We start from the raw sequence: 130,467 nt of genomic DNA, 5'->3' as shown, positions 1-130,467 counted from the left end.
CATGAGCATTTGTTGCCAAATGTTGCCTAGTTTCACCCCTCAAGAAAACACACTGGCAAGTGATTCAGGTAAATCAGACTTCTTCACTGGGATTAAGTTAAGAATATTTGACATATCCAACACTTGCGATGACAGATGAATTTCAATTCAGACTTCAGACTTCTTGGTGCCAAGTCTGAGTACATTTGTAACACCAAGATGTGCTTCATTACAACATAATATGCGAAGACACAAGTGTTCTTTTGTTTTGTGTTGAAACCGCTTGTCACAACTTTGTACTGTCATCCCTTTGTACCCTGAGGAACACGTCAGCGGTCACTTTATCAAAATATCTCACTATAAACAGTCTGCTCGCGCCTGTTAAATTGTGGTGGCAAATTAGCTCTTTATGTTTGCAAACTAGCTAACGTTATAGGTTGCAAATAAGAAACAACTATAGCCATCTGCGGTTCTAATTAGAGGCGAGCATTTAGTCAAGATTAATGACAAACTGAACTGATTTATTTCTAAATGCTAAGTTTTTCTTCTGTCGATTTATAAAAAATAAATAACGGATCGTGGTGGCTAAAGTAAGTTTTAAAAAGACTTCCTACCAATTTTCTCTGCTGCTTCGTCCATTTTTCCAAAGTACCCGCGCTCTGTAACCTTGCTTCGCTAACGTTTATCGAAGCGTAGTGCCTCGAGGCTTTACCACATTACCGCCATCTAAAGTCGTGGAGGCGAATAGCCTACTTACTACGGTGCGGCATATTCATACTAAAATCCAAGCTAAAATCAGTGGAACAGTGGGCCACTTCATGTAGGCTAACACCTGTCCTATAGTATATTGGTTGGTCCAAAACATTTGAAAGGGATTAAATAATAATAAAAAATAATATATTTTATATATATATATATATATATATAATAACTATTTCAATATTAACCCTGGTCAGGTGTTCATATTGTTACTCAGCCAACTCACAAACCATATTATTAAGCTTTTAAATCAATACATAATATTTAGCTCAATTACCTATAGTATAGACATAATTTATATGTCTATTATATTATATATTTTCCATTTAGGCCTACCCCTGTGAGATCACATTTATGATCATTTGAAGGATTTTATACCAAGTTCAATAGACAGACTTTTGTTGTTGGTTTGGTATGCATAATTACGCTGCGGTTGCCAGTGTAGAATAAATAAAGTTTAATTATTTTAAGTAATCACAAGCTCATACACGTCATTATAATACAATCAAGGATAGTCAGGGATGTCATTGTAGATAACATTGCTGTATTGCTCCTGGCAATGTCCAACAACTTTGAGGACTCTTGCTAAACGGCGGTCCAAGGCTACAAGGTGTGGCTCAGACAGAAGAGGAGCTACAGCGGTCAGAGGGTCCTGTGAGAGTGACGCCCTCATGACATCACTGAGGCGGTACTGAGGCAGGGCCAGGAGCTGCAGCTTCATCAGAGTGGAGCGGCGGACCCTGTAAGGAGGTAAGAGACAGTCAAGGGAGGTTTGGCTTCTCAGCTGTTGATTCCGCTTTGCCTTTATAGCCACCAGGGGTTTACCTGCAACACTGCTCCAGGGGTGCTAATATAGAGGGTTCATCTTTGGAGAAACGACCAAACCTGTATGACATGGAGAGCGTCAGTACTAAACACACACACACACACACACACACACACACACACAGGTTGTGAACACTTACGCTCTCCCATTGTCTAAGTGTATGAGGAAGGTGATATTGCCAAACTTCTCAAATGTTTCGTAATGATGTCTGTCCATGTTACCTAACATGAAAAAATCAGTCAAGATTAAATTCATGAAAATATGACAGCCATCAATTATACAAGCTCCTTCTGAAGCTGTGATGGTGGTGGTGACATGGACTAACTCATGAGAAAGTCCAGGATGGCCATGTCAATGACGTCTACTAGCCGTGTTCCTTGGTTGTATGGTGGGGTCTTTTTCACGGTATCACAGTAATCTTTCTCTGTCTCCCACCTATGATACAAGAAAACATTTTATATCAGTATTCAGTATTTCAATCCTCTCTGTTTTAGATCTGGGAAGGTCGTCAACTAACTCTACTAGTTTACAATTTCTCTGTTCAAACATGATAATTTATGATTATGAACTAAGAGCACAGTACTGTGCACTACGCTCCATACAAAGCTAGTAGTGTAGTGTGCAGAGATCACCCACTGTGCCACAGTACTATGCACTACACACTGCGAAGCTTATAGTAGTGTAGAGTGCAGAGATCACCCACTGTGCCCGTTTACTGCGGCTGTAGGAACGCCTCCATGGGCTTCTCCAGGAGCGGCGCGGAGCCAAGGAGAGGTCAGGCAGCATGGTGGCCATCGAGGCCTCCAGAGCACGAGGGCGGCCACACACGGCATGCTCCGTGGAGCAGTAGTATGAGCACTGACCATAGAAACACGTGTTACCCACTACAGAGGGGGACATGTGAGAGAGAGGGGGATACCGCCATGCTTATCATTAATAAAATGTGTACATGGTCACACATCTAAAGCTATGATGGGCATACTCATAGTTTAAAGTTTGTCCAATTCGCCGAATAAAATAAACACATACCTGGTGAATTAAAGAAGGTTTTTGCCAGTTTTCTGTCAGTGGTTATGTCTTTGATTTCTGTAATCACATCAACTAGCCTGCCAACAGCAGGTGGGACTCTTCGGAACCCCAAAATCCTAGTCAAAGTAAAGAAACAAATTGTTACATGCTATTAAACACTGCTTTATTCTTACTGTGAAATACAAAAAAGTCCTCAAAAAGATGTGATGGTGGTTTAAACCATCTACCTAGATGATATGCACCAATAATTTAAACCACCTACCTATCTAGATGATATGCACCAATTTCAGCATTGTGTCTTTCGAAGTCAGAGAAGTAATACAGATTGTAATTTGTTTCATCATCACGGTCTTGTCTGAAAAAGAGCAGAGTGGATTTAGAGCTGAAGTCTCAAACAGATTGAATATGAAGACAGAGTCACCAAAGTGCTTCATGTGGGAATTACCGACTCACTTCATGGGCTTGAAGAGCGACTGCCCGTAATTAGGAAATGACATCACCAACTTGAGCTGAGTGCCTCCGGTCTTCTGCACTAAAGAGCACACACACTGTCACCATGGAAACTACAATGATCATAGGATGCAGATATGGCAAGAGAATTCAGAATTTCATCACAGACCATTACAGACCATAATTACCGTAACCAGGGTAGCATACAGCATACCAGTACATATGTGAAGGTACATGACAAAATAACATGTGAAAATTGAGTAAGAGAATGAGATGAACACCCTGTAGCACCTCAGCACTTCCCTATTCTCTTCAGCAGAGGGACCTCTAGTGGCTGCTGATTGTCATGACATAAAATGCCAACCAGAGCAGGATGTGTAAACAGAGCAGGAGCATCGCTGGACTCTACTGGGGCAGATCCCTCCATTACTCAAATCACACTCTTTTGCTCTTGACTGCTAGTTGACATTGAGTTTCTGTAGTGCTCGTTCTTACCCGCACTGACAACTGTAGTGCTCGTTCTTACCCGCACTGACAATCTTGTGGGAAGTCAGCTGCTCCTCCAGCTGACGCAGATTGGGATCATTAGGGTCATACAGCTGCCAGCGCGTGATGCCCAGGTGGAAGCGTAGCCAGGGCGGGTAAGTCTCGATGTCATTGTTCAGGTGAACTGCATCGTATCCCTCCTCACTGGCGCTCAACCTGAGGGAGAGAGAAGCACAGAGAGGGACGGCCATGTGGGATTGTGTGGAGTATTCAGGCCGGAGGCAATAACTTGTCCTTACAGTAGATACTGTAGCACATTTAGTACACTTTAATACACTATGCAATGTCCAAAACGAGGTGATATTCATAAAACGAGGTGATATTCTTCTGAATTGTAGATGTGTGTGTGTGTGTGTGTGTGTGTGTCTGTCTGTGTGTGTGTGTGTGTGTGTGTGTGTGTGTGTGTGTGCATGTGTGTGTGTGTGTGTGTGTGTGTGTGTGTGTGTGTGTGTGTGTGCGTGCGAATGTGTGCGTGCGAATGTGTGTGTGTGTCTGTGTGTCTGTCTGTGTGTGTGTGTGTGTGTGTCTGTGTGTGTTGTGCCTCACCAATGAGGACTCTCCAGCTCATTCTCCTTAACCTTTGGCTTCACTAGGAGCAGCCAGTCGTCCTCCTGGAGAGGCGGTCCAGGGGGCTTGAAGAGCGGGTGCTGGAACAGAGCCTCAAGCTTAGTGAGGTTAGGCTTCAAAGGCTGAGGGGAACTCACAGGTCTCGCTCTGGCCATCTCACCGAGGGGCTCGACAATTCCACTCTGCTTTAGCGCTGAGCTCTCTTCCCGTGTCTGAGCGACCACTTGGTGGTCTCCGCCAACATCCATGGAGGAGACGCGAGGCTGTCTCAGGCCAGAGGGGGCCTCCCTGTGGCTGTCCGTACGTGGAGCAGCGTTGGGGTCGGCGAGGGCCCTGATGGTCTCGCTGGGGAGTTGGGAGTGAGGCTCACACGGAGTCTGGTACACGGAGAGGGTGAGCATCACCAGCAGGAGGTGAAGCAGCACAGACAGACAGGCCAGCCCCAGGCACAGCGTCCGCACACGGCCACGCGTGCACCAGCGCATCACACTGACCACAGATCAGACAGGCAGAGGCACTGAGTACAGACCCAAAGCATCACACTGACCACAGATCAGACAGGCAGAGGCACTGAGTACAGACCCAAAGGCACCAATGTGGGGTATGCCACCTTTTTTGATTACTTATCTGTGATATGATTTGACAAAGCACTTTTCACAATATTATGACAAACATTTTTCACAATTATGGAGAGCTATAGAAATGTGTTACCTCTGAAGTTTATCAATCCTTATTTGAACAGAAGTCATTCTTTGACTTTACACGTTTTAGGGAGTCAAAAACGCTGTGCAAATGAAATCTCAAGCAAAAACACCTACTTACACACTCCTCTACAAGATGAAATGATTCAAAGGACTCCTTCCCAGTGCCAGTGCGAGACTGGACAGCTTGCGCTGTGTGCCTTTATTTTTTTGTTTGTTTGCCCTCTTTCACTATTTTTGAACCTGAACATGACAATGGGAGAGTTGCCAGGTTGAGGTGCTCTGAATGACAGTAGAAAAATCAATGTTTCGCTCTCTCTCCCTCACTCTCTCTCTCCCTCTCTCTCTCTCCCTCTCTCTCTCTCTCTCTCTCTATCTACAGTGTATCTCTCCAAGAAAGAATACATGGGAAACAGACAGATTGAGCTTTCAGACACATTCTTGAGGTTTGACTGGCAAGATGTTGGATCATGGGCAGTAAGATCCAGTGAACAACAACAACAAGCATAAACATAATGTGTTCATGAGTGTCTGGATATTTGTCATTTGTGTGCATCAGAATGTGAAGTACACTATATGTTTTCACGAATGCAAAGATGACACCACACTGAAAACCAACAGGTTTCTCACACATAACATTCTAGTTTTGCTTTGTGACTGAAAACCAGCCAATCGATGGCAGGGTCACAAATGCAGTTCACATTGGGGAACCTCGTGTGCACCTCATCTATGGTAAGGAGCAACAGAGTTATTATCGAAACATTTCTTTCCTTGCACTGCCCCATAAAATGAGTGCTCTATCTGGTGATATCTTCATCATGATGCACAGGAATCAGAAATATGATATTTTTTCCATTATACTCACACACCCCTCACAAACAGCTTGGAGACAATGAATCATGATGAGCTATGATAGATCTCTCTCTCTCCCTCCCTCCCTCTTTCTCTCTCTCTCTCTCTCTCTCTCTCTCTGTCTCTAACACACACACACACACATGCTCACACACACATTCTTTGTCTCTATCTTCATTGATTTCATTGGTTAATCAATTTCATTTGTCCTTATTATGGATTTCAGAGCTCAACACATTTTGGTGGTACACACAAGCCTTGGATGTTTGAATCACAATATTCACAGTTTTGCTGCACTGGACAGTTAGTGGTGATGAGAATGTATTTCCTCTATGCCATCTTACTGACACACTCTTGAGAGGACGTCTGTGTTGGCTTCCTATGTGCTTGGGTCTGTGTGTTTTCTGAAGCAGAGCCGTAGTTCAGTGCTGTACTGTATGAGAGTCTGGCTTTATGAATATTTTACAGCGCCGCCCAGATTGGACCAGAATATGCAAGTTTAAAGAGCTTCAAAGATAAATAAAGCATGTACTCAAAGTAGAGCCCACACAAATGTTTAGGACAAAACGCATGGCAGTCAGGTCACTGTTGAGAGTTGACAGTGATGTGGAGTGGGCAGAGATGAGTACACAAAGAACAGACAGAGAGAGAGAGAGAGAGAGAGAGGAGACGGGTTAAAGTGACCTGACCAAAGGTCAAATCGAATCTGTCTCCTACGTTACCCAACTTCCATTGCCATATTACAACACTTTCCCTCTGTGGGTGTGTGTGTGTGTGTGTGTGTGTGTGTGTGTGTGTGTGTGTGTGTGTGTGCGTGTGTGCATGTGTGTGTGTGTGTGTGTGTGTGTGTGTGTGTGTGCCCAGAGGTAAAGTCGTGATGAAAGACAGGAGGAGGAGAGTGGGAGTGAAGAGGAGAACAGACAGATGAGATGAGAAGAGAAGAGAGACAGACAGGGCAGCAGATGGGCTGGCAGCACTGAGGAAGGACCACCACCACCATCACAACAAATCTGATGAGGAAGGACCACCACCACCATCACAACATATCTGACACACTAACACACACAGACAGATAGACAGACAGACACACTAACACACACACCACACATGGCCACACACACACACCACACCACACCACACCACGACACACACACACACACACACACACACGCATACACATTTCAACATGTCTTGTAGCACTTTAATCACTTGATCAAATTAATATAGCTTGAAAATGTCTGCTGTAATAATGGAGTGCAAACCTAACTTGACATTCTTCAGAGCACATTATATGAGCTGCTCTAGTACTTTATCTAGTCTTAGGTGGTGTGCACAGCAGCCGGCTCTACTGATGGTCAGAGGTGTCAGTCTGGTGTGCTGCAGATGCATGCTGTCCTTGTTTATCCAGAGCAGAGCATCTGTATTAACCAGCTGCATACTGCAGGGCCAGATGATGAGGTTTGTGCTGTAGCAGATGGACTTGTCCTCACGCTCTGGGATTTTGCTCTCTCTGGATTTTCCATTCCCTCCCATCACGTCCCCCTCCTCTCCTGTGCCAGTGGTGGATTCCTCTTTGTGACCCACATTACGCTGTAGCCACATCTGGCTGTGCCCAATCCCCCAGGTGATCCCACTCCTGCCTCACGTATCCAGCACGGAAAACGGGGACCTGGCCGCACATCTGTTGTTTGTTGCGTTGTGGATTTGTCATTAAAGCAACACACATTTGAACGCTATTCTTTTCTTTTAGTGTTAAATTCTTCTTCATTCAGTTATAACTTCACATTTTTTTGGTTACCGTAAAATGAATACAATGATTACCTATGACCTGCAGTTGTGAGTGATCATCTATTCAATATGCATCATAACTTCACTGGTACAGGATGGGAAGCTCCTTTTACTTCCAAGTGACTCGGTGCATTGCTATATTGCATATGGATTCATTTGTTAAAAAGCAAAGCTCTGATTCTAGATTCAAGGATTAGGGGGGGGATTATCAATTCCTAGATGGATAGACAAACAGGCCACGGCGGGAAGGTATAATCTGGCTCTCCCGCTCAACTCTTGAGTTGGCCGTTGTAGAGGTCTGCTTGTGTGTGTGTTCCAAAGTTGAACTATTGGAGGCGGAGGACATTCCCTCCTCCTTATCAAAAGGCACAGAATTCAGATTCAGAAACAGGAATTCTTTTCCCCCTCACAGTTAGTCTTTTAGACACCTGCAGAAACCAAGAGACCAAGAGGTCAGTTCTTTGAGTTAATCCCCTAGAAGTGACAGAATGAAATAATACTGTAAGAAGCTGAAAAGATTGGAAATGGGAAAAGATGTGACCAGAGGTCACGGCCCCTCTACTCTGTGCAGTGACCATTGCATTCAAGTATGTAGAGTAGAGGGGATTTTTCCCCTTGAAAAGCAGCCAACCATGCAGAGACAGACTGTGTCAGCAGGGGACCTGCTAGCCAAAGGATGAATAGATTTCTGGCTTTGTTCAGATAAACAAGCAGATGCCCAAAACAGACTAGGGAAAGATGAGCAGATATTTGCACTGAAACACTGCAACACTGACACACAAAGCAAGTGTGATTGTTTATAATATTGTGGACCTTCATTGAATAGAATAACTCTACATGTAACTGTGTTATACTGCACATGAAGCCAGTTGGTAGTGGAAACGTCTTGACAAAGAGAAAGAGAGAGAGAGAGAGAGAGAGAGAGAGAGAGAGAGAGAGAGAGAGAGAGAGAGAGAGTGTGTGTGTGTGTGTGTATTACACAAGTGATGTTCTAAGGACACTACTCTCATTTGAGTATGTCATGTCTGTGCTTGTGTGTGTTTTTGTGTGTGATGTTCTAAGGACAGCACTACTCTGGTTTGAGTATATGTCTGTGCCTGCGTGTTTTTGTGTGTGATTGTGACAGAGAGTGTGCGAGAGGGAAGAGTGTCGTGTATGAATATTAATGGTGTAGCCCCAGTGAGCGCACAGAGGAAGAGATTGCAGGGGGGCAGACCCTGAGTGAGTGGTAATTAAGATTGCTCAATAATTCAGTGAGAGACAGAGAGGGGCCTGACTGTGTGACTCAACAGTGTTTCTCATCAACACAAACAAGAGCGGACGGTTCTTAGACTGATTTGTGAACACCACATGGGAAAAGCACAGCTCAGGAACACACAGTGATCTAGCACAGGGCTTCCCAAACTTTTCCACGACAAGGCCCCCCAAATACCACTAGGTTCTGGCCAAGGACCCCCTGTGATGTGTTATTAAACCCATCGAGCCACAAACACTTCGCGATGGAGCATACAGTGTGTAAAAATTGTATTTGGGGCTCTCTGCTATATGAGAGCTATCACTCTACTATTATTACCAGTCATTATCATGGAAAATATAATGTTCAGATATGCGACACATTATTATAATGGCATTGTATAACAACCCTCATAGTAATAGGTATATTTTAAAAATTTCAAATGAATTTATTTGTTGCTTTTATTTTTCCTTCCAACTTGCTGAGGCCCCCCTGGCACCCCCTCGTGGCCCCCACTTTGAAAACCACTGATCTAGCATGTAGGCTACATTTGGATGTTCCAGTGTTTGTCTCTGCTGTGGAAAAGTGCCACAGAACAGTAACCTGTGTTAGCGTTAGCCTGACTGTAAGTAGAATGCTCTGAAGGATGTGTCTGCTGAGCTAAGGTGACAGTCAGTCCTGGGTTTAGCCCCAACTAATCTGCATAATCCAACTATTAGGCCAAATACATCGGCCTGAGCCCCACAACTCATGCACAATCCATGGACACAAGGAGATTATCCCAACCTCTGGCTTACTCTCTCCCTTTCCTACAGGTCAGATTTTTAACACCCCCAAAAAAAAAAAAAAACAGTAGCCATGAAAGGGACTCTAGATAGCTAACAAGGCTGCTCATTTTCAACCAAGTGAGAGTGTCTGGATTTGTGGATCATAACTACTTTGAGATGTTTGGACAATACTGTGCAAAGCATTTGAGATAGTGAGATAGGCTTATTAAGCTTACTTATGAGAGTTTTAGAAATTCTTTCACAAGACACCAAGCGAGCAGTTTCTAAAGCTGACTCCATCTGCTTCATCTGAGATCTTACCATGAGATGCATTGCTGTCAAAAGCATGCGAGTTGGCAGCCTTACTGGATGCCTTATTGGATGTTTTGATGAATCCATTTGAAATCCCTTTGTCCGTCTCTGTTGCTAAGCAACAATACTGAAAGGGCATTTTCAAACATTTCCGACAAGTCTGAACATGAACATTATCTGGGTGTAGAGGCAGACAGACATGTTGTCACTTTTGGTAATTTTATTTCTTTTTTATCCACAGTTTACAATTTTATCGAAGATCCATGGAGGTGCAACTGAACAAGCTCAACAATGACATCACATGTTATCAACACCATGACCCATAGCGATAGAAAAAAGAAAATCAAAGATTTTGGGCTATTTTCAGGCACTTTACAACCATTCGTAATATAATTTGTGAGGCATGGCTGAGAGTTAGCAGCCAAAACATCGTTAAATACACACGTGTAAGGGCTTAGTCTCCTCTCACACACTTTTCTTTTCATTCTTATTGTTTGTACATTCAAGGTAATAAATACAATTTGGTTTTTGCTGGGGACTAACCGAAGGTAATGGATGGCTGATTGATGAGATTAGGTGGAATCATCCATGTGTACTGAGGGCCTATTGTCTTGATAAGCCTGCATTACCTTAGATAACAAACATGTACGTACGATTTTTTCTGAGTGCCATTCGGTTACGTAACATTACCAGCACAATCGACATGTTCCTGGGCATACCCAGGACCTATAGAGGGCGGCTCATTACAAGTTTATTACAACACTGCCCAAGCTTGCTTACTGTTGGAATAACCTTGACCTAATCACAACACATCACAGCCACAATATCTGCAAACCAGCGAGTACAACCAACACAAGCTTGTGAGACTGTGACAGAAGCTTTACACATACAAGATGCACATTATAATACGGTGCTCAAACCAGTTATGGCAATGACCTATGGTTAAATATGAGTTGAGACACACACGTACACACAGGCACACGCAAGCACGCACACATTCACACACACACACACACACACACACACACACACACACACACACACACACACACACACACAAACACACACACACACACACACACACACACAAACACACACACACACACACACACACACACACACACACACACACACATTTTGATTTCCATTATTTTGCTGTGTATGCAAAAAACGCACTGTAGCAACACTTAAAATGGCAACTATCACACAGGAAACCTGTAGAGAACAGTACAAGCAGCAGACTAGATGAACCTTCTCAGTGCTCAGCAGCCCAGACCTGGCCGTCCCCCTCGCCAACGCACTGAGTAATTACACCAAGCTGCGACCAGGCTTCACCCATCACCCTTTAAAACACCACTAGGGTGAGATGACTACTCTGCACATCAGTATGACTGTGCTAGAAAGACTGTCAGTGTGGAGACTGAGATACGACACACAGCAATGCTCTCGTAAGGTCATTACCAATTGTTGGTCTACTGTGGTGAATATCGAAACATCTTCCCAGCACCCCCCCACCCCCATGGGGCCTCCCCTTCCTACTGCTGTGGCCCTGAGCCTCGGGTACAGGGGTCCACTGGCTCTTTGGTGGCTCCTCCGAAAGCGTCAACGTCTCGGTCTGTCCATGGGGACACGTTTCCGAGCTTGGCTGTGCCACTGCAGCTGGCCAGGCTGGACACCTCTGTGGGGGTCAGCACTCGGTCCCACAGGTTGAACTTGGACAGTTCCCCGACCAGCGCCTGAGACGCATCGAACCGGCCGCCAAGGGTATCCTACAAACAGAACATTTGGTTACAACTATTGCAGCAGTTCATTGTAATAAACATCACACAATAAATCCTCTTATTCTAAAGGCACGTACCTGCTCCTGCCCCAAGATGAGAACACCCCCAGGTCTGATAGGATGCCAGGCAGCTAGACCTTCACCCTGGCCCTTCAGCTTGCCTCCTTGGTAGGCCTGCCACACGCCATCCCGTAATGTCCAGCTGATACAGATGTGCTGCCAGAGGCCTACAGGGAGGGACAGGGGCAGCTGTGCCACCTGTGGAGGAGAAGACAGAGAAGCCTGAGCCTGAGACATACAGTACTTGGGAAGTGTCACTGTGTGAGCCACATGGAAAAACACCTGAGCCAGCTATGGCAACCACATCACAGCTCCAAAAGAGGGTGAGCTCAGCCAGTATGGAGGTTACAGTCTACTCTTAGCACTCCATGCAGTGTTGTTTAGAAACATTTCACTCAAATTCACTGAGTAAATAGTCCAAGATTGTCTGAGGAATTTATATAAAAAACATTCTTGCTGCTGCAATGATTCTTGAGCCTTGCAACCTTGATATGAAACAATGTTTGTTTCTTTAATGGGTTTTCTGCTAGACGCAGTCAAGTGTTCCAGTACACTGATATCTGGTAAACTGATATCTGGTTCCCTTTACACCAACCCTGTATGTGTTTATGAGACGCCTGGCGGCCTGGCGGCTAATCTTACCTTGTCGTTGATGAGCAGCTCAACAGGGTTGTGGATCCCTTGGAGCAGCACCAGCTCGTTGGGCTGTTCTGGAACGGCGTAGGAGAAAGGAGTGCCGATGCCCCCCTCTGTGTGCTTCAGCCACATGCAGGCTGTGAATGCATACATCTCAGGAATGACCTTTCTGACCATCCCATACATGTAGTTGGTACGTACTGGGAATGACAGTTTATAGCCCTCTGGGTAGCTGTAGTCTGTAAGACCTACAAGACATTGGGAGGGAGAATTCAATGAGAACTGAAATCAGCAAGCATGTCATGTTCCTATTTATGGTTTCCATACTATCATCTCTTCAAACTGAACTCTACCAGTTTCCCTCTTGTGTCACAAGTGAATCATGAGGCGTTCTCTTACTCTGCTCCAGCTCGGCGATGCGGTTGTGGAGGGTGTTCAGTCCCTCGTCGATCTCCTTGTGGTGGCCCTGGGTCTCCTTTCGCAAGGCCTTCCTCTCCTTCTCCAGGAGCTCCATCTTCTTCTCCAGCTCCCCCTCCAGGTCCTCCACACGCCAGCTGGGCTTGCCGCTGGCCTTGATAAAGCCCTTGGTGCCCACGTCTGTGTGGTTCTGGACCGCTGGCCCTATTTCTGCCTGCTCCACAGATGGAGGTAGACACAAAAGGAAAAGAAGAAGGATCAATAAATGTATTTTGGATCTGTGGAATACTGCAGCTGCAGCTGTGTACATGAGGTGCTCCTCTCTCTCTCTCTTATGCTCTCTGCCTCTCCTCTTCTCTACACTCCATTTTACCAAACACAATCTCCACTTTGTAAAAAAAACACCAGCCATGATGATGACAGCAAAGGCTTTGCTTACGCCAGTGCTAAGAATCCATGCTCTGACCTGCTCGGAATTTTTTCAAGGTCTCCTCCATTCGTCCCCTCATCTTTTATTTATGTGCTGAGCGGATGTGTGTGGAGGGGTGGGAGGTTGGGGGCAGCAGGTGCACGATCTCCCCCAATGAGGGATGATGGGAGAAGAGGGCAGAGAGCAGTGAAAGGGCAAGTTGTCTCACTCACACAAAGCTGTCAATCAATGCCCAGGAGCTACTGATTTTGAAGGAATTTGTTCCATGTTTTCTTTTGGCTGTAAGGGATATTTAAGTCCTTTTCAGTTTGAGGGAAGGTTTAGGATACAGTTTTGTAAGACTTTCCATTTTTGTTTTGTAAGCTTTTTCCAATGTCAAGTGAAAACATATTCTACTAAAGAGGGGTTCACCACACCACATGTCGTTATCTAAACCATTCAAATAATTGATAACTGATAATTGCGTAACGACTTTCACATGTCAAATACACACATCCTTGTGAAAGTGACAATACAAAGAAACCCACTGAAAGTAGCCGGGCTTACCTCGAGCTTTTCAATGCGATCTTTTAGCTGGAGAATGGCTTTCTCCAGTTCCTCTACAGCCCGGGCGGTTTGCAGTTGTGCTGCAGCCGATGCGCTCACGTCATCCCCGGCCATCAAGCGGCGGTTACCCGCCCAGACCCCCACGCTCCTCTCGGAGATGCTGCTGTCCTCTAGTCCACTTTCGCATTCTGAAAGCTTTCCAGTCAATTCCCCTATGGTTCTCTGGTCACTTTCTATCAGATCATTTTGCTGCATGACAGTTTGCCGTAGCTCTTCAGCAGTGGTTCTGAGATAGTTCCACTCGTCATCTGCGTAGGGGTCGTCGGCTTGTTGGTTAAAGCCTTTCGATTTACAATCTCCGACTGGAATTGGTGTACAAATAAGCCGACTGAAGGTAAATTGTTTGCGGTTCTCACCAGTCACCTCTCCAGGGCTAAGCTCGTTCAGTGTAGGAACCTCCATACCAAGGCCCAGGCCCCCTCCTTCGTATGATTCAGAACCGTGGAGAGCTCCCAGAGGGCCCGCATGCGCCACGGATCCAGGGGAGAGTGGCTGTAAAAGAGATTCCGTGGACAAAGATCGGTTGTCAGCTAGAGCTTGAGGTGCAGCAGGCGACGAACGTGAGTAAACACCGGCAATTATACAAATGGCTGCGCCGAGAAAGGCCAGAACCCCGGCGGCCACCAGGACAACAACGAACTTCATCTTAGCCAAAAAATTCAAAACAAAAATCCTCAATCCAGTCAGCGTCCCTTGTGTTCTAGTAATTTCGCGTTATCAGGCAACCCGAATTCTATAGGCAATCGACGAATGAAGGCAAACCCTTAATTGTAAAATGAACGCATTTAGCTCAAGACCTGTAGTGTCCAGACGCTTTCCTCGGATGGGTGCTTAGTCTCCTTCTGTGCGTTGCTAAGATGATCTCAGTAGTTACTATGGGGACTGTGAGGGTAGGCGGAGAGATGAGTACAAAGAGGAGAGAGGCTGGATGCGTCAGCCAGCAGTGAATACCACGGCAAGGATGTGAGGGGGGTGAGGGGCCAGTCAGACACGCAAGCTTCCATTAAAAGCTGATTTCTTGTGAACTGGATTTGTGACCTTTTATTTATTTTTAGTTTTATTTTATTGTCAATAAAGAATTATAAACTGAGACAGGCTCCAGTGTAAGCCTGCCATATGAAAGTGTCCATATTTTGGCACGAAATATTGTCAAAACATAGCTTTGGCTACAAACATGGTTTGTTTACATATAAAGATACATAGCCTACTTACTACATTGACATATTTAATCTGAGGATGGGTGATGGGTTCCAGCCTTGAGGTGAACTGAATGAATAATGAGGTGTATTCCACTGTGCAAGACAAAATGCCCTAATACAGAATTGAGAAACCATACTGAGTAGGCTAGAGTAGTAATGATGTACTAGTGGAAAACACAATGGCATAAAAGTTACAGTAGGCCTATAGCCTCATTAGAAATGTTTTTATAGGCTACTTGACACCAAAAGCTAGTTACCGATAGCCTATTCCTTTAATTTCTTCAAGAAACACTCTGAACTGCAATCATAATGTGTGGGGGCCACCATGGGGATGTGTAAAGAACTGCAAGTATAGTAAAGTATACTCTTCAGTGGGATTGGTGGATTCATGTGCCATTAGTTCAAATGGCCAAAATACAATAAAAGCGTTTGTTTGTCTTTAAAAGGTGAGTTTTATTAAAAGCCTCATACAAGAAACACACACACTGGTACACACACAAAAAGCAACAATATTATGACACTTACATGACCTGTACAATAAGGGTTTGGAAACATGCTTCAGATACATTACAATGTCAACATCATCATTGTCATCATCATTATCATCATCGTCATCATAATCATATTCATCATTACCATAACCAAGAGCATTTACATTATACATATTACCATAGAGACAAACTGTAGTCTTAACCACACAGAGTTCATAACCTGGGTTTTCCATTCACTCAAACCCACACTGAACTTTTGAAATAATGATGGCTATTAAAATGTGGCATTTTTTAATTCACTTCAACAACATGGAAATAAAAAAATCCCTCAAAAATGCACAAAAGCCCATATTTCAATGTTGACAACACTTAGCTTTCAGACAAAGATGAGTTTGTCAAAGTGATTAAAAAAAATCTGTCCATCTCATTCTGAATGCCACTAATGACTCTCATTACTACATCCAACAAATTCAAAGCCCTATGACAATTTAAAATGTAGGCCACTAAAGTACAACTGAGCTGCCCTTCTTCAAAAAGGAAATATCCTGAAACTGCCTTGCATTGCAAAGGTGTACTACCGATGAACCGATACCGACGACTGATATACAGGTAAACAAAACATACTTCTTGGTTGAAATGTGTAATACTCCTACGACAGACTAGCCGTAACTACCACGTGTGGTTGCACTGAACGGAGCAGCAGAAAGGCAACACATGCGTTGACACGGGATACTGAACAAATGCACCAGGCAGGAGGCCCTGGGTCCAGGGGCAGCACCAGAGAAAGGTCTGGGTAGAGTGTCCTGTCTTCATTATAGCACCCAGTTCAACCAAAGACACACATTTTACTAAGATGACCACGGGGGCCAATCAGATGCTGGCAAAGCTTAAAACGGTACTTGGCATGTTCTGATTAAAACACAACACCGATACCATTAACAGCAGTGCTCTGCATCTATCACATTCTGACAACTTTCTGCCCAAGCTCCTCACAAACAGCTTTGGCCTATAGCCCCATAAGGATCACAGTAACGTCAAACACAAACTACTCCTTAAAGGCTGAGACACTGAGAGAGGTGGACAGAGTACATAGAGAAATCAAAAATTAAAAAAAAAAAAAAAAATCACACAAGAGCATATGGTAGATTATATGTTACACTCAAAATGCAGTCCTCAGCTTAAATAAGAGTAAAATCAGTCTAGAGTCATGCCACACATGTCTCTCAGGGAACATGACATAACAAGATCAGAGAGGACAGAAGAACAATAACTTAAATGTCCTTAGTTTATGAGTTTTGTAGCTTTAATATTGTGCGTGCATATAAATACAAGTCCTTATGCCTGTGCGATAACGGAGACAAAACGTGTGGCAAGCGTCGTCTAGTAACAAACAACGAAGGAACATTTCTCATGAACACCTTGACTTGATGCTGGACACACTGGAGTGTGTGCATATTGCCTTGTCCTGCTCACCAAGTGCAAGTGCTAATAAACAATCTGTTAACCTACACTAGGACTCTAAAGCAGAAACAGCACTATCATTCTCAAGGTACCACCGTGTTTTCAATTTAGACTGATGCTCCCGGAAATATCATAATGGCAAAACTATGCGTCCTTCAATGTAACCGGCTTTGTGGTCCCTTGGGTACAGACAGAAAACCGGACTAGAGCCTGCACTGCGTTTCCTAGACTATAGGGTCTGGAAATCACTGGAGTGGTTAAGACTACCTCCTTATCATCAATATTGTGCAAGAGGACATGCGTTGGGGATTAGAGAGCTTCTCATTATGGGGCCTTACTGCAGCTTCTGGGTTCAATATCATCTCTATTCTTGTTCCATAAAAATACATTTCACTTTCTTAATGACTGCAGGACTTGTGAGGAGGCCAGGCCAGGCCACCCTGGCTGATGTGCTCTATGGCTGGGCCACCGGCGCGGCTGGAAGAGGCAATGACGGCTCGTCCGCCTGGGGAGGAGGAGGCGGGGAGGTGGCCGAGGGGGAGGCGGGTCCTGAGCCTGCTTCAGTGGGCTGGCAGAACTCTTTGATGGTGACGGTGAGGAGGTTTGTGGTGACGTCGGTCACCACCACGTTGGTGCCGCGGGGGGCCATCTCGGGGTGCCAGTCTGGGTCCCCCTCCACAGGTGCCCTGGTCTCCCCTGGCAGGCTGGCGGAGGGGGCGTCCTCAGCGGGCGCAGACGCAGTGCTGTCTGAGGCGGCGGGGGGCTGGCCGAGTTGGGCGCGGCGCTGGCGGAGGCCTCTCCTGCCCCTTGCAGACGCTGAGCGACCGGCGGCATCCTCTCCCTCCTCGTCCTCGAGAGAGGAGGACGAGGACTGCGAGGACGAGAGCGAGGGCGAGCAGGGGAGGAAGGCGGCCGCCTCGGGCACGGCGGCGCTCTGAGCGGCGCTCGGCTGAGGCTGGGAGGAAGCGCCGCCCTGGGGGCCCAGTTTGAGGGGAGAGGCCCGAGCACGGGGCTGCGGTGGGGCGCGCGGAGCGGCCAGCTGCCTCTGGTGAGGGGTCGGAGGTCGGCTGTCAGAGCCGCTGGAGCTGGAGGGGGAGGGCGGAGACTGGTACTGGGGCACTGCCGGCGGAGTGCTGGCGGACGCTGGCACGGACGTGCCCCCTACACGGGCCTCCGTGTTGGACGCCATGCCAGTGTTGGGCTGACAAGAGACGGGGCCGATGGCCTGTAGCCCGTATGGCTTGCCGTACATGGGGAAGCCCGTCATCTTCATGGGAGGCTGGAAAGGCCGGTAGGGCACTTCGCCGGACCTCTTGCCGATGATGCGGTTCCGCGAGGGGATCCCGGTCCGCCTGCTAGCGGCCCCCCCACCTCCTGCCTTGTCGATGACCTTCAGGTTCAGGATGATGCGACCTCTCTTGACCTCTCTGGGCTTGACCCTGCGGTTCAGGATGCGCACCGTCTCGGAGAAGGGCGAGATGGGGGGCCGGGAGGAGAAGGAGCTGGAGGCGGAGCCGCTGGGGGGAGCCAAGGGGTCAGGCCGGGGCAGCGGGCGGCGGGACATGCGGTGGCAGCGGCGGATGTCCTTCTTCAGCTTGTGGGAGGCCGCCAGTGAGTGGAGCTTAGGAGAGGGAGCAGGGGACGAAGACGAGGATGAGGAAGGGGGATTGGACACGGGAGTGGTGGGACTGGAGGAAGGAGGCCGAGCGGACGGCGGCCGAGAGGCAGAGCGGCGAGGCGCAGGGCGGGGGCCTGAGCCCCGGGATGATGGCTCTCCTGACTTGGCCCGTGCCTGGACAAAGGAAGCACATGGGGTCCTTATTCAAAGTGTCTTACACAAAACCCTACTCATTCTCAATGAATTGCATGGCCTTATATCATTATCACACTACAGACATCTTACTGATGGAACATATTGTAATAACATGACTGCATGCTTTCTGTAAGTACTGTAATTACAGTACAGAACATTTACCCCAGAGAGAACAGTCACAAGACCTTTTAGAAAGATCTGATAGGCAGAACTCTCTTCATGAGTCAGAGGAAATAACGATTGACATTCAAACCTTGAGAACAAAATTTTTCGGTTTAGGCCCACGCTTCTTTGGCCCATAGAGTTCCTGTTCACGTTCTCTGAAGATGAAAGAACAGTTTGACTCAATTTCACGGCACCATTTTGTATTACGGGACATAAGTGATTTAAATTAAATGGAACAATATATACTTAATTTCAAATGCCCACTATTTCTTGTAGGCTTAGGCTATTGGCTGTGTAGGAGAAAATACATTCCAAACAGTGTCTGGAAACAAAGAGAATGTATGTACTTCTGTTCAAAAGCTGTGATGAGTCTGTCATCCAGAATATTGTCCTCTGGTTCCCATGTGCTATACCTGTGATAAAAATCGAAATACAGGTACTTTCACAACATGTACACATGCAAAACAACTGTAGACTACATTGCAACCTCCACTATTTGACTGAGTTTTTGAAAAAGCTACTTACTTCAATGCCCATCCTTTCCACTTCACGAGATATTCGATACTACCCTATAAGAGCAAAAAAAAAAGAGCGTTCAGCACGGGCAAACCTCATCCAAAATGCAGGACCGACTCTGGCTTCTGAAACTACTGTCTTTGTGTTCAATAATACTCTCCTTTTTCAGGTCGGTCACGTTTTTGTAACGTTATAATCGGTTATAAATCGCTTATAACCCGATGTTTCTACAGCTACACACACAATGTCTAACTCACAAACTTACAATCTCATGATTCATGAACTCCTTTGTAGCTAGAAGCTAAACACTTTGCGTATCCACCATCAACGTGGTGGACATTTAAATGCAGCTGCTAAGTAATGCACGCACAAACTAATTACCCATTTCTTAGCCAGTTGTAAGTTAATTCAGCTAACGCTGATGTGTAGCACTTCACGCTAGCTTGCTACGATTCAGCCACGCAAAGCATTCCCTCCAAGTTATCGGTAGCTGGATGCGTTTAATCTACTATGTACAGTTTCACATCTATGAATGGGGAGCTCGTAACATAAATTGAATAGACTCTGTTCTACAAAAAAATCGCTGACCGAAAAATCAAACAATTACAGCGTTAGCAGTTATTAAGCAAGTTAAGACCTCTGTTAGGCCTGCCCCTCGTCATTGCGGGGGAACCGCGAAGCCTCGGGTCTCGGCATCGGCATACGACCGAAGCGACCCTCACCCTTCAGCCGCAATACAACCAAATAAAAGGCCAAAACCAGCACCCACTTTTCGGACGCGACGTTTCAGGATGGCTTCCGCGGCGAAAACACGATCTCCGACCGCAGAGAGCTCCATCTTTTCCAGACTCTCCAGATGGTTCTGTCCGCTGTCTAGCCGCTGGCGGGGAGAACACTTAACAAATTTGTGACAGCAACAAACCCCAAGGCAAGAGAGCAACTGTCACGTGTCCCAGGTCAGCCCCTTCTGGTCGTCCTAGCAACGTCAAGGCACCAGGGAGGATGCTACTCGTGGGCCGTCGTGGGCCCGATAGAGACAGAAAAGTATGACTTGTCCTCATACAGTCTAGTTGTATGCCAATAACCTACAGCACGGGTTCACACATTGTGTGCATCATACACAGTAAATTTACTAAATTGGAGAAGGAGTATTTTCTGTTGTGGATTATATTGTCGTAGCTGATGTAGAAGTATAGAGATAGGACGGTTTGTAAAATAGCTATCCGCAGAGTGAAATGATAGTTTGAGGTGTATACTAGTAATAGTACAGGGCTGACGAAGTTGTGTGCGTATGATGAAAAGAGAATATACTGCCCTCTCGTACCGCCCACTTGTTAAAATGTCTCAGCTGATTGGACTGACTGGACACATTTGGCTGCCAGATGATTGGACAACAATTAGTCTGTCAATTATTGAGTATAGTTTGGTTGAAGTGTGGCGATTGTTGATGTCCTTCTGTCATAAATCGTTCAAGTATCACGCTAGAGCCAGAGCTAGAGCTAGTGGAATCAAGAAAGAAACCTCGGGATCAGAAGGTAGGTGGAGCAACTAAACTGTTGGATTAGAATAAGACGATTAGTCCTGTCAAGGTTTATTGATCACAGAACACGTCATTGTGTATTGGTTAACACGATAACCTGTCACCGTGTTAGCGATGTGCCAGTGCCAGCTAAGTTAACTAACATTAGTGAGAAGTAGGCTACCATACAGCGTGCTCAGGCAGTCAGTAAGTGTTAGCTTTAACGTTAACTTAATCTCACTTTTGAGCTAAGTGTTAAGATGGATGGGTTTTTCGGATGATTGCATCAGATCGTGGTTGCAAAGGGGACTAACGTTAGAAAGCATTTCAAAGTTGCTTGTAATTGCAATCGTTCAGTTAGCTGAACCGCTCCTCCGGATAACCTATCAGCTTGCTCTGTAAAATGACACGTAAAGGCATAATCAGAAGTGCAAGGCTAAGAAATGTAACGTTAGGCAAAGTTAAAACAAGCCAGCTTGAAATAAGGTTACTCTGAGAATGACTGGTGGCATTTTCGTCCGAAACCAAACCTAGTGTTTTTGTTTTGTTTTTTGTTTTATCTATTTGCTTGCACTGTGTAGTTCATCTCTCACTTTTGTATGAGTCTGACAAAAGTCTCAATGTGAAGTATTATGCTCTTCAGTCCATTTTTTCTCTCAGTTATCAGTGTATATAATTCTTTGATCTGTGAAATCTCTTGTTCATTGATCTTTTCTGTATTGATCTGTGGCCTGGAGTTGGTGGACAGATACAAATCTTCTGAAACATTTGATAATATATGGATTTTTTTTGTTAACTGCCCATCACTGCCGAAGTGTAGCACTATAGAATAATAACACAAATACTTTGCTGATAGTATGAATGCTTTTAGCGGTATGCAGTTCTTGGGGCGTCTCTTGGACACTGTGTCCTCTGTCTCCAACTTGTTCTCCAACCCATACCGTGTGAGGGAAGTTCCACTGTCTGACTACAGTGGAGGGGGGCGGACAAGGCTGAAGGACGATGGCAAGGTAGTTTTGTACAGAAATACACAGTCATGGGACTGCCTGCTGCTGTGTCCGGAGACACCTGCAACTGCACTCAGGTACTGTACGCTAATCTTGGTGTTACTTAAGAAGTATGGTGTGAATATGTATGGAGTATGATGAGTATGTGTGTCTCTGAGTGTTGTTTCTGTTTTGCTTTCACTTTATTAGCTTATCTAATGAACAAGTCAGATGAATGAACTTGCCTCAGGGGAACACACCTTAACCAGCTAACTCATTGTTTGAGATATCCTAAAGAAACACTAGCTAAGCATGTAAATGTAAAGGAGTGCCTTGCTCAAGGGCACTTCAGCCGTTCCCACTGGTTGAGGTCGAAACCGGCAACCCTCCGGTTACAAGCCCGAAGCCCTAACCAGTAGGCCACGACTTTATTGAAGATTGCTGGATGTTTATACAGTTTATACTTTATACAGAATGAATAAAGAAGATACTTAAACCTCCATCATATTTAGTGGTGTCAGTGTCTCAGTGTTCTTTTTTTTCCAGGTTGTTCCAAGTCCCCTCTGAAGAGGATGCTATGAACTGGTACCCTCAATATGCCCTCAAACTCCGGCCCTTCTATGAGATGCTCCCGTCATTAAAACCTGAGACCATCCAGCCAATAGTGGACTGCATTCGCAACCATCCCGACTGGAGCTCCGCCCATATTGCTGTGGATACAGGATTAAGAGACTGCTTGAAACACAATTATGTTCTGAGGTAAGATTTTTCTTCAGAATAAGGGTGGGACGGAAGGTACTGAGAACAGTTCTGCTCATGTTATTTGCTTTTCTTTCTTTCTTTTGTTCTTTCTAACTTCCTATCTTTCTTTTCAGTCAAATCAATGCTCGTGATGGCCAGGGTCAAACACCCCTACACCTGGCCTGTGAGCGAGGTGATGTTGCCTGTGTTAGTGAGCTTCTCGACGAGTGCCAGGCTCGCACCGACATCAAAGACAAAAATGGAGATACGCCCATGCACTGTGCTGCTAAGCAGGACACAGCAGCAGTCATAGAGGTGAGCTGCAGGTCGAGGCATTACAAAAAGCTGTGTAGTAGCACGTTATGGTTAGGTCAATAACCCTTCAGAATTGATAATAGAAATCTTCCTTGTACAGAGGATGAAGGACTTCATCATCTCCTTCAACCTGAAGAGTTCTCTAAGTCTTTGTGTTGTCAGGTGCTGTGCTGCCGTCTGTGTGCCGGGGTGAACGAACTCAACCTGGCAGGTGAGACACCCCTCCACGTGGCCTGCCGCCAGGGACGCACCGAGGCGGTCAAGGCTCTGCTGGGCGGCGGGGCCAAGTGCGACGTTCTTGGAGGCCACTGTTACCCCATTCACGCTGCTATGAAGTACAGCCAGAAAGGGTGAGCAGAGCAGTAGAGAAACGGCCCCAGACTCTTGACCTGTCCTGCAGGGTTGGCTTTAACTCGATGTTTGTCCTCTCCAGCTGTGCGGAGGCCATTTTGACAGCTGACCCTGCTCAGCTCCAGGCAGAGGACCACACGTATGGAGGCACTCCACTGCACTGGGCCAAGACTTCTGAGGTCAGAGCCTTCTAATGTACAGTAATGTGGAGACAACAACCATTTGTTCCCATTGAAAGACACTTATGAGACACTAATTGGTCTTGGTATCCTGCCCTGCTCAGATACAGAATGTTAAGACTTGAGGAACTACACCCAGAAGTTATTTTTATACAGTCCCAACAGTGCTTTGCTTTGTGGCCGTATGACAAATGGGAACTGTCCATGTGCAAATTGATTTTCATCAGCTCTCCTCTTCTCTTTGGCCCAGATGACTCGGATGTTGCTGGATAGAGGCTGCAATGTGAACTACCTCAGCAAGACAGGGGAGAGCCCACTCCACATCCTGACCAAGAAGGATCGCTTTGAGGCAGCCATGGTCCTGCTTACGCATGGCGGTGACGCCAACATCCGTGGCCCAGACGGAAACACTGCCCTTCACCTGGCCATGAAGGTAGTACAGCCTGTCTGATGTTGGGTCTGACGCTGTACCCTGTAGGGTCGTCTTGAGTCAGCTCTGTTCAGTATCTCAATTCACTACTAATATTAAACTACTAAGCTACTTATAAACCACATTTCAAATCCAGCATACTTTTGTCAAATTTAACTACATGTAGGTCCTCTATTTGTCCACTCTGAGTGTGCCCTAAAACAACACACAGTCCTAGCTCTGTATAGATGCAGGTGTGATTTTAACCTCTTTTTTGACAGAATGACAGAGTAAACCATCAAATTCTTAAAACCTTAAAGCTTAATAACTAAAAATGAAATGTTTATTGCATGGGTTCCCCAGCCGGTGGTTTAATCTGCTTTTGTGTTTGTTCAGCTGGACCACATGGACCTGATAAAGGCTTTGATCGTGTTCGGAGCAGATGTGGAGATCCACAACGACCTGGGGGAGACGCCAGGCCTCATCGCTGCCCGCAGCAGCAAAGGTGAGGCAGGGCTGGGGTGGGGTGGGGTGCACTCAGATCAGGTTTCCCATTCAGTAGAACAGGGGGTGATGAGGCAGTGATGGAGAGGACTGTGAGAGGACCGTTGACCATTATGCCAGAAATGTCTTCAATGGATTTTTTTAGAAAAAGTTGCCATCGAAAAAAGAAGTCCGACTTGAAGCCAAAGTGGTTTCCGCACCTGTAGTAGTTTCGGCTGTAGGTGAGCAGAAGAATGGTTCGTAAGTTGTCATGCATGTGTTTGTAGGGAGGCATGTAATGATAACATATTTAACATATTTATACTAGATATATATATATATATATATATTTGCTGCCTTGTCTGCTAAATTGAATGTAACAGATTAAATGATGACTGGCTATGTTGTACATGTTTGTGTTTACAGTCATTGTGTGGGTAGACAGTTTTTTGTTCCTTCATTCCATATGTAATGTTAATATACAGTAACTAAAGCATGCATTGCATGTATAGCCATGCTTCTTATCGTACCTCTACATAATTACCTGTGTTCTTTTGAACAATACTTCTATAGAATCAAATTAATAACATGGAATTGATTATGTGATAGTGTACTAATGATTTGAGTCATGTTGTGTTTGTTTTTGTTTTGTTTTTTGGTCATGATGAGCATGTTTATGCATTTGTATGTCTCTCATCACCACAAACAATTCCCCCCTCCTCTCTTTCTCTCCTCTCTCACTCCTTTTTTATCTTTCCCTCTCTCTCTCTCTCTCCCTCTCTCTCCCTCTCTCTGGTCTTGTTGTGGATGCATGGCTCTAACCACTGGCCTTGTGTGCGAAGGCCCCAACAGAAAGATTCTGCTGGACATGCTATGTAGTGTAGGAGCCCAGCGCTGCCACCCCCCATCCTCAGAGCTGCTCTCCCCCAACAGGAGAGTGACCAGTCCTGGCATAGGTAATGACCCCCCCTGCCCCAGAGATCTCCACTCCACTCCACTCCACTCCTCTCTGCTGTGTTCCATCACCCTCCCATCCCCAAGACTGCTCTTGCTCTGTCACACATTGTTGGTCAACATTGGGTCGTGCCATATGGCTCCTCCTCTAGTGTTGGTTTGACTGCCTGTGTTGCTCCTCTGCCTGACTCTGTCTCTGTGCGTGGTCTCTAACTTTAGATTGCCTAGTACAGGGGTCGGCAACCTGCGGCTTCGGAGCCGCATGTGGCTCTTTGATCCCTCTGATGCGGCTCAGCTTTTGAAAATAATTAATGAGTATTTAATTAAAATGTATTTTATTTTAGTTCGTTCATTTTCAAAATGTAATATTGTAGCTCTATCTGAGTAGCCTAATTTATATAACTTTCCACCTCACTTGACTCCATAACCGTAGCCTGCACAATATTGGTAGGCCTACATTCGCGGTTCGTTGCCATGTCAATATCAAACAAAATCACTGATTTCCCTACATTCCAGTCAACGACAACACTTTAATTGTTATTGTTGATGTGTGCACTTGCTGTAGGCTAGATAAGGAAAATGTCAAAAAGGAAACGTCCAGCGACCACAGCTTCGGCCTTGAACACAAGCAGGCTGAAATGGGAAAGTTTCCATCCGAAGACTGATTCTGAAAACGCAAAATGAACTGCCCGTTATCGCACACTGCAACGAGTTACTATTGCTGTGTTAACCCTATTCCTCTTGCATGTGAGAAATCTTTCTCACATATGAAAAATATAAAGACAAACCTGTGCTCACGTTTAAGGGCAATTCCGCGCAAAACTGTCACATCCATAACGCCAACACAATGCCATGGTAGGGTATTTAGTTGGCGTTATGGATATATGACAGTTTTGCGTGGAGTTGCCCTTAAATGATGACCGCCTCAATTCTTGCATGAAACTTCACCTCACTGAATATGAGCCAGCCAGACTCCAAGTCCATCACCAAATCTAATCTCTGGTAGGCCTAATGTTCAATTTCGCCAATGACATGTCAACGAAAATTGAGTGTGTTAGGCCTATAGCCTTACATTTCCACTTTACATTTCAAGTTACTTGCACATTACTTTTAAAACTAGTAGAAAATGTATTAAAAAATCCTCTGTTGAATGAAAGTAGCCTAACTACGTTAAATATCCAAACATTTTCTTGTAACCGTCTTTATGTGGCTCTTCTGAGATTAAAAAAAAAAAAAAATTCGTAGAAGTGGCTCTCCAGGCAAAAAAGGTTGCCGACCCCTGGCCTAGTAACACATTAGCATGGCCTCAGTGTGTCCTCACCTCTCTCCCTGAGTTCCTCTGTGTGTGCAGAGAAGAGTTAGTATCTCTGGGTTGGGTTTCCTGTTTATGTGACCTCTTTCCATCATGGTTGAGAATGGGCATTCTCTGTTCCTTCTTTGGCTGTATAAACACTACGTAGTCTCATCAAGCAACCTCTTGAACTCTCTTTCCTTGAAGTCTTATTACGATGCAGTTTTGGTGTTCAGAAAACAATAATTGATCAAGAAAACAGTTTGCTACCTTAGAAGGTGATTGTTATTCCGAAGTTATTGTCTCCATTCATGATAAACAACAGGAATAGCAGGAATAACAGTCATCTTTTAAGATAACCTATGAGATGTATGCGACCATGTGAGTTTGTACTGTGTCCTCTGGTCATGTGACGATCTGCTGATTAGTTGAGCCTTTCAAACTTGAGCCTTTGTGTGTTTGGCTGACAGGGTTTGACAGGCAGGTGCAGCTCCGCCGAAGCAGAGCTTCCAAAAATACCGTAAACTCGGGGCAGTTCCCCTCCACGGAAATCTTTAGTAAAAGGCGAAATAGCAGGAATAACAGTCATCTTTTAAGATAACCTATGAGATGTATGCGACCATGTGAGTTTGTACTGTGTCCTCTGGTCATGTGACGATCTGCTGATTAGTTGAGCCTTTGTGTGTTTGGCTGACAGGGTTTGAGGACCTCATGCACGTGTCTGCTACCATCTCAGCCATGAGTGGGGGCAGGATGGAGGTGGATGGGATCAAACCAGGAAGCAGGAAGTATGTCTGAGTGGACGTGGAAGCAAGACCTTAATATTCATTTATTCGGCCTGGCAATTATTCTGGAGAATAAGACACATGCCAGATATTAGGTTTTATTTTCTAGCTTCATCATCAACATGAATAGATGGGTTGCTGTTGACCCTCTGCTCCTCTCTCCCCCCAGGCTGGACAGGCTGCTGTGTCTGGACGGAGGCGGGATCAAGGGCCTGGTTCTGATCCAGTTGCTGATTGCTCTGGAACGAGAGGCTGGTCGGCCAATCAGAGAGCTCTTTGACTGGGTGGCGGGAACTAGCACTGGAGGCATACTTGCTCTGGCTGTTATACATGGTGTGTGTGTGTGTCTGTGCCTGTGCCTGTGTGTGTGTGTGTGTGTGTCTCTGTGTGTGTGTGTGTTAGTGTCAGTGACTTGGTCTGATAAGCATCTGCCTGTGTTGCGTGTAGGTAAGTCCATGCCGTACCTGCGCTGTCTGTACTTTCGCATGAAGGAGCAGGTGTTCAAAGGCTCGCGGCCGTACGAGTCGGCCCCTCTGGAGGACTTTCTCAAGAAGGAGTTTGGAGAGAACACCAAAATGACCGATGTGAAACACCCCAGGTACAAGCATCTGCCTCAGGCCTCTGTAAAGTTGCTCTAAGTGTAAAAAATGTAATCGCAGAAATCATATCATCCTTTTTCATTGCAGTGGGTTTGTCTTTTTAATTTTCCTTTTGTCTTGCTTTCTCTCTCTCTTTTCTTTTCTTTCTTAAATCCTTTCTTCTCTGGCACCAGGGTGATGGTGACGAGTGTCCTTGCGGACAGACATCCCGGGGAGCTGCACATCTTTAGGAACTATGACCCCCCAGCCCTCCAGTGTGACCCACCGTATGCCTCCACTGCCACCTTTAAGCCTCTCACCATCCCAGAAGGTACAGCATACTGTCGGCCCACAGCCTCAACGTAATCCCTGTGCTAGTGACCTGGGGCCTCATGTACAAAGCTTGCGTACGCACAAAAATGCTGCGTACACCATTTCTCACGCTCACGTCCGGATGTACGAAGACTGACTTGAACGTGAGAATGTGCGGTCCTCCACGCAAACTTCATGTCTGGCGTACGCACATTTCCAATGTCTATCGTCAGTTGGCGACACTTAGAGGCAATGCAGCGCAACAACATTAGTTGATCGCGAGTCTACAATGTAGGCCTTTATTTGCACAGTATATTGTGAAACGTGGGTTATTAAAAATGATAACACTTCGAAAGTAGGCCTATGTTTCTATATTTGGACATGCAACATGCGCAAATTCTACTAAGTTATGCAACAACCTATCTATAATGACAACTGTAGACTTATTAGAGGCTAAGAATTAAAAGGGAATGTGAAAGAGCCTACACAGCCCCGATATTTGGTTACGCGATTGTTGATGACTGGCTTATCAAACATTCCAGATTTTGAAGAGCTTTCCACAAAACCTGTGATAAATGGGGTCAGCTTCAGCTTTTTTGTGCATACGCTACTTTTCAGGTTTGCGCGTACGCAATGTTTTAGTATGAAATCCACGCAAGTCTTTGTACATATGGCCCCCGGACATGGTGTGATGTGGCTGAGGATGTGCGGACCTTTACAGAGTGTGACTGTGTCACCATCTCTCTGTTTGAGTAGAGCTCCTTTCCTGTCTGGGATAGCAGCTCAACCCTCAAACCTGTTTCGCTCTCAGATCTATACTTGTCAGAAAATGACTTGCCACATGCTCAGTTCACAAGCTCAGTTGTCTCCGAGTGGAAACAGGATGTGGTCCAGTTCAGGGGGAATTAGGCCACATGCTTTTTCGGAGGGCCGTTAGTGGAGAGCGACATGACTGAGTACTGAAGGTGCTGAACTGCAGTTGGATGTGACCACAACGCAACCAGTTTCAGTAGCATGTGTCACTCAGGTCAGTCCGACTGACACGCGCCTGCAGAAGCCACACAAATTGTGATTTTACAGTCCCTCGTGATCGGGTTGAGTCCCACCTCACACACACACACACACACACACACACACACACACACACACACACACACACACACACACACACACACACACACACACTACTATGGCGCGCGCATGCGCAGCATTCAGAGCTCTGTGTTTTAGTATGCGTGCTGTTCTTTCAGGATGGGAGGATGAGGATGTGTTGATAGTTGGATACACTGTGGAACCCCCCAGAAAGCGTAGGAAGGTGACTGATGAAGGTGTGTCTCCATGTGTGTGTGTGTTTGAGTGTGTGTGTGTGTGTGGTGTGTGTGTGTGTGGGGGTTCTGGGTGCACTAGTGGGGTGAAAGATAAATCACCACAAGGTCTATACTTGGTCACTAGGAATATTATATTAACATGCTGTCAGTCTTTATCTCTCCTCTCTCTCTCTCTCTCTCTCTCAGAACAATTGGTATGGCGTGCTGCCCGCTCCAGTGGTGCCGCCCCCACCTACTTTCGGCCAATGGGCCGCTTCCTGGACGGAGGGCTGCTGGCCAATAACCCCACTCTGGACGCCATGACAGAGATTCACCACCACAACAAGGCCCTGAAGGCCCAGGTCTGTAGCTCACCATGCCAACAGGAGTAAAGCTCTTAATCAGTGGGAACTTAAAATGGGAAAACTTTACTACTTTACATAACACTTCCTTTATAGTTCAGGTGCATTGTGATGATCACTGCATGAGGTAACGCTACATTAATAAATTACCTGAGTCATTTATTAATTTATCCAATGTCAGGAAAATGACAATTTAATAATGTCTGGCTTCACTTGGATAAGTGTGAGACATGTAGTGTTTCCCATTAACTAGACTGTAGTGTAGTCTAGTCGAGTTATTACCGGTTATTAGCGTTGAGCGACAGTGTTGCCACCAGAAACATCTGCTTGGTTGTTCTTTATTTCCATCCGTAAGATTGAATAATTTTAATCTATGGGGGAGGAAATGCAGCTTACTGATGTGTGTGAACCCTGATGTGTGTGACCCTCTTGTCTCTCTCTCTCTCTCTCTCTCTCTCTCTCTCTCTCTCTCTCTCTCTCTCTCTCTCTCTCTCTCTCTCTCTCTCTCTCTCTCAGGGGAGAGATGTGGAGGTGCGGAAGCTGGGTGTGGTGCTGTCTCTGGGCACTGGGAAACCCCCTCAGGTGGCGGTCAGCTCCGTGGACGTGTTCCGGCCCTCCAACCCCCTGGAGCTGGCCAAGTCCTTTGTTGGAGCCAAAGAACTGGGCAAGATGCTAGTGGACTGTGTGAGTGTGCTGGACAGCTGGACCGGGCCTTTTCTTCCTTCTCATTTTCCTGTCATGACAAAGACCAGTTCCTCTAGAAAACGTGAACGATAAGTAGCAGTAGTCAGCAAACTTCTGAACTATTGAAGTGTTCTTGACTCTCTCTCTCTCTCTCTCTCTCTCTCTCTCTCTCTCTCTTCTCTCTTTCTGTTCTCTCTGTTTCCCGTTTCCCTCTCAGTGCACGGACTCTGATGGCTGTGCCGTGGACCGGGCTCGTTCCTGGTGTGAGATGACGGACATAATCTACCACAGGTCAGTCAGGCAGTGGGAGACACTCTCATGACCTGACCAGACACTCAAGACAGTCATGATAAAGGCTCCCTTTGCTCTCCTCTGGTTCTGCTGGCGCGTCTCTCCTTCCCTTCTCACTTCCTCTCTGTCCTGCTCCCTCGGCCACTGGCCTCTCTGGTGTCCATGGCGTCCGATCCTGTTCCCTGCTCCCTTTGTTCTCCCTCTCTCTTCTCTTTCTCCTCTCGCTCTTCTCTTTTTTATCCCCAGGCCTTCCTGTGCAAAGACATGCTCTCTCCCTTTACAGCCCTTCAGGGCGGAACAAGACCCCTCCGCTGCGCGTCGGGGTCAGGTTCGCCCTGTCGGGACTTATTTTCCCAATAATGACCGGCGTTTTATACATTATCCTGCTTATTATACGGCTACTTGCCAAAACGAAACCATAAACTCCCCACGATGCGTTCTATACATTATCCCTTACCTATGCTATATATACTATATTTATTACTATACTATATATACTATATTTATTACTATACTTTATAAAACGGATAGTTCCGGTCCTTGATTGTGATTGGTCGAATCGCGTTCGATGCCGTTGTATATTTTCCCGAGCACGGCTGAGACCGCATTTCGTTCTATATTAATGCATTTAGAATGCATAACGGTTAAAATTCAAAGTTGCTGAGCAACAATTCCGATAAGAATCTACTAGCGGTGGAACTATTCTATGGGGACTTAAATTTCATGATTATTTGTTTATTTGGTATCAGTTTTAATGTCCTATATGTGGTAGCCGTTTTATAGCAGCTTCGCTCGCTTCGTGCCTAACAACACCCCTCAGCTGTGCTATATTCACAACATAGAACGGCCTCTTGGGCTTATTGCTTAAATACATTCTATATTTATTACTATACTATATATACTATATGTATTACTATTAATGATTAAAATGTCAGAAAATGGTGAAAACAAGGTTTCAATCAGGGTTTCCCAGAATTGAGGGAATGATGGTGAGGGGTAGAAGAAGAGAATGCTGAGCTGCAACAGTAGTGGTCATTCCCTCACCATCATTCCCTCAATTCTTCCTCTAATGTGTCTCTCTCTCTCTCTCTCTCTCTCTCTCTCTCTCTCTCTCTCTCTCTCTCTCTCTCTCTCTCTCTCTCCTCCCTGTAAGTCGAGTTCCAGTTGGTCCAAACATGCGTGTTATTTTTCAGTGGTGAAAATAGTGACCGTGGTTAAACAATGTTTGAGATATTTTTTATAAATAAAATGACTCTCGGAGAGTGCAGAGCACAGCCAAGGCCGAATGTCGTATCCGGCTATTAGTGAAAGTGAATTGAAATGTGTGGAGGTGGCCTGTGAGTTGGCTCTGCTCCAGAATGGATTTAGGTCTTCCTTGGCCCATGCTAGACTTTCCCACAAAGTTTCATGGAAATCAGGCCAGCTGTTTTCTCGTAATCCTGATTACTGACACACCAACAAATCACACTGAAAAATGAACTTCCCTGGTGGAGGTACTAAAGTTTTGCTTTGTGACTGAATGACGTGTTCTAAAGTCCAGCCTGTCTGTTTTGTGACTGAATGACGTGTCTGTTTTGTGACTGAATGACGTGTTCTAAAGTCTGGTCTGGCTGTTTTGTGACTGAATGACGTCTGTTGTCCTACTGTAGGCTGAGTCCCTCAGCTGTCCCTGGAGGTGTTGCTGGACGAGGTGAGCGACGCGGTGCTGGTGGACATGCTGTGGGAGACGCAGATGTATCTGTACGAGCAGAGGGCCCAGATCCACACACTCGCCCAGCAGCTGCTGCAGGCCTGAACCTACCTGACCACACCTGACCAATCAGATGTGGTCATACAGCATGGAGTAGAGACAGAGGCTAGAGAGAAGGATGTGTGTCTGTAATGGCCCAGTAAGATGGACTCTGACATTAACATGACCTAACACTAACTTGTCAGTGGGGGGGAGGGAGACTGACCGTGATTTTCAGGGAAAGGATATATATTGGCTGTGTGTGTGTGTGTGTGTGTGTGTGTGTCTGTATATTGTGTGTGTTTGTGTGTGTGTGTGTGTGTGTGTGTGTGTGTTGTGTGTTGTGTATTGTGTTGTGTGTTGTGTATTGTGTATTGTGTATTGTGTTGTGTAGTGTATTGTGTATTGTGTGTGTGTAGTGTGTGTGTGTGTGTAGTGTGTAGTGTGTAGTGTGTAGTGTGTAGTGTGTGTGTGTAGTGTGTGTGTGTGTGTGGTGTGTGTGTGTGTGTGTGTGTGTTAGAGAGCAGGCAAAATTGTAACAGATTTCTGCATTTTCTGCTCACATGTGGTTCTTCCATCGGGAGGGAAGAGAGGATCTGTTTATTATGCTACATGTCATGGACAAAACTGCATTCTAATAACAATCATGACTGTTGCCTCAAGACGAATGTTACAACTTGATAAATAGAAGTTAATGCGCTGCGCTGCACAATGTGGAAGTATGTCTATTCAAGCCTGGGACCAGAAGCTTGTCATGCAGAAGGTGAATGACATGCGGTGGCTATGCAGAACAAACTAGCTCCACAGGACAAACTGGAGTCTGGGCATTCCATTCCATCATTCATTTGTTCTGTTTGAAGTTGTTCAGACATGTTCACTGGTCTAACTCGCTCTCTATAACAGAGCTGTAATTGAAGTTTACATGACTGTGCAAAAACCCTTCAGATATCCTCATCATATTGAAATATTTAATGTCTCCTGCTTGACTGTTCTCAGTGCTGTCACTGTCAGAGGCGGAGCTATGTCTATGCATATATTATCTCCATTTTACATCTTGACAAATATAAATTATGTAATATTATCCACATCAGTTATACAACATAATTCCATAAATACATAATTTTGTGTACAAAATATTGATATAATATTAACATGAATTATTCATGTATTATTAATATACAGCATTATTTTTTGTTTGTATGGATGTAGATGTATTACCTCTGAAGCGGTGTGTTGGTGAAATCAGAGATTTCAAAGCTCCACCTGTGGTCTGCTCCAGGCCTTCTCTTTGCACTATTCTAGTCTTAACACCAAAGTGACATGTGTTTCCCCTTGAAGGAGTTGCTCTCATGTTTTGTACTAGTTTATTAAACCCGTTATGAAGTGATGATTAAAATATGGATCAAACATTAAACCTGTGGAATCTACCCTCTCAACTGTCTCCGTTGTCTTTTTTCATCTACAAATTGTTGCCGGTCCTCTTCAGATTGACCAACGTCAGCGTTGGGACCTGGCATAGTTCGCCCCCTTGTGTCCATCTCGTGATGAGCTGAAGTGCTGGGCTCTCTTGCCCCGGCGCAGCGCGGTCACCTGGGCCACTCAGGTGTGCCAGTCCGCCCTCAGGTCAGCAGCTCTCCCTGCGCACTAGGCCCTCGCCGCTCCTGTTGTGGCAGCTAAAGCTGAATTATTCAGAGCCCCGGGCCATATCAATGTCTCGTGCTCTCTCTCTCTCTCTCCCCTCTTCATCCCTCTCTCCTTGTGTCGTTGATATGAAGCGATAACAGAGGACTGAAAAGGCTCATTACTGGGAGAGAGAGACTAAGAGAGCTGGAGCATTATCCACTAATTGAGCATACCTACATCAGTGTCATCACTGGGGGAAAGAGCACACAGGAGTTAGAGCAGACGTGGCTTTACGAGGCACAGGTAAGAGCTCTCTTTACTAACTCTTTATCTTTGGTGCCAATACAGAAGCTATTACTAGCCATTGTGTTTTTGTTTCACTTTTCATTCTAAGAAATTAAAATTTGTTCACTTAATATTTCAATGGATAATACAATTCTGTAGACATGTAGTGATTGTCTTTGCTCTTTTTAGTTTGTGGTCCCACCAAGTGACCACTATGTCTGGAGCAAACAGTGACCATCTGCACCGGTCCACTCTCACGGTCTACACTGTAAGTTTGAAATGCTGAGGGCAGATAGGTGGAAAAAGGAACAAATTGGACACAGTGTAGAAATTATTTTCCTTGTTTTCCAACATACTGGGTACATTTAGTGCTAAGGGGGCACCCAGTTAATCTAACTAGTGAATAGGGTCATTTAGTGCTAAGGGGGTACCCAGTTCATCTAACTAGTGAATAGGGTCATTTAGTGCTAAGGGGGTACCCAGTTCATCTAATTAGTGAATAGGGTAATTTAGTGCTAAGGGGGTACCCAGTTCATCTAATTAGTGAATAGGGTCATTTAGTGCTGAGGGGGTACCCAGTTCATCTAACTAGTGAATAGGGTCATTTAGTGCTAAGCAGTGTTGTGCACAATTCGAATTGTAATTCTGCTTCCTGTTTGCTACCTCAATTAAAATGCAAGTGAAATTCAAGAATTGAATTGAAATTTAAGAGCCAGTTTCAATTTAATTCTGGAATTTTGCACAAGCCTGGTGCTAAGGGGGGTACCCAGTTTATCTAACACTAGCAAATAGGTTCACGCTCCTGCCCACTGCATTATATAGTGCAATAGCAGTTCTTCCAGGCGTGCATTAACAATGTCAGATTGTCCATTGTAGGTCAGTGTGGAATTAAAATGAGTTTGAAGCCTTTATTTTAAGGTAAAATAACTTTGTGTTGCTTTAACTCTGTCTTTGTTAGCCGGTTGGGGAATAAAATACTTGTTTCCATCCCTCTATCAATCTCCATACTTGGTGCAGGGATTTTGTAACTGAAGGTTGAATGTTTTTTGTTTTCAGAATCTGATGGAACATTTCAACCCTGGCCTACAGAAACTGGTCACCTTAGGAAACAGCTATGTCAAAGCATTTCAATGTGAGTACTTTTAAACCTGAAGTTAAAATGAATATCATCTTAGTCTTGTAGATGTGCATTATTAGATGGAGTATTTGTATGGCTTCACACACACATGCTCTTGTACAGTATGTACTCACCTGTTCCTCTAGATCATCTGTAAAGTGATGCTGAGGGTGTGGGGTATTCTGGCTCACACAGGGTTTAATTTATCATACTAGAGTAACCAAGCGTGTTTGTCCCATCACATGATTTAACTCTTATTGTGTGTGTGTGTGTGTGTGTGTGTGTGTGTGTGTGTGTGTGTGTGTGAGTGTGTTCATCTCTTTGGCAGCTCTTGCAGTGACCAGTGAAGCCTACTTTAGCGCTGTCGCTAAAATGGGAGAGCAGGCTCTTCATACATCTTCATCTCGCTCACTGGGTAAGATTGTGTGTGTGTGTGTGTGTGTGTGTGCATCATAAGGTTATGATGTTCACGGGCCATCTATCCCAAACTGTGATGCTCTTAACTCTGTTATTCATGCCTAGAGTTTTGGCACTTTGAAAGCAAGGCTGTCCCCTAAATAACTGAAGATGAAAGTGAACTTAACAGTCTTTCTCTCACTGAAGGTCTTGGCCTGCTGCCAAGACAATAAGGATCCTTCCACCCTACGTCTGAAGCATTTTGATTGTCTGTCCATCTGAGAATTTGTGCCGCCCGGAGAAATACCCACATTTCTGTCGTCTGTGAAAATAAAAAATCAAGGATGCTGTTGGAAGTTAGGGCTAGAAAACTCAGTCTGTCAAATCATGCTGCCAATAGCCAGTGAGTTGCCACTCTGTCATAAGCTCACTGGGCAGCCTTTTAATAAATAATACAAAGTAATACAAAGTTCAGAACTTAAAAAAAAAAAAAGGTGAACTTTGGTTGTTGGAAGTGCAAACCCTCGGTATGTGTAATGGCATCTGGACGTCACCTGTTTGGTATGGCTTTAGTCCAGCTCAGGTGACCGTGGGTGTGCGCTGAGCCTCTGAATAATTCACAGGCGGAGTATTCCATGTGCGCTCCGCTCATTAGTCACCACAACGGCCTAGCTCAGACCTCCCGCACGTTTCCATCACACACACACACACACACACACACACTGACAAGGCCAGGGGGAGGCCATCTATGGTTACCGCCATCTCAATATGGAAAAGTCTTTAGGAGGAGCGTCCATTGTCTCTGATGTAAACTACCTTTTCATTAGCAAGTTATTTCTACATATATTTATTTATACATATATTTCTAGCACAGTTCTTAAGACTTTTATTTAGGACTGATTACCTAAATAATCATAACTCATGTCCTCTGTTTCTCCCCTTCTTCCTCATCAGTGGGTTAAGAAACAGACACCATACAGTTTTATTTACAGTAATTTCCTGTGTATTAGCTGCATCATAAGCCACAGGACAGTGTTTATGTAAGTTAAAAGAAACAAAACCATATTAATAGCATATTAACTGCCCCCGTCTATTATCCTCTTAGTTGAATTAATTTTGCCGCGGCTAATAGTTGGGAAATGACGTAATGGGACATATATCTTCTGTACAGCACAGCTCATGTGTATGTAGTGTATGGTTTAAGAGTGCACTGTATTCCGCTTGCCTACCAGTACTGGCATCGTTTGGGGTCATTACCGGTTTGGCGAGCGCAGGGTTGACCTGTTAATGCCTTGGGTGCTCTGCAGGTGACGTGCTGGTCCAGATCTCTGAGACTCTGCGCAGACTGACTGCTGAAATCGAGGGAGTGGTGAGTGCATCTGCACCTCGTCCTGCAGTACGTTTGTCAGTGCAATCATTGGCAGGGTGTAGCTGATCTGGCCCATTGCTTTCTCCCACTCAGTTCCAGTGGTTCCATATTGAAGTGCTGCAGGCGATGGACAAGAATGTGAAGCTGGATGAGGAGTACATTGATGTAAGTGGCTTCACGGCGCATTGTGTGGCCTTTTAACTTCCTAAGCTGATTAAGAGCACTGTGTCCTGGGCTGTCCGCCGGTCAGAGAGCAAATGACTCCAGGACAATACTCCACTCATACATGGTAGCCTGCCTGTGGTATGTGCTAGTGTCCTCAATGAAGGCAGCAATGGGTTAAACATTTTTACACCGCAGACTTGCTTTTAAATCCAGTATATGTGTACAGTATATGATACATACTGTACATACATACGTACATACACACAGGGTGCGATTTGTGTAAAAACCAGAGGGGGGGATGATTTTGAATAAGTTTGTAAACCCCCCAAAAAAAAAATGTCATGGCTAATAATACCTTATATTATTTTTGCCACCTTTGTAACATTTTAGTTTACCGTGGTGTATGACTTTAAACAGCGAGGGTGCTTGGTATGATGATCAGCTCCTCTAATGCAGGGTAGGACTACGTTTTGACAAGCATACAAATTCACCTTGTTCTTGCCCCATCTGAAATGACTTCTCTACTTTTGCTGCCTCCATCCTTTCTGTATTTGTTGTGTAAAAAAACGTTGTATATGATGGCACTGAAGTCTTAAGTTAGTGAATTGGCTAACAGTGTTAGTTGGTAACCAAATAGCCTACACATTGCGTTACACGCTGCGTAGGCTACGTGCATTCTCTCTCCCGCTGATTTGCGTTCAGTAGCCAAGTGCGTAATATTGCAAAAGTTGAAAAAATAAATGTGTTTATTGTAGCCTACAGAAAATAAATAGCCTATCATACTGTCAGTTAATTGCCTACAGTGCAGTGAAGAGTTTGGAGAGTAAAGTTATAGGGCAACTTGGAAGTTTTATGAAAATAATTTACGAACCAGAACATAAAGACCATGAAGCTTCTTTTTCTTGCAGCTGTTAAAACACCCGCTATAGTTTAAATACCCACCAACATTCGTTTTTGCAGTACAGATTATTTCTAAAAGTTATTTGTCTACTACTGGCTGATTTATCAAACTAGTGCTTTCTCGTTCGTCCTCCGCAAACTACAGGTGTTTCGGTAGAGAGCCATTGAATAAGCGATGCCAAGCAATTTCTGTAACACTTTTTGTGACATTCAGCAAATATCTCCTCATTTAATGTAGGTTCCTTCGGACAATAGGCCTACGTTCTACTCTACGTGCAGTTGTCCTCCATCTCAGTTGCATCAGTTTTCTAATTTTGAAGGTTCTAAAACATTATTACGCTTTACTGAATCCTTCTCGTTTTCTTTCATTTGTCCAGCTAACTTTTCCATTGAACCTAGCCATTTATGATGGATTACACACTCGACATTCTGAAATGTCCTGCACGATCAAGGCCAAATTAAGTTATCACGCAGCCACTGTGTCAGCAGCATCAGTGCTGACGGTGACGGTGCGTTTCTGATGTCAGATTATTATGTAGGCTAGCCTACTAGACTGTTCTCACGTTGCAGCGCTTTACTTATATGAAGTAGCATTAATCAATATGAGGGGCAGAGGGGGATAAATGTTGTCCCCCCGACGATAAAAATAATTTAGCAGAGGTAGGAATAGGAAAACCAGAGGGGGGGGGAATCCTCACCATCCCCCCCTACAAATCGCACCCTGCATACAAATACACATACAAATACTATACACATACACATACATACATACAGCCTTAGTGTGTGCGCTATAAGTCCTTCAGCTTCTGCAGTGGGGTGGTGTGTTTGTGACAGTGGGTGACTGACAGCTGTGACCCAGAGGAGAGTGCAAAGCACGAGGACTATGTGTTTGAGGAGTGAAGAACATATATAGCTTTAGGGGGAGAGTGTTATATATGTAGTGTGGACAGGAAATGTTTATCTAAGCGTGTGTGTGTGTGTGTGTGTGTGTGTGTGTGTCCAACAGGGCAGCAGAAGGGTGTATGAGCTTGAAGTGAGGAACCAGGCCGCAGCTCTGGAGAGACAGTTAAGAAGAGGAGCTTTCAGAGACTCGCTGGTGAATGTCAACCCAGTACTACATAGACATTTATCTTTGACCTCTGCTGACAGTGTGATCACTTAAAATCCCTCATCTTCAAAAAACTCACAGCTCCTCAGAGAATATATCCTCTCATAGCACTTACAAACTAGCCTTGCTAATTCTAGCATTTCCAACTAGAACACTTGACTGTATAAAAACAGCACTCAATGATGCACTTGTTCTTATTGTACTCTACCTTTTAAATTGTTCTAGAATTGTTGGGAGAATTGTTTTAAAAAGCTTTAAACTGTTTACCATGTTGTAAGTTGTTTGCGTCAGCCAAATGTAATGTATAAGTACGTATAAGTATAAGTATATATACTCTTTTGATCCCGTGAGAGAAATTTGGTCTCTGCATTTATCCCAATCCGTGAATTAGTGTAACACACTCAGCACACAGTGAGGTGAAGCACACACTAATCCCGGCGCAGTGAGCTGCCTACAACAACAGCGGTGCTCGAGGAGCAGTGAGGGTTAGGTGCCTTGCTCAAGGGCACTTCAGTCGTACCTACTGGTCAGGGTTTGAACCGGCAACCCTCCGGTTGCAAGTCTGAAGCGCTAACCAGTAGGCCACGACTGCCCCATAAATTCAATTGCCTTGCCACAATCTATGGAACTTACAGACAACATTACATTATTAAATTAGTAATGTCATTAAATTATTAAATTAGTAATGTCATGTAATGTAAAAATGTTTGCAATTCTTGAGCCACACCAGACGTTTGACTAGTAGTTTCCTTGCCCTGCCTATAATGAGGTCACTAATTCTGCTTACATTAGCTTAGTTGGGAAGCTCTTGTAGTATTACTACAGCACTGAAAGGCCTGTGTGTGTGTGTGTGTGTGTGTGTGTGTCTGTCTGTCTGTCTGTGTGTCTGTGTGTCTGCTTTGTGTGTGTGTGTGTGTGTGTGTCTCTGCTTTGTGTGTGTGTGTGTGTGTGTGTGGTTCAGGAGAGCAGTGAGTACATGCAGTATCTGAGACAGAGTAACCATGAGATCCTGAAAGAGGAGGAGAGACGCTACCGCTTCCTGGCAGAGAAACACTGCGGCCTCACGCAGTCCCTGCTCTTCCTCATCAACAAGGTAGAAAACACACACACACACACACACACACACACACACACACACACACACACACACAAAACACACACACACACAAACACACACACACACAGGGATATAGAGATCTGAAACGCCTGTTTAGAGACACAAAGTTTAAGGTGTGTCCAGTCCACATTCTCTAATTTAACGCCGTGGTTTTGTGACCAGAGGCCAGGCGCATTGTTCAAAAGGGTTGTTTCTTAATCAGTCATGGGTGTGTTTTGGCCGTAACTTCCTTTAAACCAATGAGAGTGACACTTGTTCACTTTAACAGCAAGCAATTTTGACAGTCAGTACATTTGAAGGAATCTGTTTGCACACAAGACCGTGTACACAACATTCCCCCAAACTTTGCTTTATTAAAACCTGTGTGTGACTAGCAGAGTATAGCCTACATGCATCTATTATTTGAACTCATAGGCAAAGTGAAACTAACTTCACTCTGGTCACATCTTGTGACAGTGCGTCTTTAGCTGTGCTTTTGCGCCTTTCACTTTAGACCAGGTTTTTCTTGGTCAGTGGCGTAATGATTTTTAGAGGGTGTGTAAGATATCGATTTTTGGATCAGGCACCAGACAACACCTATTTCTTTAATTGACACACCTGTGGGCGCCATGTCCAATTCAAGTGGAGTGCATGGCGAAAACTTCATCACTGAATTGGGTGTAAGATAAGAACAAGCCTTGCGTCGCGCTTGGCGCCAGGAGGAATAGGATAGGGCCTACACACACACACACACACACACACACACACACACACTCATACCTCACATTCACTCAGAGCAGCAGTGTCTTCTCTACCTTTATAGTCCAGAACAATTTGTTCAACACACTTTATTCAGGAACATTCTTACTAGGAATGGCTGAGCATAACCTGAACGTGCCGCCTGTTTCAGACAGGTGCCTCACTGCACCAGAAAGGTGAGGGCTGGAAAGAGAAGGTCAATGAGAGCAGATCAGCCAGACCACGGACCCCCACACCCCTCGACCAAGAGGCCCAGGTGAGAAGAGGAGGGGGAAGAGATGATGAGCAGTGACTTCCATCATAATGAATACAATTCCTCATACACTACAGCATTTGCAGTGAGACACACTGCTCCACTACTGTCAGTGGAGATTCAAATAAATGGTTCTATTACTGGACAGCAAAAGCATCTCACTCCCTGGCAGTCTTAAGGACATGACACGTGTTTGTTTGTCTTCTGTTGTGCTTAGCTGAGGAGCTCTCTGACAATGCTGCTGCAGACTGGGGAAAGAGAGGAGGATAGAGTTGGACGAGAGCAGCAGCCTTTGGGAAGAGTGCCATCCAGGGGTAGGAGGAATGCATTGCACTACTGATGCCGTAGAGTCAAGCATGTATAGAGCCTGAGAAGAAATGATCGTCAGTGTGTTCATTTTTTAAGGTTTTGTTTCATGATTCACAATCACTCACCATCTCAGTGAAGGCGTGAGAAGTAAAAAAATGTTTGGAATGATGACCTGGAGATAACATAAGTCTATATATGGACTCTTTCTCCATTACTAATGATTCTCATGACACTCATATCTATGACATGTGTTCTGTATTATCTTTAGGGTGTGGTGCTCTTACATAACCAGTTATATACACAGATTACTGTCCTTTCTTTTGATCCCTCTCCCCATCTCTTTCTCTCTCTCTCTCCCACTCTCTCTATCTGTCTCTCCCTCTCTCTCTCTCTCCTTCTCTATCTCCCCCTCTCTCTCTCTTTTTCTCTCTCTCTCACTCTATCTCTTTTTCTCTCCCTCTCTTTCTCTATCTCTCTCTCCCCCTCCCTCTCTCTTTCCCTCCCTCTCTCTCTCCTCTCTCTCTCTCCTTCTCTCTCTCCCCCTCTCTCTCTCTCCTCTCCCCCCTCTCTCCCCCTCTCTCTCCCTCCCTCTCTCTATTTCTCTCTTTCTCCCCCTCTCCCTCTCCCTCTCTCTCTCTCTCTCTCTCTCCCCCAGCTCCGGCCCAGTCGTTCCCGCTCCAGCTCTGTGGGGGAGTCTCTGGGTCTGAGTGGGGGTCGGCCCATGCGGACGCTCCTCGCCCATCCCGCCTCCTCCAACCCTGTGCTCCTGCCCTTCTCCTGCGGCGACACCATCACCGTGCTGCTGCCCGAGCCCCGTAACGGCTGGCTGTACGGCCGTCTGGACAGCAGCCTGCGGTGAGCACCACTGGCCCTTCACCGGCCCCGATAAGAGTCGGCCGCCTCAGGGCACCTCAGTCATTCACAGCTCAGGCAGCCTGGCACAGTGTCAGGGTGTTTACGGCATGCACCCTCCCTCTCTGCCACAAGGTTATTGCTGACAGAGACGTTTGTTTTGCACTAGGTCCCTGTCACTCAACTGCATCAAATTGCTGACTTAGATGTTAGGAATTTGATTGAACACATATACTCATAAAAGGCACACAGTATACTTGGGAAGATATATTTTTGATAAGTGCCCTACCCCATATTAAATGTTAATTCTGAGAGACTTTCTGCATTTCAGTCTATTTGGCTACCTGGTGGCTAGAGGGGGAATCTTTCCAGTGAGGTGTACTGCGGTGTTGTTGTGTGTGGTGTGTTGAGGTGTTGTTATGTGTGGTGTACTGAGGTGTTGTTGTGTGTGGTGTATTGAGGTGTCGTTGTGTATTAAGGTGTTGTGTGTGGTGTTTTGAGGTGTCGTTGTGTATTGAGGTGTTGTTGTGTGTGGTGTATTGAGGTGTTGTTGTGTATTAAGGTGTTGTGTGTGGTGTATTGAGGTGTCGTTGTGTATTGAGGTGTTGTTATGTGTGGTGTATTGAGGTGTCGTTGTTTATTGAGGTGTTGTTGTGTATTGAGGTGTCGCTGTGTTGCTGTGTGTGCTTGGTCCTCCTCGTGTGCAGGCAGGGCTGGTTCCCCGCTGGCTATGTGGCTCCCCTGGAGGACTTCCTCCAGCCTTCAGGCTCTGGGTGAGAAAACTACAACCTGAAGCTATGTAGTCAACACTGATAGTACAGTCAGCTCAACTGACTCTACACATCAGTCAGTTCCACTATTGCTTTGGCTTGAGTTCATCTTCCCTCTGTGACCTCTTGACCTTTCTATCTGCAGTGGGGCCTCTATTCGAAGCCACAGCATGAACAATATATTTGAAACGGCTGACCAGTCAGACAAAGTCAACGCCAGAAGCGAAATCCCACCCCCGACTACTCCTGTCCGAAGGAGCTCAGTTGACATTCGCTCGGTCTCTCCCCTTCCTGAGTTCTCATATGAAAGCAAAACCAATCAGAAAAGCTACAGTGAAATCCCGCCCCCTGTCACTCCACTTCGGAGGGCATCTGTGGACGTCCGGTCAGTCTCTCCTTTGCCTGATAGGAGGGCCGAGTCTCATTTTGACAGCAAACCAAACATCAAAGGCTTTGATGTCACACTCCCAGCCCCACCTCCTCCTCCTCCTCCTCCGCCTCCTCCCCCTAAGACACCAATGGAGCTGAAACCTCCCGTCTCTCCACTCCCTGAGAGGAAAACGGACTCCAGCTCTGGGGTTAGCATTGGCCAGCTTCATCTGTACTGTAGTCTATATAATGTGTTGCTTATAGAATGTTTTATTTTAATCAATGTATTAATAATATTTTTGAACAATAATGAAGTATTGATATATCAACTTCTATCACTGTATATAGTGCACTGAGTAAAAGGTATGTGTGTGACTGTGTGTCACATTCCATATTTCAGAGATCTACTCCTCATGGGACGTTACCAGAAAACCCACTCTTCCCAAGGTGACGCAGCTCTTGGTTTGTCCATACGGTTAACAGGTGTTAGCAGGTGCATGTGTGCTTGTGCCTTTCCCCTCACTTAACTTTTCTTTATTGGGTTCTCATAGGGGCACCAACCCATTTGCCACAGTGAAGCTTCGCCCAACCACCACCAATGACAGATCTGCCCCACGGATTCAATGAATCTAGAAAAAACCTGCAATGGTTAGGTGCAATGACCCAAAGTGAGATAAATTTCACTTCTTTGGAAGTGATATGAGGAGCACCTTGTAAGTGATGAAATTAAATATTTAACATTGCCTTTAGTATATGAAATGTACGTTTATGTAGGTGTGCTGTTGAAAGTGTTCTTAGGTCTTGAACGTTTGGTGGGTTTCTATTTGACTGCTACTTTAAAGTAGACTTTTTGAAAAATTTCTTTCAAATTTCACTAACAATGACGTTAATGATGCAATTGTAAATTGTGTGTCCTAAGATGCCCTGGTGATTTTTGCCCATGTGGAGACAATATAACTCACAAATCATTAAAACAACCAGGCCATTAAAATAAATGTATTCAATCAGTGTACTCAAGACATTGTTTTATTTCTCATTGGGATCATTCCCCTCTTCATAACTGAAGCTCATTGTCATCATTTTCATGTTTTATTGGCATATTTAATCATATTTTATCGCTCAGCAGGGGGATGGGGAGGTGGGGGGTATGCAAGTCATGGCAGAGAGAGAGGGGGGAGGGGGGGGAGGCCAGAGAATGACTACTGTCTGTGATAAGACTACGATAGGTAGACTCAGGTTCAGGTGAGCAAAAGTGAAATCATAGTGTACTTTAAATAAAAGACGACGTCGACACGCACAGTGTGTTTGTATAAAAAGGGGGATGGAATAAATAGAGAGGTTTGTTGGTGGTTGCTGCCTCTCTGTCGCCCCCTGCTGAAGCTCTCTGGTGGTGGCTCTCTCGCCAGACCAGGAGGCCTAGAGGGGAGGACAGGGGTCAGGTGGGGGGAGAGACGCGGGGTCAAGGAGAGGGAGAGGAGAGGTAGCCAGTGGGGGCGGCCAGGGATATGCCTGTTACTCGTGTACCAGGGCTTCGAACTCTGGAAGAAAAAAAGACAACATAAAATAAAGATGAGTTCACTATTTGGAAGTTATCTCAGAAAGACACAACTGGAATGTGAGTGTGTGCATTTATATGGAGGATTAATGTAATGTTTGCCATTGTGGGAGTGCGTTAATGACTCCATTACATTGCATGTACATGTGAATCACTAAGAGGAAGTGTGCCTCTATAGCAGTTGTGTACATAGAGACGCACACGTGGAACGGGTGTCTCAGTCTCACCATCAATGCCGATTTTTCCATCTCCATCCTTGTCGGCAGCTGACAGGAATGTTTTGGTCTCCGCATCGGACAGATCTCTTCCCTCTGAGGAGAAGCCCTTCAGCACAAACCTGGAACACAACCATGGCAAGTTAGGGCTTCACATTGCCCTCTTTAGCACTGTCATCCCTGACCAACCTGGCAACCCCCTCAGAGGCTTGGCACTGCCACTGACAGACAGTTCTTCCTGGTGATAAATGCAGCCTATAGAGGCTAATACCCGCGGCTGCGGGCCAGATTGACTGTGTGTGTCAAGCTGAAATGCCTCCACGGTGAGGTGATCAATATTTATCTCCTGCCAGTGGCGCCCATATCGCTCAGTGCCCTTGGAGGGCTGATGGGAAAATTGCATAAAAGTACGGAGAGAAGGCAGCTCTAAAATTGATTCAGCAGGACTGCACTCTGTATAAGTATAGCTCTGACCTCCCTACCAAATAGAGTGTGTCCAAGCAAAAGGCGTCAGCGCCCGTGGTTCATGAGTCTGTGTCCAGTTTGGGTGCGACCGTCACAACACTGCTTCAGTGTACCGCGGGGGTTTGTGTGTGTGTGCATGTGTGTGCATTTATACAGAGGATTAATATAATGTTTGCCGTTGTGGGAGTGCATTAATGACTCCATTACATTGCATGTACAGAAACTCCTAATGCCATCAAACTGGATGTTTCGAAGGGTTGGTTCTAATCTAATCAGTTGGGTATGTTCTTTATTAATTTGTGTGTGGTTACTGAATGAGAGTACGGGATGCTTGTTGTTAAAATGGTGAATATGTACAGCAAGTGCAGGATTGTTCAGTGGTAAAGAGTAATCACACGTTTACATGTGTTAATTGTATTGCCATGTATTAGTGTGCTAGGTTTGTGTGTTTTCATCTGTTGTTTCTTACTTGAGCTCCTCCTCTTCAATGTAGCCACTCTCATCAACATCCAGCACCTTGAAGACCTGCTTGACGTTATCAGCAGACATGGCCTTCAGGCCCACCATGTCAAAGAACTTCCTGTAGTCAAAGGACTCTGCCGCTGTTCAGGGTAGAGAGAAGATATTAATCACACATCCAGTACATTACACATGAATACACACTCAGTAGTAAACTGACACATGTCACATACTTGAGAAAAAAAATGAAATTTAAATCATGAAATCTTTCATAAGCTGATCACAGTTTCAAGCAGAAAAGAGCACTTTTACCCTTGAATGCATCAAGAGCCTTCTTGATATCATCTTCTTTCAAAAAGTCTTTCATCGCCATCTTGGCACCTAAAAAACAAGGAAATAAGAAAGTGAAAGCTATTTAAAGATGATGGTGAACTAGGCAGCATCCAGTAACATTTACATTTTTTTCAGGAATAGACATTTGTCACAGAGCTATTATATACTGAACGATTGCATATACTAAATATATATCAACACTTGGCAAAATATTCAGGCTTGTGCTAGGATGCTATGTTAAATTGAACATTAGTATTTACTTGAGAGTTCTTCATGCTTGTGCCAGAGAAATGCCATGCATAGATGCCCTTGAGTGTGCACACACATTTAGAAACAGTGGTACCTCATCCAACTGAGAAGTGTTTGCCAACTTCATTTGATTTGTTTTTCTCTCCTGTTCAGCCCGTGAACTATTTGCTGGGATTGATTTCAGGTGGCTGTCCTTTCTCTATTTACATTTCACACATACTTCTCCTTCATGCGTCATGCTTTTCTTTCACTGTCCCTGTGGCTCCTCTTCGCATGTCCAGCCTGGTCTTTGTGGCTCCTATCAATATCCCTAATGCTGTAAAACATTTGCTTACAAACCACTGGCGAGCTATGATCGGCCTCTAACACTCTCACTAGATCTTTCACTGATGATGTCTAGTCTGTTTTTGTCTGTGGTGCCTTCACACCTGCCAAAGCATCTCTGCAGGATCCCATTGGCACCCCACTACTGCTGAGTGATGGATGGACTAGTGACTGGTTGTAAGTACTGTATGCACACAGACACCAAACATTGCTGCTCAAAACGGTCAGTTTACTGCACATCTATATATATAAATCTATATATTATATTACTGTATTAAAGCATGTAAGCTTAAGATTATGAGCAGATATCTGATTCATTCTGGTAGACCTCCTGTCAACACAAGTACGACATTGGAAGGTGCAATATATCTTTATGCATGTTGTCCTAACTCAATGAATAGAGCCATTGTAAAGGCACCTTGTCGTAATTGTCATACAGCAAAGTACCTCCCTGTCAGATCCTCAGTAATTCAAGAATCAGCAGGAGTAAACCCATCCAATTCCACTGGCACCGTTACACCAACAATCATGAGTGGCTGGGCGCGGGCCTGGGATACTGGACACGGCCGTTACTTCAATTACTCTTATCTGCACTGACGGCTTCTAGCGTAACCCTGAGAGCTGCCGTCTCCTTCCTGTCCGGCGTTCTTATTTGTTGGTTCCAGTGTTCCTTTGCCTCGGGTCCCTTTGAACAACTGAGAGCCGAAGCCAAACACTGCTGCCGGTGCCTCGGGTTACTCATAAGATGTCTTCACTATGCCACACGGTTATTTTGGTATAAAAACAAGGCCACGGTCATTTGAAGAGCACGGTCATGAATAAATTAGGCCAATCTGTCTGAAACTTAAGTGACCACAGGAAAACATGCTCCTTCTAAGTTCATTGAATTGCAGCTGCTAAGATTGCTGTTGTCTTTCCTATACAGTACATCTTTCCTATCCAGTGTTTGTGAAGCTGAAACCACAGTACAAAGACACCTTAGTCTGGTATTTAATGTCTGAGCTACTTCAGCACAAAAACACTTCAGCATAAACATCATGTGTGTGTGTGTGGGTGTGTGTGTTTAAGAGAGAGAGAGAGTTTCAAAGAAAGTGTGTGTCAAAGAAGTGTGTGTGTGGAGTGAAGTTCCTAGAGTATGAGTGGTGGGTTGGGCAGAAAAAAGATCTCTGGAGAATGTGTTATGCTGCACGAGGAACTCTATCCCTCTGTCTGGATGTATGTGTGTGTGTGCATGCACGCATATGTGTGTGTGAATGTGTCTTGCATATGTATGTGCACACGTAAACCAAGGCTGAGATCACAGAGGATAAACTTTCATGACATTTGGAGTCCCTTGGCAATACAGAGTGGCTATCCTCTCCAGAGAGCGCAGAGTTTGACCTCAACAAACACTTTACTGACTGGGTTATTTAACCTCACATCCAACAACTACTACTGAAGCATCATTAAGAGGAGCATTTATATTGTACATAAAATGACATATTAAAGTGCTTGCATGTTATTATTTTTAAAACATATTATCTCATATTAAATATGCTGTTTAATTTAATGAAGAGAACTATTACTTAATTTTGTATTTGAGCTAATCTATGCTAAATCATATAGGCATACAAAATGGTGTCACTTCCATTAATCCTCACCTAAAATGGGATTGCACTAATCTTCATGATATATATAAGTGATGACAAGAGTAGTTTTGCTGCAAATATATTGTTACATACTGTAGTTCACACTTGTAGGGAATTTGGAAAGAGATCATACATATTTAATGAGATATGTTACAATATCACAGAGTGGAACAATTGGTATAGTATGATTATTGTTATAATTTAAAATTTAAATAAATTACTGATTCAGTATATTCAATTCTGAAATAAGAATCAAATATCAAATTTAATTCAGCACACCAACCACATATGTTTTGGGTTAAATAAATAAATTAGCTCTGATGTAGTAATGATTTAGGACTGAAGACATCTTGAAGAAATTGTTCATCAATACTACCTCTGATAATTAATAATTCAAATGAAACCAATATTGACATCAGCCAGTGAGAGATTCCATGCAAGTCTGATCATGATATTTTCAGTCATATCCCACACATGACATTTTAAGAAAAAGATTCTTCTACATCCTGACCCTAAATGTCCTCTCAGTTCTGTAGGACCCCCATGCTTGGACCCCTGTCTTACCTGCTTGATGAGGGATGTGGAGAGAGGGAGAGAAAGAGCTGAGGATGGAGAGTGAAGAGAGAGAATGAGACAGAGGTGGGCTGGAGGGGCCACTGTTTCTCTTATATACCCTGGTCCATTTTAGGAGATCTAGAGGGTCCCAGCCCAGGACAGAGGGAAGGTGTGTGTGTGTGTGTGTGTGTGTGTGTGTGTGTGTGTGTGTGTGTGTGTGTGTGTGTGTGTGTGTGTGTGTGTGGCGCCCAGTGTGAAACCACACTCACTGCACTATTAATAATCAGAGCCCAAACTCTCTACTCTCTCTTGCTTGCTCTTTGTTTCCAGATCTGTCCCTCCACCTTGCTGTAGTCATTTTGAACTCTTTTTCATCTTCAGCATTTCAGCATTGGTGTCTTTCATCTTTACCATCCCTCTCTTTTTGTCATATTTTTTTTTTGTGTATTTCTACCCCCTCCCCCCTCATCTCAGGAGCACTCAAATCTGACCCTCCTCAGTTAGCTCACATCCCTTCCTGGGGATGCCTGTGATCACTTGTCATTCCATTGCTTCCTCTTAGTCTATCGGTCTTTCTCTGTATATCTTTTTGTCACTCCCTCCCTCTTCATATCAGTCTTGTCAAACATGCTTTACTGGTGTCGTTTTGTGTTTGCGGTTGAAATGAACTCACAACAAGAACAGCTGAATATAAGTACACTCTTTCGGGGAATAAAGTCCGGTTCCCCATTACCCGCAGCTTCCAAATGCCACACCCTCCTGTGTTCCTGTTTCAATACCAGTCCCATCCCAACGGTGCTGATGGACAGAGTAACTGCTCTAGTCCCATGTATATAACTATTAAAATAGACACACAAAGAAACTGTATAGCAACAGGACAGGCCCATGCAGGCAAACACATCCCAGGATGACTTCCCCTTCATCTATCACATAATAATAATAATAATAATAATAATAATAATAATAATAATAATAAGCCTTTCTCAGACTATAAATTCCCATGTGTTTTGTTCTATGTGCACCTTTACAAGCATTGGCACAGAGTTTCTCGCTCTCTGACCCTCTCTCTCTCTCTCTCTCTCTCTTTCTTTCTCTCTCTTTCTGTCTTTCTCTCTTTTCTATCAACCTCATCTCACAGGGGAACTTGCAGGTTAGTTTGTCTCTCTTTCTGTTAACCAAACTAACAATTGCCTCCTTTTCTTTGAGCTGCTGACAACCAAGGCCACAAGAGAAATTCATTGGTGTGCATGCTGTCACTTGACATTAAGGTGACACATTGAAGTGTTTCTGTCTGTTTGTGTATAGTGTCTCCTCAAATTCACTGGTTGGGAGGGGTCTGTCCTTATGCCCCTAGCCTCCACCTGACACCCACTCACCTCATCACATATGACAGATGGGACTCCATTCCACAGCTTCCCCACTCTGCCCTGTAGTAATGGCGGCCATAAAGTCACCACCAAATCTTAAATACATACAACCCCCTAGGGGTCTAGAAGAATCTTCAGCAACCATTAAAAGTCAGTTTATAGGTAGTCTTAAACTACATTTAGAGAACAGGTACTTTAAAATAGTTATTTTAAATAGCTTTAAAAGTGTACAGTCACCACAATGTGACTATATGTCCGCAGAAATAATTTAGCTTCACTTTTTAATTTCTTCTGGCTGAGAGGCAGCAAACCTCTAGCAGTCCATTTTCACCCACATTTGGCATGGGAGCGAGTATTGGTTTCAAGCCCTGGCACACACACACAAAGAGATATCAAGTTCTCATCCTAAATTTGCCTTCCTTTCGTCTCTGTCTTTTCCTCTTGTCTCTCTCTCGAGTTTCTGCCCAGACACTGTATGTCCTTTGGTATCTACTTATGTCCACAAAACACCCAGGGCCTTGAATATTGATATTATGTTTCCATGACAATCAGGATCATGGCTGTGAATGTCAAGGGAGGATGAAAGATGAAATGATGGAAGGCAGGAGGAGAAAAAGGAGGCAAGTAATCTGATGAACCCTGGAGCTTAGCTAATATAGAGACAGTCTCCTGAGCTGCGTCAGAAGGAGCTTGCCTTTTAAAGAGGCCTCCAAGGCTGTGCAGTTGGTGTCTTGGCACCCTGTGTGGTAGAAATTAAAACTCTGTCCCTATAGGTGTTTAGATATCATTTCTCTGTCTTTCTTAGATCAAACGCAAAGATAATATTTGTTAACTGTCAAGGTGAAAATATAGCGAATAAAAAATAGACCGCAGTCAGAAATAGCAAATCACAGATGAAAATCATAATCCATGACCCAATAGCATGCTGTGATGTACTTTTGAGAAATAATACTTAAGTAGAATAGCTAATACTATTGATCTATTCCTATTTTGTTCAGTGAAGGAAAAGAAGTGAGAATGAGTCAACCTCAATTTCAGCCCAAAGTCTCCTATGAGTTCTAAACACTTGTTCTTTTATGTATATTTCCATACCTTGCTAAAACAGCAATGGTTTAAAGATGATCATTTTGACTGTTTAGAAAGTACAAAATGTACAAAATGACCGCTTACGGTTGGAATAAACTTATGGTGCTTCTAGTGTGAAGTTAGCATTGAGTGGAGCTCATGGAAAGGTAAGAGCTGACAAAGAGGACTTGTCCTCCCTCTGGTCAGTTTCAACTGTACTCCCTGCCCCCTGTGTTCAGTGTGTCCAGGGAGTGCCACACTATCACGCTATTTTCCCCAGTGCCCGATTACATTTCCCTGCCTCAGCACTTTGCTGTGGGCACTCTTGGAGGCAGGCTTTGGAGGAGAAAAGAGGAGAGAGAGAGAGATTAAGGAGAGCAGGAAGAGAGGGAGAGAAAGGGGGAGAGGGAGGACACAGAAGGACATAAATAGCACTGGAAACAGATACGCAAAGCAACCAACAAACATCTATGCAATAACGTCCATGCAATATGGAGAGAGAGACGCACAGAGGACAGAATAGATGGACGTTTGGCATGGACATTACAGTGGACATGAACCACCACAGAGCAGGAAGGACTGAAGGGCAGACATGTTAGTATTGTTAAATGTTTAGGATGATAATAAGCCATATTAATAAAGCACTTGGAGAAGCCTTCCCGAGGTCAGTGGTTTAAATTCCCTAGTTAATGAGATATGAGTAAACATTGGAGTAATACACCATTTTAAAAGCTACCTAAAAACAGAATAGTAAATAATTAAAGTGTGTGTGTGTGTTTGTGTGTGTGTGTGTGTGTGTGTGTGTGTGTGTGTGTGTGTGTGTGTGTGTGTGTGCGTGTGTCTGTGTGTGCGTGCCTGCCTGCCTGCATGTGTGTGTGCGTGTGTGTCTTTATCTGTGTGTGTGTGTGTGTGTGTGAGAGAGAGAGAGACAGGAAGGCTTAAAAGGTTTAGGTAATGCGTAATGCTGCTACTGTTGTAGTGCTACTCCAGCAGGTGTGGGGGATCTCTCCCTGAAACAGGTGCAGAATGGGAGACAGCACACTGGGCAGAAATGGGCCACAGCTGTGTGTGTCTGTGTGTGTGTGTGTCTCTGCATCTGTGTCTCTGACCATGTTATCGCTGCTTTACTCATGATCCTGAAATCAAGGTGAGTTTCCGTCATCGTTTCTTTTTTTGCCATATTAAAAAAGGCTCTTCATTTGTGCAACAACAGCATGATGACACATTCATTAAATAGTACAATAAATAAGCTCATATTTAGTTTAAGTAAAACAGCTTTAAAAATATCCTAAAGTCGACACTTTTTCTCAACTGATTTCTCAAAAGACTTTACTTTAATCATAAATATCCATGATGTGTTCAGTTATCCATGTAACTGAACCCTAATTGGTGTATTTATTTTTCAGACATAAAGTAATTATTTTGAGAGTTACAGGCTTTTGAGGTGGTCTTGTAGAAAGTGTTAAGGACGATTTGAGAGATTTACCAAAGCAATTAATAACAGTAATAGATTTTGTGAACTGCTGCTTTCATGGTATGCCCTGTGTGATATTTGTTCCTACAGTATCAATGTCAGCCTCATCCTTCAACTGTTTTCTATTTTCTTTTTTTAAGTCACTCTATCTCTCCTCAGATTTCTGGAGGGACATGGTGTCAACAATGTGAACATGACCATGTGTATGTTAGCACAGTGTGCCAGCACGTCAGTCAATCCGTATTTTTTTTGCACAGCCATGTGTCCTAATCATGACATTCACACCATTTCTTATTGAAGTGACAAGCTGTAACAGTACACACACACACACACACACACACACACATACATAGAGAGAGAGAGAATTATTTGCACATGTACAAAGTATCATCCTTCACTCTTCACACGATCATGAGTAGAAAAAATCTCACAGCTGCCATGACCTTGGAGTTAAATTCGTCCTGAACAGTAGTGTCGTAAGATTTGCTTGCGTGTGTATTAAGGTCACATTTGCTGCCACTTGCCGCGATTGCTTTGGACATAGCTTTGGTGTATGAAGTCTTGTCTCTTAAAGGTAAGGCTTTATTGTGGGACAAACATAAATATGGAATGTATAAGTATGCCCCCCGCCAACCCTTCCCCAACACACACACACACACACATAAAACCCACATGACATTTCCCTGTCTAAGTGAAGTGCTGCTGAATATTATCTAATATAACAGGACATACTAACAAAAAGACTTGAAAATGATGCCTTGTTTGATCAAACTGTAACTACTGCTGAGTGCCATGTGTTCTTAAATTTCAACTTGCCCTAAAACACCTTGTACACCGAATTTGGTAGTCAAGGAATGACTCCACTGTAACGCCATCTAGTGGAGACATTATGGCACAGCAAACAAAAGGGGGTTCTGAGGGCATGGCCTCCACTTGAGCCCCAGATAAAGACTTTGTTGCGTTGCGTCACGTGTATATTCATCTGTGTGAAGCTTTCACTTGGGTCAGGGGTTCTGCTTACAATCAGCATTCCCTTGGCACTGGTAGAATGTTTGTCTCAAAAAGTTGAAAGTTCAGGGTTAGTTTCATAAACTTGTATATCCAACCCATCCGACCCTCCGACCCACTTCACAGCTTCTTCTACTTTCATCATAAACCATGTTTGATCAGAGGCCACTTTCTGGTTACCATGACAACTATCACTGATCTTCACCTTGTCTGCAATGATGGTGGAAAGTAGTTGATGTTTTGCCATTGAATTAACCCACACCATATAGTATACACATCAGACTATTACTGAGTGCACACACTGAATGGACAACTAAGACCATGAAGAGCAGTTTGAGGAATCTGAACAACTTAATGGATTAGAATTGCATACTGCACCTAGGCCTACAATATTTCATATGAAGTCATATAATGGCATTGTCATTTCATGTTTTGTTCAATCCTAAATAAAGGAAAGTACATAATAATCATTGGCTTTTAAGCTAATGACTGTTCCTTATCGGGGAACTGAGTTCAATTCTCTGGTACAGTATTCTACTGTATGTCCACCTTTCACTTATTGTTTGGTTGGTAGCCTATAAAATATCTTTCAGTTTCAGCAGTAGGCTGTATGTAAACTGAATATCATTACATTAGGCCTACATTCTGTGACTCACACATGTTTTGCCACATTGTCTCAGAAGTAGGCCTACCTTTTACCTCTTTTTGCAGGCCTTTGTGACTTTAATTAAATGATAGGCTACATTCATGGGCTTTGAGCTTCTAGAGCAAAACATAACTGATATAGGCCTAGCTTACATTTCTAATCAATATGAGTTTACTGTAGGCCTACAGTAATACATAACATATTTGTAACTACTATCAAGCAAGGTAGGCTATTTAAAATATTTCTGTTTGGTAGAAGAAGCCTCCACAAACAGGCTATAAATAAACTATTTCAGGAGTTCTCAACTGATTAGGCGAACCCCAACATTAAAAATAAAGTAGCCTAATTTTAGTTGCACTTAATACAGCCTCCTCTCACATAACTTCGTAATTTTAAATTTCGCTTCCTGCTTTCAAATTGGAGAAAGAGCGACATCTGTGTCATTGGTTCACCACCCAAACGGACCTTGTTCCGCACAGCCTTGATTTTGTACCTTTACCTCAGCGTAGAAACCAAACCCCCCGACCATCATGGCGCTTCCGCGGCAACTACGAGATGAAAGGTAAGATGTGCTTGTGTGTCTATTCATTTTATTTCATTGTAGGCCTTGACTGCATAGTCACGGAACAAAAAGCCGACCGAACTGTGTAGGTAACTTGAAAGACATGCAACTAATGCTGTTGTGCATTTCAGATGGTAATATGTGAAGTCTACTATTTGACAAATGTGTCCGCGCGGATATCTGTTCTTTCTCTCGGTATTTTTGTTAAGCGTTATGTTAAACTGCTGGTTCAGTGAACATTTGCGTTCTTCTTAGTTGTCTAAAGCTGTAGGCTATCTCCAGTTTATCTATTAACCTGTAGGCTATACAACTTAGTTTCTGGAGAAGCTGAGCCCTTCCCCCTTGTAGGATGGCTAGGAGCAGTCGGTTTGGATTTTTGAACGTCATCTCAAAAAATACCCTGTCATGTATTTGGTTTAAATAATAGATGATGTTGAGGTTGTGGTGTGATGCAGTTGTGTGGTCCTTTATGGTGTGTGAGTTTGAATAATTTAATTAATTTATGGGCTTTTTTGAATAGCTATTTCTTTTTATCCATTTCTCCTTATTCAGTGACTTTGATCAGCTTCCAGATAACATACCCATCAGTGCTACCATAGCAGACATTGTGGAGAAGAAGGGGTTCATTGTCTACTATGTAAGTTCTGTTAAAATGTGTCTTTTCTATTAATTTAATGCCACTGTTATAGTAATTCCTAATCCCAGTTATTAGTACATGTATTGGAACATGTAAATAGGCAGTGTAAGCCTACATGCAGGTACCAAGATATAGTGGATACTGATGGAAATATGAAATTTCTCTTCATTTCATCAGACAGGTTTTTTTTTTTTATAGATAATTACCAGTAATAGCATAGTAGCAATATTCAGTGGTCACTCACTTTCTCTTTCTTTTCTCTTTCTTTCTCTTTCATCTGATTTTCTTAGCAATTTGTGATAGAGGTGAAGACTAAGGGAGGTAGCAAGTACCTGATTTACAGACGCTACCGCCAGTTCTTCACCCTACATCAAAGTATGGAGGTCAAGCTCGGAGCTCAATCAGGCTCATGCACTCTCCCCACCCTGCCAGGTGCGTCTTTCTGTTTTTCACCAGCAAACCACAATGCTCATTACACCCTTTAACAGCTGTCCCTCTGCTAAGGGATCCAACTACACCAAGCTCTTTAGATTAGTTATTACTCATTCTTTCATGCACCCATAAACATAATGATTATGGTCAGCTCATATTCAGCAAGATTGAACAATCTTGTGGGGCAGCCGTGGCCAACTGGTTAGCACTTCGGACCTGTAACAGGAGGGTTGCCGGTTTGAACCCCGACCAGTAGGCACGGCTGAAGTGCCCTTGAGCAAGGCACCTAACCCCTCACTGCTCCCCGAGCGCCGCTGTTGATGCAGGCAGCTCACTGCGCTGGGATTAGTGTGTGCTTCACCTCACTGTGTCTATAGTGAACATATTGTTCACTGTGTGCTGTGTGTGTTTTTACAGAGACCAAAATGCAAAGACCAAATTTCCCTCACGGGATCAAAAGAGTATATATACTTAGACAAGGGTCACTTTGCTAGACAGTGCTAGACAGTCATGTCCTGACACTAAGAGACACTTGGAGGTGGTCATGGACCGCACGGATAAGAGGCGGATAAAGGAAGAAGGTTGGGACGAATAAGTATTCTCTTTGAGATAATAAAATCAGAGGAAGGAAGGGGAGGAAGAAGAGGAGAGATGCTGCACAGCCCTGGGTACACTATGAGTAATTAGCTTAGCAGTTGCGAACCTAATTATGTTTGTGTATTGGCAGCTGTCCCTGTAGACTGACTGTGCCTTGTGCTGCCCTTGTATCTCCCGTAATCAATCCTGGCCTGCCCAGATAAGAGAATGCTGATGTGGAGCGCAGGGCGCTGCTGCTGCTCAGCTTTTTGAGAGTGATGGGAAATGGTGGGTCAGTATTAAGAATATGAGGTAACGACCAGACAGTTCAAACGGATGAAGGACAGAGTGGGGTGACCTTTGGACTCCTTTGGAGTGTCCTTTGACAAGTTGTTAGTGTTTGCACTTGACAAGTTGTTAGTGTTTGCACTTTGATGAATTAGTGTCTCTGTGGGGTTCTTTTTTTCTTTCTTTCTTTCTTTCTTTCTTTCTTTCACTTTTTCATGCTCACCTTAATGTCTCTCACTCTTCTAGCTTTCTTTACCAGATGTCTTTTCTGGAATGCAGTTGGCAGAGTATCTGCTGATTGGAGCAGGTGTGTCGGACTGTGGATGATTTGCCTAATACAATGAAAGCTTGTTCTTGCAGCAGATACTCAACATTACAGTCAAAACTCAACAAATCCGTTTAAACTTCCATATCAGCAATACAATCCTTTCTCCTCCCATGGTTCTCTCTCTCTCTCTGTGTCTCTCTCTCCCTCTCACTCTCCCTCTCTCTCTCTCCCTTTCTCTCTCTCCCTGTCTTTCTCTCTCTGACTGCCTGTCTGCTTCTCTCCAGGATGTGTGCAGCAGGCCAACGCTTGGCAGCGAATCACAGCATCTTATTGGGTTGTCAGTGGGCTCCTTCATGCAGTAAAGTCTTCTCTTGAGTGTCCAGCGCAGCCAGTGGCGCATGGCTGATTTGGTTTTATATGGCCTGTTATAATGGATCAGAACATTACACCCTCCCATTGGAGGAGATGGAATACAGACTGTGTGTGTGTGTGTGTGTGTGTGTGTGTGTGTGTGTGTGTTTTGTACATGTATGCGCCTTTGATGTGTTCATTTGTTATGGAGGACGTTGTTCCATTAACGAACAATACAGTTTGTTAAATCAGAATCTAATGAGAAAAAGACATCAGACGAAAGTTTCCGTTGTAAAAGCACCTTAGGTTTTATTTAGACTGCGAGAGTTTGATTGAGAGCCATTAGTTGAGACAGCCGAAGAGGATGTGTGAGAGCAACTGAGGGAAAGAGATTATTGCACGTCATTAAGATGGTACTACATTTCTTTTAACGGCAGTTGGAAATGGCCTTCTCTGAATTGGAGGCAGCGCTCATTTTAATCTATGAGAATTCATAAGTATTTTTTTTCTTTTATGTATATTTTAAATCCCATTGATTAATTGGAACTCATTATGGAGGCATATGCATCAGAATAGACATGGCTGCCAACATATTTCAGTGTTCAACTTAATACTTGTTTGTTTCATTACATGTAAATGTATTTTATTTATGGAAGACTGAGTATTAAAATCTCATTACGGCAACTAATAACTCTGTTTACTGGAATCTCCATCTCCACATCCCCCAGGCTGTTGATTAAACGACTCCTGGGAATCGACTCCTCTTAACGTCTGCCTGTTTCTTCGCAGGGAAGGTATTCATGGGAAATAAGCAGGAGATAGCCGAGAAAAGAATCCCAGAGCTCAACACTTACATGAAGGTGGGGGGAAGTGCTAGCACTTGACGCTCTGGTCTTTTATCACCTGAAGAGAAGCTGTCTGAATAGGTCTTACCGCATATGCTGGAACCCTCACACCACACCACACACTCTTCTAGGAACCCTCACACCACACCACACACTCTTCTAGGAACCCTCACACCACACCACACACTCTTCTAGGAACCCTCACACCACACCACACACTCTTCTAGGAACCCTCACACCACACCACACACTCTTCTAGGAACCCTCACACCACACCACACACTCTTCTAGGAACCCTCACACCACACCACACACTCTTCTAGGAACCCTCACACCACACCACACACTCTTCTAGGAACCCTCACACCACACCACACACTCTTCTAGGAACCCTCACACCACACCACACACTCTTCTAGGAACCCTCACACCACACCACACACTCTTCTAGGAACCCTCACACCACACCACACACTCTTCTAGGAACCCTCACACCACACCACACACTCTTCTAGGAACCCTCACACCACACCACACACTCTTCTAGGAACCCTCACACCACACCACACACTCTTCTAGGAACCCTCACACCACACCACACACTCTTCTAGGAACCCTCACACCACACCACACACTCTTCTAGGAACCCTCACACCACACCACACACTCTTCTAGGAACCCTCACACCACACCACACACTCTTCTAGGAACCCTCACACCACACCACACACTCTTCTAGGAACCCTCACACCACACCACACACTCTTCTAGGAACCCTCACACCACACCACACACTCTTCTAGGAACCCTCACACCACACCACACACTCTTCTAGGAACCCTCACACCACACCACACACTCTTCTAGGAACCCTCACACCACACCACACACTCTTCTAGGAACCCTCACACCACACCACACACTCTTCTAGGAACCCTCACACCACACCACACACTCTTCTAGGAACCCTCACACCACACCACACACTCTTCTAGGAACCCTCACACCACACCACACACAACACCACACACTTTTCTAGGAACCCTCACACCACACCACACACTCTTCTAGGAACCCTCACACCACACCACACACTCTTCTAGGAACCCTCACACCACACCACACACTCTTCTAGGAACCCTCACACCACACCACACACTCTTCTAGGAACCCTCACACCACACCACACACTCTTCTAGGAACCCTCACACCACACCACACACTCTTCTAGGAACCCTCACACCACACCACACACTCTTCTAGGAACCCTCACACCACACCACACACTCTTCTAGGAACCCTCACACCACACCACACACTCTTCTAGGAACCCTCACACCACACCACACACTCTTCTAGGAACCCTCACACCACACCACACACTCTTCTAGGAACCCTCACACCACACCACACACTCTTCTAGGAACCCTCACACCACACCACACACTCTTCTAGGAACCCTCACACCACACCACACACTCTTCTAGGAACCCCTTACAACACACACAACACCACACACTCTTCTAGGAACCCCTCACACCACACCACACACTCTTCTACAATACACACTTATGCACTTATACACAACTTTTTATGCTGAAACTTTACAGCCACGGCTCCACCTGTGAAATGGCACTGCCCTCACAGTTATTGTGATAGCACAGCTGGACAGCTGTTGGCAGATGTGAATAAAAAATCTCCTGTTCCAGTAATGTGTCCATGTTGTGTAAGAGCTTCCTCTATGTGGATGGTGTCATAATGCAGGAGTTAACACATCACACGTCACCCAGTGTCCCAAGCCAAACCTTCCTCTTTCTTACTCTACAGGAAAACCATCAAGCCCAAAACTGATCTGCTCTCCTCCCCCAGGGCTGAGGTATGTTTACCATCGCCCCGGCAACCGCCTCCATGTGGGCTCACACACACACATCCTACATGCATGAGAACAGACTAGTGTGGTAAGGCCACCGCTAGATGAGTCTGCAAGGCAAATGTCACACGATGCTAACAGACTACAGGATTGTGTCATCCAGACATAGTCAAGGGACGTGTTCTTTTAGTAGCAGTTGTGTGGTAGGTTAGGCATAGGAGAGGATGTAGGTTTACTAATGGGAAAGAGAAAAAAAAACAGAAGTTGGGGTATCATTTGACCTTTTAAGATCACAGTTTTTTCATTTTACATGAAGAAGAGGAGGAGATTAAAATTATGTGAGTGGGAGATCATCTAGCGGCTTACAGGAGGTCATCCATCCAGTCATGTGGTGAACTGGTGGTGACCAGAGCCATATCTCCCTGTGGTGCTGGTGTCACATTCTTAAACATTAAAATGCGGTGGAGTCTGTTATCATTTAGTTATTCAGTAGTAGCTGTAATAGCACTTTATCTTCCTTATATGTATTTGAATCTGCATTTTAAATTATAGACACAAAATTCAATTGGGAAATTGATAGAATTGCAGGATTTCTTGAGGGAACAAGCTATCCAAGCCATCCAAGCTTTGGGTATGAGATGTGACGTATTGAAAGTGACTGAGTCTTAGTTACTGGGCTCCGGCGGGGAGCATGTCCACTTGAGATGCATGCTGTGTTTGTCTTTGATAAGGTCACAGGGGTTTAACAGTGTTCTCATTCCTCCAGTGTTGCAGCTCCATCAATCGTCCCAGCACTGGTGCCCTCTCCGCTCCACTTCCTCTCTTAATTTCTTTCTCCATCTCTGTCTCACTCCCTCCATTCTCATCACCCCCTTTGCTTGCTTTTTTCCCACCATTTTCCCCACTCCCCCTTTTCCTCTCTTCTCCTTTTTCACTCCTCCCCTCCATCTTTCACTAGTCTTCCTGGCCTCCCCACTCTTTTACTTCTCATTGCTCTGTTCTTCATCCTTTCATTTCTCCCACTCCACCTCATTCTCTATTTTCTTTCCTTCATTAATCATTCCCAGTAGCGTATAGGACATTGAAGGAGCATGTCAGCCCCTTTTCTACACTTATTTGGTCACTGAACCAGCTGAAGTGACAACTTTTTCCCTGCAGTCTGTCCATCTATCAATCTATCTGTCTTTCTGTCGGTCTGTCTGTCTGTCTGTCGGTCTGTCAGTGTGTGTGTCATTCTGTTGGTCTGTAACACTCAGGGCTCTATCTTGCACACCAGCGCAATTGACTTTGTATACTCGCGCTTTTGGGCTGTATTTTGCACACCAGCGCATGGCGTAAAACTCGTTTTTCACCCAAGCAAAGTTTAATTCGGTATTTTGCACGTTTATTTTTTAAACATTGTGCCCAGGGGTGTGGCAATTAACAACCTAAGTTGTCTAAAAATCGCTATGCTATTTTAAGAGCGCACACATGTCAACAGTCGCATCATCCTTCTATCATTCATGAATGCACACCAGGGCACGTCCATGCAAAGCATTACAAATTGCACGATTACAATGGGAAACATAATTAGAATAAAGATATTACGAAATACTGTACATCTCATGATGAGTAGTTATTCACCATCATTTGCAAATTGGTAATGATGGTTAAAAGTGATTAGGGGAGAGGCAAGAGACCCATATGGAGCACAGCTGAAGACGCACTGTCACAATATGTAAGCAACTCCTCTGCAGGATAAATGTTGTTTTATTCAGTCATTTGAGCTATATTATTGTGGTTATATTGTTGTAATATAATTCCAGCCTATGTTTTCGATGGTAACCCATTGTCAGTCAATAGTGAAAGTAACTGCATATAACTGTCTTCGTTTACTGACACCTTGGTGAAGTTAGTTTCACTTGCCAAATAAGTTAAAATAATAGATGGGTGCAAATGCGTGAAGGCTATGCTAGGTTTTAGTAAAGCATGGTTTAAGAATAACTATTTCATAGGTCTCGCAAGCAGCCTCCTTCAAATCGCGCTTTGCGGGGGCGTTTCAGCGAAAAGAGGGGGCGTGTTCCGTCGCAAAATCTCCCTGTTGATATTTTCTAGTTTCAGAAAACAATTCCGCCACAGACCAGGAACCTCCTGGTCTAAAGTCAGTGGCGCAAATTCAGATGCTATTTTAAGGGCGCATGCATGGCCACAGGCCTGCAGAAATTAATGCTATGCACACCGATCTACAGACACCCTGTGCACAGATGGAAACATTCAAAGCCTTGATAATATTTGTCCGTTTCCCGGTTTTGTTCGTGCATTGGTCAACTAAAAATTTAGTAGCCTATATAGGCCTAGTACATCTACATGCAATATCTTTACAACAACAACTCCTAATTACGACCTATTCATTTGGACAACTTTATACAGCCCTATAAAGGCTAAAGTTACCTTTAGTTTTGTTCCAATTTACCGTTGTGTACTGTATGCCTTTAAACATTGTGTGCGCTTTAACATCAGCCTATAAGCATTATTCCAGCTGCGCTAAGGTTTTGACAAGCACCACAATTTTGCCTACCTTGTTGTAGCCCATCTGAAATAACTCCAAGCTTTGCTATGTTCCCTCCATCCTTTCGTTGTTTTCAAAAAACGTTTTATATCCATGATGGCCTTGGTCTTGAGTTTGTGAATTCGCTTAAATAAGCTTATTATGTGCTGTTAACCAGCAACCATAGACAGTACAAGAAAGCAGCAAGTAGCCTTGGCTACAATTTCTGTAGTTGCTGCATCCATTCATTGTTATTCTCTCTCCTGCTCAAACAAAAGTTGTGCCTGCATTAAGTCGATGATAACGTGTTTACAAACTCTACTTTACATAAAATATTGTAAATAGCCTATTGTCATGCAGTTAATGGGATACTGTGCAGAGTTGGAAAGTTAGGTCAACTTGGAAACTGTTTCTGTTGCCTGATGGTAAGGTAGGCTACAGCCATAGCTTACACTTGCAGGAGCGCTTGCTTGGGCGCCTGTGTTGCGCAATGCACTTTGCTCCTCTCATCTATACGACGCAGTTCCCATTTCTCCAAACCATACATAATTACAAGGACAAATAGTGCTACACGAAGGAAATCAGTGTGGTGTCCGATGTGAAAAAAATAGGTATAAATCTAGCGTAAACATTTCCACGAATCACGGATGTGTTGATGACATAAATTAGGAAATATTAGTGGACTTAATGAGACGTGATGTTGAACTGCATGCCGATGCCATTTAACCCAAATGCCCCAGCAGCAGCAAGGGAGAGGAGAGCTTATCTGACAGATCTGCATTGTCTATAGCAGTGGTCCCCAAACTACGGCCCGCCACCTCATTTTAGGTGGCCCCCCAAAACATGTCCGTGGCATGGATCCGGCCTGCACGGGAGTACGACATCGTCAAACTATAACCTCCGTAATTTCCCCCATTCATTCTCTATGGCGGGTCTTAACAGTACACATGTAATACCCTTTTTGTCCACTGGTGGTTGTTTTGGCGCTGTTTCGCGTTTGCCATCGAAAACGGAATGAAATGTATAGTAGGCCTACCTGCAAACAATGTAAGTGGCCTCTGCTGACTGCATTAGTGCTCAAAGTATTCAAATCTATCAATTAATTGTTAATAACTAACTAACTTCTATTTAAGTCATAATTCTGGAACTTTCTGGTATAATTATTTATATTTTTTATTCACTCGTTCAAATGTTCATACATTTGAGTGAAAGTTAGAATGGTGGTCATTTCAGATGTTTCTGCCATCACTTCATAAAACTCATAGTTTGAGAACTTTAAATTATTTGTAGGATATTGCTTGTTCACAACTTGAGCTGTGTAGCCTATGCAAAGTTCAGAGTTCAAAATATACTTTTGGGACTCCCTGCTTATAGTTTTAGATAGAGAACGCTATTATTATTATTTAATTTGAGCTACATTTTACACTGATATGGCATGATGGCAATATAAACACAGATAACAATGGTATTAAATTGGAATAGCCTATAGATTAAATGTAATGGAATATTCAACTAAGGTAGACTGCCTTTGTTCACAGCGCTAAGCTATTTATGGTTACTGATATACTCCGAGTCTCTGGCCCTCTCTTAGAGCCAGGCATAGTGAGCTGGCCCTCGGAGGAAAAAGTTTGGGGACCACTGGTCTATAGTGAGGTAATGTTAGATTACATTGCAAAAATATCACCATGCATTCATAACCTCGTGATTCAGTGAGAGTGATCCCAAAACATCGGAAAGTGACATTTCTGTATTACATTTTGTCAAGAGGAAAAATCAATAGCAAACTGTTCCCAACTGACTATAGCGCTGTGAACCTTTCCTGGCTGCGCCTGGCAAATCCGCCATCATAATAGCAATCCGCTATGGAACAAGCGTGCCTGTTGTTAAAGGGAATGTGAGAGGATGCTCTGATTGGTTTGTTGCACGTTACACCCAAAGCACACCCATGAATAATGTAGCTACTACAGACCACCCCATTTTAGATTTGCGTCGGGCGCAACAGTCATAATCAGAGAGAGAAAGAAAGAAAGAGAGAGAATGAGACAGTTTCAAAGAAAGAGATGAACGTTGGAAGGGGCAAGATACTGTATAGTTGCAAGATTGTGAGGAATTCTTTTCAGAGCAATACATCAGGAGAAATGTTGCATCAGACAAACATATGTTACAGTACAACAATAATTTTAATTCATGTGGTATACTAGGTATACTATAGGCCATGCGACTGCACACTGGTGGAAGTGGTGCGGTGCAGTTGGCCTACATAATTACTAATCTGTACAGCCTGTCTGTAATTCTATAGGTTGTGTCATGTTTTTTTGTTGTATGAAATGATCAATATGGAATCTGAAGTGGACTTTGTCCCTGCAGTAATATAAGCTGTAGGCTGTAATTATATGGAAGGGGAGGGCAAGCATAAGACCAGTAAAATCAGATATTTTACACAATGATGACTCAGCACAGCCTATGAGTCAGAGTGTGTGTGTGTGTGTGTGTGTGTGTGTGTGTGTGTGTGTGTGTGTGGAGGGCAGGCTCTTTCAGTAGAGAGGTGTTTTATAGTCCCTGTTGACCTTGCACCACTTTAGATTCGCACCTCTTTTTTCTCTCACTCGCTCTGTCTCATTTCATCTTTCTCTCTTTCTGCTTGAAATAATCCCTCCTTCTTGGTGTCTCTTCAGTGAAACTCTTATGGCAGTTTTTTTTCCCTCAGCCATACTCCCACATGCATACAGGCATAGAAACACACCAGCACCAACTTTATTCTCTCTCTCTTCTTTCTGCTTGTCTTTCTCTTTTCCTCCCTCTCTTTTAAAATCTCACACACATACAGAGAAAGAGAGAGAGAGAGAGAGAGAGAGAGAGAGAGAGTTCATTTTCTCCTTGACTAAGCCTGTCTGTTCAGTGCGTAAAGCCTAGCAGGATGGCTAGGGGTGATTGGAGTTTGGAGTGCCCATTTTACTTAATCAAAGTGAAGATCAATGGGCAGACACACAGATGAATAGCCCAGAGTTGTGGAGATTTGTCTTCATGTCCAGGAGAGCTATGGCCATATCACTTAGAAGACAGTTCATGCTGCACTGCATCTACAATGAACATGTGCAGCAAGACAAGTGTGTGTATGTGTGTGTGTGTTTGCGTGCATGTGCGGGGGTGCGTGCAGGTGTGTAGTTGTGTGTGTGTGTGAAAGAGAGAGATAGCATATGATAGTAATGGAAGGATTGAGAGTGAAAGATAAAGAACATGAAAAAGATGGAGTGACAGAGGCACACAGAGATGACAAATGGACGACTCAGAGAATGAGCAGGTCCTTTTGGGATTGCCATGGAATATTATGGGATTTCTCCCATGCCTCAACATATGATTTTTTAGAATGTTCAGTTTACAGTTCTAGTTCAGGATTAAACTCCAAAGCCAGCCTCAGTCTGGGGGAGCAGCTCCTGCTCAGTGTCCTTCTCTAGTGCTTACTGGACATCAGCAGCCCACTGGCCAGAGAGCGCCGGAGTTTTGATTACTGTCTGTCCTGCACTCTCCATGCTCCTGTTCTACGGGCAGAGCTCACAGAGCTGGAAAAAAAAGCTATTACGGGCAGATTAGAGCACACTTAGATGGATCAGCTTCCATTTAGACTGAGGCGTGTTCATTTGTCTTTGGAGTCTGCTGTGATCTTGAGCAGAATATTGAGAATATTAAGAATGTTAGTAGGTTGGAGTGTTGCTCCTGGATGTAAGTGTGAAGGTGGGACTCTCTCTCGCTCTGTCACACACACACACACACACACACACACACACACACTCTCTCTCTATTATTACTATTTCTTGCCATCTCAGTTCAATCCACATTATGAGTTCAGCTCCAGTCTTTTATCTTTCATTTTTTAACATCCATTAGGATGAACTATTGCCTTGATAATTAGCCCTTTTAATGTCTCGTGTAAGTTCCATAAGAGCACAAGATAGACTGTAGTTCTCTGGACTCACTAATTAATATGAGGCTCAGCTCTGGCACCTCTGCTATAATGCTGTCCATCTGCACTACTGTATATAGTACTTGAATTTCCCCTTGGGGATCAATAAAGTATCTATCTATCTATCTATCTATCTATCTATCTATCTAGTATACTGTATAGTTATAACACGGTTATAATGCTGTTCATCTGCACTACTGTATGTAATATACTGTATAGTTATAATGCTGTTCATCTGCACTACTGTATGTAGTATACTGCAGAGTTATAATGCTGTTCATCTGCACTACTGTATGTAGTATACTGAATAGTTGTAATGCTGTACTACTGTATGTTGTACATTATACTGCAGAGTTATAATGCTGTACTACTGTATGTAGTATACTGAATAGTTATGGGGTTATAAGCCCTGCTGCAGCACTGCACTGGAGCTGTAAGTGGAGTAGGGCTGGAGCTCTGCAGCGCTGGGCTGGACTGACCGTTGGTGGCGTGGCCCAGGAGAGGTGACTTATCTCTGGATATATCCACACGCCCTCACCTGCACCGATCCCCGTAGGCCCCGCCACGCAAACTGGGTCGGCTCGCTCCTCGTTTAGAGAGCGCAGCGCTAATGAACAATCAGATCCATTTTCTGGCGCCTCTCCCCACTGGCTCAGCAAGCGTGCACACGCTAATGATCTGAGCTGGGAGGTCAGCGACTCCCTAAATTGCGATGGGTGCGGGAGGTGCGGGAGGGACGCTGCGCTGACTCCCCCAGAGTGAGACTAAAGTTAGCCGCGGCCTCTCTGCTCGTCCCTGGCCTGCTCTGCGACTGAAATAACCTGGCCTTAAAAACGTGAGCAGGAGAATGAGCAGCTAATGGATTAGGTAGGCCTGGTGGCTGCAGGGGGTTCAGGGTGTCTTTTAGCATGAGAGATGAGGAGCCACGTTTGTCCTTGCACCTGCAGCACACTGTTCCTGTGACCTGGTTGGTGCAACATGGTGCAAGGAGTTGGGACATAATGCATAATGGACATAATGGGAATTCACACATTGTGTGTGTGTGTGTGTGTGTGTGTGTGTGTGTGCATATTACCATTTTTCTAGGACAAGGGGTGTAGTTGTGCAGGGGTGGGTGAGCGCATGCATGTGTGTGTGTGTATGTGTCATGTATATTGTGATCGTGGGTGCACTTCTTTAATGTTGATCTATAGGAAAAGGTGATGCATTTTAAGTATTGCATGTGGGAGTGCATTTGACTGTTTTGCACAAATGTGCATAAGTGTATGTATGTATCTTTGCACTGGTATCCCCGACAAAATACCTAAACTCTCTCTCCCTCTCTCTGTATCATTCCCCCCTTTCTCTCTTTCCCTGTGTTCTCTCCATCACATGTGTGTTTTTCCGACTGTAACTCATTAGTCCGTACCTGCTCCTCCCGCTCTCTCTAACGCTCTCTCTCAAGTGGAACATCAGCAAGCGCTTCCTCTATCCACACCACCACTAGTCCCTGGGCTCAGCCATGATCATTAACTACAAACACACACACACACGCACACAGAGTGATGAGGTGTGTGCGTGTGCATGTGTGTGTGCGTGTGTGTGTACGTACGCACATGTGAAGTCATCCATACCACTCCCCCAGCGACACATTATACGCGCCATCTCTCTGATTAGCACATATATTGGCGGCGGAGTGGAGCAGGGTGGGGTGGGGTGGGTGAGCGCGTGGAGCGGGTGGGGGAGAGGAAATTGCCTTGTCACATTTCTCCACCTCTGTTTCCCGCTGCTGTGTGTGTGGTGTGTGTGTGGGGGGGAGGGCTGCGCTTATCGCCAGCCTGCACACGCCGGGACACCCCCTGCGCCCACGCTGATTTCAGCACTCCGTCCAGCCCCCCGTGTGTGTGTGTGTGTGCACATGAGTCAGTGTGTGTGGGGGTGGGGGTGTGTGCGGGTGTTGGGGGTGCGATGAAATCGAGGTATAATGATGATTGGTGTTTGCCTTGAGTGCATTGCAAACAAGAGGACAAGGTTGTTATTCCCCGTTTGTGTCCTGTAACCTTTAGATGTTAGTCGTGGAGCTGATAGGAATGCCAAGTAATGTTGAGAGAGAGAGCGTGAGAGAGAGAGAGAGCGAGTGAGAGAGAGATGTTTATGTGTATTGCATGTATAATGTATATGTAATTGTCTGTCTATGCATCTACTGTATGTGTACATGTAACTGAGCTTTGGCAATAATGTTATTGAAACGTTCATGCCAATAAAGCTTTCTTGAATTGAATTGAACTGAACAGTGTAGAAGTCTAGAAGTGTAGTGTAGGCACACAGACACACAGAAGTGCAGTGCTCTGGCCCCCCTTGCTCCAGCGTGCTGTGGGAGAGGCGAAAGCGTGCTGTGCTGTGCTGCGCTGCACTGCACTGTACTGTACTGTACTGTAGGCCCTTTGACACAGGTGATTGTGTAACAGCACATCTGAAACTGCTGGCTTTCACTTGTGGGCTGTGAGAGTGAAAGCCCTGATGGTGTCATTTGGCAAGCAGGCCAGACCACACGGCAGCACGACACCACTCTCTAGTTCCTGCTGTGGAGAAGCTGCCCACGGACATTAGAAAGTTGCACACACACGCACACATGCACACACACACACACACACACACACGCACACGCACACATGCACACACACACACGCACACATGCACACACACGCACGCGCATTATGGTGTGCAGCAGCAGCACCCACTCGCCATATATTGTAGTACATCTGCCAATACATAATTAGCTGATTCCAGCCAACAATGTCGCACCTACACACTCCTACACGAACAAACAAAGCTCGTCAAAGTTCACAGTGCAAAAAGCACTCTCTCTCTCTCTCTCTCTCTCTCTCTTATGCTCACATATGCTCGAATAAACGCACACTTTAATAGTGCTGTCCTCTCCATGTAGTGGTGCAGGCCTCATGCCCACTCACATTTCAACCCAAACATGGTCTCAGAGGAGAGCAGTGCCATAGATCGATGCATGCAGTATGCGCTCAGCTCTGGTTCACAGCATTATGGATGTGCACAGCTACACATGTTTGGATGTCAGGTTGCGTGTGCATGTGCGTTTGTATGTGTCCACATGTTTGTGTGTGTGTGTGTGTGTGTGTGTGTGTGTGTGCGGGTGTGTGCATGTGCATGTGTGAGTTTTTGTGTCTGTGTGTAATCTCAGTAGATTGGTAATCCAGTCAGTTCCCCTCTGTCCCAGGCCTCATTAGTCCAGGCCTCCTGAATACAGTATTAGAGCTCATCTCATTAACTGTGGCCTAGTAGACACATACACACACATACACACAGAGTATGGGTTTGGGTGCACACTCACCCACTCAAAAGAGTATGGGTTTGGTGTACACTCAGTTTAGCACAGCTGCCTTAGTGCCTTATGCATGAGGGATGTTCTCTCCTTCTACCTCTCTTTCACTCTCTCTCTCTCTCTCTCTCTCTCTCTCTTTCTTGTGTCTCTCCTTCACACACGCACACACACAAATCCAGACCTGCACTCTCTCACACACTCCTCTTTGCCGTTATCAGCTGAGCCTGGAGTGGTTCTGTCTCTGATCTGTCTTGAGCTGCTATGTGTGTGGATGAAGATGCCATTTGCCCTGTTAAACTTTCACACACACACACACACACACACACACACACACACACACACACACACACACACACACACACATCCTCACCGACTCCAAAGCTCAGTGGAGCGGAGAGAGCGGCTTCTGCTCTGAGAGATGTTTTGGGGCTCTTGATGTAGAAAGTGAATGGCTCACAGGCACGGCTGTGGCTGAAGAGTCATGCGATGCTATTCTACACGCACCCCCTCTCTACGCACACACTCACACGCAAACACACACTCACACACACACTCACACTCGCACACACACTCACACACTCGCACACACATTCTTCTAGGGGACTTGCTGTCGCTGTCACATTCAGTTACTTCAGCAGCTCTCTTTCTATTTAGCCTGCCTCTCTGCCTTTGTGTTTCTAGATGTGTGTTTTTCTGTTGAGCAGCCACAAGGGATCTGTAGGAGCTCAGAAGTTTGGCCGTGTCCGTGTCGGTGTCCGTGCCTGGGAGAGGCTCTGTGTGTGGGGAGGCTGCATGCATGCCTGCCCCCTCAGCCCCTCCAGCATGGACCTTTACACAATCAGCCCCAGCACTTTACTCTCTCTGTCTCTCTCGCTCTCTTTCTCCCTGTCTTTCTTTATCATTCGCTCTCTCTCCTACTCAATTCAATTCAATTCAATTCAAGAAAGCTTTATTGGCATGAACGTTTCAATGACATTATTGCCAAAGCTCAATTACATGTACAAAAATATAAATAAAATACAGAACTACTCTCTCTGCCTTTTTCCATGTCTCTCTCTCTCTCCTACTCTCTCTCTTTCTCCATATCTCTCTCTCACTCGCTCTCTCCATCCCTTTTCCATCTGTCCCTCCCTCTCCCTCCTCCTCTTGGTCTCTTTTAGCCCTTTTGATTTCTCCTTGTAGTGGCGCTACTCTTTTGATGAGACACACACCAGCAAACACACACACAGACAAATATTTGCATAGATATTTGCTGCTGAGACACCATTACACATTTGTATAATACACGCAACACTTTTGCTTTCACCCCCCCCCCCAACTCCCTCGCTCTTTCTCTCGCTCTCTCACACATACATACACACACACATACCACTCTCACGCACGCACGCGCACACACACACACACACACACACACACACAACTCACACGCACAGACATACACACATGCACAGATTTCCTTTAACTGTGTTTGAGTGCTCTTGCATAGGTGCTCCTGTGAGAGATCCATCATCTGATGAACACAACAAAACTCTCCTCTCCTCACGTCACATGCGCTGGTCAAACTCTCCATGACTAACGGCACTTTTCAACTTTCTCTCTTTCTTCTCCTCTCTCCTGTCTTTCTCCCAAAGAACTCCACTCACTCCAGCTCTCCAGCTCTTTCTCTCCTCTCTCTCTCTCTCTCTCTCTCTCTTCTCCTCCTCCTCTGCCCCTCATGCAGTCTTTCCCCAGGTCATTCACAGCAGTCAGGCTGATTTGAAGAGTCATGTCTTACCTCTGTGTCTCCTTTACTCAAACGTCCCTCTTCCTCTCTGTCCACGTGTGCCGCGTGTGTGTGCTTGTGGCGCGCGTGTGTGTTTGTCTCTGTGTGTGTGTCTGTGTGTGTGTTTGTCCAGGCGATGTTTGACTTCAGCGGGAGCGGGAAGCTGGAGTTGAGCCTTAAGGCTGGTGAGGTGATCTTCCTGCTCAGGAGAGTCAACGCCGACTGGCTGGAGGTGAGCTGAAGGAGAGAGAGAAAGAGAGGGAGTGAGAGTGAAGGAGGGGAGGAGGGAGGGAGGGAGAGGAGGCAGGCGTGCGAGGGAGGGAAAGAGGATGCCGCAATGGGATAGGGAAGAGAGATGGTGATGTCGAGGGAGGGAGGGAGGGAGGGAGGGCTCTGAGAAGAGATTGAGAAGAGAGGAGGTTGGGTTAGACAAATAGAACAATGTGCACAATAAAAGCCCAAGACAACCAGGATACTGGGCTGTGAAACTGAGTGAGGAGAGGAGAGGAGCAGAGGAGTGGAGAGGAGAAGAGAGGAGGGGAGAGGAGAAGAGAGGAGAGAAGAAGAGAAGAGGAGTGGAGAGGAGAGGAGTGGAGAGGAAAAGAGGAGAAGAGTGGAGAGAAGAAGAGAGGAGTGGAGAGGAGAAGAGAGGAGAGGAGTGGAGAGGAGAGGAGAAGAGAGGGAGAGGAGGGGAGAGGAGAAGAGAGGAGAGGAGGGGAGAGGAGAGGAGTAGGAGAGGGAGAAGAGAAGAGAGGAGAGAAGAAGAGAGGAGAAGAGTGGAGAGGAGAAGAAGAGAGGAGAGGAGAAGAGAGGAGTGGAGAGGAGAGGAGAGGAGTGGAGAGGCAGAAGACAGAGGGAGAGAGAGGACAGCAGAAGTGTGATGGAGTGGGAGGAAGAGGAGTGAGGAGGATGAGGAGGAAGAGGAGGAGGAGGAGGAGTTGAGCTCTGCTCATGACTACTGAAGGCGTCTACACCCCACTCACGTACATGGAAAGTTGAGCTATTCCTGGACAAAGCTGAAATGTGGACGCTTGTCTTCCTGTCTCAGGACAACCAGCAGGTGGCAGCGTCCTGCATTTGATCAATCTGTCACTCTGCCACTGACTCACTCCCTCTGAGATACCATCACTTTCATGCAATTACTGTAATGTAAGGCTTCATCATTTCTCTCTCTCTCCTTTGTCTATCTTTCTATATGTCTCTCTATCTGTCGTCTGTCTGTCTGTCTAACTCTCCCTTTCAGGGGACAGTGAGGGATAGGACAGGGATTTTCCCAGAATCCTTTGTGAAGATCATCAAGCCGCTGCCGGGGAGCGAGTCTGATGATGAGGGGGCAGACGTGGGCTCCAAGGCCCCCGGGGTCAGCGCCTACAGCTGCCTGCGCTGCTACCTGCTCCAGCCCCAGGGCATCGACACCAGGTCCCACAGATACACTGGCCCCACTGTGTGTGTGTGTGTGTGTGTGTGTGTGTGTGTGTGTGTGTGTGTGTGTGTGTGTGTGTGTGTGCGTGCGGCGTATATGCGTGCGTGTGTGTGTGTGCCTCATATTATAAAGACCATATCAGAGAAGAATGGATAGGCTCCAGTGTATGTGTGGGTGTGTGTGTGTGTGTGTGTGTGTGTGTGTGTGTGTGTGCGTGCGGTGTATATGCGTGCGTGTGTGTGTGTGCCTCATATTATAAACACCATGTCAGAGAAGAATGGATATAGGCTCCAGTGTGTGTGTGGGTGTGTGTCTGCCTCAGGTAATAGACGCCAGGCCAGAGAGAGACGGACAGGTGTCAGGCTGCGGCAGACAGTGCTTACGGTTGCTACCTGAAAAGCAGCTGATTCAGGAGTGCACTAATAGCAGCACATTCATGCCAGACAGCTTTACAAGATGCAGTGACACTGTTCACTCTCTGCTTGTGTTTACAGAGTGGGAATAGTCTAAATGACTTTGATTTTATGGCTCTTCTCGTTTGCTTAATTGACCAATATAAATGCAACTGTTAGAGATCTTCATGCCCCTTGCATTTCTCTTTCCAATCCCAAGAGCAGTCATTAAGGCATTTCAATGTGTGTGTGAGTCTGTGTAACTCTTTGTGTGTGTGTATGTGTGTGTGTGTGTGTGTGTGTGTGTGTGTGTGTTGTTGTTGTGTGAGCGTGTAATGAATGTGAGTAATGCTGATAGCCCTTTATGAGAACTAATAAAGCTTGTGATTATCTTATCACACAACCTGAATGGATTGCTTAGGGGGCGTCAACAGGCAATAGAGCCCTAATGCTTTAATTTGGCTCCACAATGCCACCACTTGGTTGTGTGGTAAACAGTGTTGGTCTGCTGTGTATTTTTAGTAGTTCAGGCTGAATATTTCATATGTGCCAGAGAGACACTTTTGGATTGTGAAACACCTTCCCCCTGTTGTCCTGCAGGGACCTGTGTGTGGAGGAGGACCTCTCTACACAGCCCACCTACATGGAGCTGCTGTCACGGATGAGGTCAGAAAAAACACTCACTTGTCCTCACCTCATCTCTGTACTAAGAGTGACACCACCAATGCTAATATGGTCACTAACACCACATGTGTTAATATGGTCACTAACACCACACGTGTTAATATGGTCAATAACACCGCCAGTGTTAATATGGTCACTAACACCACACGTGTTAATATGGTCACTAACACCACACGTGTTAATATGGTCACTAACACCACCAGTGTTAATATGGTCACTAACACCACACGTGTAAATATGGTCACTAACACCACCAGTGTTAATATGGTCACTAACATCACACGTGTTAATATGGTCACTAACACCACACGTGTTAATATGGTCACTAACACCACCCGTGTTAATATGGTCACTAACACCACCAGTGTTAGTATGGTCATATGGTCACTAACACCACACGTGTTAATATGGTCACTAACACCACACGTGTTTATATGGTCACTAACACCACACGTGTTAATATGGTCACTAACACCACATTTGTTAATATGGTCACTAGCACCACCAGTGTTAATATGGTCACAAACACCACCCGTGTTAATATGGTCACTAACACCACCAATGTTAAAATGGTCACTAACACCACCAGTGTTAATATGGTCATATGGTCACTAACACCACATGTGTTAATATGGTCACTAACACCACACGTGTTAATATGGTCACTAGCACCACCAGTGTTAATTTGGTCACTAACACCACACGTGTTAATATGGTCATTAACACCACCAGTGTTAATATGGTCACTAGCACCACCACCAGTGTTAATATGGTCACTAGCACCACTACCAGTGTTAATATGGTCACCACTGTGCTGTCCTCATTATTACCTCAATGACTACATTTTATACTCTCAACAGCTCCTTGTTCTTAGTACTGCCACTGCCACCACTGTGGTTGAACTCTTCTGAAATGAGAGTTACTCCAACTCATACCTTTATCATTTGTAGCTGCTACTAATTTGACCACCAACATTACTACACTCCCAGTATCTCTGCTACTATGATTTCTGTTTCATGTTGCCTCCTCCAGCTCCCCCGCTGCTCTTATCTGGAGCTCTGCTCTGCCCACCCATCCTCCTCCCTCTGCTTTTCTCATGAGCTCTTTTCCTATTTCATCATCTGTTCATGTCCTTTCCAAGGGTGTTAGTTCTGTTTTTTTAACAGCACCTCATAATCTGTTCATTTGTCTTTTGTATGGTTTATCGGAGCCATTATTCTCTCCCTTTTTCTCATCATCCTCTTATTCCGTGCCAGAGCACCTTGCCTCCATTCTCCCTCTTCAGTATGCAGCACGGTGTCCAAGCAGGGAGTCAGGCGGGGAATGGGTTTTGCTCTTTTAAAATGGGCAAACAAGTGCCCCGAGAGGAAGTGTTTCTTACTTGCAGATTTGTTTTTTTTGTTGACACCATAAAAATAACAGTTTTCGCAGGAAATTCTGGAGAAAGTGAACATATACATACAGATGCCTTGTGTTTCTGCCAAGTCATCATTTTACAGTTCCGTCACAGCTGTATTGTAGAATCTCTGGTTATGGTTTATGACTCCAAATGTTGATGTTTTTATCCATTTAGATTTCTGTGGTATTGTCACGTCTGCAGGATCAGACCTCTGTCTTTTTTGTTGTTTTAAATCTGCTACAAATGGTTTACAGTATGCATCATTCTGAATGTTCATTGTCAGTGTTACAGTAATCGTGTAAATGTACATTTGTAATGTTTGGACTTGGGTGTTTGGGATAAAATTGCTGGATCTGATGTTGCTGGGTCTGATGTAAGTTATGGAATAGGAAGGTAAAAGATGAATTCATTTCTTCTTTTGAATACAACAATACAAACATTATAAGATGCAGTTCAGTTATAGCTCAGAAAAGCATCAGCAGCAACAAACTGTGGTGTTCTGTCGTCCTCAGCCTTAAAACACCACTTTATGCAACACTGCATGGTGTAGTAGACGGAGAGCTGGTGGTGGTGGGTGGATGGTGGTTGAGCGTGTATTGTCCCTTGGCTGTGGGTGGGCTGTGGGATCTCTCCAGTCCCTGTGCTGCTGTGCCAAATTCACATGGAGAATCAGGAGCAGAGCTTTCAGCTCACCTGCAGCCAATACTGTAATTGTGGCGCTCAGCCCTTGTGTGTGTGTGTGCTGCCTCCCACAGGGACGTGTTCCAGGTCCAGGACATCGCTCTGAACTACCGCGACCCTGAGGGGGACCTGGTGCGCATCCTGGACGATGAGGATGTGACACTCATGGTGTGGGAGAGCAAAACTCACAAGTCAAAGGTCAAGCGGCCGGTCAACCAGTACCCCTGGGAGCTGCACGTTACACTCTCCTCTGACCTTACTGTTTACAACACAGAGTTCTAGGCTCACGTGGCTGTGTGTGTGTGTGTAAATGTAAGTGCAAACATGTTCATCTCTTTTCATGGGCACCATGTTTTTTATATTGTATAAGGAATGTTATGTAAAGGAACAAACTTCTACTTGTAGCTGTAATGTTGCCTTCTTGACTCTTCAAGCAGTATTCAAATAAACATCTACCACTGAATAGAGGGCATAGACCTTTCTTTCAGGGCACTATGGACACAAACTTGCTGTGGAAATACAAACATCAGCTCAGTTGGTACTAGTGAAAGGGGACTTCATGGCTGACCAAAATAACCCACTCCCCTCACAGGTGTAGTATACTAAATGCTGATGAAAAAAGAATGATTATTGCACATCTGTGCCTTGGACTGGTCACAATAAAAGGCCACTCTAAAATTTGCAGTTTCACAAGCACAATGCTACAGATGTCACAAGTTTAAAGGCATGTGCAACTGCGGTAATTTGAGTATTTATATTTTGTCATCACTCATGGCCATACCATCTCAACAAACTTAATAAAGGTTTGAAGCTATCTACAGAAAAACTCCATATTGCCTCACTAAGCTCTGGACTCAGGGCAGTGGGCTGCAGCAGAATAAGCTCCCCTGGTGATGCAGGAGGTGAAGTTTAGAAAAGAACACGGCTTAGAGAGGAACAACACTCAGATGATGGAGTCATCACTTTTGGAGTTGTTGACTTGGCACACTGTGGGGGTTTTGTGTACAGTAATTGTGAGACCCCTGAGGGGGTCTTGGCAGATGCCATGTGATGTATTTCCACATAACGGCCGCTTTCACTTCCAGTTCTACGGGCGCGGACAGGGCCTGGCGCGGGCAGGGCCTGGCGCATGCAGTGGCACAGTGCGCGTCCTTCAGTCTTGGCCAAGGAGCAGTAGTGCTACAACCTTGGGTCATTTCAACCCGTGATATACTGAGTACTAGCAGGGTTCTTTTTTTGTAGTGCCCTTTGAGATTTGTAACTATCACTTTCCAACTTCCTTGTTTCATCTTCCTCTTAGCATTCACTATTTGGGCAATGGGCCTGTAGACATTCACATCAATATGCAAATAGGAATATTTTGGAAAGCCAGATATTGCATGATTCAGATATCGCCTGCACACCTGAGTGCAGTCAAAGCCAGACAAAAGCTAGAACACCTGTCATGTTGAATGGCCTATGAGCAGAATGCCTGCAGACTGCAGTGTGAGGATGTCGGATTGGAGCAATAACCTGACAGTCATCAACAAAGCACCCAGATAACAGCTGACAGGAATCTGGAACACACCAGAGGTTTGCTGAGGCCGGTGAGTCCACCTGAGAGAAACACCTGTCAACGGCCACACAGACTAAGGGCTGCTTTCAAACTAACAGAATTTCTAACTAAGAGGCAAAATAGGTGAGAATAGTGTCCAACGAGATGTCTCCAAAGATGATGAACAGAAATATGAGAATGCACATTGCTAATCTGATAGCTAAGATCATTCTGTGAAAGGTTAACTTAACTTTGCTGTTGTTGTTGTAGTTGTGTTGTTTACAGGAGGGTGAAGGACTGTATCAGCTGGCACTTCTGATGGGAGAGATAGAGCATTTAATTGAAACGGGAGATAATTAAGTGGATCTGGCAACTGGCCCGGTCTCCCAACAATGCTGAAACAATGATTATGATAACAACAGAAGTTTTGATTTTAGTTTAAATGAGCATCACTAGAGCAGTGGTTCTCAACCGGTGTGCTCTGAGACAAAGTCAGGTGTGCCATGGAATTTTAAAGCAACACCAAAGAACTTTTCCTCTATCGCACGCACTATTTGTTTATCCAGCACCGGCTTTGGAAATAACAATGTCCACAGACAAGGTAGAATATGTGGCATGATTTTATGAAAGTACGATGTATTGCGACATCAGATGCAAGTCACATTTGTAGTTTCTTATGTGTCATTTCATCGAACTACAGATCCGCTACCCGATCTGGCAAACTTACATAGTGCGGTTATAGCCGATAGAGGGCCGCGAAGCGAATGCAGAAGTGCTGTTCACCCTGTTACGAGTTGATGAACCACTGAAACGATTTTGGAAACATTTTAAGGTAGAAAAAACTCTTTGGTGTTGCTTTAAGCAACTCAATGCAATTTTTATACAGCCACATTGAGGGTGTTTTTAATGCATAAATGACCTCATATTAAATGAGCACATGCTCATCACTGTTGTCTCAGCTCATGAACACTGTACAGAAAAAAATTATATAACATAACAAAATGAACCACTCCTCTTACAACCTATAGTAATCTGTGTGCCACACTTTAAAATCACTGCACCCTAAATCATAGTAGGTATGCCTTGGCATTTAGGTTTGACCTTTGGTGTGGCTTATCCCCAAAAAGGTTGAGAACATCTGTCCTAGAGAACGTGATAGGCGTAGTTTTTGGAGTCTGGCGGGTTTTGTACAAGGCTGATGCTACTTGAAGTTAAAACACGTCTACGAAGTTGAAAACAAATCGTCGGACAGAGTTTAGTCTTATAGTCACATGGAGAAACGAAAGATAATTTAGAGAACAACCCGAGGAGAAAAGTCACAGGTGAGGACTCAAAACATTAGGCTACTTAAAAGTGATACCCCGCGTTCTGGACAACCAACGCGTCATTCAAACGTCACTCCAACGCTGAGCCCTTCTGCTATAACTCCCACAGAGGGATGGCCGCGTGTCATATGAAGGGGCAGATGCCCTGAAAATGTCTCCAGAAAGAAGAAAACATGTCTGACTCCAGGTATGCCTCTTTTCTTAGGATTACATCGTTAGGTATTTGGAAATCTTACTTAGCCAATGTAATGGTCAAGCCTTGACATATTTGGTAAGGGTTCATCAGGATTAGCCTGTAGCAGAGATTTTGTGCTGTGTTGTTTTTGTTGTTTAACATCAAATGACACTTTGATGTTATTTCCATATATTTATTTTACTTGTGTTTTCAGTGTGACAGAAAGCTGTCAAGTACAGTAATTAGAATGTTATGTTGGAACACCATGTTTTTATGTAACAATGTCTTTTCACTTCCAGATATAATTCTTTCTTAGGTCCTGATGCAGCTGTACACCTCGGGGGGCAGTAACTTGATCATGTTCACATTGTCAGCATTTGCTGCCTTAATTCCACCACTGGTTGTTCTGGCCTCTAAATCTCAACATTGCCAACCCCAGACCAGTACCTCCTTTCATGGTAAGAAAGTGGTTACAAAATTTCATAACCAGATTCTATTAATATTCTTACTTTCTTATCAAAATCTACGGCAATCACAACCAATGTTAGTGAATGGTCTCTATTTTACGCTGTCCCCAGAGTCCTCTGCTCTTGCGTCGCTCCAGTGCCGTAATGACTACTCCACTCACATACAGTGCAGCTGGACACAGCCCCCCAACACCCGCCTGCACCTCTTCCACCTGGCTGTGTTCAGGAACAGGTTGTTCAGACAGTGCTGTAGGAATTTGAAATCTCAAATTGAATACCGTCAGTGAAACTCTAATAATGTAAAAAAATATTATTTATCTATCTATCTATCTATCTATCTGATTCATTCCAAAGGAGCACTGAGTCGCCCTGTGTGCCTGTTCCTCCTCCATCCCAGGATGCAGAGGGTCACCTCAAAGCCCACTGTCGGTACAACACCAGTATGTTTGTCATCCATGCGCAAGACTTTTTTTTCTTCAAGGTTCCTCATGTGAAGTTCCTCTCCAAGACTGTTGACCTTCACAATCAAGGTAGACCTGCACTTGTCTTACATCTACGTCGATGTTGCCCTTTTGCAAGAAGATACACCGAGTACTAGACATGCTAGTTGCTAGGTGTATGGATGGATGTCATGTATATATGGCAGCTTTTAAGGCATTTCATATTGTGTTTTAAAGCCAGAGTCTGTGGTTCTGGTGAAAGGTGGTTAATCTAGTTACACTTTTTCCTTCCGTGCTGGTAAAGCAATGTGCTGATTGGTGGCATTTGGTTATGGGTCAGTCCAAGCCTAGGGCTGGAGTTCTTCTGAGCACACAATCTGAATAGAGGACTGTGCAGGGTAATTCTCCAAATCTGACAACAAGTTTGAATTGGAATCACAGACTGTTTAGTATGTATTGTAAGCAAAAGTATGTTGTACAAGCCTATGTGTATTTATACTGTAGAGTTCTTGCAACAAGGTTATGCATATCTGCCTGCTTGACTAATATTCACTAAATCTGTAACAGTTACAAATGTTAGTGTTATGTTAATTGTGGTAATGGAATATTGTCTCAGCTGGTGAGATTGTTGTTGTTGTTATTGTTTGTTGCAGTGAGAGATCCTCCACACCACCTGTCCGTGAAGGTCACAGAGGAGGGACATTCGGAGTTGACCTGGCAGAGCCCTGGGACCCTCGAGCCCTCCCCATCCTCCACCTATCAGGTGCACTACAGACAGACCGACCAGGAGTGGACAGTGAGTCAGTCACACACAAGGGACATTCAGTCAAAACCTTCTTCTACACTCACTGTGTATAAAGCACAATACATTTGATATAGCAACGGTGATGCTATAGCTTTCTTTCCTCATCCTTATTCTTCTTATTGAAATGGGCTGCATGCACACAGCTATATGTGAAAAGCATTTATGCAGTCTGGTCATCTACTCTGCTCAGTGCTGTCCAGCCATCAGCTACTCAGATAGATTTCAGTTGACAGCATTTCTTTCACGGCCGGCCCAGGAAGAGGATGAAGGGGCTCTCTTTAATGATTCCCTGGAACATCATCACTGTGTTTTATAGGGTTCCCAGGAGAGGTTCTCTCTGAAGCACAGTGATCAAATCAGTTCAGTCCAAGTTGTGCAAGCTATTACTGTCATAGTAATTGCACTCCGTGATTTTGAAGCTGTTTAAAGGAATGGTGTGACAAAAAAACAATCTTAAATCTGGATCCTGATCCAGATTATCATATAGGACTTCAAGCAGGAGCACACCAAAATACATTTAAAGTGAACAATATTTTTTAAATTGTGTGAGCACACACACACACGCACGCACGCACGCACGCATGCACGCACGCACGCACGCACGCACGCACGCACGCACACACACACAGATGGACCTGATTACAATACCATCCGCCCCCCATCATAATAACTATGCAGGAAATTATCTAACTACAGGTAGGTAGTTAGACAGATAGCCAGTTTATAACGCTGTTCAGTGGTGTGTGTTGTGGCCTTGTCTGTCTTCCTATGTGTGCAGGAGCTGGAGGTCCAGGGTCAGGACCTGCGTCTGGAGGCGTCTGCACTGGTGCCTGACGGCAGGTACGAGGCCAGGGTCAGAGCCAAGAGCCATCAGAGCGTCTGGACGGAGTGGAGCCCCCTGGTGCACTGGAGGCCCAGTGAAGGTGAGCATTGGGACAGAGGGGACGGAGTCTGGTGTCTGGTTGTAAGAGGAGCCATGGAAGATGGAACAAAAGAGATGGAAAAGGCTGTTAACCGTGTCCAAGTGATTCTGAGCGTTTATGCTTTCTGTGTGCTGCTGGTTGGCTTGCTGCTGCTGGCGCTGGTGTTGGTGCTGGTCTTACATTGTGTGAAATAACAACATGAATAGAGATGGTGAGGTTGCTAGATTAAAACTGTGTGCCATCATTGACCTCACGTTGTTGGAAAAATAATGGGTTATTGAACACTTATTTCTATATCAAGAAATGTAATGTAAAATAATGTTGGTGTGTGTGTGTGTGTGTGTGTGTGTGTGTGTGTGTGTGTGTGTGTGTGTGTGTCTGTGTCTCAGCATCTCTGCCAGGTCCCTCTAATCTTGGTTGTGTTTTGGACGGAGAGAAGAAGGTGCTCTGTAGCTGGGAGACACACGGAGACCTCGCTCAATATGTCACCTACAATCTGTCCTACCGCATCAACCCCACAGCACAGTGAGTCTCTCACTCTCTCTGTCTCTGTCACTGTCTCTCTCCCTCCCTCCCTCCTGTTTTCTGTCTTTCTCTCTCTCTCTCTGTATCTCTCTATCACTCACTTTCTTTCCTCATTTTATTCTCTCATTCAATGAACAAAAGACTGCAGAAGTGTATTTTTGTAGCTCAAGACACATTTAATTACATGGTAATGATAAGAGGATTGATTTGTATGGTAATGTGCATCCCACAGTCGTAAGGAAGGGGGTGAAACTATAATGACAGTCTGTCCTTGACGTACAGTTTAAAGCACCCACCCATCCCTGCTTATGCACTGCCTCCATGCATTGTGTTATTGCACTGTCACTTTAATGCAGCGTTATCTTTTTTAGAGGGAGATAAAACTAGCACATCAGATGAAATGGTCTTAATTCAATCTCACACTCTCACTTGTCTCTTTCCTCCCTCCCTTCCTCCCACCTCTCTCTTTCTCTCTCTCTTTCTCTCTCTCTCTCTCTCTCTCTCTCTCTCTCACACCTCCACCCTCCCTCCCTCCTTCCCTCTCATCTGCGTTGGCTGACAGGCCTGGCCAGTGCTGTCCCCAGCCCCCCGGGCTCCTCAACAGGACGGCTCCAGTGCTGGGCTTCGGCTGCACTCTCCCCGTCACCGTGGCCAGGTCCCTTCAGGTCCAGCTCAAGGCGATGCCCATCAGGAGAGAATTTAAGTCCCACAAACACAGTATGTTTTGATGAGTGTTTCGTTGCATTCTTAGTAGCGGTCCATTAAACCTAATAATTTATCACTTGTTCTTAGTGTTTGGGAGTGCTTTGGTGAGGGCCAGATTGCACCTGCGCTGCCCCCCTGTGTCCATGTTATGTATTGTGAGCTGATGTCCTGAGACTTATGCTACCCTTTGACAGATTTGGGAAAGATTCTTGAAAGAATTTTTCTTTTTCTTTTACTAATGCCCCCAACTTTACTACACTCTTTCAAGAATCTTTCCCAAATCTTGTCAAAGTCTTCTGGTGCAAGGATGGCTTTAGTTGATTTACATCTTACATTTATTCATTTAGCTGACGCCTTTGTCCAAAGCCACTTGGACATTAGTGTAGCAGTAAATACTCCCTTGCACTAAGAACTAAACCAGAGAATGACAGTTCAGAATCAAGTGAAGAGGAAGTGCATTGTAAGTGCAAGTTAAGTGTGATAGGTTGTCAGTGGTGTAAGTGATAAGTGCAAGTTCAGTGTGATAGGTTAGTAGTGGTGTAAGTGGTAAGTAAGTGGGTGCAAAACTGGAGATCACTTTCTAGTTGATGCATGTTTGTGGGTGTCACCATGGAGACCTGACATGATGGTGTTTGTCCTAGTCCAGCCCCCCAGGCCCACTGGCGTCCAGGTGGAGGGGAGGGGGGACAACTGGAGGCTGAGCTGGACTCCGCCCAAGCTGCCCACTGTTCCCATCGCCATGGAGATTTACTACTGGAGCGCTGACACGCCGGTAAGGAAGCTCCTCTCAGACGTGTAGGATCATGATGCCATTGATTGATTTTCTCTCCCTAGTTCTTGTGTCCAGTTTCCCTGGTCACGTTGTCCCTCCTTTCCACCACCTCCCCCTCAGGAGGACCGTACATCCTTCACTCTGGAGGCTCACACAGACTCCCACTCCATCCCAACTGCATCACTACAACCCTCCACGCGCTACTGTGCCCAGGTCCGAGCGCGGGTGGACACGTCAAGGAGCAGCCATTACAGCGGCTATCCCTCCCTGTGGAGCGAACCCGTCCACTGGACCACAAGCTCAGGTGACCAGCCAACAACCGTAATATAACCTCTGCACAACATCTGAGTTGTATGCATTTTACTATAGTATCAGATTCCCGAAGGCTGTCCATTGGGACAGGTAGAGTACTTCTGTGTCTTCACATGCTGTGATGTTTTTAAACTTAAAACCACACAAATAAGGTGCAGTTGAATGAAGAAGCTGGGACTATATCAAAATAGCAGTCCAGTTAGCAGGAGCTGACCCCAGCTGCCCTGCTGTGAGGAGAGCCAGCACTTATCATCTGTCATCTCTTTTAATCAAGTCCTCTCCTCCACACACTTGTTTTAATGTCCATTTGATCGGGGCAGCCATCTGGCAAACGCCAGTGAAGCAGAGAGAGGCAGGCAGTGGTGCGAGCTGAGGTGGACGTCTAGTGCCAAAGAAACAAACAGCATCAAACCTCAGCCACAACTGCTGCCTTTAATACTGATGTGGCAGACACATAAAAGTATTTTTAGAAAAGGACAATTTCTACAAAATGTGTCACCTCTACACTCTATGCATATACATAACAGGACTTAAGTCAACCTTTTGACACAGTGACTGTCATAAAATGGTCCCTTCTACTGTTGTGTAGCTAAGAAAAAATCTTGTGCCCCTTCAATATACGGATAAAATAAATACAGCGACACTCAGTCTTTGTGGTATAAAAGGGGCCAACATGTGCAAACCACATAATAAAATAGGGCCATATGATGTGCCACCTCAACATAAGAGTTCAGTGTCATTTATATGGGTTGAATTTTAGCAAACATACAGTAACGGTAGCCAGCTGGTCCATAGCTGGGCACTATGTACGTTTTGTAAACCCCCCGTTTGCTCTCTCTGCTTCACTGGCGTTTGCCAGATGGCTGCCCTGAACAAATGGACATTAAAACAAGTGTGTGGAGGAGAGTAGCCTGGGCTTCTAGCTCAATTGTTGGCGCACTTGACTCCTGGTCCAAGGTGTCCAGCCGTTCAGAGGACAAGGTGCGGGTTCGAGTGCAGGGCTGAGCTGTGTGGTCAACACAACGCAACACAGCACAGTGCATTATTGTGTACACTGCATAAGGTGAAATGACTGCAGTCTGAGCTTGACTTGTATTGTTCTCCATTTATGGGTCATTTGAAAAATCTGCGAATTATCATTGAAAAGTAAAAATGGCCAGATCAAATTATACTGTATATTGAGCATTTATGAATTGTGTTTAAATAGAAGGTAGAATGCATCTGTCTAAGCAAGGAGAATGGAGTGAGGGAAAGAGAGATGACAGAAGAGGGGGAGGTGAAGGACAGGGAAGAACAGCACAGAAATGGAGGAATTATGATAGAATTAGAAAGGACATGCTTAACTTAATCCCTTTTAATATTGTGCATGACTCATATTTCTTAATTAGTGCATTCATTACCATGTGTGATATAAACAAGTAAACATGTGTGTATGTGTACAGTGGAATTAATGCAATCTGCTCTCAGAAGTGTCTGAAGGAAATCTCTCTCTCTCTCCCTTTCTCTCTCTCTTTCTCTCTCTCTCTCTCTCTCTCTCTGGATGGGCAGTCCTGTGGTCAGCCTTCATGATCTCATATGTGACTATGGCAGCCTGTGTGTTTGTAACAGTCTTTCTCCTTTACATCTGTCAAAGGTAAATACATAACACAACAATTACATATACTGTATACCGTATAAACTGTACCTTATTTCACAGACTCAAAGTCCAGATGAACATATCACATATTACATAAAGAGCACATGCATACAAACACACATGCATACATACATACATACAGACATAAAAATGACTGTATGACAGTTAATGACATTTTTAAAACGGATTGTTCTGGTCCTTAATTATGATTGGCTGAATCACGTCCGATGCCGTTGTAAAACCCAGCACAACCCTTCATGTTGACTGCATTTCGTTCTATATTACTGCGCTACCTAAAATTGATACAAAAGTTAACGTTGCTAGGTCTCAATGTTGCTTGGCAACCACTCTGATAGAGGGAATATATATATTTCTTGGCGGAAGAATGATTATCTATGAATAAATCATTACATTTCTCGTTGTTCCTTTATTTTGGGAAACTTTGCCAGGACTGTATATGTGGTAACAGTTTTACAGCGCAATAAGCCACTTAAGTGCGAGTGATTTTAGAACAGCAAAGGGGGGTTTGCACTGCACATGGTGCCTAACAACGCCCTGCAGCGGTGCTAAAAGCACTGGAACCTACAGCCTCTTGGCCATTACTGGTGAACTATATCAATTGGTAATAACAGAACATATCAATTATCAGGATTTTGTAATCATTCATACAGACATACAATACCTGTCTCTCATGCAGTCTTTCTCTTACTGTTTCTCTCTCTCTCTCTGTTTCAGGAGGTTCAGGCAGTGGGAAGTATCGATCCCAACACCTGTCAACAGCAAAGTGCTAAAGGACATCTCAAAAGGCAACCAAGTGTGTCCCCTGTATCAGGAAAAGCTCTTTCTGTGTGTATTAAGGCTGTCTGGATACTGTAATTTATAAACGTGTGTGTGTGTGTGTGTGTGTGTGTGTGTGTCTGTATGTTTGTTTGTCTGTGTGTGTGTGTGTGTGTATGTTTGCTCCGTCATCCTCAGAAATCCCAAGTCAAGGGGGAAATGACCCAGCCTGAAGCGGACAGCCCCCACATTTACCAGGCCCACATCATGGAGCTGTCCCTGGCCCCAGACGTCCTGTCAGAGTAAGGGCAAGAGCTGCTCACAGGGCCCGACTGATTCAAATGATGCCCCTGTGGCAGAAACCCTCATCAGTGAGGCTGCCACACGCTGTGTTAAATATGTAGGAGATTGTTATTGTCTTTACTGGTTCTTAATTCACACAGCCTATATTAATCTTTAATCAGCTTGGCACATCTAACCAAACAAAGCGCAGTGTTCTCAACACAATAAAGTTATGTTTAATTATTTAGTAGATGCCTCTACCCAAATAGTCAGACAGAATTGGGATGTTTTGCTGTGTAAACTTCCATAAACTGGAGGGTAATTGATGGGAGGCTAGTGAGAGTAGATAGGCTCAGGCAGATGATGTTGGGTTCTGTAGACAACAGTAAAAGACTTGACTTGAAATGTTAGCTACCACAGCCAGTAGACCAACTACTGTGGTCATAAATTTAATGAATGTTGCTGTGTTTCTTTCATAAGCAAAGAAAGGGTGTTTTATCATCACAATATGCTGCATTTCTTTTTTATGCATTTTGAGAAAGATGACAGGAATACGGCATCTATTCCTGGGATGTGTTATCTACAAGTCCCCAGGCTTCATTCCAAGCTTCGACAGGGTTATGGTGTAAAAACACACCTTCCATCTCTAAGAGAATAAAGCACTCTGCTGGGTCCCGCGCTTTGTGGCTCATATCAGAATGATGGCTGTCTTGACCCTGTTCACATCAATTAATGAGTCGGTGAACTTTCTTTAGAGTTTTAGTTGTACTGTGGGAAAAATGTCTCATTTGGTTACATTTGATATAAATAGCATGTAACCTTTTCAAGTTTTAGGCCTAACCTCATTGGAACCTCAGAGATCAGTGGAAATGATCTGCAATGTACAATGCTACATGTTTTGCAACATAACTTAAAGGGCTCAGCTGACTGTTTACTGTTATGAAAACATTAATTGTAGTCAGGATGAAGGTGTCATGTTAACACACAGGGAAAAAAAATGTGAATGACGTTGTAATCCAGGTGTTCGGCCTTGAAACTCAAATCCTCCACAGCAACAACTTTGTTGTGATGCAGCAAGCTGCAGCATGTCCTGTGAGCGGCTGCGGCTGCCTGCCGCCCGCTCCTCCTCAGCGTCCCTTCTGCTCGGCGCGTGGAGCCGCTCCATCCGATCGTGGGAGTTGTCCTCATGCCTCTGCTCTGCTCTCCCTCTCTTCCTGCCAGGGAGCTGGACGACGTCTCCACTTCCTCTTTTCCCACCAGGCTCTCGGCCGACGCTCAGACAGGAAGTATCCTGGCTGTCGAGGAGGATGATTTGTACCAGCCGGTGCCCTGCTGTGGGTTCGACGCAGACAAAACGCTCGCCACGCCCTCTGCATCAAAGGCTTCTGAGTTGAGCTTCGATGACCTGTACATGGCCTGCCCAAGGTCAGGATCCTCCATGGTGATGGGAGAAGAAGTCCTCTCAGAAGTTGTGGCCTGTCCACCCCTTTCCTCCTGCCCTGACGACTCGATTCACAACTGTGTGCCAACATCAGAGACATCTGTGACCCTTCCAGAAGTTTCTGCCCAGCCTGACCCCCCCTCACCAGCAGCAGAGCAACATCCTGCACCATGATCACGCCACTGTCATGATTTGACCCAGCAACAACAGACAAAAAGAGACTTACTGTAATTCCAAAGGAACTTCAATGAGAGAGACAACCAAGCTGATTACTGTTCTAACTTCTCTTGTAATGCCATCTTTGTCCAGTAGAGGTAGTTGTAGCCCTTTGAAACCTTTGTTCAGCAAATTGTGTCTGTGCAGTAATAAGGTGCCTAGTTTAGATCATAGCTTGACTGATTTTGTTGCTGTATCATTCAAATGAGTTGTTTGAATTCATAATTTTTTACTATGCTGCTTTGAAGTTTTTGTGCCCAATGCACCCTTTAATAGTTTTAAGCAGTACAGTGTGAATAAATTGTGAATCATTATGAATGGAGTTAAGTGATTCAAGCTTAGTTTGAATATCCTGCAATTACGTGGTATTCAGTGTATTCTATCTTAAATAAAAACGTCTGCATCGCTGCATCCGCTGTGACGGTTAAAGTTGTTTGAGAGGTTGTCGGTGTGTGTGACTGTGTGTGTGTGCGTCTATGTGTGTAAGAGAGGAAGCAGCTGGAAAACAAATGTCAGGCTAGTGTTGAGGGATATAGATGGAGGGCGATACTGGTCTATATACCAGCATCACCTCACAGACTCACTTTCCTTGCTTCTCTCTCTCTCTTCCCCCCCCTCTCTCTCTCACACACATAGTACACATCAACACAGAGAAAGATGAGATCCCATTCACCTTCAAAACATTTGGAGAGAGTGTGTTTGTCTGCATTTCTTCCGTACACCACTATGGCTGGATCTGTGCTGGTAGTGCAGGCCTGCGCGGCGCCCCCTCTGATGTGGAGCTCATCTGATGGGACCTGCACAACAGGGGAGACGTGTCAACTCCATTTTACAGTTACAGTGGCAGAGTGTGACCTGTGTGTCAGTTTGTAGATTTGTGTGTGTGTGTGTGTGTGTGTGTCTCAATGGCATGTATGTCTGTGCATGCCCTTGTGCTTTCTCTCTCCCCTACACACACACACACACACACATCTACATCTGGAGAGGTGTTAAACAGCTGTGTCTGAAGGAGACCCTCAGGATTTATCACCTAACTGTCCCTCACCCGTCCCCTCCCCCTGAGCCTCCTATCTGTCAATCTGCTCCTCTCACCTCCCCTGCGGGTTTTCCGTTCACTTTACCTCCTTCACCTTCCTCCCATATAACCAGCGCCTCTCTCTCTATCCATAATCTCTCCCATATAACCAGCGCCTCTCTCTCTATCCATAATCTCTCCCATATAACCAGCGCCTCTCTCTCTATCCATAATCTCTCCCATATAACCAGCGCCTCTCTACTGTATCCATAATCTCTCCCATATAACCAGCGCCTCTCTACTGTATCCATAATCTCTCCCATATAACCAGCGCCTCTCTACTGTATCTCCATAATCTCTCCCATATAACCAGCGCCTCTCTACTGTATCTCCATAATCTCTCCCATATAACCAGCGCCTCTCTACTGTATCTCCATAATCTCTCTCCTTTCGCTCAGTACGCCTCACACTCTCCTTCATTTAGTCATTCAGTTATTTTCTCTCTTTCTCTCTCTCCCCCCCTCTCTCTCCGTCTCTCTTTCCTTACATGCACAAAGCACACAAACACAGGTGCTTTCCACATCAGTATTGCTATTGATGCTAGTTCTCCATTTCTCTCCATCTTCCCAGAGAGAGCAGGAGCGGCGGCCCAAACTCACCTCACGCTCTGGGTCAGCCGTCCACTCAGACCCCCTGGACCCTCAAAGCAGAATCTCCATGCAAGGAGAGTGAGCTAGGAAGAGCATGAGTTACACAGCCATACATTCCCACTTTCCTACAAAATACTACACTGTACTATCACACCTACTGTGTGTATCTCAACCCTTTGGCTGTGATGTGTGATCATGACAGAGTGGCAGAGGTAGACAGACCGAATGAGAGTGTGTGTGTGTGTGTGTGTTACAGGGGTTCACTTAGGATTAGGAATGTATGGCTGTGAGGTTCAGGTGCAAGCTGGATCAAGTAAACTCATGTAAGGTGGCCCTAATGCTTTCACACTGGAGGGAAAGTGAGGAGGTGTTTGTATTAGCCTTGAGTCAGATGATAACACTTATCACACATGACAGTTTACAAGACTTACAAGAAAAAAAAACTGAATCCTCACTTGCCACAATGGATGTGAACTGGTTGATGGTGACCTGCCTGCCCCTGAGGCAATATTTCAAATATGATATGCGACAGCACTACCCTGGCTCCGCCCTCCTACGTACTTCGGCTCAATTTTCCCTTCAGTACGTTGTCTGGGTCTGCGGTATATTTGCGGGTTTTCTCCTGCAAAAATCTGCAGGTCCAATCAGCGAACAGAGGGAGTGGCTGAAAACGATGACGTTGAGGTCGTGCGCTAGTTTGAGCCAGATACACTTCACGACCAAACGTTATCGATTGGTTATGGCAGATCCAGAGAGGCTCTGGGCAGATCCAATAGTTTTAAACTTCAACAAAGTACTTCAAGGAAGTTAACGCTTGGCAATGGAAAGTGGCCAGACTCATTTTGAAATTACATTATGAAATGTACGAGAGTCTGGTAGGACCAGGCTAGGACAGCACTAGGGTAAAGCAATAGCACTATTAATTAATACACGGCTCTTCACAAGGCAAGTAGAACGCTCCATTGCCTTTGGGATTTCCCAAAGTTCTACGGTAAAATATTTTCTTGTAATTACCGCTGCAAACATATAATTACCACTGTCAATGGCAACGGGTTTGGTGCTTCTGATACATCTTTCATATCACTACGCAAGGACTGGAACTTAATTCAAAAGTGAAAGCAGACGGTTGATCAGCTGTGTTCTAAAGAATGTTTGATTCAAGTTCAGCGTGTTGTTGCGAACTATTTGTTTCTCAGCAAAGCCACGATGAACGGTAACAAATAGGCTAGGCTATGTAGGCTAAAGTCACATCATGGGGAGTTTATTGTTTCGTTTTGGAAAGTAGCCGTGTAATAAGCAGGATAATGTATAGAACGCCGGTCATTATTGGGAAAATAAGTCCCTTCAGGGCGGAACAAGACCCCTCCGCTGCGCGTCGGGGTCAGGTTCGCCCTGTTGGGACTTATTTTCCCAATAATGACTGACGTTCCATACATTATCCCTTACGTATGATATGGGACAGCACTAAAGCAATAGCACTATTAAGTATTGACGTGTAACAGTGATGATTTAGTTTCTTCCACTTGCACTCATTTTTGAGTTGTTTTCTTACATACTGGTAATAGCTATGTCAAACAGTTGGTTGAGTACTGGCCTCTAGTGGTCATACACGTAAAACTGCGTGGCTTCCCTCATAGTTGGAGGATTAGAGCCAGCGGTAAGTTGTGTGTAAACAGAACTCCAACATAATTAGATTAGATTTCATTACTAAACGTTCTAAATCAACACCTATGGTCTCGAGGTGTTATGCACTTCCTTTGCCAATGTAACCTGTGTATTTTGTGTAGTGTTTTTGTACATTAGAAGACATTTTACGTCGAAGTTTCAAATCACACGTGTGGATAGCTAATATTTCTTCTCCCTCTCATATTAGCATACTGTGTTAAAATCCATGCTGCTGCCTTGCTAAGGAATCCCAAAGTGTTATCTCTCATGCCAGGTCAATAAATGACGAACTGGTCCGACGTCCCCTTGCCATTTCTTGGGAAACCACAATGCAGACAAGTAGAAGGGGATACAGACGCACTGTTAAATAATAGTTGAAGCAGCAATATGCAGGAGTTTGACTGGTTTCATAGCTTCAGCTGCCCAGGCTATTCACAAAGTAGTTGTAAGCAGTCTGGAAAGCTTTAAAAGTAAAATTACAGCAACTATATGGCTGCATCACAGCATTATTCCCATGTCATGTTCCCATGACTATAGGCGGACTATGGCTCATCGTACCCGACCCGGCCCTCCTTAAAGCATTACAAAGGTTATTTGCTGAGCTGATGAATGATTGGTTCAAGTCAGCCATTTCAGTGGATGGATGGAGAGCAGCAGGCTACAAATGAGTCCACTCATAATTAAATGAATTTAGGTGAGCTTTGTTTTCTTCCCATTAACATTACGGATCTTTGTGTCAGTGCAATAGATAGATCGTAGCTATGATTCCTTTTCATACGGTCGTCTCTGCACATGTGCGCAGCCTTTAGCAGTGACCTGTGAGAGGCACCCGAGAGTGCAGCTGCTTGTGTTCAGGTGCCGTTACCAGGGGCAGAACCTGTAATGAGCTTTTCTGAAACTTTTCGTGAGTCTTCATCTTCCAGTGCCCAAACCTATTAGCGCTAATGCTAATCTCAGCCTTTAGGCCACCCGGCTCTCTGTGGAGTGCAGCGGCATTAATGATATTTCTCTGCTCTGCCACCATGATGGACTGCATGTCTTAATTTAGCCCAGCTGGAGCGGGGAGACTCGTCAGAGACGCTGATTCATGATGGGGACATCTGGGGGCGGGGACTTTAAGAAGACAGATGTGCAGACAACGCTAATGTGACGGATTACTGCTAGCCATAATGAGCTCCCGGACACTCCTACTAATGGAGTCATTACAGGCCTGTGGATCACTGCAGTGGAGCACAGGAGGAGTGAGAGAGAGTGAGAGAGAAAGACAGAGAGAGAGAGAGAGAGAGAGAGAGAGAGAGAGTTAGGGCGACAGGAAAAGGGCGAGAGACAGAGTCTTGGACTGGCTCCTTGAGGAGGAGGGGATGAGCTGTTTGACATCCAAAAAAAGTAAACAGTGTGTTGGGGGATCAGAGAGGGTATGCTGGAGGGGTTATCCAAGGTAACAGCCTTCTCTTCTCTGCAGAGAATGGGACCTGGCATGTGGCAGAGGGTCGCTAGGGAGCCGGAGCGGTGGAGCTAGACCAGGCACCCTGAGCACGGCACCATACTGTAAAGAGCTCAGATAACACCGTCATGGCAACTGTAAATCTCAATCTGATTATGATGTCCCATCCATATGCGATACACGTCAGTTTATACAGTAACAATTTTATGGACAAACTTATGTCAGCCAAAATAGAATATTTCTGTCCTTAGAATGACCATAGATGGACTTTTGTAACATACAAGCAAACATGATGCATGGAGTTCCCCTTATCAAGGCATATTTACAGGACATGAAAATCATAGATATGGTATTTTCCCAAATGACCTAACCTTCATTTTATTCTGTTGTGACAGTTTGTGTGTGAGGGAGAGAGAGAACTCCATTGTGTTCCACTGATGTGCAGTGTGTGTGTGTGTGTGTGTGTGTGTGTGTGTGTGTGTGTGACTATGTGTGTATGTGTGTGTGTGTGTGTGGAGGGGGGGTCATTTTCCTGAGCAGGCGCATGTGTGTGTCAGCACACCAAGACAATACTGGAATGTCAGGAACGCAGCTTGCACTTCCTGTGTTTTCATCTTGTCGCTAGGTACCACTTCCTGTTCCAAGACTGGAAAACATGGGGTCCAGTCATACAATATTATTGTCCACAAACACACAAAGGGAAACATACGTAGACACACACACACATCACACATACCCCGATGTCCCACAAACAACCTCATTAACTTTTTCATGCCTGGCGGATGTTCCTATCTACCTATGACCCTGCTGGAGCAGTAAGTTATGTCTTGTTTTTGTGTCCAAGTTTTTATTGCTCCTCTACATCTCCGTCCCCCCGACTACTGACCTCAGTGTCCCTCATATTTGTCCCATGAAAAAAATCACAGTTTTTGAGGCTGAACAAAGGAAAGAATGAGGGACTCTTTCTGCTGCTTAACTAACCATATGCTCCTGTTTTTTCCTGCTTAACCTGAATGGCTCTCTCCCTGTCTCTGTGTGGAGAAGGTGTGTGTGTGTGTGTGTTACTGTGTATGTGTGTGTGTGTGTGTGTGTGTGTGTGTGTGTGTGTTAGATAAGCTCATAGCTCATCAGCACCTGTACTCTTACGTAACAGTCCTCAGCCTCCCGGCCCGGGCAGATCAGTCCAGGTTGGTTGTCATTGTTTCCGTGGCGATGCCAGCCAGGCTGTCTGTGCATGTTTGATGCCATAGCTGTGTGCTCATGCCTCTGGAACCTGTTCACTTTGAACTGCCTGTCTCCGAGGGAGGCTGCCCTATATTCCTGCAGTCCCGTTATGCAGTCGGAGCTGCCATGTCCCAGGGCCGGTGTCAGCGGGCCGCGTGGTGCCCATGGGGAGCGATATGCATAGCTGAATGTGCCATTGAGCGCTGGGTTCAGCCGGGCACATTTACTGTACAGATGCACTGGAGTGTGACAGTCCTGTTCCGCGGACGTGACTCAGACAATCAGCCTTTATGCCGTCCAATGGGGCACCTGACGAGGAGAGGGCATCACGCACGTACGCGCGCCCACCGTCTCTCATGCATGCTCACATGCACACATACACACACACATACACAAATAAACACACAGATGTTCAGACAGGGTCAGAAATAATGAGAGAGAGAGAGAGAGAGGAGGGGAAAAGGGGGAGAGAGAGAGAGAGAGGAGGGGAAAAGGGGGAGAGAGAGAGAGAGAGGGGGGAAAGGGGGAGAGAGAGAGAGGAGGGGAAAGGGGGAGAGAGAGAGAGAGAGAGGAGGGGGGGGGGAGAGAGAGAGAGAGAGGAGGGAAAAGGGGGAGAGAGAGAGAGAGAGGAGGGGAAAGGGGAGAGAGAGAGAGGAGGGGAAAAGGGGGAGAGAGAGAGAGGAGGGGGAAAGGGGGGGAGAGAGAGAGGAGGGGAAAAGGGGGAGAGAGAGGGAGCGATGGCAGACTGGCGCTGGTGGCAGGGAGGGCAGCCCGGGAACAGTCAGAGATGAAAGCTGCGTGAATTACGGCCTGAGGTGCACTGCCCACAGGAACAGCTGATGACAGGGCAGAATAAGCAGGGAGGGACAGAGCAGGGGCTCCGGGAGGAACCAGGGGCCAAGCACTCCGCCAGAGACATGACACTCCACTGCTATGTTACAATGCAAAAGTCAGAGCTGAACACTCAAGTCATTGTTTAGGGGAAGTAAACTTAATTCCCTTCTATGACAACGAATAAACAAAACAACAGTTCACAGGAACACAGGCGTGTGATGGGGCGCGTTTGTGGATGTGGGGCATTTGAGTTTCACAATGCTGGTGTTACATTTCAAAACAGCTCCCTGAACACAGTGCCGATTATTTTGGGCCTTGCTGAATGGGGACAAATCCAGTTCCTCTTTCCCACCATGTTTGCTGTCTGCCTCGTGGTCTCCTGCTGAAGCGGGGGCGGCGGCCGAGTGAAGGGGGGACTCAGGGGGAGAGAGAGAGCGGCATCGGTCAGCGGAGGAAGAGTGGGCGGAAGGGGACAGCAGAGCCACTGTAATCAAGTCCAACACTTTCCACTTCTCCAAACCCCCCAGAGGCGGAGGAAATGGGCGACTCGGTTCCTCGTTTCGTTTCTGCAAGTGCGGCGGAGCCCGACCCAGCCCCGTCTGCAGCCCAGCGTAGCGTAGCGCACCCAGGAAGCAGCGGCAGCAGCACAGAGGCTTCCCTCTCATTGCACTGCACTTCATTCATGCAGAGCTTTGCCACAACAGGCACCAGGGAAAAGACACCAAAACCACAACAGGCACCATATGAGAAGGCTTAAGATAGAATCAGCTATTACCACAACAACCAGCTCAGCTAGCACACTGGTGTCAACCAACACAAAAGCCACATTCAGTTCAATTCAAGGTTTATGGACGTGGGAAATGGTGGCTTACCCAGGAGCTAACAGATTCATGAATTTAAAATAATAATAATAAATAATAATAAATAATAATGCCTTCACAAACTGTATTTCATCAGCTGAATTATGAATTGTAGCCTAGTCTGAGGCAGTGACCCAAAATGAATTAATCTGGTAAAATGAATCATCATCAAGGCACATCCAGCAGTCCTGTGGGCTGTGGTGCTAAAGGTGGAGCAGCCTTCAAGTAGCTCAGACGGGTGGATGCTGCAGAGGGAAGGGAATATGCACCCCAATGTGGCCATCCCTCCTCCCCTCCAAATATAGTTCTTGTCATGGGAATCTTGTCCTGCCATTATGAATTACATGCAGTTAGCAGAAAAACATACTCGGTGCTTCATGTAGTATTCATCTGCTGTACAGTAGATTCTGTTCACCTAAGAACTTTGTGATTCCAAAATCAGATAGATAGATACTGTAGATAGATAGATAGATAGATAGATAGATAGATAGATAGATAGATAGATAGATAGATAGATAGATAGTTACTTTCTTTACCACAAGGGCAAATTTAGGAAGCAGAGAAAGCTACATGAAATATAAATGATTCTGATAGTGAATATACACATGTAATGTCCAAACCATTCACATATAATGTCCAAACCATTCACAGAATTTGCACTATTTTGAATGATTCTGCTCTCTGGGATTTAGCATTGCAGCCCATGCATTGCACATGTTTTGGTACACACACACACACACACACACACACACACACAACACACACAAAAACAGTGACAACATATACACAAAGACATGGAGACTGTGAGAGACACAACAGCAGACACAAAATGGCCAACAGAAGTCTAAACTTTATCCGGTCCCATGGGTGAGCACATGCCAAAATGACAACACCATTGTACTTGACGGCGCCCACCCAGTGCGTTCGGCACATTTGCTGGGCTGCGCCGGTGTACGCTTAGTGTACACCATGTCTGAGAGCCACTCTGTGTGAGCGAGAGGGTCACTAAGCAGAAGAGACAGACAGATAATATTGACACAGAAGCTCACAATACAGCAGAGAGAGAGAGAGAGATGGACAGGACAAGCGTGATAGAGAAAGCTTCTCCAGAATAGACAGGCAGCAAGCGTTCCCATGAGTGAAAGACACAGGAAAGGAAGAAGAGAAGGATGATGAATGTGCGTCAGAGGGAGGACAGGAAAAGGAGAGAGAGGGCACGCACCACTTTATCAACATTATCTGCTGTCATTAGCGTTATAGCTTCATCCTCATTCATAAGCAATGAGGAAGAGGGTGATCAAATCAGTAGATGATAAAAAGCTAAGATTACGCATCAGCACCAGAGACTGGACTGGAGGTGAGATGTAGCTGATGAGGTCAGCAGATGAAGGTGGAAGGTGGCGGTGATAACTACGTCAGTAGATGTTACTCTTATCTAAATGTTGCAATTCTGTGTGTTTTGAGAATGAATCTACTGTGTCATTCTCACCACAGGGAGTGACCAGGTCATTAGAAGAGAGAGCAAGCTGGTCCAGTAGCACGACTCATTAGGCGGTCAGCATGCGCCGTAGGAGAGAGATGTTGCTGGGGTTGGTCTCTGACCTCATCTCAACTCAGCTTTAAGAGGAACAGGTGCTTGAGCTCATGCTGAGTCACTAGCCAGGACTTCAATGCGCCTTGCAGTTGCGCATTAATCTGGGGAAGAATGACGTTACTGTGTGTGTGTGTGTGTGTGAGAGAGTGCGTGTGCATGTGTCTTTCTTTTAATCACTTTCCATTAATTTCCTCAAAATATACAGACAGACACATCATCACCGATGACATTGCAGTCGCAAACACACACACACACACACACACACACACACACACACACACACACACACACACACACACACAGACCCCTCAGAGCCTTTATTAAGACAGGGTGGGCAGCCACTTTTAGAAGCATGTTTTGTCAGTGTGCTGCTAAAGGTGGAGAGGTGGGAGCTGTTTAGATTTGACACTTGGCTGTGAACCTGGCCACTGATTGGACCAGGAGCCATTAGGCCTGGTTTAGGTCCCACTAGGAACATGCCAGCACCCACACAACCCCCACCACTGTCCACCACCACTGTCCACCACCACTGCCCATCTCATGCACCCCCACTACAGCCCATGAGCTGGACAGCACAGGTGCCTACCTCACACACTGGACAGGTGGGCCTCACACACGCTTTGAGCGCTTTGGCTGCTCTATGTGCATGTTAAATGTGCTTTAAAAATAAATCTGACTTGACTTGACTTGACACACAGAGGTACTCTCACCCATGTACACCACATGCACACTGAACACATACTGTAGAGCAGTGAGTACACCTGTGTGTGTGTGTGTGTGTGTGTGTGTGTATGTGTGTGTATGTGTATGTATGTGTATGTATGTGTATGTGTATGTGTGTGTGTGTGTGTGTGTGTGTGTGTGTGTGTGTGTGTGTGTGTGTGTGTGTGTGTGTGTGTGTGTGTGTGTGTGTGTGTGTGTGTGTGTGTGTGTGTGTGTGTGTGTGTGTGTGTGTGTGTGTGTGTGTGTGCGCATGTTTGGCCAGGGCCTTTTCTCGTCTGTTTGTGGGTCCTGTGGTTGTTTGAACACATTTCTGTCGGGAGCCTGTCACCCAGGCCTTCCAGGCAGCAGCAGCCAACTGACCCCTGGCTGCCCCGCGGCCCGGCCTCCGCGCCAGCTGAGCCCAGGTGCGAGCGAGTTCAGCAGGGGTGCTGGACAGAGTGGGCCAGAGGTCACCCTCTCTCCTCTTTCTGTGTGTGTGTGTGCGCATGTGTGCATGTCTGTGTGTGTGTGCATGTCTGTCTGTGTGTGTATGTCTGTGTGTGTGTGCATGTGTGTGTGTGTGTGTGTCTGTGTGTGTGTCTGAATCCACACCCTCCTAAATGACAAATGGTGCCAAAAATTCATGGTGCCAAAAGTCCACAATTGGACTCCTTTGGGGCAAAAAGACTTAAATGCTCCAAAGCGTCTCCTAAGGGGTCAAACCATTCTAATGCGACCTAACGTTACTCCAAAGTAAACCATTCTAATGCGACCTAACGTTACTCCAATGTAAACCATTCTAATGCGTCCTAACATTACTCCAATGTAAACCATTCTAATGTGACCTAACGTTACTCCAATGTAAACCATTCTAATGTGACCTAACGTTACTCCAATATAAACCATTCTAATGCGACCTAACGTTACTCCAATGTATTCTTAATGTCGTCGTTGTGTTTGGCAGTGCGGTCTCTGGGGTGTAGCCAGTGCTGCTCCGTCAGGCCTGCAGTCCTCATGGCTCTATCCAAACTCCCATGTGTGTGTGTGAGGGCTGCACCTCATGTACAGCTAGCCCTCACACTATGTCAGTGGCAACATATTTCACTTTCCTCAGCTGTTTCTATCTCTCTCTCCCTCTCCTTTTACTCCACCTTTAGCCTCTCTCAACCCCCCTCTCTCTCTCTCAACCTCTCTCTCTCTCTTCTCTCCCCTCTTTCCTCGCTTTCTTGACTCCCTCTATTTTTTCTCACTCTCCTGTGAGATCTTCACCCTCCCACTCGTCTGTCCTTCCCCTCTCTCTCTCTCTCTCTCTCTTTTTCTGCTGTCGTTCTCTTCGTCTGTCCCTGCGTTTATCAGGCCTCCATCTCTCTGCCTGTCTCTGACCCATCTCCATTTCACCACCCGATAGCCCCCTGTTTATATGTCCGGCAGCCTGCTACCATGACGACAGCCCATGACCACTGCTCTGTGTAGGGTCACTGTGCCATGTACAGAAAGTAGAGGCCACACACAGAGATTAGGACTGTAATGTGACACACACACACACACACACACACGCACAGAGACGCACTCACTAAGAAAAAGACACTGCTAGGAAGCTGTGTAAAATTGGGTAAACACTTCTTCACATCCTGAATTAGTTTGGATGACATGAGCCAAATGGTTTCTTTTCTCTTGCGTGTGTTGAGTCAGGGTTTAAAAAGCCTTTTTGGAATTTCCCATGTTCCACTGAATTAGAGATTTGGTAATGGAGGAAACCCAGTTAATGGGCGTTTGAATGAATGAGGTCGTTTTCCTGACCATGTTTATATAATCAAACAAACCACAGCCAACACTAAGAAAGACATTATATCAATTTAGATTTCATCTTTATATTAAAATAGCAATAATTACAACAAATAATTATAATCAATAACATTAATTACATTTACGCACATACAGACAGAATCACATCTGTCTTATTTAAATAAGTTAACAAATAATACAGAGATAAGAACAATTGCATTTGTAAAATGTACAGCCAGTGTAAGCTAGCTAGCGTTTGTACAGAGGTCCCAACATCACTAACACACATGGGCCATGGGCCTCCCCTGCCTCAGTAGTCTCCAAACTAAACGCAGTGCTTAGAGCACTCGCTAAAACCTCCCATCTAATATGTCCACTCCATGTGTCACCAGAAGGACGGTCCCTCTCTGTATCTCCCTGTCCAAAAGGCCACATACTGTATAGCCATGCCCCAGAGCTGGACAGTACTGTCCCCATCTACCGTCCAGTGTCGCCATTTGTTTTTATAAATTTAAACGTATACAGCAAGAGTTTCACATACAGTATATCACAAGGCATGCTTATCCTAATGATGTGATAACATTGATATTTCTGTCAATTGTGTTTGAAGCATTTGCGACACAAAACAGTCTATTTTCTTTGATATATGCATCAGTCTGAGAATGCACAAAATCCAGTGTTTGAACTTCCAGTGTTTCAGGCTTGACTTAAACAATAGGCAACAGCGTGGCATTGGGAGCGCTCTGCTCTCTGCTCTGCATGCATCAGCCTCCCCTGTCTGCTCTCAAATTAGAGTCCAGAGTCTCTTTCGAGGAGAGTAGCTACTATCCATCGGGCGAGGCCAAAGTGAATTAGCACCAGTCCTCCAACACCACCGCTTCATCCAGTTAAGTCCAGGGATCCAGAAGCCACTCCAGCAGGCAGTCTAGAATCAAACTGTCACAGTCACAGTGTCCATAAGGCTTCTACAGAGAACAGGCCCACAGCCACATACTGATTCCCAATGAAGTAGCCAACGGAGGTGGAAGCTACAGTAAGAGAGCAATGGAGAAAATGAAAACACTGGCCATGAGGTGAGGAGTGCACATGATTGGCGCGTGGAGTCAGAGACTATCCCTTTAAGTTCCACTCCTCTGTGTTGTCTGGATCTGGTGATGGGCAGAGGTGTGGCACTACACAGTTTAGTCCTCTGCTGTGGTGGGGCTGGGGTCACTCAGGGGCACTCTGGATACAAGATGGCTGCCTTGAGATGCGTTGTTGTTGGCGTATGTTGTCCCTGTGTCTTACTTCCAGCTCTTCTCCCTGGATCCCATTTGTTCCTCTTCCCTAAGCCTCACACCATTAGGACATGACCCTGTTTGAGACAAAGCACAGGAATCAGAATACACAGAACGTAGATATGTAGATTACCATCAACAGTAAGTCATTGATTTAAATAGAAATTTCTCTCTCTCTTTCCTCTCTTTCTCTCTCTCTCTCTCTCTCCTCTCTCTCTCTCTCTCTCCCTCTCTCTCCTCCCTCTCTCTCTCCTCTCTTTCTCTCTCTCCTCTCTCTCCCTCTCTCTCCTCTCTCTCTCTCTCTCTTTCTCTCTCTCTCTGTGTGTCACTCACATGATCATGGCTCTCATGGTGGCCTTGCTGATCCTCCGGCGGTGCTTGCGGCGTCTCCTGCGCAGGGGTGGGGGGCGTGGGGTGGTCTGGGCTCTGGAGGACGGACTTGCAGGCTGTAACGTAGTTGGAGCGTCCGTCACTGCTGGACAAAAAGAGAAGGGGGTGTTAGAATGTGTATAAAAGGCAACCTAATTGCCCTCCAAATGGGTTTGACAGACCATGGAAATTTGTAGTGTATCCATTCCATTGACGTACTCAGCGGCACTGGGAAGAATCACAGGAAGTGTGGCTAATTACATTAAGGCCATGTTTGGGCTGGAGATAAGGGCACATTACTCCCCGAAGAGCTCAGATTAGAGCCTGGGAGTCAATAGAGGATCCACGAGAAAGTGGGAGCGTGGCTAACAAGCCGCAGGACACCGCGGATGCACAGCGCGCCGCTCGGACATAATCACACGTGGACAACACCCACCTGCTCGCTGTGTGGAGGTCTGCGGCTGGCTCTGGGGATGTGCCTGTTGATGATGATGATGATGATGACGATGAAGCTGTGACTTCACTTCCTGTTGCCTGTCCGTCTCCCTCTCTAACTCCTCTGCGTGTAACCTCTTCCTCTCCTCCTCAGTGTCCTCCGCTGCTCTCTGGCCGTTGGTCAGCTCTGACTGGTTCGGATCGAATGGACTGCTCCCCTCCGACGCACTATGATGGCTACTCCCTTCTGGTTGGACATGCGGCTGACCGGCCATGTCTGATTGGCTGTGGTGGTAAACGGGAGCATCTGGTTGGCCGTGGTGGTAGGGCGGTCCGTGATGTGGCTGGTGAGGCGTGGTGGCGTCCCGCAGCATGTGCGCGCCGGACTGTGTGGGCAGATGCCTCGGCTGCTCTCCCACCGTGAGCCTGTCGCCGTGCTGCGGATGCTGCTGCTGCTGCTGGTACTGATGCTGCTGCTGCTGCTGGTACTGATGCTGATGCTGCTGCGGATGCTGCTGGTGGTACTGATGCTGCGCCCCACCCAGCGCCCGTCTGCTGCTGTCGTCTCCGCTGCCGTGCTGGAGCGTCGGCGTCCTCCCGTCCTCCGCTGGTCCGCCGTCGCCAAGGGACGGCTGAGCTCCAGGCGGCATCTGTCCGGCCCCCAGCTCCCCCTCCCGATCTGCGGGCCCCCCCCCCGGGTGCTGGTGGGGGGTGGTGGTGGTGTGGTGGTGCGGCGGGGCCTGGTAGTCCATGCGCCGTGCGGGTGTGTGGTGTGGGGGCTCCCCGGCCGTGTGAGAGGGGCTGTACTTGTTCTGCCAGAGGCGCTCCTGGCCCAGGCGCTCGTCCAGGTGCAGCCGCTGTGTTTGCTTGAGCTGGTCGTGCCGGTGCAGGTCCTCCTTGGTGTGGCCGTGCGGCTGCGGGGGCTTGTGGGCCACGCGCGGGGCAGGAGGGGGCGGCGGGGTGGCCTGGGGCTTCCGCGCCGTCGAGGTACGGCCGGCGTGGGGCGAGGTCAGAGGCTGGCAGCTGCACCTCACGTGGTCCTCCACGGGTATGATGACCTTCTCAAAGTGTGCCCGCATGTTCACATAGGTGATCTTGGTCATCTGAAACAGCACACCAGAGGGGGGTATGACTTTTTCTGCCAGCTCACACAGTCAACCAATACTATCCATGTGCACTGCATACTAGCGACAGCTTCCATATGTTTCTAGTGAATTTCCCTCCATTACTTCATGGGGTGAATCATTAACTGTGAAGCATGCAGGCACATTCCTTATCAGTATCAGTAGCTGAAAATGGTACCACAAGTATGCCAGTTACATAAGAAGCCAAGTTTTATGGACATCTAAATTTCCATTGACTGTTGACTTCGGGGCTTTTCCCAGATGCTCAGTGCTTGTATGTGTGTGTGTGTGTGTGTACCTGCAGCTGCCTGGTCTCCGTGACGACGGGCACGCACTGCGAGGTGCGGCTGTTGCAGCAGCCAGAGCAGCGCTGCACCTCCACGCAGAGTGGCCACAGCATGAAGTGGGCGTTGGTGCGGTCATGCATGGAGCGCGTCACCTCCAGCACCTCCGTGCGCACCTTACACGCAGCCTGCAGCGCCGGCTCAGCGCTCGCCACTGGACACAGCAGGACACACAGAGAGAGAGGGAGGAGGAGAATACAAGAGTTAGTATTATATGAGCAAGACATGGGAGATACAGAGCCATGAATACACAAAACATATGACTAAAATGTAACTTCATAAAATGGTAGTTTCTTTTAAAAGTGCAAAGTTAATCTAAGACATTCTGAGATGTAAGTACAAATACATTAGGACAATTCTTGAAGAATGTGAATGCATTAATGCATTAAATGTAGGGCTGTCAATCGATTACAAAAATGTAATCTAATTAATTACATACTCTGATTAATTAATCTAAATGAATCGCATATATAATTTTTGCTGTGAAAGTATTTTAAATATTTCAATTAAAATGAATCATTGAATAATCAGCATTAGTGACATTAAAGTTCAAAAACTCTTTTATTATTATTTTCACTGTTCAAATAATGGCCATAATAATCTACGATATAACCTATTATGCTGAGGAAATAAATTCAAAAGTGCAGTGCAAAAATACAATGCATTTCAGGCCACAGATATAACCTAGGGGACACAATGAAAATCAACACTCCCCTCAATGTCAACACTATTTCTTTGCATTGATGTGCGACTTTAGAGTTGACAAACTCCGGTGATATGCAAATTCCTTGCTACAGACATCGCAGAGGACTTTATTTTAATCAATACTTTATTTTTATCAACACCATCAGGCTGTTTTTTAAAAGTAAATGTTCCAATAAGTGATCTAGGCAGCACATTTTCTTCTCTCTCCTTTATTTTACAGTCTAAAGGTTACTGACTAGAACGGCTTAGGGTCAAAGGTCATACGGAATCGATTAATCTGAGCTATTTTTTTTAATCAGTTATTTTTTCTCAAATTAATTAATTGAAATTAATCAGTTATTTTGACAGCCCTGATTAAATGTATTTATACAAATAAATGTGTGAGTGAATGTGTGTGTGTGTGGTGTGTGTTGTGTGTGTGTGTGTGTGTGTGTGTGTACATGACCATGTGGAGCGGCACAGATGTAGGGACAGGGTGGTGTCTATCCGTAGACATGACTGGAAGCCAGTATTGTCTCCACACACACACTCACTTCACAGAAAATATGAACAATGAGGAGCTTCAAGACTGAAAATACTCACTGAGGCTTCTGGGAACTCGGTGATGAGCATCGCTGGAGTGGATTTCATTGGTTGTCTGGTTGTCTGATTCTTCTTCTGTGAAATGAAACAGAGGCATGGGTCACATGAGGAAAGAGAGGAAGCTTCATCCATTTTGAACACTGTTTCAGCCATTGACTGGCTTCATTCTGGACCGTTCTGGTTCTTTGCTGGTGATTCCGTGTGTGTATGAGATATGAGGCACGGAGCCCCCTAGAACAGAGAGGATTTGTGGGCCCGTGAGGGAGTTTGGCTCCCGAAGCCTGACATTGTTTGGGCACATAAAGGAAATTGTCTGATTGTAACAATTGCTGCTATTTCTCCCCGCAGCCTGTCTGCCACACAGTGAGGAATGTGTGTGAACAGAGATATGAAAGTACAAATATAGCATGTGAGTCTGTGTGTGTGTGTGCATGTGTGTGTGTGTGTGTGTGTGTGTGTGTGTGTGTGTGTGTGTGTGTGTGTGTGTGTGTGTGTGTCTGTGTGTGTGTGTGAGAGAGAAAGAGAGAGAGAGAGAGGATGAGCATGGCTGGAGTGGATTTCATTGGTTGTCTGGTTGTCTGATTCTTCTTCTGTGAAATGAAACAGAGGCATGGGTCACATGAGGAAAGAGGGAAGCTTCATCCATTTTGAACACTGTTTCAGCCATTGACTGGCTTCATTCTGGACCGTTCTGGTTCTTTGCTGGTGATTCCGTGTGTGTATGAGATATGAGGCCGACCCCCTAGAACCAGAGAGGATTTGTGGGCCCGTGAGGAGTTTGGCTCAAGCCTGACATTTTTGGGCACATAAAGGAAATTGTCTGGTGTAACAATTGCTGCTATTTCTCCCCACGCAGCCTGTCTGCCACACAGTGAGGAATGTGTGTGAACAGAGATATGAAAGTACAAATATAGCATGTGAGTCTGTGTGTGTGTGTGTGCATGTGTGTGTGTGTGTGTGTGTGTGTGTGTGTGTGTGTGTGTGTGTGTGTGTGTGTGTGTGTGTGTGTGTCTGTGTGTGTGTGTGAGAGAGAGAGAGAGAGAGAGAGAGAGAGAGAGAGAGTGTGTGTGTGTGTGTTTGTCTGTGCGTTTGTGTACATATGTGTGTGACGTGTATTTACTTGTGCGTGTGTCAAACTCAGTCGTAGAGACAGAAAAAATTGAATGGCGTGATTTTGTAGCTGTCTGTGTTTGTGTCTGTGTCTATGTTTGTGACATAGCGTAGTGGGATCGTTCGGTACACAATGGCAACTTCTCTGGGTGAGTCTCTCAGACGTCCAGACAGATGCCTGTCTGTCTATCAGTGTGTACCAACATGTCTGTATGTGTGGACGGACGTCTGCATATTGGACAATCTGATGTACATATTGTACTCCCCTCTCATCTCTACAACACAATATTGTATTTATACTTTCATTAAACCTTTTTACCCTTAACTTTGTTAACTTTTTATATATATATAGTTTTTGTCCGTGTCTAAGAAAGACAGGGAAAGAAGGGAGTGCCTCTGTATGTGTGTGTTTTAGACTTGATGTTGAGTATGTTGGGGTCAAAAACACAGAGATATAAATAAGGAATCAGTGCCTATTGTTGTGTGGGAGAGGGGTGGGACCCTTTGCAGAAACACACACACACACACACACACACACACACACACACACACACACACACACACACACACACACACAGGATTCCGGTACGGGAGAACAATGGCGTGGCCTTGAGTGTGTCTCTCGGTCTGTAAACGGAGAGTGAGGCCTGAGCTCAAGGTCAGTGGTATTGTCCGCTGTGTTCTCCAGGCTGCTTGTCCATGTAAATATTACCATTAGCACCCAGAGCCACGCACTCCCTGGGCATTCCACACACGGAGGCTTTCCTGTGACCACCACCCTGCCCCATCTGCCCAGGCAAAATGCAGCTGCACACTTCTCCAGCTCCCACTCACACTAGCTCAGTGTACGCCGTGTGTGTGTGTGTGTGTGTGTGTGTGTGTGTGTGTGTGTGTGTGTGTGTGTGAGAGAGAAAGGGGGAGAGTGTCTGAGTCTTTTTCTGTGTGTGTGTTTTAGGTCTGAGTGTTTGAATAGAGTATGTCTGCTGCAGTGAGTTGCACTTTACTCTGTGTGGGTGGATAGAGTCAATGTTCGGGTGCCAGTCGCTGTGCAAATGTGCGAATGCCATCTTTGAGACCGAAATACCCATGAAGGATTTATTGGAGCCGGCCTGCGGTGAGGGTCTCGCTCATCCAGCACATCATCCCATTTAGCACACAGAGCAGAGAGCTGCCATGCGCCTACTGGAGTCACAGCCTCCCCTCTCTCCTCTCTATCTGCCCTCTCTCATCTGCCCTCTCTCTGTCCTCTCTCCCTGCCCTCTCTCCTCTTTATCTGCCCCCTCTCCTGCCTCATCTTGCCTCTCTCCCCTGTCTCCTCTCCTCTTTATCTGCCCTCCTCTCTCTTTATCTCTCCCTGCTCTCTCCTCTCTGTCTGCCCTCACTCCTCTTTTGTCTGCCCTCTTTGTCTCTTCTGTCTGCCCTCCTCCCTCTTCTGCCTGCCCTTTATCTCCCTTCTATCTGCCCTCTCTCTCTCTGCCCTATCTGCCCCTCTCTCTCCTCTCTATCTGCCCTCTCTCCTCTTTATCTGCCCTCTCCCCTCTCATCTGCCCTCTCTCCTCTCTATCTGCCCTCTCTCCTCTCTATCTGCCCTCACTCCTCTTTATCTGCCCCTCTCCCCTCTTTATCTGCCCTTCTATCTGCCCTCTCTCCTCTCTATCTGCCCTCTCCTCTTTATCTGCCCTTCTATCTGCCCTCTCTCCTCTCTATCTGCCCTCTCCTCTTTATCTGCCCCTCTTTATCTGCCCTTCTATCTGCCCTCTCTCCTCTCTATCTGCCCCTCTCCCCTCTTTATCTGCCTCCCCCTATCTTTATCTGCCCCCTTCTATCTGCCCTCTCCCTCTTTATCTGCCCCTTCTATCTGCCCTCCTGCCCTGTGTGTCTCTCCTCTTTATCTGCCCTATCTGTCACTGTGTTCTATCTGCCCTCTCTCCTCTCTATCTGCCCCTGTGTGTGTGTTACTGTCACTGTGTATAAGAGAGAGGTGTGAAAGGAAACCACAGCATGTTGGAGCCCCATGCACAGCAACTGCTTAGAGGGTGTGTGTGTGTGTGTGTGTGTGTGTGTGTGTCTGAAAGGGACTGGTGAAAGAGCTTTACCTACGGAGTCAGTGTCCAGCAGCTTCTTCAAGTCTTCTATCGATGAGATGGGGCTGTCCCTTACCATAACCACCAGGGACGGAGGGAGTGGGTCCCCCTAAGAGAGAGAGAGAGAGAGAGAGAGAGGAAGGGAGGGTTAGCATGTCAGATTCTGAGCACTTCACAGATTGCCTGCAGCCACAGAAAATGGAAGGGTGCCACTTATCCTGACAGGAATCCATCTGTAAAAAATGTGTAAGTTTCCATGAGGAAATATAGGTAGGGAGCAGAGGTTAAATTACTAGGTGTGAGCATTTGACTGTATGGATGTGTATTCCTGTGTGTGTGTGTGTGTGTGTGTGTGTGTGACAGAGAAAGAGAGAGAGTCCATGTGAGCAGTATTTGAGTATGTGTGCATGCAACGTGTACGTGTCTGTGTGCGTGTAGCCTGTGCTAGTGGTTTTATGAATATGCGTGAGTCAAAAAGTTTGTGTGTTCAGGATTAACCCGGAGAGCAAGGGTTTCCTCTGAAACCAAAGGAAAATAATAAAAGGAAGTCTCTGTAAATAGGTGTCTTTATCCTTTTTCATTGAGCGTCTATTTTCATTCCTTTGGGTTAGTCATAATCAGTGTGTGTGTACAGTACAGTCAGAGTGGTGACGTTTGTGTGGTGGGGGCCGTTGGGACGCTGGGTGCGTACAGTACAGTGTGCTCACTGTCATGTGGCAGAGTACTGAAGCAAAGAGAAGCGCAACACACAAACACATCACTCCAAGCTACTGCCAAACAAAGCAACTAAACACACACACTCACACAAATCACTCCTGTGTGGAATGCTTGGCGAGATGTCTTGTATGTGCAGCTTGCATGTTTAAAGGCGTGTGCATATGTGCACGCTTGCATGTGTGGGTGTGTGTGTATGTTTGTGTGTGGTAAACCTGTCTATGCATGCAAATGGTAGTAGGGGGTCAATTCTGTCTCACACCTGTTTACATTTTACTAGTGTTTGACCCAGCGGCCTAACTGCCCAAAGACTCTCAGAGCGAAACCACTGGAGCCAAACTCCATCCAGTCCTAAATACCCCCCCCCCCCCCTGTGCTAGACTCAGAGGCACTATAAAGACCAGATTATTCCTCCTCTGCCCAGAGCTACAGAAAAGTACTGCTGCCAAACAGAGCAAAATCTGTGTGAAGGGAAAATGGCTGAATGCAGAAATCACACAGAGCTCTTTTTCAACTCATGAGTCTGTGTTGTAGTATTCAACTCATGAGTCTGTTGTTGTGTTCAACTCATGAGTCTGTGTTGTAGTGTAGTAGCGTTCAACTCATGAGTCTGTGTTGTAGAGTTCAACTCATGAGTCTGTGTTGTTGTGTTCTCAGGAATTTGTGTGCTGCTCTTCCTCTTTTTTCTCCAAATGTGTGACATGGCATTAGGGAGGAAGCCTCCCTCCCCAGTCAGACCAGGGGCTGATGTTTCTCACAGTGCAACAGCTCTAGTGTCAGCATTTCACAGGGAACGGGCCGTTTACCACGCGCACTATACTGCTGTCAGATATATGTGTGAGAAAGAGAGAGAGAGAGAGAGGGAGGGAGAAAGAGAGAGAGAGAACGAGAGAGAGGGAGTGAGAGAGAAATGGCTGTGTGATGTACCATTAAAATGATCAATTCATTGAACACTGCACCATGTTGTGTATGTATTTGTGTCTGTTAAGTGTATGTGTGTGTGTGTGTGGGTGGGTATGTGTGGGTGATTGTGTGGGTGTGGGTGTGTGTGTCTGTGCGGGTGTGTGCTTCTGTCTCAGTGTGTGTACTGGTAGGTGTGCAACTGTGTGCAGGTGTGTGCCGGCATGTTGGTTTTTCCACCAGATGTGTCTCAGGTGCCAATCAGATGACATCAGCCTGCCATCCTTTGAGGGATTAAAGGAGGATCGGACTGATCTGGAATGGTTGTCCGTCCAGAGAGAAAGGTTAGAGGTAATTGCATAGAATTATGGAGCTGCCCGGCTAACTGCTGACACATGCACACACACACACACACACACACACACACACACACACACCCTACATGCCGTACTTACAAGGATACATAGACATGAATAGACTAACAACACCCACTGTAACTCCCTACAGCCATAAAGATGATGTGCACACTCCCAACATGAAGACCTGTGGCAAATGGTCAGGGCTGTGGATCCAGACATAAAGAAACACTTCATCTCAAGACTTGGCAAAAGTAAACACACTCAGACAGCCTACATCCCTGTGTGTGTGTGACACACCTGCAGCCCTGCAGCGGACACACATCACACACACACACACACACAGGATGCATGAATTCCACATGTCGTGGAAATGGGTAGGTAGATGATGGATGAACAGATAACACAAGGGAGGAGTGAAAAAAGTTGATTTGATTTAACACACTGCTTACAGCCTTCTCTCCCAGCCTGTTCTGACATCTCATAAAGCACTATTCATCTAACTGTCACAGAACCACAGTGGATGAGAAACACAGAGAGAGAGAGAGAGAAATAAAGGGAGGGGGGGGGAGCATCAATGTGTACCATACAATGAGCTTGTGATTTTGCCGGTAATCGATTTCTCTGCTTCAGTAGATCCATATACACTACAATCTGCTCAGATTCAATAGCTCACAGTGGATAGCACAAGACATTTGAAATGAGCATTTGTTTTGGGACTCATTCAAATCATATCTGGTAGCATCATATTCCAAACCACAAATATTCGCTCACAGAGGACATTTTAATACCCTTGAGAGCTTTAAAGCCCCAAATAATCTTATGTGTTTTTGGGCTTTGGTCGATAAAATCTGAAAACAGATTATCGTGATTTTTACCCCCCCTGTTCTTACATAAACAGGGGAGTTAATGCCTGCGGCCTAGAAAAGATGCAATGACCATTGCCCTTGGTTTGGCAGTTGAAGTGAAAGGAAATGATACTTCACTCTGACCTCAGGCCAAACCTGTTTGGGACTCACTGCGGTAAAAAAGAAGACTCTCAGTATTCTCCCTTCACTGCCCTTTTTGTAAGTGCTGATTGAGACTGAAATCGAGCTGATTATTAATCTCACTTGTTTGAACACTTGGAGGAAAAAAACACAAAGGAAGGACATGGAGAGGATGAATGTAATGGCCATGGTCTTAGTGCTACTGGAACTTATTGCTACAGATTTTTTTCAGGCAGAATTCGAAGTAAGTGTCTTCTGAATGGAATTCAAAAAGCATCAGTGCAGTCACTTTGTTTTAGCTGTCTTCACTTCTGCAGCGTGGTTTTGGGTCATTCTTCATAAACCACAACTGAGGATACAATTTCATTAAGCGCTGCATGTTTGGTCTCTTCAATAGCCACATGCCTGTGTTGTAATGCATCTATTAACTTATTATTTTACACTTCTAGGCAATATTCTAGCCTGGTAATTTCACGGACAGAAGCCTGGATGAGAGATCGATGGCTGTGACATCCCGTTTTATCCTGTGGTTGAGTGCATTTATAAATTGTGAATATTACTAATCTTTGGGCAGGAAGGTTGAGGTGGAAAGAGCCCTCAAAGATGGTCTTGCCATGAGAGAACAGCGATGTTTTCTCTTTTTTTTACAAGAGCGGTCCCGGGAACTCAGCCAGGCGATACATTTCAAGCAGGCTAAAACGAAATGTCGCACTTCGCTTGATTGTGCATACAAACAAAATTTGTTCAAAATCCAATTAGCGTCCAGCCTCCAGTAACAGGAAACGGCACAGTATTTCATAAACATAACGGAAAATGGCGACATTAATAGCGGCAACAGTGGTATGGTGCACTGCCAATGGACAACTGAACATACACTGCATACAGGTGACAGGTTAGCAGGACAGATGCCACCGCAACACCGCAAGTTCTAACAGACCTTCAATTTACTGCCCTTCGCCTCACCAAGTTTATGAGATCTGTTGTATCATGTTGTTTATCATGTCATGTCATGTTGTAGCTGTTTTGTATGTTATTTAAAAAAAACGTGACTTCAGGTGAGCAGAAAAGAGTATTAAACTGACCATTTAAAAAACTGGAGAGGAGAAAAAAAGGAGACTCCCCAGGTAAAAGCCATCCATATGACAATCAATGTCAGTCTTACCTCCGCGCTACCAAGCCTCAGGAATGCCGCAAACGCCGCGAGCAGCAGAATGCACGAGCTCTTCTTGCCGCCCATCCTCGAGACCCCGCGATCGGCTGGGCATTTATGGGCGCGTGCTGGACGGGGTCTCTCCTCAGCACTTCAGCGCGCGGGACAGCGCTCCGGCGAGAGAGCACTAGCTTCTTTCAGGACCCCTTTTGCGTAGAGTACTGTCCCAAACAAGGTCTTACTGAGGTTTTCGAGCGAGTTGATTCGGAGAGGGTCAGGAAAGTATCTTGGAAAAAAAAGTCAGGTTTGTCTAATCTATAGTAGGCTCTCCCATCTATATAGTAGTAATAATGAAGATTGCGAACCCCAACACGTTGATAGGTGGGATTTAGCTCACTGTTGCTTAAATGTGATGTTTTACTATCAAGGAGCATTACAAGTAATTAGTAATCGGGGAAAGATAACATTTATCCTCCTAAAATAATACCATTATCTTAAAGAAATGTTACTATTGATAAATGTTGCCTATTGATTTTGTAGATCGCCTTGCTGACAGGTGTCAGAATTCCAGATTTCTGATTTCCAAAAAGGAAAAAAACTTAAGTGCATGGCTAAAAAATAGTGCATCTATTCCATGAACATCCAGTTCAAATAGGTATTCTTCAGGTAAAAGAAAGTCGAGTGTGTTATCCAAAACGATTTCCGTCGTGCGCAAACCGCTTGCTTGTGTTCTAAACTGTATTGCAGCTGTGACCGCGCTCCTGACTGAGCTATAGTGCAAGATCAAGTTGTTAGCGCTCCAGTGCCGTTCCACTCTGATTATGCTGCGACTGTGCAGCTTTCCAAATAGAAACGGCCTCCAGTCCTCAAGTTTGTAAGACTGTCCCCTCCCGTGCCCTCCCCTCGCCCCTTTAAGGCAGGCCTGCCATGTCCATATTAGGAACAAGGGGAGCTTCTCCTTGGTTGAAGTGTGGTGCGCTGCAGAGCGATCTTAAAGGGAAAGTCCTCAACTCTGCCGAATGTTGCAGTATACTTCATTACAGCATGTTCTCCACCTAGACATTTTAACACACGTGCCAATGCGATGTTTATAAAAATACGTTTCAAGCGGAAGTATTTCACCATAACAGTATGTCATTCACCGAATGCAAATGAGATTGGGCAATTATTAAGCACCATAGTGACTAATGGGTCTTGTCAAACACTCTTGTCTGGAACAGTAAGGTGAATCATATCTCCTGAGAACCGCAAAACCAACTTAATGTGTAGGAGAAGTAATGTAATGAACATTTTGATGAGTTTGCCATTTTTGAAGATGACTGTGGATATGCTTATGAAAAATGATTGACAGAGAGCTGATGTGTGAAAAGCAGTTAGCTTATATAAGCTCTGTGCTCCTCAATGGCCAGTATGTTGGACCACCTCAGTGTAATATAAACCCATGAGGTCGTGCTGTCCGTCCTTGGAACCTCTCCAAACTGAAATGGTGTGAGAGGACACACTTTCACGTAAAGGTGAAGTTTCTTGTATAGTTTTGAATGCAATATTGTGAACTATATAGCTTAAAAGGACTGCTCTTTCTCTCTCTCTCTCTTTCACTATAAATGACAGGAAGATTTATGTACAAGCTTTGGAGTCCTACCGTCCACCCAACCCTAACCCACTTTCCCCTCCTCCAAACCACCCCTCACCCCCCATTTCTCAGAAGATCACACGTTCCGCTGGGGCAGGTCACGATGACGGCTGTCAGAGGTCAGCAGCAGAGATGTGGATTCCCCCGTTGCATTCACAGGAAGTGACATGCATGTTTTTAACATCCCCCTGTGAGGGTTATTTTTGGACCCATTGACCTTTTATATCCACATGCATTGAGTGATTGATGGCTGGAGGACATGGTTGCTGTCACCGGCATTAAAGCTGAATGCTCACCTGCACTGAGAGAGAGAGTGTGTGTGTGTGTGTGACGGAGAGACGGAGATAGCAGGTGGACTCTGGGCATTTTACTGTAGCATTTCATGTTTAATGTCTTCGGAAGGAGAATGGGTTGTGTGTATGTTTTGATGTGTGTATTTTGTGTGTGTGTGTGTAGCCACACCATGACACCCCTGTCATATGCTTTTTCATTGTGAGCAGTTTGACTTTGGTTGTCAGGCCCACCAGTGGGGTTTGATTGGTATGGTGTGATGTCGGCATATCAGTGTGCCTGAGCATGTGGTTCCTCCAAGTGTGGATGTGTGCATATTATGTATGAGAGTTGTATGAGTGTGTGTACACACTCTTGTGTGTTTTTGTACTCACCGGTTAACCTGTCTGATGAGAGTATGTGTTTGAGTCTGATGAGGATATGGATATGTGTTTGAGTCAGGTGAGGGTATGTGTTTGAGTCAGATGGGGATATGGATATGTGTTGGAGTCTGGTGCATGGTCTGGTCTGTGTTGTGGTAACTGTTTTGATCTGGCGGCTCGGGCTCCTGATTCACTTACTCTGTTTACTGGGTCTGAATCATAGCACAGAAGAGTCCAGACCACACAGCAACTGAAGTCTGACAATTCAATTTGGACCAGAAAGACAAACGCGGAACGTCTTCACAACATCCTCACCTCTACCCATCTGTCGGCCTCTTTCTCTCTCTCTCTCTCTCTCTTTCTCTCTCTGTCATTCTCTCTCTCTCGGTTTCTCCCTCCCTTTCTCCATCTCCCCTTCATGCGTGTCTTTCAGTGCCCTTTTTAAAGAGGTAAGATCCTGTTTATGCCGGTCAGGCAGAGCGGAGGGCCAGTAGTTGTTGGATCTCGTCCTCTTGTCCTCTTTCCCACCCTCCCCTCTGCTCTTTTAACAGAATTAGGCAAAACCAGCCGTCCAGTCAGCCGGAATGGGCCGAGCTGGAGCTCACCTCAGATTCCTCTGTGTAAATTAGCCTTCGTCTGCCTGCCTAACGTGATTAATGGAGCCAATTTAGTCCCTCCACCCAGTAGCCCAAACTACTAAATTCACTTCAAAGACAACAACTTAGAGTGCTGCTTAGATCGCGCCTTCCCTGTCACTACTGCACATGATAGCAAAAGCTCTTTGAAGGTGTTAACATCAATAGTTTTAGTATGCTGCTCTTTAGTATGTTGTTCTTTTCTTTTCTTTTCAAATGATTCATTGGCAAAAGGTAATTGTTGGTTGTAATTTGGAAAAGTCAAGTGGCTAGAATTGCGATGTTGCTATTCAAATAGTTCCACAATCAGTGGAATGGAAATTTTTGGACACGGGCAACGTAGGAAAGAGCAGCAGGAGCAGTGTTGGGAATTCTGCCCCTCCACAGGGTTTACTGTTTGGGAATGCACCTCTTGATCTCTCAATTGTTTGTAGAGGCCCTGGCAGTAGGAAACAATGGCCAACGCCGTCACCACTTGGCTGTGAATCACGCCGTTGCATCGTTCTCAAAGCCCTCACGTTAAAAATGAATGGAGAGTCAGGAGGCCTATACTCTTACAGTTGAGAGAGGGAGAGAGAGGGCTGAAGAGAGAGGAGGGCAGGGTAGAAAGGGAAGAGGAGGGGGGGGGTGGACTGCATTGTTTGTGTTTTCCCGAGTCAACAGCAGAGGAAATGAACACACCAGCTAAATATACAAACAGCACAATGCACGAGCATGAAGCAGCTGCACACAGGATCATGAATTCAATATGAATATAATACCAGATGAAGAGAGGCCGGACATCAGCATCCGCTAACGCAAACTACCGGCAGAGATGGATGCATGAGCGGAGAGAGGGATGGGCACCGGGCATGGTGTGGGGGCACAAGTAAGGGCAGGTGACAAATCACCACATGGAAGATGGAGAAAGATGTTTAGTCTAAGGAGATTGCGTCAAAATCATTGGCTATAATAATGATTAATAATAAAATATAAAATATAATAATAAAATTCATAGGCATTTTAGGTACATCTGTATGCAGTATACACACGTGTACATGTTCATTACATGTAGGCCTCTGTGTTAACATTTCTGAGTTGAGTGTGTTTGCAGAAAGACCTTACAGGATAAAAGAGCGTGTGTGTTGCCACGCTGGGCTGTAAGCAGCAGGCATTTATAGGTCATAATGCATGTGAATCCGCATGTGTGCAGACACAGTCTTGGTCCAAATTACAGGTCACAGGCAGAGGCGGGAGAAAACAGGAAGTGGCTATGCTTATGTTTTCTTTGGTTCTGTGGCGGATGTTGCTGTCATTTCTTAATGTGGCTGTGCTGGCGGACCAGGATGCTCAGATATCTCCATAGACCTTTGCTGTGTTCATAAACCAAACCACTGGACTCACACATCTACACACACTCCTCCCCACACACACACAGAGGGGAGAGAGAGAGAGCGAGAGCGCAAACGGAAGACCTTTTCACAACTGCTAGCCCCTGTGTTTCCCCCCACATCACTCTATTAACAAACAGCACACCGTCCCCAGCCCAACTGATAATGTCATAGCAGAGGTGGGGCCACTTTCAATTCCACCATTTGATGGAAGAGCCCTCTCCTTTTATCTAAATTAAAACAAAAGGCTATCTGAGAGCCGTGGTCCACTCCCCTCTCTGACCACTGACCAAACTCCACCGTAGCTGGTGTGTAAACACTGATTGACTTGGGTCAGTGTGGTGATGTTTCCATTTCGGGCTGCGACGCTGAGCCCATTGTGCACCGGCCAGCAGCCCCCTCCTTTCTATGCTGATGTCAGACCTCGCTGCAGGAGTTTCCATATTTACTGAGTTTCCAAAAGGGTGGCAGCTGTACCTGCCCACTGCAAATTAAAATAGGACAACTGGAACGCCTCGTCTTTGAGGTGTGATAGCACCCATGTCATAATCTCTGGGAGTGTCACAGAGAGGGGGGAAGGAGAGGCTGGTTCAGCCTTGTCTTGGTTCTGGGGGAATTTGCTCCAAGACCTTCGTTTCATCCAGTGTTTCTGGCACAGGTTGCAACATTAGGCTCAGGTTTCAGGCATATTTGCAAATATGAGGTCCTTAAGCTACAGTACGGTGTCAACACACGCCAAAGCGAAATGGAGACCGAGAGATCAAGTGCATTCTCCTCTGGTCTTGGCTGGCTGTTGAGCACTCAGATGTGGCCACGTGTCTCTTCATGCTCAGGGTGTCCGGAGGCCTCAGCCTGGGTGTGTGTGTGCCGCTGGCTGCTCTCGATCAGGTTCAGTCAGCAGTCAATACTGTTGCATACCTCAGACTTCTCTGTGAGGTTCTGCTGTTCTGCAGTGAACTTGGTCTTACAGTATATAAGACGTAAATATGCATGTATGTGCGTGTGTGTGTGAGGAGGTGCTTGGGAAAGTGTGTATTCTGAATGGGGTTCTTGGTCTCGGACTGTCGTTCCCTTTGAGCGGCTCACAGTGGGACTTTATCACTGCGTTTGTGTCGGTATGCAGTCCAGCCCAGTCAGGTGAAATATGCTGAGGTTCACAGAAGTGGCTGTGTGCTGTGGCGGGGGTCAGCCTCAGAATGTGTGGGCCAGACAGGTGCTAACACTTTATTATCAGGCTGTGGCTTAAGGTCGGAGGTTAGCAGGGATAATGAGCCATGATTGGCTGGGTGAGAGAAAGGAGCATAATTCAGTGCTGTCGATGTCTGCCATCAGCCTGTCACTCTTCGTGTAAATCTTGGCTAAATCCAGAGAAGAATTACATTTATTTGACCTTCATCCTTCATTAGAAGCATTTTGTGTAACTGAGAGCTGTCAGAGATTGCCAAGAGAATATTCAAACCACCCTCCTTTGTGTGTGTGTGTGTGTGTGTGTGTGTGTGTGTAAGAGAGAGTGAAACTATGAGAGAGAGTATGCGTGTTTGTGTGTGTGTGTGTGTGTGTGTGTGTGTGTGTGTGTGAGAGAGAGAGAGAGAGAGAGAGAGGGGGTATGCGTACGTGTGTGTGTTTTCTGTCATGAACAAGCATTAGAGCGTATTTCAGCAAGTAATAGCCCCACATGTAAAGACAAGTTGGAGCTATTGGTGTCATTTTGGTATGTTTTACTGTAGACATATTTTGATAATTCTACATGATTACAGGGGGTGTGGTTCCCCCCATTTTTTTGTCTTGTGTCCATATTCTGTAGCCACAGTTGTATTCTTCACCAATATCTCAACACATGTCAACAAACTGCTCCGTACGCCATTCGGTGTGTCCATGTTATACAGTAGTGGTGACAGAGAAACTGCAGTTGATTTGCAGACTTCTCTCACTGTAGCCATGGCCCACGTGAGCGTATGTGAAAGGCTTCACCCCCCTCGCGTCCACCTCTGGTCAAAGGAAGTTAGGGATTAAAAGGAGGACTGAAGTCACCGTTGAACTAAAGGAACTAAAGGAAACCGCTCTCCCACTGAAACCCGCCCCCACCCCTCTCCTCTCCTCTCCTCTCCTTTCCTCTCAGCCAGAGTGTTTGCTGGATAAATAAATAAGGAGGTGAAAAGAAACACTCAGTTAAGCCCTCTGTGGTGGGCTGACATGTCTGAGGAACAGAGAGCTGTTGAGCTGTGTTTAGTCTTTGTCCTGTGTGACGCGGGCCGTCTCGGGCAGGTGTCTCTGGGACACAGATTCAGTGCGTGTTGCAGCTGCTTTGATCTGCCAGAGCAGCAGGGGCTCAGGAGACGCAGGAATTTCCCCTCTCACAGTGCAGCGCAGCACAGCACACTGGAACACCACTGTGGCAGAGCCCTCACTCACTCACCTCCTTATCTCTCTTTTCCCTTCTCCTGTGCTTCTCTCATCCCTCGCTCTTTCTCTCCTTCTCATCTGTTGTCCTTTTTGCACATTTCTCTCTCTCCTTCATCTGTCTTTCTCTCCTTCATCTGTCTTTCTCTCCTTCTCATCTGTTGTCCTTTTGCACATTTCTCTCTCTCCTTCATCTGTCTTTCTCTCCTTCTCATCTGTTGTCCTTTTGCACATTTCTCTCTCTCCTTCATCTGTCTTTCTCTCCTTCATCTGTCTTTCTCTCCTTCTCATCTGTTGTCCTTTTGCACATTTCTCTCTCTCCTTCATCTGTCTTTCTCTCCTTCTCATCTGTTGTCCTTTTGCACATTTCTCTCTCTCCTTCATCTGTCTTTCTCTCCTTCTCATCTGTTGTCCTTTTGCACATTTCTCTCTCTCCTTCATCTGTCTTTCTCTCCTTCATCTGTCTTTCTCTCCTTCTCATCTGTTGTCCTTTTGCACATTTCTCTCTCTCCTTCATCTGTCTTTCTCTCCTTCTCATCTGTTGTCCTTTTGCACATTTCTCTCTCTCCTTCATCTGTCTTTCTCTCCTTCATCTGTCTTTCTCTCCTTCTCATCTGTTGTCCTTTTGCACATTTCTCTCTCTCCTTCATCTGTCTTTCTCTCCTTCATCTGTCTTTCTCTCCTTCTCATCTGTTGTCCTTTTGCACATTTCTCTCTCTCCTTCATCTGTCTTTCTCTCCTTCATCTGTCTTTCTCTCCTTCTCATCTGTTGTCCTTTTGCACATTTCTCTCTCTCCTTCATCTGTCTTTCTCTCCTTCATCTGTCTTTCTCTCCTTCATCTGTCTTTCTCTCCTTCATCTGTCTTTCTCTCCTTCATCTGTCTTTCTCTCCTTCATCTGTCTTTCTCTCCTTCTCATCTGTTGTCCTTTTGCACATTTCTCTCTCTCCTTCATCTGTCTTTCTCTCCTTCATCTGTCTTTCTCTCCTTCATCTGTCTTTCTCTCCTTCATCTGTCTTTCTCTCAGCTCCTTCTCTCCTTCTCATCTGTTGTCCTTTTTGCACATTTCTCTCTCTCCTTCATCTGTCTTTCTCTCCTTCATCTGTCTATACTTCTCCTCCACTATTCTTTACTCTATCTGTTCCCTCTTAAAGAGTCCAAAACATTCCAAAGAGAAGACATCTAAGAAAAGCATCCTTGGCTTTTGTCTTTTCCTCATCCAAGCACCCAGAGCCTTTTTTTCTCCCCTCAGGCCCTCACTGCTCTTCACAGCACACACACACACACACACACACACACACACACACACACACACACACACACACACACACACACACCTCAGTTTCCAGAACTGCTCAATCCTTCCCTTGTCCCTCCCTGTGATCCTCTTCAGCACATAAATTATGAGCATCATAAGCTTTTTCCGCTGACAGCCGTCCGCCCGCAGAGAAGACCCCACAGGTCAGCGAGCGCTCTTGCAGTGGCCTGTCCTCTGCTGTGTTTACAGGCATCTCTTGTCATGCTGTGGAGCATGTGGTCCTCCACTGTCCTACAGTAAGTCATGTGTCCGCGGAAGTCTTTGAGATGTTGATAGCACAGTGTCATGTCCAGGTTCACTCAAGTGGTAAATCAGACTCGATTGAATGGGCTCGAAGTGATAGCTGGAAGCGCAACAGGAGGCATCTCCGTGTTAAGTACATGGTTACGGTGCTAAGTGTGTGTTAGTGAAGTAGTGTGTTTGCTGAAAGGGTGCTTTTCTGCATGGTAGCATGCTATTGTGGGCTGCTAGTCCAGTAATCATTTAGAATTACATGTGTCTGGGGGCCTGGTGCACTGTGTCTGCATGTTTTATGTTTTATCGCGTCAAGTAATGATCATGCTAAGTGTTTCTGTTTGTGTTCTCATCTCAGGCATTTACGGCATAGAGCGCCTCACTGCAGAAACCATTTGTTGCAGCTTATTAACCACTTTAAAACCACTCTACTCTCTATCTATCATCTATCTACAAATATCTATCAAATAGATGTTGAGTCATGTTGGACTCTTTCATGTGGGTCTAAGGCAGTGAAAGTGAGTGAAAAGGAGATACCCATCACACCTTCGCAAATGAGTGTGGTCATGTAGCTCCATGCTTTTCCATCGTTAAAACTAATTACTGGCCGCGAAGACCAGCATCTGCCCAGGACCCCACTACTCCTTCCCTCCCTATTCACCTCAGGGGCTTTTCCACTACTAAAAGAGAGAGGGAGAGAGAGGGAGGGAGAGAGAGGGAGACAATTTGCATCTATTTTGGTACACTGTGTGAATTTCATTTTTTAACTAATCATTGTCCGTGCCTTTTTGTTGGCTTTCTGTCCAATAGGTTTATATCTGCTGTGCAGTGAAATGAATGATAGAGCATATCTAAAGGAATTGAGACCATAGAGAAGGCCTGCAAAAGTATAATGGTGCAGTGATCTGCTCCATCACCACTCACTGCCACCAAAGATGGACATGCTTTTTCATATTTAGACAAAAATGATAGCTTGTGCATGCACACACCAATGCCAAAATAATTCTATCATAATATTACCTATTTTTCTACCATTTCATAAAGAATTATTTTGTAAAGAATTACATATTTATGAACCAAATGTTTTATGTCTGATATTAACATACACATTATATTGTTGAGAGTGAACATTTCTGATGACAGCATTGGCGTTCAGAATTATATGGCTCACAGAATTCTCTGAAGTCAAGGGCGTTTATTTTAGGCAGCCCATTCATTCACATACAAAAATAAACACACGGCAGAAAAATAGATGCTATTTTTCTCTTCCCTTTTTCTGTCGTTTTTTATCAGTGGGCAGTCAATCTGTCATAGCTCCATTTTAAAAACAGTAGTTTATTACAGCCTTCACACGCCACCGCCTTCAGTGCTTCCTCAAACACCACACACTTCCAAACATGCTCAGTTCCTACAAGTGCTATACGAGAGAACTGGGATAGTAAGATATAAATGTGTGACACTGACAAGGTGTGTTTTAAGGAATGGCTTGGGTGGATGTGTTTATATATATGCATGTGTGTGTGTGTGTGTGTTTATAGTGCCTCACTGGCCCAGTGGTTGTAATGTGACATTAAAAATAAGTGTCACAAGCACCCAGTGCTTTAATGAGCATGACGTGTCACTCAGCCGCCCATGACGTGCCACTCAGCCGCCCATGACGTGCCACTCAGCCGCCGACTTCTACATGTCCTCCTCAACAGGCTATTCTCACTCCACAACAACACTTCTACATGTCCTCCTCAACAGGCTATTCTCACTCCATATAACAAGACTCCACTGACAACATGTCCTCCTCAACAGGCTATTCTCACTCCAAAACAAGACTCCACTGACAGCTGTGTGTCCAACAGTTGTCCACCTGGAATCGACTTTAATGAAGGAACGTAGCACGGCACGCTAACGCTGGTCTGCCTGAGCTAATGACTGGCCTACAACACCAGTTTGAATGGCGAGTGATCGTGAGCCAGAAGAGAGCGAGACAGCCAGACACAGAGAGAGCCAGTGACACAGAGAGAGCCAGTGACACAGAGAGAGCCAGTGACACAGAGGTTTGACTGAGGACATGCGGCGAGCTGCTTAGAGAGCGTGTGCGTGTCTGGGCTGTGCTGGCCAGTGACGCTGGGCCGAGCGCTTCCTACAGAAAGCCCTTTCTCTCTCTGTGTTCATGTTTCAGCACAGTGCTGTCAACAGGGGAGGCATGGCCGTGAATCATGAGGAGGGATTTAGACAAGACAAGGAAGAGAGCGAGGGAGGGAGTGAGTGACCTGAAAGGACAGGCATGTGTGGAATGCGTCTTGTTCCCTGGCAGCCAGACGAGGAGCGGGAGGGAGCCCGCAGATGGCAAACTGAAGAGGCATTTAGCACATGTTACACTGGAGAGATGGTGCACAGCAGACTCACACACTGCCAGCCGGCCGCTCCTCACTCACTCACTCACTCCCTCACTCCCATGTCTCCTCTGGGTGAGCATTACTTTTTATATCAGTCTCATATTCATATTTTTAGATTTTTTTTTCTCTGTCATTTTCTCTTTCTTCTTCCCATGTGTAAAATACACATGCAGAGAGAGTGAGGGAGAGAGAGAGAGTGAGGGAGAGAGAGAGAGAGTGAGGGAGAGAGAGAGAGAGAGAGAGTGAAGGAGGGAGAGAGAGAGTGAAGGAGGGAGAGATGCTGTGAGAATAATGTGAGCTGGGGAGGTGAGCTTAGATGGCCGGGCTGGGCTTGCTGTGGATTTCTCTCTTGGCGGGGAGGTGTATCTGATGGAGGGGACTTCCACCTTTGATATGAGTGTCATGCACGCTGCTGCATGTGGGCCCCACTCCCACTGCCAGCAAACACATTAGTGTCGGGGTGGGGGGGCAGATCAGAGGACGGGGGAGAATACGGTGGAACTGCAGGGGAGGGAGACCATAAAAGCAACAAAAAAAATACTGAGTGCTGCAGAAAGAGAAGATAATATAAAGGGACACACAGGGAAGGTCAAAGAGAAAGAGTTGAGCAAGAGAGAGAGAGACAGAGAGAGAGACAGACCAACTGACACAAACGGAACAAGAAATTGCGAGAACACTCCGAAATAGCCTCGGGCGCAGACATGGCCGCAGGTGTCCACTGCGCTTTGAGCTCGTCTGGGTTCACTTCCACTCCCCGCGTCCTCGTCACATCCACTGTCCTCTCCTCTTCCTGTTTACACGGGCAACTTCCTGCGCCTGGCATGCGTGACTGCTGGCCAGTAACACTGTCAGACTGAGTGACCTGTGCACAGAGAGCGACCTCGACAGCAGAAATGTCCTGCCTCACATAACAGTCCTGCCTCAGAGTGTCAGACCCTGTATGATATCCTGCCCCTCACGCAGCACTAGCGCCCACGCTAGCCCAGTCCTCGCTATAGGCCTCACTGTTTGTTTATGTAGGGAAGAGCGAGTACTAGTCGTGAGCAGTCCTCATGCAAGACAATGCACAAAACACATTGCAAGCCAAAACAGCCGCACAACAGACAAAGCAGAGCCAAGGAACACCATTCAAAGTGTGTTTACTCTGGAGGAGGATGTGGCTCTGTATGTCATCTTACTTTATGGCAGCTGTATTTGTGTTGGCGCTCTCGGTCTCACCCACGCTGTTTGTTCATTCTCTCTGTGCTGGTCTTTCTTTAATGTGGTGCCACACAGGTGCTCCTTCATCACCAATCCACGTTAATGCTGGGACTTCAGAACATGAGTGATCAGCAGGAGATCTAAGTGTGTGTGTCTACGTCATCTATGTGCAAAGTTCATGTCACCACATTGAGCTGATCCAGAATCAGTCAGCGAGGGCTTTTTGCCACCGAGGGCGCTGAGTGCTGTGAACATTGAACTTCATAGGATTTGTATATTCTATGAACGTGATTGGTAGACACAGGCCCTTAAGTATACAAACTATACAAAAAGTGATGGGTGAATTTATTTGTAAAAGCATACTTCTCTCACTCTCCATCCATCAAAATAATAATAAAAAAAAAACATGGCAAAATCCACAATTGTGGAATCCCAAATGCAGATGCTAGTGCAGTGGCAGTGCTAGTGATAAGCCCCAGCTCTGGTAATGCGCCTGCATGAGGTAAAGCCTCTCATGAGACAATGGAAGATGAGCGCCATGGAATGCTGCTGACATCATGGCACCGCCCGAGCAGCCTGGCGAGCCGTGTGGAGGAGGTGTGGAAACACCACGCACGCCACCCACACCAGGCAGCCAGACACACACACACCCACACACACACCCACACACACACACACACACACACACACACACAGAGGCAGTGGAGCCTTGGTATTCCGGGTGCCAGAATCTCCCAGCGTCGGCCTCAAGGTTCAAGAGGGAAGAGGAGCAGAGGCTAAGGAAAGAGGGAGGGAAGAAGGGAGAGGAGAAAGAGAGAAGGGAAAATCCGCTCTTCCCACTCAAACCACATGACAGCAGCAGCAGCAGCCTGGGGGCAACCGCTGGGTTTGGCTGAGCTCTGTGCTGCGCTCCTTCATATTTCCACTGACAGAGTCGTAAACCCTGGTAGCGTGTGTGTGTGTGTCTGTGAGTGTGTGTGTGTGTGTCTGTGAGTGTGTGTGTGTGTGTCTGTGTGCGTGTGTGCGTCTGTGTGTGTGTGTGTGTGTGTGTGTGTCTGTGTGTGTGTGTGTGTCTGTGTGTGTGCTGCTGGCGAGGAAGATGAGCTGTGGTGAGAGAGTGATGGACAGCTGCCTGACTGGCTGGCGGTGGCCAGAGAGGACAGAGGGGAGCACGGCGTACCCAACCCCACCACCACCAGCAGAGGCCACCGAGTTTGCTGGCCACACAATTACGTGCTCATAAATTCACACATGCAGCCGCGCGCACACACACACACACACACATATGCACGTACGCAACCTGCACTCATGCGCACACACACACATACTCTCTCTTTCTCTCAATCACTCACACACACACATATATACACACATGGAGTTCTGCCTGTGACCTGGTGGGTGTTAGCCAACACAGATGGCTTTGACCTAGCAGTGACACCGCTAATGACATTGATCATATGAAACACCCATTGTTGTGTGGAGAGTGCTGAGATCTGGGCCTCAGTGTGTGGAAGAGGTTTGTTGACTGGGCTTGCTGAGGGCAGCTCAGCACTGGAGCAACAGGATGTGATAGCGTATTTATGTGTGTGCATGGACAGCAGAATCCTAACAGTGAGGAATGGATCCACTGATAGAGGAAGCTCAGTATATGGGCAGCTAATGAACGAGTGTTGTTTGATATGTCCTGTGCTAACAGAACTGAAGACAGTTCTGAACTAACAGAACCATCTGCTTTATTTTATGTGGCTAATGCTATCCTTTTCCCTTCAATATGATACTAAAGTAAATATCGAAAGAAGAAAATATTTGGTCAGTGAAACTAAAGTCATGAACCGTATGTGTTAACTGTACAGCTATCGTGACGCTAACAAACAAAACAAAGTGTATAGTGTCTGTGTGGAGTTTAGGATGTGCATGAGATGCTCGTAATAGACACAGAAACGCACCTGTGAGCACTTTATCTTGGAGCATGTGCGCTGACTGAATGTTTTCACACTTGACCATTCTGTGTGTGCTTGTGCTTGTGAAGAGCAGAGCCCCCACAGTGTGGACGTATAGGTGAGTGAGTGCCAATGACACATGAGTCTTGCGCAAGCCTGTCTACCTTTCTCTTTCTTACACACCCAAACAGAGCGCCTTCACTCACGCACACGCACTCCTGAGCGCAGCGCCCCTGGGGATGACTGAGTGACTAATTGGCCTGTCTGCCTGTCTGATCTGGCGCATACTCAGGGCCTTACGCAACGCGGCAGGGGGATCGCGCGGTCGGAGCAGATTTCACTGGATAAATATTAACACGTCTGTCCCTGCGTCTACTCACAGGGATCGCACGTCTCGCAGGGATCACCACGCCAATCTTCAGCCATCACGCCTGACGTCAGCCCAATACATCCCGGAAATGCCTGTCAATTAGGCCTGCTTAATCCTGTGAGGTCAGCATGTTGAAGTGGTTGCGATGGATATGGATATTCATAACTATGGTTAGGCCTGAATCACCAAAAGGGCTTTGATGTTGGAGCTTTTCTGAGAAGCAATCCAGTTATTTGAAGAGGATTACTTCTGAAAGAAATGATGTTCATGAAGGTTGAGTGTGTTTGGTAGGGGCGGCTGGGAGGAGAGGTCTGCATTAAAGCACATGTATCCTGGACTGGTGAAATCCCGGATAGCGGGGGAGCTGCATCCGTTGTGGGGTAGAAAAAAAAAGGATGTTACAGATTCCGCCTATTCACACACACACACACATATGCTCACTCCCGCTCACAACTTAACTTAGTTCTCAGCACTGCACGATACACACACTCCCAGGCAGACGCACACAAACCAGCATACCACCGACTAGAGCCGGACATGTCTGAGGCATTAACTTCTCTCTTCCTGCCTGTTATTTGTGTGTAATCAAACCTCCCAGGTGTCTTCCTGTTCTAGTGTGGGGTTCCAATACTGAAATAAGACTGAGGATCTACTGCTCTTCCGTCGTGACTCAGGGGTCTCTTTTACACTCACTCTCTCACTCACTCTCTCACTCACTCACTCATTCTCTCACTCCACTCTCTCACTCACTCACTCATTCTCTCACTCCACTCACTCACTCACTCTCTCATTCTCTCACTCCACTCTCTCACATACTCACTCACTCTTTCACTCACTCACCTCATTCTCACTCACTCTCTCATTCTCTCACTCTCTCTCAGCCCTCTCTCTGACTTGCTTTTCCAATCTTGCTAACTTGCTATTCCCACATGTCTCATATATCTGCTCTTCCCCATTACAGAGCCCCCAGCCCCCACCCACCCACCAGCGAGATTATTTCCCCCCCTTGCTCATGCACACACATAGCAAACAATGTCTGTGCTTTACATGCAGCCTTTGGAACTGTAGACTAGAGCACAGCAAGATGGCACCCACTACATGCAGAGAGCAATGCACAGGGCAGCAGCCAGACAGCAAACATATACACACACACACACACACACACAGACACATAGATAGACAGACACAGAGAGAGAGAGAGAGTGAGAGAGAATCACCTCACCATGGCTTGCCACTCATCTTGGACATCTTATCATGACACATTAGTCACTATTACCCAATATCCTTCAGCCAGTCCCTGTGATTGCGGCACATTCATACTGTCAGGCCAGACAAGCACAACATTCAGCACCTGTGGCGACGTGTTTCAGCGGCGCGTGTGAAACGCACACCGCTCCAAACGTGCGACGGCATCAAAACATAAACACCACCTGCGCTGACCGCCCAGTCACACCCAAAGTATTGTGCTGTGAGGGTTTCCATGGTAACGAAGGGAAAGGCGCTGTATGAAGGAGCCATCAAAGGGACGCTGCAGTGAAGAGAAGTGCTGACAGCCTCAGAACGACACAGGAGGAAACGGCAGATTGTGTGAGAGATAGATCAAGCTAATCGGACACAGCGAGAGCAAAGTCATAAATATAAGGTGCAATAATAAACAAAGTTTTGTTGGTGCTGAGAGTGATTCTTTTATTGCACTTCTTTTTATTGTCCTGAGGGCCATGACTCCACGAGTCTCGACGGTGAGTGTGCATTAGTCTGAACGGGCCTCGTAAATGCCCTACACTTGACTCTCACTTATCAATGCCTCCATTTATTCACTAAGCCCAATGGAAACCTCACCCACGCATAGCTCATGTAGCATCTCTAACCTCTCAACACACATATGCATAAATACAGTACATACAAACACTATATATACACTACCAGTCAAAAGAGACACTTAGAAATGGCCATTCCACTCCATTATAGACAGAATACCAGCTGTCATTTGCATTGTTATTTTTTTAATCAGGGCAGCAGTTTTCAGATTACATTATGTGCTTACATAATCGCAAAAGGGTCTACAACAGTAGAAACAAATGACTGATCTTTAATGCAATATCTACATTGCCCATTATCAGCAACCATTCATCCTATGTTGCAAAGGCATTCTATTTACTAATCTGACATCATTTTAAAAGGCTAACTGAGAAAACATTGGAGAACCCTTTTGCAATTATGTAAGCACATAATGTAATCTGAAAACTGCTGGCCTGAGTAAAAAATACAATGCAAATGATCTCAGCTGGTATTCTGTCTATGGAAATGTCTAAGTGTCTCCAAACTTTTGACTGCTAGTGTATATGTATAGACTAATGTAGGCTCATGTTCATGTATGTATATATACACTGACTCAAAGGCACATGCACAGAAACACAGTCTTTATTAACGCTTACTTTGTTAACAATACAATTATTGTTTGGGAATTTTTGTGGAGAAGGACCATTAAAATGGGGTGAGATTCCATTACTCATGAGAGGGTATCTTTCCACTCTGTCACAACATGCACACCTACACACACACACACACACACACACACACACACACACACACACACACACACACACAGACATGAGCTCACTGGGGTAGCCCCTCTTGTGGTGGTTGAGGTGAGACCTCCCCTCGGGTGTGGTGGTTTGTTTGTGTCATCCCTCACCTCCATGTGTCAGTGCG

At 45.5% G+C, this 130,467-nt stretch overlaps 10 protein-coding genes across 22 annotated transcripts in view; 4 read left to right on the top strand and 6 right to left on the bottom strand.

Moving 5' to 3' along the window:
• Window positions 1-794, bottom strand: part of mis12 (MIS12 kinetochore complex component) — a 2,198-nt gene extending 1,404 nt beyond the window's left edge. The window contains exon 1 of the mRNA XM_048248543.1: window positions 594-794. Coding sequence (XP_048104500.1) covers window positions 594-618 — 25 coding nt within the window. The 5' untranslated portion in view covers window positions 619-794. The remainder of the gene's footprint in view (window positions 1-593) is intronic.
• Window positions 795-1,180: 386 nt separating this feature from the next.
• Window positions 1,181-5,071, bottom strand: fam20cl (family with sequence similarity 20 member C, like). Of its 3 annotated transcripts, none has more exons than XM_048248434.1 (11): window positions 4,979-5,071; window positions 4,136-4,645; window positions 3,570-3,745; window positions 3,047-3,125; window positions 2,856-2,948; window positions 2,594-2,709; window positions 2,268-2,448; window positions 1,890-1,999; window positions 1,704-1,785; window positions 1,564-1,623; window positions 1,181-1,478 (listed from the first exon to the last, which is right to left on the bottom strand). In XM_048248434.1, exons 2-11 carry the CDS (start codon window positions 4,639-4,641, stop codon window positions 1,244-1,246), a joined length of 1,638 nt encoding a protein of 545 aa, XP_048104391.1. In that variant the 5' UTR covers window positions 4,642-4,645; window positions 4,979-5,071; the 3' UTR covers window positions 1,181-1,243. The 3 variants fall into 3 exon arrangements, with proteins under 3 accessions (XP_048104391.1, XP_048104392.1, XP_048104389.1); XM_048248435.1 differs by having other exon boundaries at window positions 4,975-5,049; XM_048248432.1 differs by lacking the exon at window positions 4,979-5,071 and adding an exon at window positions 4,868-4,965.
• Window positions 5,072-10,015: 4,944 nt separating this feature from the next.
• LOC125298667 (neuronal pentraxin receptor-like) lies at window positions 10,016-14,678 on the bottom strand. Its single transcript, XM_048249507.1, has 5 exons — window positions 13,680-14,678; window positions 12,686-12,917; window positions 12,293-12,534; window positions 11,669-11,848; window positions 10,016-11,579 (listed from the first exon to the last, which is right to left on the bottom strand). The coding sequence occupies exons 1-5, from the start codon at window positions 14,382-14,384 to the stop codon at window positions 11,346-11,348; spliced, it is 1,593 nt and encodes a 530-aa protein (XP_048105464.1). The 5' UTR covers window positions 14,385-14,678; the 3' UTR covers window positions 10,016-11,345.
• Window positions 14,679-15,372: 694 nt separating this feature from the next.
• On the bottom strand, window positions 15,373-20,659 carry cbx6a (chromobox homolog 6a). Its single transcript, XM_048248144.1, has 5 exons — window positions 20,154-20,659; window positions 19,394-19,437; window positions 19,216-19,281; window positions 18,957-19,023; window positions 15,373-18,682 (listed from the first exon to the last, which is right to left on the bottom strand). Exons 1-5 carry the CDS (start codon window positions 20,220-20,222, stop codon window positions 17,345-17,347), a joined length of 1,584 nt encoding a protein of 527 aa, XP_048104101.1. The 5' UTR covers window positions 20,223-20,659; the 3' UTR covers window positions 15,373-17,344.
• Window positions 20,396-33,001, top strand: pla2g6 (phospholipase A2, group VI (cytosolic, calcium-independent)). 7 transcript variants are annotated; one of them, XM_048248137.1, is made up of 18 exons: window positions 20,396-20,428; window positions 21,760-21,987; window positions 22,436-22,648; window positions 22,765-22,945; window positions 23,108-23,295; window positions 23,379-23,475; window positions 23,726-23,908; window positions 24,281-24,389; window positions 25,210-25,323; window positions 27,310-27,400; window positions 27,567-27,730; window positions 27,845-27,995; window positions 28,170-28,306; window positions 29,538-29,615; window positions 29,802-29,956; window positions 30,473-30,640; window positions 30,858-30,931; window positions 32,581-33,001. In XM_048248137.1, exons 2-18 carry the CDS (start codon window positions 21,761-21,763, stop codon window positions 32,744-32,746), a joined length of 2,496 nt encoding a protein of 831 aa, XP_048104094.1. In that variant the 5' UTR covers window positions 20,396-20,428; window position 21,760; the 3' UTR covers window positions 32,747-33,001. The 7 variants fall into 7 exon arrangements, with proteins under 7 accessions (XP_048104094.1, XP_048104096.1, XP_048104100.1 ...); XM_048248139.1 differs by lacking the exon at window positions 20,396-20,428 and adding an exon at window positions 20,819-20,919 and having other exon boundaries at window positions 21,775-21,987; XM_048248143.1 differs by lacking the exon at window positions 20,396-20,428 and adding an exon at window positions 20,836-20,919 and having other exon boundaries at window positions 32,532-32,659.
• Window positions 33,002-34,779: 1,778 nt separating this feature from the next.
• baiap2l2b (BAR/IMD domain containing adaptor protein 2 like 2b) lies at window positions 34,780-44,983 on the top strand. Its single transcript, XM_048248688.1, has 15 exons — window positions 34,780-34,836; window positions 35,625-35,700; window positions 36,014-36,100; window positions 37,389-37,450; window positions 37,544-37,615; window positions 39,522-39,611; window positions 40,585-40,716; window positions 41,630-41,734; window positions 41,949-42,056; window positions 42,696-42,895; window positions 43,600-43,665; window positions 43,808-43,861; window positions 43,973-44,240; window positions 44,432-44,478; window positions 44,583-44,983. The coding sequence occupies exons 1-15, from the start codon at window positions 34,783-34,785 to the stop codon at window positions 44,656-44,658; spliced, it is 1,497 nt and encodes a 498-aa protein (XP_048104645.1). The 5' UTR covers window positions 34,780-34,782; the 3' UTR covers window positions 44,659-44,983.
• A 58-nt stretch (window positions 44,984-45,041) lies between these two features.
• pvalb7 (parvalbumin 7) lies at window positions 45,042-73,072 on the bottom strand. The gene is made up of 5 exons (XM_048248528.1): window positions 72,800-73,072; window positions 47,038-47,106; window positions 46,736-46,868; window positions 45,814-45,923; window positions 45,042-45,569 (listed from the first exon to the last, which is right to left on the bottom strand). The coding sequence occupies exons 2-5, from the start codon at window positions 47,096-47,098 to the stop codon at window positions 45,544-45,546; spliced, it is 330 nt and encodes a 109-aa protein (XP_048104485.1). The 5' UTR covers window positions 47,099-47,106; window positions 72,800-73,072; the 3' UTR covers window positions 45,042-45,543.
• ncf4 (neutrophil cytosolic factor 4) lies at window positions 55,816-77,829 on the top strand. Its single transcript, XM_048248529.1, is given in 10 exon segments — window positions 55,816-55,936; window positions 56,489-56,573; window positions 56,864-57,005; window positions 59,278-59,347; window positions 59,349-59,404; window positions 61,124-61,209; window positions 72,921-73,019; window positions 74,031-74,206; window positions 75,203-75,268; window positions 77,441-77,829. Coding segments are annotated over 10 exon segments (1,020 nt in total). The 5' UTR covers window positions 55,816-55,904; the 3' UTR covers window positions 77,649-77,829.
• An 887-nt stretch (window positions 77,830-78,716) lies between these two features.
• csf2rb (colony stimulating factor 2 receptor subunit beta) lies at window positions 78,717-90,112 on the top strand. 3 transcript variants are annotated; one of them, XM_048248485.1, is made up of 15 exons: window positions 78,717-78,952; window positions 80,335-80,412; window positions 80,700-80,858; window positions 80,949-81,099; window positions 81,222-81,397; window positions 81,961-82,103; window positions 82,891-83,035; window positions 83,425-83,560; window positions 84,123-84,277; window positions 84,907-85,037; window positions 85,158-85,341; window positions 86,898-86,982; window positions 87,721-87,799; window positions 87,961-88,064; window positions 89,266-90,112. In XM_048248485.1, exons 3-15 carry the CDS (start codon window positions 80,723-80,725, stop codon window positions 89,657-89,659), a joined length of 2,019 nt encoding a protein of 672 aa, XP_048104442.1. In that variant the 5' UTR covers window positions 78,717-78,952; window positions 80,335-80,412; window positions 80,700-80,722; the 3' UTR covers window positions 89,660-90,112. The 3 variants fall into 3 exon arrangements, with proteins under 3 accessions (XP_048104442.1, XP_048104441.1, XP_048104443.1); XM_048248484.1 differs by lacking the exon at window positions 78,717-78,952 and adding an exon at window positions 79,943-80,222; XM_048248486.1 differs by lacking the exon at window positions 78,717-78,952 and having other exon boundaries at window positions 79,943-80,412; window positions 80,979-81,099.
• Window positions 90,113-101,540: 11,428 nt separating this feature from the next.
• Window positions 101,541-114,442, bottom strand: si:ch211-79m20.1 (box A-binding factor). Of its 3 annotated transcripts, none has more exons than XM_048249183.1 (7): window positions 113,626-114,442; window positions 109,517-109,613; window positions 106,311-106,385; window positions 104,978-105,177; window positions 103,557-104,658; window positions 103,085-103,226; window positions 101,541-102,828 (listed from the first exon to the last, which is right to left on the bottom strand). In XM_048249183.1, the coding sequence occupies exons 1-7, from the start codon at window positions 113,698-113,700 to the stop codon at window positions 102,816-102,818; spliced, it is 1,704 nt and encodes a 567-aa protein (XP_048105140.1). In that variant the 5' UTR covers window positions 113,701-114,442; the 3' UTR covers window positions 101,541-102,815. The 3 variants fall into 3 exon arrangements, with proteins under 3 accessions (XP_048105140.1, XP_048105141.1, XP_048105142.1); XM_048249184.1 differs by having other exon boundaries at window positions 103,085-103,223; XM_048249185.1 differs by lacking the exon at window positions 113,626-114,442 and having other exon boundaries at window positions 109,521-109,572.
• Window positions 114,443-130,467: the final 16,025 nt, after the last annotated feature.

The sequence above is a fragment of the Alosa alosa genome, chromosome 7 (assembly GCF_017589495.1).
Source record: "Alosa alosa isolate M-15738 ecotype Scorff River chromosome 7, AALO_Geno_1.1, whole genome shotgun sequence".
Classification (NCBI taxonomy): Eukaryota; Metazoa; Chordata; class Actinopteri; order Clupeiformes; family Clupeidae; genus Alosa; species Alosa alosa.
Note: the sequence above shows the minus strand (reverse complement) of the source record. Positions and strands in the feature narration are given on the sequence as shown.

Coding starts and splice junctions, on each gene's coding strand:
- pvalb7 (XM_048248528.1), bottom strand. CDS start 47,098: ATGGCGATGAAAGACTTTTTGAAAGAAGATGATATCAAGAAGGCTCTT. Junction 45,924..46,735: donor ATTGAAGAGGAGGAGCTCAA/GTAAGAAACAAC, acceptor GTTGTGTTCCAG/GTTTGTGCTGAAGGGCTTCT. Junction 45,570..45,813: donor TGGAAAAATCGGCATTGATG/GTGAGACTGAGA, acceptor TTTTTCTTCCAG/AGTTCGAAGCCCTGGTACAC.
- LOC125298667 (XM_048249507.1), bottom strand. CDS start 14,384: ATGAAGTTCGTTGTTGTCCTGGTGGCCGCCGGGGTTCTGGCCTTTCTC. Junction 12,918..13,679: donor ATCGCATTGAAAAGCTCGAG/GTAAGCCCGGCT, acceptor TCTGTGGAGCAG/GCAGAAATAGGGCCAGCGGT. Junction 12,535..12,685: donor CATCGCCGAGCTGGAGCAGA/GTAAGAGAACGC, acceptor AATGTCTTGTAG/GTCTTACAGACTACAGCTAC.
- si:ch211-79m20.1 (XM_048249183.1), bottom strand. CDS start 113,700: ATGGGCGGCAAGAAGAGCTCGTGCATTCTGCTGCTCGCGGCGTTTGCG. Junction 105,178..106,310: donor CCGAGTTCCCAGAAGCCTCA/GTGAGTATTTTC, acceptor TGCTGTGTCCAG/TGGCGAGCGCTGAGCCGGCG. Junction 104,659..104,977: donor CGGAGACCAGGCAGCTGCAG/GTACACACACAC, acceptor GTGCTGTTTCAG/ATGACCAAGATCACCTATGT.
- fam20cl (XM_048248432.1), bottom strand. CDS start 4,905: ATGACTTCTGTTCAAATAAGGATTGATAAACTTCAGAG. Junction 3,126..3,569: donor CCACAAGATTGTCAGTGCGG/GTAAGAACGAGC, acceptor TGTGCTCTTTAG/TGCAGAAGACCGGAGGCACT. Junction 1,624..1,703: donor CACTTAGACAATGGGAGAGC/GTAAGTGTTCAC, acceptor CATGTCATACAG/GTTTGGTCGTTTCTCCAAAG.
- pla2g6 (XM_048248137.1), top strand. CDS start 21,761: ATGAATGCTTTTAGCGGTATGCAGTTCTTGGGGCGTCTCTTGGACACT. Junction 21,988..22,435: donor ACACCTGCAACTGCACTCAG/GTACTGTACGCT, acceptor TTTTTTTTCCAG/GTTGTTCCAAGTCCCCTCTG. Junction 27,996..28,169: donor ACCGATGTGAAACACCCCAG/GTACAAGCATCT, acceptor CTCTGGCACCAG/GGTGATGGTGACGAGTGTCC.
- baiap2l2b (XM_048248688.1), top strand. CDS start 34,783: ATGTCTGGAGCAAACAGTGACCATCTGCACCGGTCCACTCTCACGGTC. Junction 37,616..39,521: donor TGGATGAGGAGTACATTGAT/GTAAGTGGCTTC, acceptor TGTGTCCAACAG/GGCAGCAGAAGGGTGTATGA. Junction 39,612..40,584: donor GAGCTTTCAGAGACTCGCTG/GTGAATGTCAAC, acceptor TGTGTGGTTCAG/GAGAGCAGTGAGTACATGCA.
- csf2rb (XM_048248485.1), top strand. CDS start 80,723: ATGCAGCTGTACACCTCGGGGGGCAGTAACTTGATCATGTTCACATTG. Junction 84,278..84,906: donor ATTTAAGTCCCACAAACACA/GTATGTTTTGAT, acceptor TGTTTGTCCTAG/TCCAGCCCCCCAGGCCCACT. Junction 88,065..89,265: donor GCCCCAGACGTCCTGTCAGA/GTAAGGGCAAGA, acceptor TCTTCCTGCCAG/GGAGCTGGACGACGTCTCCA.
- cbx6a (XM_048248144.1), bottom strand. CDS start 20,222: ATGGAGCTCTCTGCGGTCGGAGATCGTGTTTTCGCCGCGGAAGCCATC. Junction 19,438..20,153: donor TGAAACGTCGCGTCCGAAAA/GTGGGTGCTGGT, acceptor TTGCTCTTATAG/GGTAGTATCGAATATCTCGT. Junction 19,282..19,393: donor TGGAAAGGATGGGCATTGAA/GTAAGTAGCTTT, acceptor TTTTTATCACAG/GTATAGCACATGGGAACCAG.